Here is a 144179-nt window from a genome sequence, read left to right as displayed (position 1 = left end):
GAGCACCTGATACTCGAACAAGCTCTCCAAAATAGGATGCTGATGTCACAAAGGACAGCTTAACCCATTGTGCCTCAAAGTCCTCTCCTACTCTGTTTTTTGACCAATGGTTTTACCACTAATTCTGGAGATATTTTTCTCCATGTTTTCTATGCATGTATTTTACTCATAATTATGCCAACATTGATATACTCTCTGGAAAGCAAGTCTTTTCAGTCATGAACTCCACTGAGTTGATTAAATCCTTAGTTTTATATATTGCCACTACTAAACCATTTTATTTTCTACATCTGTTTCCTTTTAACAAAATCCATTTTAATCAGAATTCCTTTCCACATAACTTTTTCAAGAGATGCTCAATTCATTGGTCAAGTTTTGACCTTCTCAAGTAATGCTAGTTATTGTCGTTGCCATTAGGAGGCCACCAGTTTTCTTGGATCCAACTTTACATATCTAAATTGTAGCACATGGATCCCTACCAGTAAGCCATGTGTGGCTGTAGCTGCTGTCAGTTCTGTTTTGTGTTGATTATTTCAACTACAGACATTCATTAAGGTTTGGCTAACATGTTTTCTAGCTAATCCATGAAAAATTGTTAACATTCTTCCTGAGATAGTCCAAGCTCATTCCGTGGCAAAGTGTCCTGTCAGATTTGGAACCCAATTCTTTAGTGTCCTTCTGAACACCTGGAAGGATGTATTTTATTCCTCCAACTCACTGAAAAAGCAAAGACAAACTGCTGATCCTGCAGTAGTATCACAGCTCTCAAACTGATTGATGGCGTCAAAAAGTATTGTTTGACATCTGACAAAGTACCATTCATTACCGTGGAGTCAAAACGGTAGCATCAAAACATCAGAGCAGGCACTGGGCTGAAGGCTTGAGTTGTACAGATGCAAAGACCATCTCCTTTCCTGCAAAACATGTACTGTCTTACGGAAAACCCGAAGATCTCCAAAATGATAATAACATAGTAAGTAAATTCTAATGGTGATATACTGCAAACATCCTAAAGGAATTTCCTGTGCTTTTGACCTCAAGAATAGGAACGGATTTTTCTTTTTTTAAAATTTTATTTAAGGCATACAAATTTCATGCATTTCATATATACAGATTTATGAACACAGTGATTGTTTTCACCAAAAACTCCCTCCTGCCCATACGCCCAGCCTTCTTCCTCCTCTCTCCTAATGAATGAATTTTTCACAGGGAGCTGATGGAGTTGGAAGCCCGGAGGTCTGTCCTTCTGAGAACTTGGCTTTGACTATTGAGACCAGATGTGCTGGAGTAGGGGTGGATAATCACAGTGGCAACGGGCTTTGAAGCCGGCATCCAGAAAGCACTGGGTAGGCAATTAAAGTTACGTTTCCTTTCATCCATGTCTTCTTTGGCCCATTCTTTTCTCCTCCCCTGGGAACCTAGATCTAAAACCTGATCTCCCAGAAATTCTGTTCCTAGTTTTTCTTACTGTCCCCTTTCATGGCCTGCATGCATCCTTCCACCCTGCCTCCATGGGGTTTAAGAACAGCTGTGGAGTGCCAGGGACGTAACGGTGGCTCAGGGAGCTGAGCTCCTGAGAGAAGGAGCAGCCACGAGAGGAGGCTGCTGCTCCGCCCTGCTGCAGGGACTGCGGTGTGCCCGGCATGAAAACCTGATTTAAATTCCACATTGTTCTTCCTTCTTCTAGGGGAGCTCTGGTTGGCTTGACACTTAAGCTATCTTTTTTTTTTAAATAATGAATTCATGTCCTTGGGAAATACTAATGCTAATCACAGCATTAATTCCAGGGTTTATTTAAATGCATAGTTTTGGGCTTTGGTCAAAATGTGCTTTTGTCTGCAACGTTCTATTAATTTTCTTCATTGGACAGAATGTTTGACAAGATAGGAATTGTTTTAGCAGCTAGTTCCTGTCCAGAAACAGTCACACTGAAACGCCTGCCGCTGAGGCTTGCAGACCCACCCAGCCTCTGGCTTGCTCCATCAGAACTGTGTTTGCCGCCGGCGCCACGGCTCACTTGGCTAATCCTCTGCCTGCGGCACTGGCACCCCGGGTTCTAGTCCTGGTTGGGGCGCCGGATTCTGCCCCAGTTGCTCCTCTTCCAGTCCAGCTCTCTGCTGTGGCCAGGGAGTGCAGTGGAGGATGGCCCAGGTGCTTGGGCCCTGCACCCCATGGGAGACCAGGAGGAAGCTCCTGGCTCCTGGCTTCGGATAGGCACAGCGCGCCAGCCGTAGCGGTGACCTGACCCAAGGCCACACAATCAGGTATAAGGGAGCGAAGGAGCCTCAGACACCCAATGTTCTCACACTCAGCATCTCCCCCTGCCCTGGCCCCACCCTGACCACACCTGAGGATAGAAGGCTGAGGAGCAGACAAGGCTCTCTGCGAGGAGCTGACTGCGGGCTGCGGGCTAGAGTTACTGCTTTGAAATGCAGTATTATTGGATTGATTTTAAATAGATGTTTTGCTTCTCTTTAATAATAAACTGTGGGCTCTGAAGGGAGCCAAAAGAGATCAAAAGGAGAAAAGAGAACAAAAAAAAAAAAAAAAAAAAAAAAAAAAAAAAACAAGAAAAACAACCCCCCCAAAAGTCTTTTTGGATTATTGCTCTAAAAGGATCTTTCAAATTCTGTTTAGAATTTGCTAAGCCTCTGATAGCGCTATTGTGATAAATTGATGAATGTCTATTTATACCAAAACATAAAACATATGGATGGTTATTTAGAGAACAAATGCATTTTGACAGATATCTAATTTCATTCCACTGATAGGATGTATTTTGTCAGACTCTTCATTTCACTGAAGACACGATCATTTTTGGCTTCCAGTTCCTTGCCATGGTAGAAATGCATTTGTCAGGGCCTCCAGACCCAAGATGGGTTTAAAATATTGCCATCACACTCTGCTTAAAACCAAGGAAAATCGTAAATATCCCCTATTACCCACTTACACAAGAAATATTGCCAAGTAAATACTTTTGTGCACCCGACTGAGTAGCAGGGAGAATTATTCAAAAGTCTCCAGCATAGATTGTTGGCAAATACTAGGCACCCATGGCATTCTGAGTTACATTTGAGCATAAAGGCAATGGAAGTTCATTCCCTCGGGGCTTCATGGGCAGCAGGAGGAAGTCCCAGGCTATACTGGGAAAGTTCTACTCGCCCTTCCTGTTTTCAGTTCAAGAGTTACCTCTTCTAGGAAGCATGTTCTGAGTCATTCAGACCGACTAGACTCCTCACCTACGTTCCCACTGTACCCCTGCATACCGCCACTAGACCCTTTTATCACTCTGCATTTTGATTTTTCTGATGGTCTGGGAGACTACTACTAGGTAGTAGGAATTCCCTAAGTCTTTGTTGAATGAACAAATAGGTGAATGGTTAACTCTATTATAGTATTTATCAACTAAAAATGGTTATGTACCTCCCATTTTCCTCCACTAGCTCATGAGTTCCTTGAGTATGAGGATTAGCTTACTACTAAACCGTTTTCTCAGCCCTGAACACATTGCCTGGTATATAGCAAATACTCAACAAATATGTTGACTGCAAAGGTCAACAGATGATGTGGGTGGATGGATGTACAGGTGATGTGGGTGGATGGATGTACAGATGATGTGGGTGGATGGATGTATAGGTGATGTGGGTGGATGGATGTGTAGGTGATGTGGGTGGATGGATGTGTAGGTGATGTGGGTGGATGGATGTACAGGTGATGTGGGTGGATGGATGAGAGGATGAATGTTTGATGCTGCTGGGTGCCCTACTATTTCTCAGTTTTCCTAGATAATTCTATACCTGAAAGATTGCTTCTTCTTAGCCCATGGTCTTTTGAATTTAACTTTGAACCTCATTTTTCCTAGAAAATATCTGTTTTTAAAATTTGTTTCCTGAATACTTTAAGAACAAAAAGGGGGCCAGCGCCACGGCTCACTAGGCTAATCCTCTGCCTTGCGGCGCTGGCACACCGGGTTCTAGTCCCGGTCGGGGCGCTGGATTCTGTCTTGTTTGCCCCTCTTCCAGGCCAGCTCTCTGCTGTGGCCAGGGAGTGCAGTGGAGGATGGCCCAAGTGCTTGGGCCCTGCACCCCATGGGAGACCAGGAGAAGCACCTGGCTCCTGGCTTCGGATCAGCGCGGTGCGCCGGCCACAACACGCCGGCCGTGGCGGCCATTGGAGGGTGAACCAACGGCAAAAGAAAGACCTTTCTCTCTGTCTCCCTCTCTTACTGTCCACTCTGCCTGTCAAAAAAAAAAAAAAAATAGGGATCTCTTAAAAGAAATCAGGAGATGACAGTTTTATGTCTATTGTTGGCATCTATTAGTTGTGCTACAATATTAATTTTTCCATTCTCCTTGAGTAATAAAACCCTGAATTTGAACTCAGCAGAAGGTGTCTGGAAAAGCAACACTTCCCAGTCTTCCTCACAGAGAAATGTAATTGTAGGACTACATTCTGGCCAATGTGATTTAAGTGGAAGGGCCATGTATGAGTTCCTGAAGGTGTTCTTTGCCCTTCTTTCTTTCCTCTGCTAGAATACAGATATGATGGCTGGATCTCAGGCAGTCTGGTTAACTCATGAGTTGAAAGTCACTCACTGGGGAAGGCGTTTGGCACAGCAGTTAAGATGCCATTTAGGACATCTGTACCCCATATCAGAGTGTCCAGTTTGAGTTCCAGCTCCTCCATTTCTGATCCAGCTTCTTGCTAATGTGCACCCTGGGAGGCAACAGCTGATGGATCACGTACTTGGGTCCCTGCTACCCACATGGGAGACCTGGATTGAGGTCTGGGCTCCTGGCTTTGGCCTGGCCCAGCCCTGGCTGTTGAAGATCTTTAAGGGAGTGAACCAGTAGATGGAAGATTGATCTTTCTCTCAACCTCTGTCTTTCAAGTGAAATGAAGACTTTTTAAACAATTTTTTTAAAAGAAAGTCACATGCTGAGGGTGTCAGAATGGCAAGATAGCAACCTAAGCTCCTGATCATTTTCTGGGCTTCCTGATCAGTTCTGGAATCTCTCTCTCTACACTTCTTTTGCATGAGATATATTTTGGGTTTTTTGTCTCTTGCAGCCTACACAATCCTAACTGGCCACTGACTGGCCACAACATGAAGAATATCCAAAATTTGCTATCAAATTGAATTGAATTAAGCAGAACTGAACTGATAAATAGACGAAAGGTGAAACTTCACTGGAAACTCAAGGTAAGAGAGTTTGAAGCAGGTGACACATCCCTGGGAGCAGCCAGTCCCATACTCCTTCCCACTCTGCCCTGGGCAGGTTCTGCCTGATGCTCATTTCATTCTTAACCTATGGGAACAAAAGCAAGTACTATTGCTACTGTTTAAAGTGTCCCTTTTCTTTCCTCCAGCATAGTCCCAAACTGAAACTCCAGATCAACCAATAACCTCCCTAATAGGAGAAATTCCCCAGAGAGGACAGTTTTCACTTGGGGCTGAAAGTACCCACTCCCAGCCTATAACTATGAAATGTCTTGATTCAAATAGTCCAGGGCTCAATTTCCATCTCCATTTAGAGCGCTCTGACTGTGGTCATTTTTCTGATAATGCCTGGGAATTTCATGGCTTTTTAAGCAAGATGAGGTAGAATGGTTAGATTTACTGCGGGTGAAATGCTGGCAGAAGAAACTTCAATTTAGCAACTGTTATCACGGACTACTAATCGAGGACTCCTCGCAAGAGTGATGCCACTGAAAACAGTTATTACTCAATGTTAATAAAAAAATTATGGATCTAATAAAAGTTAATGGGGACATATCATGTGCCATAAAAACTACAGTCAAAGCAAAGAATGCTGGGTTGGGTGGGGGGGGGAGCTTCCACTATAATTCTGCATTGTCTGGGAGCCAAAATTGGCCATGTCCATAACACTTCTGAAGTGCAAATGGTTATGCAAATCAAATTAAACTGTGGAATTCTTAGTAATAGGATCATCTCCTTTGTAAAAATAGAAAGCAGCAAATGAGATATGACCAAGCAAATCTCATTCTTCCGCTACAAGCAAGATCGTGGTCAACAGTCGACTACTTTTGGAAATATAGGCAAACTTCTTCCTTGGGTGCTCTATATGTGTTTTTTGCTGGGTTGAGAACTGGCTTCCTCTAGTGGGGCTAGCTAGCGGCTGTGGTTCCTAGGACTCTCCTATTCAGAGAGCATCCATAGTCCCTACTGAGAGATGGAAATCAGAGAAGCCATGCATCATCCCCACATCCCCTCTGCCACCATCCTAGTCAGGCCACCACCATCTTTTACCTGGGCTCAGGTGTAGCCTCCCGGCTTCCTTCTTTCTTCACCTATTCAAATCCATTTCCACGCAGCAACCACAGTGATCTCTGAAATTTACAAACACAATTGTATCATCCTTCCTTTTAAAATCCTTCAGAGGCTGCCCTTGGCTCTTAGGAGAAAAACAAAAATGTTTATCTGGGCTCAAAAAGCTTTCTGCATTTCATATCCTACACATTTCTCAGGCTCATCCTGAGCCCCTCCTGCCCTGGCCCCCTGCACCCAGCCGGCCGTGTAGATGAGAGCGCACACTACACAATGTCATGTCCAGGAGTCTGTACTCGCTGCCTAAACCTCGCCCTCTGCCTGCCCAGACTGCTCCAATTCATCCCTCATTCTATTTCCTCAGGAAGGGATTCCTGTGCCCCCAGATTAGCTTAATGGCTGCTGATGCGTGCTCAGAAGGCTACCTCTGCCAGCTCCTTGTATGAGATTAAGTCTGCCATTAATTACCTGCTCCACGTCTGTCTGCCCACTAGACTTTAAGTCTCTTGAAAATGGGCTCCAGCCCTGTCTTGTTCACCACTTTCCCAGCTCCTCGAACACTGCCTAGAAACTTTACTAAGAATGCTCTGATTATAAAATGAGGTGACAGAGATGAAAACACAGGCCCCAACAAAGATTTCAAACTCAAATTGGGAGAGCAACCCCAGGGGAAGACTGTGCATAGCATAGCCTCTGTGTGGAGACAGAGAAACATGGGTCTCTCTTCAGCAACCTTGAATTGCCTCTCAAGGACAAAAATGAATCTCTCCCTCTCATAGCCTTTTTCAAAAGAGCCATCAGAATATTGGAGTTGAAAACCTTCATTCTGAAACCTTTGAGTGAAGATTGGCTCAAGCAACAATTACCAACAGGATGCTAACTCTAAGAGGAAACGTGGATGCTTGCATGGACTTAAATTACTTATTAGTTGCAGAGGATATTTAAAAAAAAGAAGAAAGCTATACAGTGGAGACCCTGAACAGCACCTTGACCAGTTGATAAAAATTAAGAAGGGGCAGACTGGGGTCAGTGTTGTGGCGTAGCAGGTAAAGCCACTGCCTGCAATGCTGGCATCCCATATGGGTGTTGGTTCAAGTCCCAGCTGCTACACTTGTGATCCAGTTTCCTGCTAATGGCCTTGAAAAAGCAACAGAAGATGGACCAAGTGTGTGGGCCCCTGCCACCCATGTGGGACACCAGGATGGTGTTTCAGGTTCCTGTCTTTGGCCTGGCCCAATCCAGCTACTGTGGCCATTTGCAGAATGAACCAGTAGACCAAAGATCATTCTCTCTCTCTGTCACATCCTCTGTGTCACATCCTCTGTGTCTGTCACATGACTCTGTGTCACTTTGCCTTTCAAATCAAAACAGAGAGATGAGTAATAAAGCAAACGGATTAAGTGGTAAAAACAGAGGCATCTGGTATACTTCGTATAATTCTTATTCATGTAAGTTTTCTCTAAGTTGAAATTATTTTTGGATTAAAAAGACATCTAAAGCGGCCGTCAGACTATAGCAAGCCTTCTCCCCCTTTGAGATAAGCTCCTCTGGCCAAGAAGCGAGGGGAATCTCTTTGTGCCCAACCCCGTGTGGTGCTAGAATCTTCCTCTGATGTGTTGCAGAGATAGAGAGAGCCGCCTCCCACACACGCGGCTCCCGTCTGCTGCCCCTTGGACTCTTGAGGATCTCCAGAAACCTTAACATGCAAAACACCACCCCAGAGCAGCGGGCTGCTAAGACTGTCTGGTTGCTTAGCAACCCAGACTTCCACTCCATGAGATGAAGCAGAGGCCTTCCTTGCGGGCATTGGTGTGGATGCACCCCAGAGCGAAAGTCTCTGTTGGCCAGCGTCCAGGTGAGGCTCTGGCCAGAGCTGAGCATAGGTCATGAGCCACAGGAAGCAATCTCCACTTGTCCGAGCCAGGCTCCATGCCTGGGGCATCCGGGGATCCTGCCTGGGTGGACACAAAATGAACAGACCTACATCGACTCACATCAGTTCTCTGAGCCTCCATTTCCTCACATCCAGCGGAATTCCAGGGTGACCTCATAAGCTGGGAGCCAATCCTGTTCTGAATCCCAGGGGATGGGACCTGGCCATGAGGGTGTTTTGCATTGTGTTGTGTTGTGTTGTGTTGTGTTGTCTCAAGCTCTGTAAGTGATTCAAATATGCAGGAATAGCTGAGAAACAAGGAACTAAGTGGGCTGTGCCATTCCTCACTGGGTTACTTCCAACATTCAAGTGTTGCTAAGGTGACCAGGAGGTGTCTTCCTCGTGAACACCTTTATAAAGGGCCTTGACCAGCAGAGTTACCCTTCTGCCTTCTACCATGTGGCGACACAGTGTTCCTCTCCCCTGGACGATGCAGCCATCACCAGACACCTGACCCTGCCCGTGCCTGGATCTCAGACTTCCCAGCTTCGAGAATCGTGGGAAAATAGATTTCTGCTGTTTGCAAATTACCCAGTCTGTGCTTTTCTGTTATAGCAGCACAAACGGACTAAAACAGCCAGTTAGGTCCTAGGAGTCTCTTTTAGAACTAAGTGTACTAGGCTGGCGCTGCGGCTCACTAGGCTAATCCTCCGCTTGCAGCACCAGCACCCTGGGTTCTAGTCCCAGTCAGGGTGCCGGATTCTGTCCTGGTTGCCCCTCTTCCAGTCCAGCTCTCTGCTGTGGCCTGAGAAGGCAGTGGAGGATGGCCCAAGTCCTTGGGCCCTGCACCCGCATGGGAAACCAGGAGGAAGCACCTGCCTCCTGGCTTCGGATAGGCGCAGCGCGCCAGCTGTAGCAGCCACTTGGGGGGTGAACCAATGGAAGGAAGACCTTTCTCTCTGTCTCTCTCTCTCACTGTCTAACTCTGCCTGTCAAAAAAAAAAAAAAAAAAAAAACTAAGTGTACTGGCAATACCTGGTGCCTATAAGGGTATCTTCAACCCTGTCTCCTCTTCCCCTTTCCTCCTAGTGGAGCCCCTTGATCTCCAAACTTTAAGGTCTGCCTCATGATCAGTCATTTTTTTAAGATTTTTTTTTTAATTTGAAACGCAGTTACACAGAAAGAGAAGGAGACACACACACACACACACACACACAGAGAGAGATATCTTCCAACTGCTAGTTCACTCTCCCAATGGCTGTATCAACCAGGGATGGGCCAGGCCAAAGCCAGGAGCCAGGAGCCAGGAGCCAGGAGCCAGGAGCTTCCTCTGAGTCTCCCACATGAGTGGCAGGGGCCCAGGAACCTGGAACATCTTCTGGTGCCTTCCCAGGTGCATTGGAAGCGGAGCAACTGGACTTGAACCATTGCTGTAATGTGGGTTGCCTGCATCATAAAGCATCACAAAGCTGGCCCAGAATCAGTCATTTTTACAGCTTCCCAACCCTTATTTCTTGAGGCTCAGCTTCTCAAGAACTGTGAAGTAGCTGAGATTCTTCTAGTACTAGCCTGCCGCATTTTCATGGATGCTGGTAGAAGATATGAAATTCCTGGATCAGATTCAGGGGAGAGTTTGTTCGTTACAGCAACTGTAATAGCCACTGTATCATGTTCCCACCAGTTCCTCAAGTCCTAGTATCACCAGGGAAACAGAAAGAAGGCCAGATGGCACTTGCACTCACAGTGCTGTGTTACAGGATAGGAATCCTGGCTTAGTAATCCCACATCTTTTATAGTGGTCAATAAGCATGACTGCCCTGTGCCCTAGGAAGAGATATAATCACTGTATTCCAGGCTGTGCCCTCTACAAACATCCTGGAGAAGATAGTCCAGATCAAAGGGAAGTCAGTGCCTCACCTCCAGGGACGCGCAGCAGTGTGAGACCCATGAAGTGCCTCCCATCAGCACCTACCTCTAACGCCCGGTGCTAGAACATGTGACTCGCTCACTGGCTTAGGATCACAGTGTCTAGGGCTATCCTTGCCCTTGATTCCCTCAGAGCTGGTGACCCATCTCTGAAACCCAATTCTGCAGCTGCGACTTGCTACCCTAATGGCCGACTACCTGCCATCACCCACCTGAACTGTCCATCAATATGATCTACCAGGTTATTTCTACCCAGACTCTTCTCAAGAAAATGGTAATCCAAAGTCCTGATCTATAGTGGGAGCTCCCCAAGCTACAACGGAACGTGAGAATGGGCATAGCTGAGGCTGTGATGGGAAAAGGGGAGACTAGCCATCTAATCACACAGTCTAGCTCACCAGTTTCCAAACTCCAGTGTGTATCAGAATCACCGGGTGGGCTTGTTAAACCACAGATCCTGAGCTCTCAAATGTCTCAAATGTCTCTAATTGAGTAGGACAGAAGTGATACATGCAAATATGCATTTCTAACAAGTTCCAGGTGGTGCTGATGCTGCTCTGGTCTACACTTTGTCAATCCAAAGCACCTGGGCCGGGAAATGACAGCCGCATTGGCAGCCACAGGGAAGAGGCCATAGGAAAGAAGATTGAGACAAACTTGAAGGAATGTTGTTCAGGGCTGCAATCTGGAGGCTGGCAGCTTTATAAACCCCTCAGCCTTGCCTGTGGGCCAGGGAGGGTGCTGTTTTCCAGTCATCTGGGACAATGACATGTTGGACTCCCCTGATGTTGGCAGCATGTAGTCCCAGATGCCAGGCCCACCTGTTAAACCTGTCTCTTCCCATTGCCTGCACTAGATCTGCCAGCTGGGTCTTATCCTACCCCAAGGGTCAGCCTCAGAGTACTGCCCCTCCCAGCCTGCTTCCATTCAAGTTAACCAGTCAGTCTCTGTCTCCCCTCCCATTTATAACTTTTTCACACCCACTAAGTTCATTCTCCCCGTCTCTGTTCTGTTCCCCAGGCTCTGATGCCTGACAGGCAGCAACACCTGGGCTACCTTGCAGCCTGTTTCTAGTTCAGTTTGGCTAATGGGAGGCAATGGCAGGAGGTTAAAGAATAAGAGAAAAGGAGCTCCAGGTACTCCCTGTGCACTCTTCCTTCTACTTCCTTGCAAGACAGTCATTTATCATTAGTGACAGTGACACATCCTGAGAAATGATTAGATACCTTTGTCATTGTGCCAACATCATAGAGTGTATTTACGTGAAACTACAGGATATACCCTACTACACACCTAGGCCACGTGGTCTCACCATCCATTGTCATATATGTGGTCTGACATGCACATCCTTACTCAGTACATGATTGTATTTGCACCCAATTTCTGAGTGGCTTCTGCCCTCTGGTTCTAGCTTTAAAACTGGAAAGTCATTCCTATAAACTCTTTCCTCCCCTTGTCCCTTCAGTGCTTGGGGTAGCAAGAGCTTCCTGCCACTGTCATTTCCAGGCTCATCATTCTCCCTTTCTTGTTCCCTTAGTCTGGTCCACATCACCGTGGGCGGTTCCTTCACTCAAGTCTCATCACCCTCCGAGTAAGATGCTGTTTCCTGCTGGGACTCCAACCAAAACTTGGGCTGTCTGGCCACATCCCAAGTTCTCCCACTGCACTGGAAATGAGTCTTTCTCAGGAATGAAGTGGAGAAATAGCCCCCTACACCTTTTCAGGCATCCATTCTGAACTCCACCCCATGCCACAGGGGCTGCCCCAGCGATGTGAGATGGCAACAGAGGGGAAGCCACAGTAGATGTGACCAAGCATTGGAGGCCTGCTCTCCCCAGGTAGCTTCCCTCAGGTGCAGACCAAGCCTTCTGATGGGACCAACAGCAAGAGAGCAAGGCTGCCCCTGGGAAGAATGCGCTCCTGCAGCCCTGCTAATGTGTGGTTTTCCCCAGTCTTGTCAGAAACAAGAGGCGGGTACCGGCAGCACTGTGGAGTCTCTGATGATGTTGCCATGGTAGCAGTGGGGTCACTGCTTAGCAACAGGCCAGAACTGCAGGAGGTTGCTAAGGTATTTTCACGTGTGTTAAAGCAAATGGATATTTATCTCAATCTTGAGTGTAAATACACTGTAGGGGGAGAAAGAGAAAACATACACACACAAACCACCTACTGATGTGCAGAGCTACATGTCTGCTGACGCTGGAGAATCCACTCTCTCTGGAGGAGGCAGATGAGGAGACACAGATGGCCCAATGAAGCGTATCCTCTCTTACCCCTAACACAGCTGTCCACCTGACTTCCCAGTCGCCAGCCTTAAAACCGTCCCCACCACTTAATTTCCAGTGTAGCTCCCCTAACTCCCACATGGTTTTTGAGGGACCGTGTATAAAGTAATTAGATGTGTAGATTTTAAAGTCAGGCTGCCTGAGTCCAAAGCTCAGCTCTGGCTCTGTTACTTTGGATAAGTCAGTTCTCTGTGCCTCAACTTCCTCATCTCTAAAATAGAAATAATAATAGTGCATGTCTTACAGGAAGGTATGAAATTTAAATAAGTTATTCCACACCAAGCACCTGAAACAGGGCCTGGGATGTGAGTGCTTCATTAAGGATGCCTATTACTAATATTGAGTGAAATCATGGAGACTTTTCCAGGTGCCAAGCCCTATGTAAGGAATGAAGAACATAAAAGTTAGCAAGAAGTTGGCCCACAACTTGTCCAGTGCCAGTGTGGCAAGGGAAAAGGCCACATTTCATTCAAGGGCACCCCAAATCTGGCTCCAGCCTGGCTTAGCTACTGAAGGGATGGTTGTGAGGATCCAATAAGGTAATGCAGGGAAGAGTGCAGAATGGGGCCTGGCATGCAGGATATGCTCAGAAGAGGTTGCCTATTACCATTAAAATAATTATTTGTATGACTCCTTCCCACAAACCACCACCAACATGGTCTACCAACATGGCCCCTGAAAAAAAACTCAAGAAGTCCTACCTCCAGATTCTTGTATACACTAGTTCTGGTCACCTGGAATACCTGCCCTTCCTTTCTACGTCTCACATCTGTGTGGGTCTAGTCCTACCTGCCCTTGAACCACTGGCTACCCAGACCATGGTCATCTCTGCTTCAACCACCTCTAAAGTCCCACGATACTCACTGCCTCTTCTGTCTTGGGTTTTCAGGAGCTTGTATCTTGCTTTCTGTACCAGATTGCTAACCCTCCACCTCAGACACATCCATGCTCCTTCTCAGATCCTCACAGCCTCATCTGTCCCGTGTCCTTTACCACAGTGACCGGTTCTACATGCACGCCACCCAACCACCATCCAGTCACCACACTGGCTGCTAGGACCCCTTCCTCTCAACAAAGGAGACACACACAGGGTGCAAGACCACAGGATTCACAAGTCTTACCATGCTCCACATCAGCCAGGGTTATCCAGAATCAGACTGAAAGACTGTCAGAATAGGCAAATGTGTCAGTTTGGTGACAATCCTGAAGAGCTAGGGCACTGTCGTCCAGGATGTTGCATATGTACTGAACCAACATCATGTATGTTGCTGGGTCCTGGATGTCAAGGATGTCCCATCTGGGAACCAAGAAGTGGATACAAGACTTGACCTTCTCACCCCCTCACAAAATGTGTGCAAATCCAGAGGTCTAGTTGTCAGAGAAGTAACTTGCCAGTAGAGGTGCCACTGAACTGCTACCACCTGGCACTTGTTACACTAACAGACCATGCAAGGAATTACGGTGCTAGGGGATTCATACCCCTGCTTCCTGAGAAGAGCTACACTTCCTGCTACACAATGGGAGCACAGAGGATCACCTCCAGAACCCAGGAGGTTCCGTGAAGCTTTTCTAGGTCCTTGAAACCATAAAAATTAGGATGGGACGATTGCAGCCACCATGGGTAGCAAGGCATAGCAATCAGGGATCCACTGAACCCAGGTCTTTGTCATCCAGTGCATCCATGGGCCACCAGCATCCATTTCAGCACAAGTCTGTCAGCGACATAGTATCTCAGTCCCTCCCCAGGCCACTGGAGCCAATTCTACATCTTAACAGAACCCCCAGGTAATTCTTTTGCACATGGAAGCTGGGAGGCAAAAGAGGCAACCCCTTAGGGTAGACACCTGGATTATTTTAGCTGAGGGTGACAGAAATCTAGGTTGAATAATGTGGGGGGGGATGGAGTGATGAATATTGGGTATGGCCTCCAACCAGCGGCAGGGGTGGGAAATGCAGCTGCTTGCACTTACCCTCTTTGGAGAGATACTGACTGGCCCCTGCCTTCAGAGAGAATTGGTGACTGACGGCTGGCGGAAATGCAAAGTGCAGCAGTGGCTTTGGAAAGCAGTCCAGCAGTCCCACCCAATGGGAAGCACGGAATCATGGTGTGACCCGGCGATGCCACTCCTGGGGATACATCCAAGACAGCTGAGAGCACACACCTCTGCATGGCTGTTCCACTTGACTCTTCGTAACAACCTTATGCATAATGGTCGAACAGCAGAAGCCATTCAAATGTCGACGACTGAAGAATGGATAGAAGCCTGCCCCGTGTCACATGGCCTCTTTTCCGAGAGAGTGGGAACTCTGAAGGATCCTTGATTTTCTATCACATCAAGGATGGTAATAGAGAAATGAATAGAAGCCGGTGGTGAGACAAGAAGTTTAAGCCAGCGAGTCAGTGGATAAGAAATTTCTGCTGAAAGATAAGGCGGGCCCTCTATATTCCCACATAATCCAGACAGGAAGTGGCCAATGATCTACAATGAGCATCCTAAAGGAAATGTGGTCTAGAAATGCAGGCTGAGCTCTCCCCGGCAGGAAAGAAGCAGGTCACATGAGAAAAGAGGGAACCCTACAACAAAAGCAGCCATCTCAGCCTGGCCCCAAGGGCCAATGTGCTGACCCTTCAGAGGGTGGCTGCTGTCCCCATGCCCCAGCGCCTGATCCACCAGAAACACTGGACAGGAACCTGATGACTCTAACTGGATTGTGTCTGTGCTGGCCCCCAACAGTCTCTTGGGAACCCCTGGCCCAGCACAGCCCTAGCATCTAATACAAAACTTTTCACATCATGAACATTCCATAAATATTTGTGAAGAGGATGGACGGTAGAATGAATGCATGCTTTTTAGCCCAGAGACAATTTATTGCTTATCTGTGAGACATTTCAGAGGGAAGAAAGTAACCTACCACGTTTGACTCTTAAAGGACAAAATTAAGTAACTGGGCACACTTTGTACCCCAAAATGTGATCTTCCTGACCACTGTCACCATTACTACTGAGGCAGACATCTATGATTTGAAAGGGCCCGGGATTGAAAGAATCTTCCAGTTGTTGGTAGTTTGGTAAATGGCAACACAGAATTTTCCAGCAAGAAAAGACCTCAGCGATCCCTTTGTTACTGAAGCAAAGAAGCCTGGAAGGTGAGCTGTCATTCTGTGGGAGTGGACCCAGTGTCTGGGTAATCTCCCGCAGATGAGCTGAGCCCAGACAGGGAGTTCACACATCAACAGCGGTACCTATAATACCAAAAGTTTAGCAAATTGACACCGTGTCTGTCGCACATTATTGGAAGTGATTACTCGTTCTGGATAATTCACTCCTCCAACAAATGTGGATATATGACCACAGTTTTGCTGGAAGCCATTATAAAAGAAAAAAAGGAATCTTCCCCAAATGGCCTGATGCACGATGTACAAATTTCACACAGCTAACTCCCAATGAAGGTCCAGCCCCTTTCCCAGAGCCGCCCCAGGAGAACTGTTCCAGGCCTCAAAGACAGAAACCTGTTCACCTACTGCAAGCAGCAGGATGATAAGGGCAAAACTATTCCCCAGGGAGAACTGTGCCCTTGGGCAGAGCAGTGGAGTGAACTAATTTCTAATAATGAGGCTGTGAGCTACAGGGTTTGTCTACAAAACGGGCTTATGCACCAATAGTAAATATGTCAACTAATTCAAGAGGCATGCTAAATCTCCATTGTTTTCTGAAGTTCAGGTTTCCTGGCTCTATAAAATGTGATGCATGCCTCCAATGTGTGCAGTAGAATCTGTGAGATTGCAGAATGCCACATTAAGCTCGGAGCTCCTGGGCTAATGAGGGTAAGTCCATTTTGCGTAATGAATTGTTGGTAATAGCCTATCATGGAACAGATGTCTCATCCGTCATTGCACCAGGAGTCCGACGCTCCACAGTGCTCCCATAGCACAGTGAGGTGACACAGCTGGGGAGACAATCCTCCTTTCCACACTCTCCAAGGCAGCCAGTCCCAAGAGGTAGAGACAGTGGGTGCCTACATAGTGTGATGTGTGCCCCTCCCCTCAAAACCTTCCCTAACTCAAAATACACCTTATCCACCTACCACATCCTTAAAATACCATCCTTTGAGTCGTCTCTTATTAAAATGTAAATATGTCACCTGGAAGAAGTAACACATTAAATTAGCATCCATTATCACTCATTTCCACATTAGGGAAAGCTAGGCCCTGAGGGAAAGGGTTAAGGATACAAAGTTGAAGATGGGTGGTTGAGGAAAGTATTGAGCAAGTCTCAGGGGACTGGTGAAGGGCCAATCTGGGCACAGAGTTGAGTCCCTGCAAGTCCACTCTTGCTCATCCCATCCAACTGATACTGCAATTCTTTTAAGCCTGTGTTTCTCCACAGAACCCAAGGATGGGGTCTAAGTTACTTATTTTTGCAAATTTCCAGAACCTGACACATAAATATTCAGAAAATCCCCAGTACCTCTGCAATCAATCTTTGTTGAATAAGTGAATTTTATCCTCCCAACCCTCTAAGGAGATCAGAGGAGAGAATCCCACATGGTGGATGTAGACACAAACTCGCAGAGGCCCGTTTGCATGCCCAGCACGCGGGACTGAGGAGCAGTAAGCACTGGATACACCAAGGGACGCACTACTTGCACTTTGTCTAAAGAGAGTGGTGCACATGAGGAAACCACTGGGAGGAAAGAGTAGAACAGAGTAGGGCGAAGTCTTGGATGCCTCTGAATGTCAGCTTGAGAGTTTTAGGTGTTATTCTGGGAACCTTTGAAAGTTTGTTTAGTGATTGGGAATGCAGGAAGCAGAAGGATACAGAGAAATGTGCAAAATGATATTTTAGGAAGGATACTGGCATAGAGGAAAATAGGATGGATTGGAGAATCGAGAAATTAAAATTAAAGACTGGTTAAAATGTTCTTTGTGTGCGTCAGAATGAGGAGAGCAGCAGCAGCAGCAGAGAGGGGGTCTCACATATGAGAGACTCTATGGGTAACCAACAGGTGACCGTGCGTGACTGATGACCTGAGGAGTGGATGAGGCAGAAGGAGCAGTGAGAGGCATTGACTAGATTTCAAACCCACTAAATTTAGTGAGTGGCATTAATTGACAGCAGTGGATGGGAAACAGACTTTCGACAGAGGATAGCAAGTTCCATAGTAACCATGCTGAGAAAGGTGACAATGGAGTACTCAGGCGAGGAAGTCCTTGGACCAGTTAGAAATCTGGTGTCAAAACCTCAATGAGACTTAAGATAATCCATGCACATAGATGCAATGTTCTGAGAGAGAGTAGAAAATGAGTTAAAGTTAGAATTCTCCAACATGTCCAAATAAAAAGGATGAGCACAAAGAGAAGGAGGCAGAGTGGGACTGCTAAGTGACAACTGAAGACAACTAGAGTGTCTCACAAAGGTAGACGTGACAGAGCCAGATGCCAGAGAGAGGTCACGGAAAACGGGGAGAAATGGCTGTTGGATTTTGAGAACGGGCTGTCTGTCTCTGGATGCCTTCAAGAGCACAATTTCAGAAGTGTGGAAAGGACAGAAGAACGTCAACAGAGTGGTCGGGGCAGCAAGGAAAGGAAGAAACAGGAGGGAGGAGGAGAGACCCTTGTGCAGGGACAGTAGATGCAAGGCGTTCCTGCCGTCATTTGTCCCTTCCAGCCAGGGAGGCCTGGGCCTGTATTACAGGTGCAGAGAAAGACGGAAGCACACACACACACACATACACACACACACAAGGCCAGGGAATCTGGCTGGGAGTGGGGATCACTTCTTGTGGACCCAGCAGGAAAGGAGAGGCCGGGAAGCCTAGAGGAAAGGCCGAGAGGAGGGGGAGGTGGCGGGAATCCAGTTTGAAAGAAGGGAAAGGAACACCCAGTGAGGCTGGTCCAGACAGACCATTCTACCAGAAAACTCGGAAGAACGAGCTCCCAGGGCTCAGCCTAGCAAAAGAGAAACTCGACTTCCCAGGGACAGGAGAGGGTTTCAGATGGCAAAGGACTGGATTCAGCCATTGCCAAAATTCATCCAGAGTAGGAGCAGCATCAAAGCCATTTCCAGAGTTTGAATCTTGTGTATATAATATGCTACTGACAGTCCAGCTGATGAAGTGTGTACCTAGAGCTACAAGGTTGCTGGATGTTAGCATTCGAAGGTCCTGACGCATCATCTGATCCAACTCTCACTCCACCAACTAAGGAAAGAAGGCCCAGAGAGGTGAAGCCAATTACCAAGATCACACAGCTCTTTCAGAGTTAGTCCACACCAGAACCTGGGACTCCTAGCACAATTCCCACCGAACTGTAATTCTCTGTGCTGGGTTTCCTGGAGCACTTCCAATCATGTAATTTCTTCTTTCCAATAATGGTGATTTTATTTAGGTGTATAACAAAATGTGATTTCATTTTGGTATCTTTGTATGGATTTTCTTATTAAAAATTTGAAAACCATTTGTCAAATCATGTCTCCCAGTGTCTGGCTCTGCAAACGCAATCATTGCAATTACACGGCGGAGTTGCTCAAAGCACAGCTGTGGAGTCAGAGAGGTTCAGCTGTGGATCCAGTGAGCCCCACCACTTACTACTTACGTGACAGTGAATAAGGCACTTGACCTCTGCTTGGAGAGAGGTCTTGCCCTCCAAAGGTGGCAGAGAACAGAGGGAGGCAGCAGCGAGTGACCACGCTGTCATCATCGTCCTTTAGCATGGAGAAAAGCAGTGGGTGAGACCCAGGGAGGGAAGCAGTCAATGCCGCCACTAATACCCTTTTCCCTCCAGAATAATCCCGGTGTTTTCGGCCGGAGATGATTTGAAGGCTTCTTGAGAGGCAGACCTAAAGAGAAAATGTAATTACTTTTTCCTGCACTTGAATTTCAAGGCGGTGTCCTTTTAAAATAAAAAAGGCACTTGAGGTTGGAGGAGAGAGAGCGGGGAGAGAAATGAAGGCTGGAGAAGGGACATTCATGCAAAAGCCTGTGACATTTCACCCAAGTGACTCCCTTCGGGAGCAGCTAGTGTAAATGCCATTCAGTAGAGACAGGAGGAAGCAGGAGAACGTAGTGGGCCCTGCAGGAAATAACACAAGCCCATCCTCCTCCTCCAATCAACTCTTCCCATCCCCAAACCCTGATCCTCTGGGGAAGAGGTTAGGTCCAGGTATCTAAAGCAGGTCATTAGCCTTAGCGTGGCCATGGGCACCACTGGGTTCATAATAAAGCACACACCCAACCTCAATAGAGCTGCCCAACCTCAGCCTTACTGTGCCTGTCCAGAGACAGCAAAGCTGTGAACGCCACTTCCTCCATGCAAACCAATGGACAGAGAGATGGTGCCATGAAGCCACTTCTCCCAGAGTATCCCAGGAGAAATGCAGTTGTTAAAGATTAAAGAGTAGATGTTGGCCATCAGCCACAGCTCACTAGGCTAATCCTCCACCTAGTGGCGCCGGCACACCAGGTTCTAGTACCGGTCGGGGCGCCAGATTCTGTCCCGGTTGCTCCCCTTCCATTCCAGCTCTCTGCTGTGGTCTGGGAGGGCAGTGGAGGATGGCCCAAGTGCTTGGGCCCTGCACCTGCATGGGAGACCAGGAGGAAGCACCTGGCTCCTGGCTTCGGATCGGCGCAGCGCGCCGGCTGCAATGCACTGGCCGTAGCAGCCATTTGAGGGGTGAACAAACGGAAGGAAGACCTCTCTCTCTCTCTCTCTCTCTCTCTCTCACTGTCTAACTCTGCCTGTCAAAAAAAAATAGATGTAAAGATTAGGCAATCCTGAAGCTCTTCAAATGGGTTATTAGAATAAGCAGGGTGTGAAAGAAGGAAGGAAAAGAGAGTCAAACCAACCCAGGGTTGAATCCAGCTCTGCCACTGGCAACGTGACTGTAGCAAATTATTATCCTCAGAATCTTCCCCTGAAAAGAGGATCACACATCTCATGAGGGTGAGGGCGAGATGAGTCGTGATATGTTACAAGGGCATAACGATGAGCAGGTGCTCCACAGACAATCTTCCAAATACAGGTGGATTATCAAGGAAGTGCCAAGCTCATGAACACGGACATCAGAGCACAGGTTCCTGAACAAGGTCTGAAAGTCATTATGCGGAAGGACACACGTTCAGAAAACTCAAAGGGGCAGCTTGAGGCTGTCATCTTAGGCTGCTGGTGCTCCCAGAGAATTGCTGCATTATCTCCAGAGAGGGACGAGGTCTTAGGGACTGACAAACCCTTCCATGGCCCGAAATACTTGACTCTCTGGCAAAGCAACTTTTTTTTATTTCTTTTTTTTTATTTGACAGGTGGAGATATAGATAGTGAGAGAGACAGAGAGAAAGGTCTTCCTTCCGTTGGTTCACTCCCCAAATGGCCACTACGGCCAGCACTGTGCCGATCTGAAGCCAGGAGCCAGGTGATTCCTCCTGATCTCCCATGTGAGTGCAGAGGCCCAAGCACTTGGGCCATCCTCCATTGCCCTCCAGGGCCACAGCAGAGAGCTGGACTGGAAGAGGAGCAACCAGGACTAGAACCCAGCGTCCATACGGGATGCCGACGCCACAGGTGGAGGATTAACCAAGTGAGCCACAGCGCCAGCCCCAAAGCAACTTCTTAAATATCTCTTTGTTTCTTATTTACTTGCAGTATATAATTTATGCTTCCACAGACTTTTAAAAGCCATGAGCCACAACTCTGTATGGATGTGAAATCTACGTGGAAGCGCCGTGTTTGAGCCATAGTAGGTCCTGTCTGACTGTGCTATGCACCTGCCATTCCAGCAGGAGCCACAGCCCTTTGAGAAATGGATTGTTTGGTAAAAATTGAGGCTCTGTAACTAAGCTATAAGGCTGGTTCCTATGAGGACTCTAGCAGATAAATTCAAAGAAATAAGTATGGAAAAGATTAAGCTTCGAGTAGGTTTTCATTAAAAACCAACAAAAATAGTCACAAGAAGAAAAAAGTCAGATGAAGAGAAGCTGCACCAGTTGGAAATGAGGTTTCAGGAAAAGGCAGGTGATTTGTGTGATTCGGTTTTAGGAAGGAAGAGAAATTGCTCTGCAAATGAAGGCTTTCTCTTTGGTATGCAGAAAGCAGTCATGTACTGAATTTCTACCTGTCAGAGGCTCCATGCTATGGGTGGAATGGTAGGAAATACAGTGCTCTGTGTTCCAGCAGAGAGGATTCAAACCCTAGTCTTCAGACCTTCTGTGTCGACTTGAATAAGCTGTTTACCAGGGTGGGTATTTGGCATAGTGGTTAAGATGCCACTTGGGATACCTGGATTCCATAATGGAGTGCTTGGGTCTAAGGGTTAGCTTTGCTTGCAATTCCAGCTTCCTGCTAATGAATACCCTGGGAGGCAGTAGGTGATGTCTCAAGAACGTGGGTCCTGGCCACCCATGTGAGAAACCTGGGTTGATTTCTGGGCTCCTGGTTTTGATTTGGTCCAACCTTAGCTATTATAGACTTTGGGGAAGTGAACCAGCGGTTGGGAGACATTCTCTCTCTCTTTCTTCTGTCTATCTCTCTCTCTCTCTCTCTGCCTTTCAAATAATATAAACAAACAATTTTTTTAAAAAAATTAAACTGTTTACCTTTCCTGAACAAAAAAGTTTCTTATCTTCAAATGGAAACAATAAATGACCAGAAGCTCCAGAGCTGTGCTCATAAACCAAAAAGATTTAAACTATAAAGGAAATTTAGGATGAACTGAGAGATTCACTTTACTCAAGACTCCAAAGAATTGTTTTTTTTCTTGTTTTTTTTTTCTGTATTTTTAAAAACTGTCTTTAATAGAAAGCTTGTTTTTTTTTTCTTTCTTTCTTTCTTTCTTTTTTTTTTTTTTGTTAAAGAAGATCTTTTCATTTCAGCTAAACATGTCTTTGGGAAGCTAAACTCTTGGAAGCTTATAAAATAAAACAAGATCTCCAAATTGAAATCAACATATCTAAGAGGACCTGGGCTGGCATTCCTGTGCTGCCTTGCAAACCTCAGCAGGCAGAGTGCATTCTCAGTAGGGCCTTCTAGCAACTGAAGTTCCTACCAACGGGATGCGTCCTCTCCCCACAAAGTGGGTTTCTGTATGCCTCTGAGCATCTCCTGTGGCACTGGACAGGAGGATTCTGAGGGCATGAGGGAGGTTGACTGTGAAGTCCTGGCCCACGCATGTGGTTGCTGCTAACGCTTGGAGAGACACACTACGCAGAGAGTCACTCTGGAGCCGCCCACCCCACAGAGAGCCAGGCAGAAGGAACCCAGCCTGCTGTGTTTTCCTGCAAATTAGGTGCTGTGACAACTCAGGCACTGAAACACACAGACACAGTTTCTGTGCTTAATTAACAAGCTGGAGAAAACAAATGCTAATGATTGATTGATGTGTGAGATCGGGGCAACGGGAAAATTTCCAGCAGAGCGCTATCTGCCAGTTCTCCTTTGAGGCCATGAGTAGCAGTTCACAGCTCCCCGAAGAAACTTCAGCAGAAACAATCCCAGTTCCAAGTAGCTGCCACCTTGACCCCGGTGGGGGAAGCAGCTGTAGATGTATTTCTTGGTTGTTCTAATTATGCACATGAGCCAGCCCTGAGCCCACATCACAATAGGCCTGGCGCTCTGACCCATTTGCCAAGAAACTGTAAGGCTGAGAGTTTGGAGTGAGGTCTGAGAAAGCGAAGGCATGCCCGCCCTGCCATTGGGGACTTAGACCCAGCAGTCACAGCCTTGCTCTAGGCGTCTGTGGTCAATCACGAGGCCATAGGGGGCCTCTAGAGGCCACGATACAAGAATCAAAAGAGCAGCTCTCATCATTGGCATCTATTCTGTTGAGAAGCCATATCTGGCTTGCTACTAGGCCTTGGCAGAAATGAAATGCCTACACATGAACTATCCAGCAACCATGGGACCAAATCCATAAAACCAAACCTAAACAACAGCGCTCAGTTACCAAAGGGAAGAAACATTTTCAGAAAGCTGGACGCACGCTGGACCTGCCCACTGGGAACAGCAGCCACAGAGGAGAAGAGGCTGTTGCTGGAGACACCAAGTGAGGTCATCGCAACTTTTCAAGGTCACGATCTCCAGGCAATATGCAGCCTCCTCTCTCCTAGCTGGTAAGTTATATGAGGACCAGAAAGCAGTGGTCCTAACCTAGAAGGAGTCTGTCCCAGTGTCTGAAGATGCTTTTGAGTGGCATGCATGGGAGGGTGCTATGAGGCATCCAGTGGGTAGAGGCCAGGGATGATGTGAGAATGCTGTGGTGCCCAGGACCATCCTCCCTTACCACAACAAAGAATTCTCTGGCCCTAAATATCAATAGTGCCACGGCTGAGACACTTTATTACACAGTAAGAGAATGAAGAGAAAATCAAGGAAATCAGTAATTAATACATTCTCAACAAAAACATGCTTATAAACAACCTTCCTTATTGCTATCACTAGTTTCAAGGTCATAGTTGACACTCCTTTATTACCCATCCTACGTTTCTTCTGTATGCAGAGGGACCATACCTTTCCGATATCCTCATATATGTGACTTCCTACTTCTGCCCCAGACCCCCATGCTAACAAAATAAATCACTGAAAGGCACTCTCCTCCTGCCACCCACCAATCTGCTCTAGAGAGCCTAGAATGGGTGGATTTTTGACTCAACGTCACTTTCATCTGAGCAAAAAGTAAGACTACCTTACGTTCCCCTCACATAGCTACTCCATGTCTATCAAATCAACATTAGACTAACTTCTTTCATTAGTCTACTCAACAAATATTTCTTGAATAATATTGTGTACTACATGATAAAAAAGTCAACATCCAACATTTTCACAAAACTTAAGATCAATGGTTTTATGAGAATCATTGTCATTTTCATCATAAGCCTATTTAAAGTGGAGACTGGAAGAACTTGCTTCACCCAGTTCTTTCCCCACGAATGTGTTGTACCTTCAGGTCATCTCCTGCCCTGAATGTAAGCTCAGAATCTATTCCTTAGGGGAAAGCATCATGCAATAGCCTATCATTCATCACCACTACATCGAGGAGTTTTCCCTAGAACATTTCCACTATTCTCTCCCTGGGTTATGAGGAGCCTTCCTATCCCTGCCTGGTCTGGAACTCTGGAGGGTGCCAATGCCCATATGGATCCATGAGCCTAATATTCCTCTATTGCCACCACTGAGCAGAATGACTTTTCTCTGTATGGGTGCTGGATTGTTCCACAGTTGGAGCTTGCAGCGTGACCCAGAGGTTAGCCTACTTCTGGACTTCAGCTTGCCTAGAAATGATTGGCGACTTGGAGAGGGCAGGCTGTCAGAAGCCTTTCATCTGAAGAGTACCAGGGAATCAGGAAGAGCTGTTCTAGAATACAGCTCAAGGGAGAGACATTTTCAGGATGTCTTACGCTGCTCATCAATTCAACTTCCAAACTGTTTTCTTCTTATTCCTGTGGTGATTGTTGTCACCTACTAGGGTTCCCATGATCTGTGTTCTTCATTGTGGTCAATGCCATGAAATGACATCCTGCCAATCACTTTATCTCAGAACACCTTCTTGTGGTTAGAATGTAGTCAGAATTCTAGAGTTGTTCTCTTTTCTACAAAGAAAGGGGTGACAGAAAAGAAACAAATAAACACAGGTATGAAAACATCAGAGCAGAGGCTGGCGCTGCAGCATAATGGGTAAAGCCACCACCTGCAGTGCTGGCATCCTATATGGGCACCAGTTCTAGTCCCAGCTGCTCCACTTCCAATCTAGCTCTCTGCTATGGCCTGGGAAGGCAGTGGAAGATGGCCCAAGTGCTTGGGCCCCTGTACCCATATGGGAGACCTGGAGGAAGCTCCTGGCTTCAGATTGGTGCAGCTCCAGTAATTGAATCAGCAAATGGAAGACCTCTCTCTCTCTCTCTCTTTCTCTCTGCCTCGCCTTTTCTCCTTTTCTCTCTGTGTAACTCTTTTTTTTAAGATTTATTTATTTGAAAGCCAGAGTTACACAGAGAGAGGAGAGGCAGAGACAGAGAGAGGTCTTCCATCAGCTGGTTCACTCCCGGTTGGCCTCAATGACCGGAGCTGTGCTGATCCGAAGCCAGGAGCTTCCTCCAGGTCTCCCACGTGGGTGCAGGGGTCCAAGGACTTGGGCCATCCTCTACTGCTACCCCAGGCCACAGCAGAGAGCTGGATCAGAAGTGGAGCAGTCGGGTCTAGAACCGGCACCCATATGGGATGCCAGCACTTCAGGCCAGGGCACCAACTCACTGCGCCACAGCGCCGGCCCCAACACTCTTGTAACTTTTTCAAATAAATAGATAAATATTTTTTAAAAAATCAGAGAAGGGTGAGAAGGTGAGGAATAGAGAATGATGGGGACAGGGAGTGGTTTACTACAGAGGCCAAGGAAATCTGTGTGAGAAGCAGCAACAAGGGTCTAAATGAAGTGAGTGGAACAAGATCTGGGGAGAAAGCATTCCAAACAGAGACAAGCAAATGCAACGGCCCAGAGGTGGGACCACCCTGGCACAGTTAAGGCCAGGATGGCTAAAGCAAAGCAAGCCAGAGGCCCACCATAAAATGAGGTCAGAAATGTAGGCAAGACCCGAACCTGTTGACCCAGCGCACAACCTGATAGATTACAGTGCTAGCAAAGCAAGATGGGAGTAGATGTGGGGGTAGGAAGACACAGTTCTGTTCTCACTGCTTCCACGCTCTTGGAAAAATGAAGGGTGGTACTGTCAGTTGACAAGATAGAGGAGGATTCTTGGAGGTCATAGGTGGAACAAGCCAAAGATAAAAAGAGTCTTAGAGACTTTACCTTTATATTACATAAAAACATGAAAGGACACCATCCCCTTCTTCTATGAGAACCAGTTACCCTCATACAAAATAGCAGTGTAGTGGTTCTCAACAGGGATGAGGTTACCCCCAATGTCTGCAGATGTCTTTGAGTGTCATCACAAGGTGGTGTTACAGGCATCCAGCGCACAGAGGCCGGGGATGATGTGTAAAATATTACAGAGCACAGAACAGCACTCCCCCACCATAACAAAGAATGGTTTGGCCCTCAATGCCAGTAGTGACAAGGTTGGAAAACTTAGTTAGATGTGGCATATGCTTTAAAGAAAATGTTGACAGAGCTTTGCAATGATTAGATGAAGGGTAAAAAGGTAAACAAACAGCATTAATGATGGGTGCTAAGACTTGGCCCAAGCAACCAGGAAGCACCTTATTATAATGAAGAAACCTGTGGGATCAGCAGGTTGGAGGCAGGGGAGTACTGGGATATAGACTCAGGGTTTGGCTTTATTAAACTGTCCTCCAGTAGATGCAAATGTCTCTTTGCGGTAAAGTGCTAGGTGTGTGCAGGGCTAAGTTTGCTGGTCATCAACACACCTGTGCTATTCAAATCCATGGCTTGAAATGGATAAGATTGAAGATTGCCTTGGGTTAGGAAATAGGGACAGACGGATATTCAGAGGTCAAGAGGCAAATGAGAGTGAAAAGGAGCAGCCCGAGAAACTGAAGAACTAGGAGTGAGTGCTGTCCTGCAGGCAAGAGTTGAACAAATAGAACGTAAGATGGAGACACCCAGAGCTTCAACTGTGTCTGAGATGTTTTCAGTCTTAAACAGGATGATAGCATTCTAGCCCTTTCACATTCCTGTTGTAGGAATGAAATCTTTAATTTAAAAAAAAGTTTATGGAAAACAAAGGAATGATTGGCTATAACAAACGCCGCTGAGATCACGTAAGACAAGAATCAGCTCATTGTATCTGGCAAATGTGCACCATAGGTGAGGAGGACAAGAGTGGTTCCAAGGGAGGATGGAGGATGAAAGGGGTCCTTGGAGTGAGTTGAAGAAGCCAAGGAGTGGGGATGCTGAATGTGGGCAACTACCTCAAGGAATTCCTCTATATAGGATGGCAAAGAACTGGGACAGAAACCGGGGGAGATCCGGGCTGGCCTTGTGCTGCAGTGGGTTATGCCACTGTCTGTGATGCCAAAATCCCATATGAGCATCTGTTCAAGTCCAGGCTGCTCTACCTCCGATCCAGCTCCCTGCTAATGTGCCTCTGAAAGCAGTGCCAGACGACTTGAATGCTAGGCTCCTGCACCCATGTGAGAGAGCCTGGATAGAATTCCAGGCCCTTGCTGCAGCCACCTGGAGAATGACCCAGCTGATGGAAGACCTCTATCTCTTCTTCTCTCTCTCTCTCTCTGTAACTTTGCCTTTCAAATAAGTAAGTCATTAAAAAAAAAAAAAAAGAAAAGAAGGAAGGAAGGAATGATCAGGGTCCAGTGTCGTGGCATAGAAGGTGAAGCTGCCACCTGCAAACCCAGCATCCCATTTGGGTGACAGTTGAGTCTCAGTGGCTCTACTTTCAATCCAACTCCTGCTAATGGCCTGGGAAAAGCAGCGGAAGTGGCCTAAGTGTTTGGGCCCCTGCCACCCACATGGGAGACCTGGATGAAGCTCCTGGCTCCCAGCTTCAACCTGACCCAGTTCCAGAGCAAACCAATGGAAGGAACATCTCTCTCTCTCTCTCTCTCACTCTCTCTCTCCGTGTGTGTGTGTGTGTGTGTGTGTGTGTTCTGCTTTCTCTGTAACTCTGACTTTCAAATAAATAAACAAAATTTTTAAACAGAAAAAAGGGCAAAGGAGTTTTAGAGCCAGGAAAGCATTTGGACTCTGTCGACTTATGTTTGGGGTTGTTGTTGGATTGAATGAGATAATACAGCATATACAGACCAGAAGAAAATAGTCAATGATCCTGGAGAGAAAAGAATAAATGAGAAAGCGACATCATGGAGTTGATAAGAGAACAGGAGATCTGCAGGTGGAAGTGTTGGCCTTCAGTAAGTACAGGGCCGCCTCACCCCTTACACGGCATGGTGGCAGAGGAGAGGGCTGCATCTGCCATCCAGGCAGCAGTCGTGGCGAGGGGAAGCTGCACCTCTGTCCTCATGGCTTCTGTGTTCTTGGGAAAACAAAGGGGGTGTCACCCGGTGACAAGACAGGGAAAGGATTTTGAGAAGTTAAGGATAAAGGGAGTAAAAGGCAGACAGAATCTTAGAGATTTGAAGAGTGAATTAAGTAGGAAAATGTAGTAGAAGTGCCAGACAGAGCGAGGGCCCACTTGAGATTAGTGGGATAAATTTGGTGGGTGCTGGGTTTCCTCCAGCCATTCTGCACTGTTCGTGGGCTCACCTAGCACCGACTTTTTGCCACCTGTATCAAGAAGAGGGTGAGATGTAGGGGAATTAAAGATATCGCTGAGTCCTTCCGGGTCAGCACAAGAATTTATTCCTTTGCCTTGGTGATGACTCCCTTAGGGATTTTCTTTTAAATTAATCAGTGTATTGATTATTTGCTTATTGAAAAGCAGAAAGATGCAGGGAGAAAGAGAGAGAGGGAGAAAGATCTTCCATCCACTGGCCCACTCCCCTAAAAGGCCTGCAACATTCAGTGTTGAACCAGGCCAAAGTCAGGAGCAGGGAATTCAACCCACGTCTCCTATGTGGGAGGCAGGAACCCGACGACTGGGGCCATCAGCTGCTGCCTCCCAGGGTGCACATTAGCAGAAGCTGGGATTGCAAGCAGAGTTGGGACCTGAACACAGGTGCTCTGACATGAGATATGGGGGTCCTGAGCGGTGGCTTAACTGGTACAACAAACGCCCACTCCCCTTCAAGACTTCTTTTCTTTCCCGTCTAGGAACCACGATCTAGACTATCCTGGTTTGTCATAGAAGTTCTAACACTGTTGAAGCCCCCTCAGCCCTTAATGCACCTCTCTCTCCCCACAAACCAGCTCTGTCCCCCATGGAAAACAGAGAAGGGCAAACTTTGCCAGTCACAGCGGCGGGGTTATCCTGGAGTCCCCAAGCAAAAGATTCCCTCACGAGGAATCCCCACTCCCATTAGACTAGAGCTGCCCCCTGAAGTCTGTCTCTCCTCTCACCGTGGCTGGGAGGGTGCAGTGGGCTGGATGCCCTGTGCCAGCAGGCAGAAGCATGAATGGTGGGGAGAGCCCTCCTATCTCTTCCTCCATCTGAGAGAACCCACAGAAACTTGCACTTTTCATTGTTACGGAATTTAACAAAAGCAGGTAGTTTGTGATGTAATGAAATGATTCAGACCGTGGCTTAAAGAGATGACTGCAGGTGTGCAGAGAGCAGTCTGGAACGGGTGCAAAGATGTTGAAGGCTTTGCTTTGGCAAAGGAGATAAATACAGATGCAGCAACCAGGGGACAACCAAGTAACGCATGGGTGGCTGTGTATGAGTGATGGGCTGGTGCCTACACAACCAATGCATGTAAGTAAGTTTGGCTCCAGTGCCCTGGTTCTTGGCTCTGCATCCACCCCCTCCACAGTCATTCAGTGCCCTCCAGCTGCCCTCTCCCCTGAGGGCCCGCCCTGCCCTGCCTCCCCAGCTGGGCCACGCTGCTCCTCTCCCCAGTCCCAATCAAAACCACTTCCTCTGAGCACTCAAAGGGCACTAGTGCTAACTGATAAATTAATTCAAGCTAATGCAAATTATGGCTTAATATGTTCCCCATCCCAGACAACATTTACATTTTTAAAAGTAGCTTCAGTTTCTTAAATCTAAATGAGTGAGTATTGTGGGAACATCAAGCCTTGTGGCTGGCAGCCAAGTGAGACTGTGAGAAACAATAGCACCTGTCTGGGGCCCTCTGAGGTCAGACATGGAAGATCCCATCTGCTCCTACCGATCATCAAGGGCCTCAGGAGCTAAGAGGCACCAATGTCAAATACTTCCCCCAAACCAGGAGATTTCTATCCTGAGAAAACATGCTTATAATAATCTCGGCTATTGCCTATATTACTCTAATATATGCAGATGAGATTACTCTGTGCAATCAAAATAAATCTATGATAGTGGGTTGCCTAATTTCCTCTTCTGCACCAGGGAACATGAGTTCCCTGAGTACAAAAGAAGAGAGGAGAAGAGGCACCTGCCCACCACCAGCTGAGAAGACCTCTCTCCCCGGGACTAACAGCCATGCTCAGGCTGTTCCAGGGCCATCTGCACAGGTGGGTGTCAGGTGAGGTCTGCTTCAGCTGCCTCTCTGCTCCTGGGAGAAGCAGAAGGGATTCCTGGGTTTCCAAGAGCTCAGCTACTGAAAGCAGGGCTGGGGCCAGTGCTGCGGCCGAGCGGGAAAAACCTCCGCCTGCAGTGCCGGCTTCCCATTTGGTGCTGGTTTTGAGTCCCAGTTGCTCCACTTCTGATCCAGCTCTCTGCTATGGCCTGGAAAAGCAGTGGAAGATGGCCCAAGTCCTTGGGCCCCTGCACCCACATGTGAGACCTGGAGGAAGCTCCTGGTTCCTGGCTTAAGATTGGCCCAGCTCTGGCTGTTGCAGCCATTTGGGGAGTGAACCAGCAGAAGACTTTCTCTCTCTCTCTCTCTCTCTGTAACTCTGTCTTTCAAGTAAATAAATGAAGAATATGAAGGAGGAAGAGGAGGAAGAAAGCAAGTCTGCAGCATGTCATGTAACTCCAGCCTCACCAGAAAACTCTGGGGGGACCTGTGGATGTCTACTTTGAGAACCAACTCTGTGAGTGCCAAAGTTTTTCCCAAGAAGCCCAAAGCCTGACGCCAAGATGGTAGCTGTATTAATCCATTTTCAGTAGCTATAATGAAATAGTTGAGGAAGACTAAGACGACTTCATAGAGAAAAGGTTTATTTAGCTCACAGTGCCTGAAGCTCAGGGACACAGCACCAGCATGGGCTCAGTTCCAGCAAAGTCCTAAAACAGATGGCACCACAATGCCAGGGGTGTGCACAAGGGAGAAATCACCAGCAGGAAGCCATGGAGCAGCTGGGCAGTGGCCATACCTGGTCTTCTACAACAGCCATCTCATGAGAACCAACTCAGGGGGCCCAAAAGACCTCCCTCCAGGCCCCGTCTCTTAACCATTCCATACCAACTTCCAACGCTTCCATCCTGGGGACCAATGTCCATCACACGAACCCTTGGGGACCAACCACCTCCAAACCATAGCCGCGATTAAGGCACAAACACCTCCCAGCCCCAGCCCCATCCCCATGCCCCTCCCCTGCCTCCTTTCAGTTTTCCTTGGTCTGTGAATGAAACAAGTCGCAGTCCTCTGCTTTTCCTGCCCTCCCACCCCGAAGAGGAGAAAAGCTGAACTCATGCTCCAGAGGATGAGATACCAGGACAGGGAAGGGGGTTAAGCTGCCAACTGCAACTCCTGCATCCCATACCCAAGCATTGTGTTCGAGACCCTGCTGCTCTGCTTCCAATCCAGCTCCCTGCTCATGTGCTGGGAAAGCAGTGGAAGATGGCCAAGTCCTTGGGCCTCTTCAACCCATGCGGGAGACCCAGATGGAACATCAGGCTCCTGGCGTTGGCCTGTCCCAGCCCTGGACATGGCCGCCATTTGGGGAGTGAACCAACCGATAGAAGATCTCAATCTCTTTCTCTATCTCTCTTTCCCTCCCTCCCTCTCTCTCTCTCCTTTCACATAAATAAATCAATCTTTAAAAATAGAAACACCAGGACAAAGGCAAGGTTACTACCTGCCAAGGAACCCTCAGATAGCCTTGGGACTCAGATGAAGAGAGACCCACAGAGCCTCTGAATTAAGCATCCACCAAAGCTCTCAAAGTGGCCACGCACGCCGTTATTCATTATTTTTAGCTAGAGGACCCAGCAGGCAGCCCTGCTCCGTGTACAACTGATGGCTTCCAAGAGCAGTGGGACACACTAGTCCCCCAGGTGAATTCATTCTCCACTCGTAGTGCGTTGGGCATTGGTGTTACTGTGAAGTGAAGAATGTGTTTATCTTTGGGGATTAACACAGAGCCCAGTCACTCCCTAGGAGCACAGACCAAGAGCTGCTCCTGGTTCTCACTCAGTGATGGGAAGCCAGAGGTGACCATCTTGGCCCTCCACCCCCAGGCCAGTCACGGCATTCCTTCTATGAACCTAGTATTCTCCAGAGTTAATCTTTCTTTCTTTCTTTCTTTTTCTTTTTTTTTTTTTTTTTTTTTTTTTTGACAGGCAGAATGGACAGTGAGAGAGAGAGACAGAGAAAGATCTTCCTTTGCCATTGGTTCACCCCCAATGGCTGCTGCGGACGGCGCACCGTGCTGATCCGAAGCCAGGAGCCAGGTGCTTCTCCTGGTCTCCCATGGGGTGCAGGGCCCAAGCACTTGGGCCATCCTCCACTGCACACCCGGGCCATAGCTGAGAGCTGGCCTGGAAGAGGGGCAACCAGGACAGAATCCGGCGCCCCGACTGGGACTAGAACCCGGTGTGCCGGCGCCGCAGGGGGAGGATTAGCCTAGTGAGCCGCTGCGCCGGCCAAGAGTTAATATTTCACTAAATGTCTCCATGCATCTGGATCTTTGGTTACAGCCCCTCCACCCTCAGGCAGATGCTGTTGCTGTGCAAATGCAGCTGAAGTCAGCGTACACACGTTTTCCCGTGCTTCCTTGTGTTGGTACAGCCTTCCCACCCCCACTGTCTCCAAGGGCCCCATTCAGCCTGTTGTAGAACTCCCAAAACCTGGGCCCTCTCACCTGACTGCAGCAAGACAATCACTGATTATAAAACGCAGGAAAATAGTTTGTTTTTCAATAGGCAGACAGCAAGGAGTCAGGCAGTTATGGCTCAATTCTCAAACTCCCCAAGAAATTAAGGGTGATGAATCTTACAGATTAAAGTTGGAGCTGTGTAGTACACGATCACATGTGGGTCTCTACTCAGCCCATAGTGCTCCTGGCCTTCTTGGGATTGGTCAGTGATAGGAGGCTGGTGATGAAGAGCAGGCCCTCTGCCCTATCTGGAGCCTACAGGTAGATCGGGTCTTGCTTTGTTTGATCAGGGCCTGGAGTCCCTGTGGAGCATCTCAGAATAGAGCCTAGTATTGGGACAATAACCAGAGAGGCAGTAAGTGAATTCTGAGTCTTTGTGGTTTGAAGTCTTAGGGGGTGGGCCTTCTTCTTGTGCCCATCCCTAATGCTGCCTGGTACCCATCAAAGCGAAGGCTGAGGAACTGCAAGCTCAGGGCAGAGACAGGCCTGAGAGCATCTGCATGAAAGGCGTCAGGGGCAGGGGCTGGGCTGCAAGCTGCTCCTGCCTTCCCTCTGCTCCCAAGCACTTGGCACAGCGAGGCTCTCTCCAGCACGGGGCCCCCTGAAGCCTCCAGTGAAGCCTCTTCACTCTCTTGTCTCAAGGATCCTCTCCACTTTCTGGTTGCCACCTCCCAGTTCTCAGCTGCTGACACCTGCTCCAAATCCCTTTCTTGCTTTCTGCTACTCCCTGGGGTTCAATGCATCATTCTCCTCCCTGGTCCCCAGCCACCCACTCCTGGAAATGTGGATGTGTGTCCCTTCCCTATCTTGTGTGTTTTTGACTCCCCTCAGTTCTCACTTCCAGGCTAAAATCTGGCTTCCAGGGGTGGCAGGTCAGGCCATGGCTCCAGGCCCCTACTTCATCAGGAGAGGAGTTCACACACACCTCTCACTGCCCCGTTGTCCTGAAAATGGAAGTCAGAACATGAGTACTTCTAGTGCTGTTTTAATTCCTTACTTCCAAACAGATCTGCAACCTAATTGCTGGCCACAGAATGTGCCAAGAGCTTCTGAATTGTTGCAGACTGCTCAGAGACACTACAAACAAGAACCAGGGACCTCCCTTGATTTCCATAAAACTCAGGAGCCCTATGGGAGACACAGGCCTGAAGAGTCAGAGAGTTGTGTTTTGGAAACTCCTAATGGAGAGCTGGCCAGGAGCAGAGGAAGGGCACTGCACACTGCCCAGGGAGACCAAGAGCCACAGAGGCTGACAACCCGGACGAGGCTGGTGACCGTGCACCAGGCAGCACCCATGGATAGCACTAACATAAGCAGCATGGGACCACCCGTGGCACAGGCGGGCTCCCCAGCGCTCAGTGCAGCACAGGGATCCTCAGGATTGAGGAACTGGCTCTGATGAAATGTGAAGTCAACTTCTGAGAGCCGTGGAGTTTCTGACCTTAGACTCGACTGGTGCAGCCTGAGGGACATGGAGGCTGGACGTGTAGTGTCCTTGGATATTCCCAGAATAGTCATGACAGGAGGCTGGGATAAAAGCCTGACTCCTGCCAGTAAGCACACTGGAGTGTGAGGCGCTGAAATTTTAGGATACTCTTGTGAATGTACTCTGTCAAAGCTCATCAGTGAGCAAAGCCTAGAATATGATGATTATAAGTATGAATTATAAAAATTAGGGGCAGATATCAGGGTGCAGCAGATTAAGCAGCTGCTTGGGATGCCTTCAACCCATATTGGAGTGCCAGTTTCAAGTCCCTGCTTCTTTGCTTCTGATCCAGCTTCCTGCTAATGCACCTGGGAAGGTGGTGGATGATGGCCCAAGCACTTGGATCTCTGCCACTCACATAGAAGCTCTGGATGAAGTTCTGGGCTCCCGGCTTCAACATGGCCCAACCCTGGCTGTTGTAGGCATTTGTGGAGTGAACCAGCAGATAGAAGATCTCTCTCCCGCTGTTTCTCCCTCTCTCTTTGCCACTCTTTCAAATCAATCAATCAATAAATAAGTAAATAAATTTTAAAAAGAAAACTAGATGATTTTCTAGTTAAAAAAAAAGTTTCAGGCAGTAATATACGCAGAGCTAACCTCAGACTTCATTTAAACTCTAAACTAAAAGAAAATAAGGTTTTGAAAAAAGGATTTTATATGATTCTATACCCAGCCAAATGTTCTTTAATGTGTAAAGGTAACAAACATTTGATATGGCTGTACAAGAATTCAGAAACTGTACCTCCTAATTTCCTTTCCTAAATTTTGCTTAAATTTCTTAAAGACATATAACTGAACCAAGAACGAACTTATTTGCTGTCTACTGAAGCCAACTACAAAAGTATCTAAATAATTGCTATAATTACAAATACAAATGCCAGAAAAACATTCTGATAGAGATGATACATAATGTAAATATAACATCTTAAAATATTCTAGATTAATGAAACTGATTTATATTAAGACAGATGGGGGGCCGGTGCCGCGGCTCAATAGGTTAATCCTCCACCTAGCGGTGCCAGCACACCGGGTTCTAGTCCCGGTTGGGGCGCCGGATTCTGTCCCGGTTGCCCCTCTTCCAGGCCAGCTCTCTGCTGTGGCCAGGGAGTACAGTGGAGGATGGCCCAAGTGCTTGGGCCCTGCACCCCATGGGAGACCAGGAGAAGCACCTGGCTCCTGCATTCGGATCAGTGCAGTGCGCCGGCCACAGCGCGCTGGCCGCGGCGGCCATTGGAGAGTGAACCAACGGCAAAGGAAGACCTTTCTCTCTGTGTCTTTCTCTCTCACTGTCCACTCTGCCTGTAAAAAAAAAAAAAAAAAGACAGATGGGAAGGTGGGGATGGAAGGGGAAAATAAAATGGTAATGGTGAAGAAAGTGCAGTACATGTCAAGTTTCTTCTATGTCCACGGTCATAAGTATTATTTCACCTGCTATTTTTATCCTCAAAATACATAAGACTATATTATCCTACCTAATAATTCAGGTCAACATTTCTGCTGGAAATAACTAAAAATTCAAGAAAGACACTGATTAATTCTTTTTAAATCAGAGAAGCCCTGACAGCATGCCAGGGAATGACCAGGTCAGTGTGTGAAATTAGAAACCCAGCCAGGGGAGCAGAGGGACAAACAGGCTTTGTCTCGAGGGCACCTGTTTATCAAACTCTAGTACTTGAACTGGGAAAGGGGATGGGTGTCATTTCAACACGTATTCAGAGTCACTGCCCCCAGAGCTGGGACCCCAACAGATAGCATCTTTAAGATAACAATGAACTACTGCCGCACCGAGGCTCAATAGGCTAATCCTCCGCCTGCGGTGCCAGCACCCCCGGTTCTAGTCCCTGTTGCTCCTCTTCCAGGCCAGCTCTCTGCTGTGGCCAGGGAAGTGCAGTGGAGGATGGCCCAAGTGCTTGGGCCCTGCACCCCATGGGAGACCAGGAAAAGCACCTGGCTCCTGCCTTCGGATCAGCGCGGTGCGCCGGCCGCAGTGGCCATTGGGGGTGAACCAACGGAAAAGGAAGACCTTTCTCTCTGTCTCTCTCTCTCACTGGCCACTCTGCCTGTCAAAAAAAAAAAAAAAAGAATGAACTACAAGTAAACCTTCCCTCCCATCCCCCTCTCTCACCAACACAATCCCCAGATACTGATGAAAGCTGCTTTGGCACTGATCAGAAGAGTACAGAAAGGTGAAAATAAAAACTTACTTAAGAAATAGCAAACACAAGCAGTACTTTAGCAGATTGGTAGCTGAAATTTACTTGTTTGGGGGAAAAATTCCAAGGGCATGAGTTTAATTTAGCATATTTCTAAACTGGTGGTTCCCCCTGGGCATGCAATAAAAGGAAACACAAATCCTCTCTGCAAAATGCACCTTGGTACTGTGCTTTAAACCATCTCCCGGGCCCGGCATTGCGGCACAGCGGGTAAAGCCACTGCCTGTGATGCCAGCATCCCGTATGCGCTCATGTCCCGGCTGCTCCACTTCCAACCTGGCTCCCTGCTAATGACCTGGGAAAAGCAGCAGAAGATGGCCCAAGATCTTGGGCCCCAGCACCCGTATGGGAAATCTGGATGAAGCTGCTGGCTTGTGGCTTTGTCCTGGTCTAATTTTATCCATCGTGGTCATCTGGGGAGTGAACCAGTAGATGGAAAAGCTCTCTCTCTCTCTCTCTGTATCTCCATATCTCTCTGTAATTCTTTCAAAATAAATACACTTTGAAGCCCCTTCATAGAATGTCCAGGGACTCCTTGAAACAAACAACATAGTTGGGCAAACAGGTGGCTGATACAGCTAAATGAAGAAGTAAGGAACCAAAAGAGGCTGAAGAAAGTGTCCAGAATATAAAACAGAGAGTTCTCTAAAGAGAAGGGACAGAAGTTAGGGGTATGGAAATAGTTGAAACAATAATGGTAAAGAATATTCCATAATTAATCAAAGACCCATAATTAATGAAAGATTTAAGAAGCCAAGCAAATCTCAGCAAGGATGTATAAAAAGAATGCACACACAGTCTCAACGTATATAAAATGAAGAGCAACAGACAAAAAATTTTAAATCCTAAAAGATTGATCATTCCAACAGAGCAATGCACAGATAACTAACTTCTCAGTAGCAATGGTGACACCCAGAAGCAAAATAGTAACTGCAATCTACCAAGAGAAGGCAAGTACCAATCAAGAAGTCCATTTCTGGCAAAAAAGTACCTTTCTTTCAAAAATGAGGGTGAAATAAAGCCCTTTCAGACCAACAATATGTAAGGATTCTAAGAATTATCATCCACCAACCTTAACCAACAGGAATTCTAAAGGATGGACTTCAGGTAGAAAGAAACTAACCCCACATAGAAGGACTGAGTTCAAAGGAGAAATGAACTAAGAGCACAGTGAACATTTGCAACAATGGACTGTATACATAACTATCAGTCCCTAAGATTCCATCACCTAGCGATATAGTAGCCATCCTTCTGGCACAGTGTTGTAACTGGCTAAATCATAATGTGTTTCCTAGACAGGATCCCTGTCATTAAGTGATACATGACTGTATAAACCAGGAGGGAAGAGAAAAAACTAAAAACAGCACAAGGCCAAGAAAATGCATTAACTCGAGACAGTACACTTAGCAATAATTTCTCAGGTAGCCACCATGTGAATAGAAACAGTAAATATTTCAAAAATGGCTTAAGAAAAATAAAATAATTATTAAAAATACTTCTCAAGTCCAAAAAAATGCAACAAAATACCATAAAAGAAACAAAACATATCAAACAGATGGAAACACCAAAATAAGGTGGTAGATTTCAATGTGAACAAATTAGTAACCACATTAAATCTAAAATGGACTAAGTGCTCAATTAAAAAAAAAACCCTGAATCATTCTTGCAAGAATTATATCAAAACCATAAACATATAGAAATGTTGAAATCAAAAGATAGTATTTTATTGGTATCTATTTACTTAATTTTTCAGTAAGCCTGGACATACATATTTTATGCATTTTAAAAATTATTTACTTTTAAATTGACAAAGAAAAATTGTGTATATTTATGCTATACAAAAGGATGTGTGTATATATACATTCTGGGATGGGCAAGTAAAGCTAATTAACACATGCATTACCTCACCTACTTACTTTTTTGTAATAAATACATTTAAGATCTGTTCTAGCAATTTGGGGGTATATAACACATTTCCTTCATATGTTTTATATCACAATAAAAACCTTTTAAAGTACATTTTGAAATGTTTGTGATATTCAAAGGTAATCAACAACATTTAAAATAGGACATGTTTTCCAAGTCACTGAAGAACATAAAAGGATATTAAATATTTGATATAATGGAAGGCAGAAAACAAAGAAAAAGCAAAGAAGCATAAATTTGCAAAGCATAAAACAGTGGCAAATAAAAACAAATAAATCAATCATGAAATAAATATCAGGCATTTAATCACCCTATTAAGATTTTTTTCCAATTGTGCTACAAGTCAAAAACCTACTATATGTTGTCTACAAGAAACAGACCTAAAGTAAAATAGCAGAAAAGCAAAAATAATGTTGTGAAATAAAAGAATGAATAAAGATTTTTCAGGCAGGAACAAAAAATACAACTCAAAAGTGCCAATGTTAAATCTGGAAGGTTTTATTCCAAGCAAAAAGCATTCAAGGAAACATAAAATGTCACTTTATATTTATAAAAATTATAATTCACAATGAGAATATAATATTCATTGATGTTTATACTTCAAATAATTCAGCAAATAAAAAGCAAAACTTGTTGGAAACACACAGGAAAATTGATGTACATCATCATTGTGAAACACTAAAATACCCACTCTTTCTTGAAAGATCAAGAAAAGAAAAATGAGATTTAAAGGATTTGAATAAAGTTAATGGAACTGAATTAATAGAAATACATCAGATTACGTACGCTACAATCACTCAATACACCTTCTTTTCATGACCCACAAAACATTTACTAAAATTGATACTAAGATACAAAGAAAGCTTCCATTCCCAAATGCTTATATTGCAAGCAATATTCTTTGACAACAAAATAAAACTGGTAATTCATAAGAAAAAATGTTTAGGTGAAAAGACCTGCAAATCAAAAGCACTTGCCTAAATTAAATACCTCAAAGAGAAAAAATTAGAAGAAAATAATCTGAGATACAAAAATATATGTATAAAATGCTATTTGTATTAGTGGAAATTTTTTAAAAATATTTATTTTATTTATTTGAAAGAGTTACAGAGAGAGGTAGAGACAGAGAGAGAGGTCTTCCATCCGCTGGTTCACTCCCCAGATGGCCGCGACAACCGGAGCTGTGCCGATCTGAAGCCAGGAGTCAGGAGCTTCTTCCGGGTCTCCCACGTGGGTACAGGGACCCAAGGACTTGGGCCATCTTCTACTGCTTTCCCAGGCCATAGCAGAGGAGCAGTGAGAGTGACAGAGAGAAAGGTCTTCCTTCCGTTGGTTCACTCCCCAATGGCCACCAGGGCCGGTGCGCTGCGCCGATCCGAAGCCAGGAGCCAAGTGCTTCCTCCTGGTCTCCCATGCGGGTGCAGGGCCCAAGCACTTGGGCCATCCTCCACTGCCTTCCCGGGCCACAGCAGAGACCTGGACTGGAAGAGGAGCAACCAAGGCAGAATCCGGCGCCCCAACCAGGACTAGAACCCGGGGTGCCGGCGCTGCAGGCGGAGGATTAGCCCAGTGAGCCCCAATGTATGTTTTAGAATTTCTGGTTACAGGCTCATTTGCAATGGGAGCTTCCCCCGCCCCTTTACTTTCTCACTCTCATTCTTGCTCTTGGCCTCTCTCCGTTTCACTCTTGAAATATTCTGGCTGTCCTGGGGTCCTAGAACAGAATCCTTCACCCATGAATGACTCCCTGTGACAATGTGGCGACCACAGCCCAGTCACTGCCTCAACAGGTGTCTTTGTCCCGAGTTGGCTGCAAGACTGCATCTGCTTCCTCTGCCCCTGAGGCAACTGCAACTCACTTGGAGGACCTGGAGTGCTGGTCAAGCCCACAGCCCAGAGCACCCCACACCCTGGGGTGAACCACAGCTCTGTGACTCAACTTGCTGTGTGGTGTGAGGAAGAAACAGAACAATCTCTCTTTGCCTTTTTTCTAAAAAATGAGGATGGAAATTAGACTGTCTCATAGCACTGTGAGAATTAAATGCAGGAATCCAGTGTTGAAACTTAGCGCGGTACATGACACGGTGCGAGCGCCCAGGGAATGTTAGCTCTAATTCTAAAGAGCCAGTCGCGGCAGCAACTCTCTCACGGCCCTCCCCTAGCCCCTTACTTCAAGCAGCAGACCAGAATCTGGTGCCCTTACTTGTAGGGGAGCATTTGGTGTCTCTTGACCCCACAACATAGGCACTCCTGGCTGCCTGAAGCTGCTCTAGTCCCAGCGCCCAGGGGCTTACAGCAGGGGCCTTCTCAAGGGTTTGTGTTTCTGTACCATTTCTAGCCCCACAGGTGGTGTCTCAGTTTTGAGCTCAGCCACGTCTTCTACACTGTCTCTTTTCTATTTTCCATGACGCCTGGCTGTGTGTCCTGCTGTGGATTTGCACCATCAACTTGACTCTTCTTCAAGCTAGGAAGTCAGTCTCACCATGCAGTACCATCCAGCACGGTAACATGCCTGCCTACAGCGTATGAGCAGGTCACCTACAGGACGTAACGAAAGGTTTTAATCTACTTATAGGCTCTTTTCTAAGCTGACAGGTTTGGCTGCTGTACATGAGAGCTGAGCCAAATTAGATACATTTCATCTTGAAGAAAGAGCTGCTTCTGCCTCACACCGCTTCTGATTGGCCCGATCTGAGCCCCTTCAAAGCAGCTGGATCCAGTGCCATAGAGTGCTATGGCTTTCAGTCCTGGTTGACCATCAGATGGCCCTCTTGTTAAAAGTACAACACGGATGGTGCCGCGGCTCACTAGGCTAACCCTCTGCCTTGCAGCGCCAGTACACCGGGTTCTAGTCCCGGTCGGGGCGCCGGATTCTGTCCCGGTTGCCCCTTTTCCAGGCCAGCTCTCTGCTGTGGTCCAGGAGTGCAGTGGAGGATGGCCCAGGTGCTTGGGCCCTGCACCCCATGGGAGACCAGGAGAAGCACTTGGCTCCTGCCTTCGGATCAGTGCGGTGCGCCGGCCACAGTGTCCATTGGAGGGTGAACCAACGGTAAAGGAAGACCTTTCTCTCTGTCTCTCTCTCTCCCTCTCTCACTGTCCACTCTGTCAAAAAAATAAAGTAATTAATTAAATAAATAAATAAAGTATAACACCCAAACCTCCACCCCCAAAGTTACCATTTAGTAGGACTGGAATGGAACCTGAATCTTTGAAAAGTTCCAAACCTAAATGGCCCACGTCTTATTTGTTATTCGAGTGGCTAAAATCCGAGAGACCACGCCAAGTGTCGTGGGGATGCAGAGCAACAACAGCTTGACCACGCTGCTGATGAGGATGTAAAATGTGGACCATCCGCCCACGATGTGCCCCAGCCACTTCACATCTAGATATTTACAGAAGAGAAAAATAGAGACAAAGGAAAACAAGCTCATAATAACTGTGCTTTGTTGGTCTAAAACTGCAAATAGCCTGAATGCCCATCGACAGGTAAGTGATTAGCAAATTGTGATACAGCCATACAATGGCCTATCTTGCAGCCATCAAGAAGGAATACACTATTGAGACGTGCAACAGCATGGATGAATGGCTGAGGGGAAGAAGCCAAAGTTTCTTCCCTTCAAAAACTACATACTACAGTGTCCCCTTTAGATGACACTGGAGACAAGGACAAAAATCGGCTCACATGTTGCCTGGAGGGAGTAGGGCAGTAAGGAGGGACAGCCAGGAAGGTATTACAACTGAATACTGAATACAACGAAACTTTGGAGGACGATGCGCATTGCCATTACCTTGACTCTGCGATGGTTTCACAGGTATAGACATAATTCAGAACTAATAAAACTGTGCACTTTAAGTATGTGCAACTTATTTTACCTCAATTTTTAAAAATCTCAGTAGCCTGCCAGAATGGGATTAGTCTGGTCTTTGTGTTTTGTGTATTTTTTTTAACTTGAGAGGCCAAAGGACACACAGGTACAGAGATCTCCCATATACTAGTGCGTCCCCAAATGTCCACAACAGCCCTCAGCAAAGCAAGGGTTTGCCATCCAGGTCTCCCACGTGGGTGGCAGGAACCCAATTAGTTGAGCCATCACCATTGCCTCCCAGGGTCTGCATTAGCAGGAAACTAGAGTCAGGAACCAAGTATTGAACCCAGGCACCTCATATGGGAAGCAGGCCTAAGGCAGGCCTCCAGTCTGATCTTAAAGAGAAGCCACTGGACTGAAGTTAACCACCAGTTGTGTTCTTAATGCTCCACCCTGACTCCACCCTCGGGACACACCCTAGTACAATAGGTCCTCCAGTCGGACACCCCCAGATCCAACAAACCAAAAAGCACAGAAAACATTCTTTACAAAGAAAAACTGTATCTGTAATGAACACGTGCAGACATTTTCTTGTTGTCATTCTTCCTTCCAAAAGACGATATAACAACCATTTACATAGCATTTATTTATATTGCGTTAGTTGTTATAAGCAACCAAGATGATTTAAACTATACAGGAGAATGTGCATAGGTTAAACACAAATAATACACCAATTTAAATTTTATTTATCTTATTTGAAAGGGAGAGAGGGAGAGAGAGAAAGAGACATAGATCAATTTTCTGTAAGCTGGTTTACTCCCCAAATGTCTGCAAATCCATGGCTGGTCAGGTCAAGTCTGGGAGCCAAAAACTCAATCCAGATCTCTCATAAGGGTGGCAGAGACCCAATTATTGAGCCATCACCACTGCCTCCCAGGGCTCTATTAGAAAGAAGCTGGAACTAGCCGGCGCCTCGGCTCACTAGGCTAATCCTCTGCCTAGCGGCGCCGGCATACCGGGTTCTAGTCCCGGTTGGGGTGCCGGATTCTGTACCGGTTGCCCCTCTTCCAGGCCAGCTCTCTGCTGTGGCCAGGGAGTGCAGTGGAGGATGGCCCAAGTGCTTGGGCCCTGCACCCCATGGGAGACCAGGAGAAGCACCTGGCTCCTGGCTCCTGCCATAGGATCAGCGCGGTGCGCCAGCCGTGGCGGCCATTGGAGGGTGAACCAACGGCAAAGGAAGACCTTTCTCTCTGTCTCTCTCTCACACTGTCCACTCTGCCTGTCAAAAAATAAAAATTAAAAAAAAATTAAAAAATAAAAAAAGAAAGAAGCTGGAACTAGAAGCAGAACTGAGACTTGAATCTAGGCACTCTTATATGGGATGCAATGTCTTAACCAAATGCCTGCTCCAATACACCAATTTGTATGAGGGACTTGAGCATCCGTAGATGTTGGACTCTGCAGGGTTCCTGGAAGCAATCCCTGTGCACACCAAAGGAAGACTGTAATTAAGTGAAGATTAAAAATAAATACAGACTTCAAAAAATAACATTTACACTGATTATTTTAATCCTGGCCATTTCTGCTAGCTCCTCAACACAGAGAGCTGTGGAGAACAGAATCACTCAGTGTTGGGCCCACAAGCATTTCTTGACCACCTAAGGGGAGAGCACAGGGCTAGGTTCCCTGGAGTGGAAGGGCGCAGGGAAGGAGACTAAATCAAGATGAATACAACACAGTCCTGCCTCAGAGGTCACGTGCCAAGGTGGCCAGGAGCCTTGGCTCAGCCTTCTGACAGCTAAATCGATAGCTGGGTGGCTGCAAGAAAAGCAGCGCATTAAAGAACAGAATTTTTCACTTTTCAAATAATTAGATTGCATCAAATGGACACACAGAGGTTGGCACCAAGACCTAAATTAGCGCAGTGCTGTTCAGGGACTAAGCAGAGAAGTAATAGCACCCTGCAAACTAGAGCCCACTGCCCAGTGACTGTGAAGACGGAGGCCTCCTGGGGAGACTGGGGTAGAGGAGTGGGACCCAGAAGGGCATCTCATGTGAGAGGGAGGAGGTGCCAGAAAACAGGCCTGGAAGGAGGCTTGGATTTTTAGGTAGAAAAGGGACGTGATTGGATGCATGTTTTAGAAAAATGAATGTAGAAGATGGATTGGATCAGGATGCGACTGAGTTCCAGCAGATGATGAGGGGGCTTTTGCAATCATCCAAGACAGCTGATGAAGCACCAACCCTCAGGCAGGAAAAATTAATCACTGAGAAATAAAAAACACTCTAATGTGGTTGGCTTCTCTGGATTCCTTTTAAGGGGAAACGAAAATTGAATTCATCTGATATTTTAGTTAAGAGCAAGTAATAAATTGTGTTCAGTAAGTACAGTGATGTTTTAAATATACTTAAAATTAAAAATAAAAAAATTCATGATCAAATAGGGAAGGAGGAAGAGGACAAGGGCAAAGGCAGGGGATAGGAAACAGATAAGAGAGAAGTTGCTAAAGCAGATCACAAAGAGGGAAAGATACTGTTGAAGACACTGGAATCATTCCTAGGAACAACAAGGAAGGAAGACTATGAGGGACTGTAAGTAGAGAAACTGCACAAGCTGTTTTGCTCACATCACTCTGTCACTGACCTGGAAGAGAAATTTAAAGGAACAAGACTAGAAGTAGGAAGAACAGCAAGCTGTTGCCATGGGGCAGATGAAGGAAGGCGAGAACTTAAGCCAAAACACTGAAATTAAGAACAAAGAGCAGGAAGGGTTTGAAAGCTAATTAGAAGATAAACTTGGCAGGACTTGATGAGATACTGAGTAAGGCATGTACTATGTTAATCACCATGGCTGCTCGGCCAGCTTCCCCTGTGAAGGATCAGCAAGTCCATGCCATTCAGGGACGAACTGAAGTGGTCACATTGCCTAGCACATTGACCTATGTCTCTTGTTACAAGTGCTTGGAATGGGACAGGCAGCTAGCTGACTGAGGGAAGGCTTTTGGTACACGCACAGCTACCCTGCAATGTGGCCTACATTCCAGGAATCCAAAACACCAAACACAGAGCAAACAGGCTATGAACAGGGGGAACAAAGACCCCAATGAAATCAAGTTGAGGCTCTGTGAGGAGGAGGTAGGGTTGGAGCCAGTGGAAGCCACAGGGAGCCAAAGTTATGAGGATTATTTATGATGTAGCGAAAAGATAGGGGAGGAGGAAAAGAATTAGAAAGTCAAATGTCAGAGGAGAATACTGTAGATGCTGGATTCCACTAGCCGCCAGGAAGTTCCACCAACTGCAGGTTCTGAGGGCTCCTAAAGCTGACTTAGATGCAGATGTTCTTACGAGGCCTGATTCATCACCTTCAGACCCCTCTTTGCTTGTCTCCCAATAAGCTCCCATCTCTTGAGATAAACTGGCCATGTCTCTACTCCCTGGCAACCTAAAAACATAACTGGACTGTGGAAACTGAGAGGGAAGAAGACTCAAGGGTGACTTCCAGGTTCAGATCTTGGGTGAACAGGTGAATTCTGGCACTGTACATTAGAACAGAAAATCCAAGAACAGGAATTAAGTTAGAGAGGAGAGGTTATGTCTATTTTTGGGTATCTTAAATTTGAGCTGACATAGGCCTTCTAGATGGAGGCATCACACAGAGTTTGAGAGTTGAAATATGAGGAATAGGAGACTTCATCACCCCCGCACATGGTCATTAACTACCTTGGTGACTGCGGATGGGATCAACCAGGGCAAGTGTGTGCAGAGAGAAATGCAGAGGGCTGAGGTTAAAATCCTGGGAGCATCAATATTCCAGTGGCAGATGGAGAAAGAGGAGCCTCAAATTAGCCACAGGAGGGTTGGTTAGAGATGTGCAGGGGGCACTGGGAAACCACAGCACACAAAGGGTAGAAGGGTTATATGTAAGACCATGCATTGTTGAGTATCAAATGAACAGAGAAGTTAAGATAAGAACTAAAGGGAGTCCTCTGGATTTGAAAAATAAACTACAGATCAAAAGCTTTCAGTTAAGAGGAAGGATGGGGGGCTGGTGTCGTGGCACAGCTGCTGCCTGCAACACTGGCATTCCATATGGGTGCCAGTTTGAGTCTTGGTTATTTCACTCCCCATCCAGCTCCCAGCTAATGCTCTGGGAAAGCAGAGAAGATGACCCAAGTCCTAGGGCCCCTACCACCCACATGGGACACCTGGATGTAGTTCCAGGCTCCTGGCTTTGGCCTAGGAAGCCCTAGCTGTTGCAGCCATTTGGGGATCGAACCAGCTGATAGAAGATCTCTCTGTCCTCCACCTCCTCCTCCCCCTCCCCCTCCTCTCCCTGTGACTCTGCCTTTCAAATAAACAGATAAATAAATAAATCTTTTTGTAAAAAGTAAGGATGGAAGATCGCAAAAAGTCAAACTAGTTTGGAACTTCCTGTCAAAATGTCACGGGAAGTGCTTATGATCAAGATAGTGGGATCAGTATCTTAAGACAGCTCCTCCCCATAAACTCTAAGCTTACCAGGGAAGTGTGTGTGTGTGTTTCAAAAAACGTTAAAAGTCTCTATGAAACTGAAGTAGAAACTGCTAGAGTCCTGAGGCCCACAGGGAAAGTGGACCAGAGAAATGAGAAGTAGATGCTGGGATTTTAATCCCACAAAAGAATTAGGAGCAAATGTGCCTGGATGATGTCACAGGACTGGACAACGCCAAGAGCTCTCTGCACAATGCCAAGAGGTGAGACTGAGTGCCCCACCTAAAAGTAGAAGTTTTGGTGGTGGTTGAAATGTGTTGCTTTTTCATGTTGAATAGGTAATGAAGGAAAATTAAAAGGGTAGAAACTGATACACCAACTATCAGTTGAACATGGCTATTTGAACATGTAAATTCATCTCTTCTCCCTCCCAGTACTCTACTAAAATGAGAATGCAGAATGAAGAATGTAAGATCTAAAAGGATAAAAAGATTAGAAGATGAGCAATGGCAGAAAATCATGGATGATAAGAGGAGAAGACATTACAGACCCGACAAAGCTGAGGACCAAGTGTGTATAGGAGAGGCTGCCAGATTCAGACACAATGCAGAATACCAGAAGTCTCCCTGTTCTGTAGCCACAGGAGCTGCAGAAAGCAGGGCTGGTGCTTGGGGATGGAAGAGACAGACTAAGAAAGGTAATTCCCTGACTACTCCCTGATCTGTGCAGAGCCAAGTAACAACCTTCTTCCAATCCAGCATGAGATGGATGGTTCAATCTGTGGTCAAACTACACCACAGAGGGTCCACATTCAGGGAGACTAGACCAAGGAAAGAGTGGAGGGCAGATATCTACTTGAAATTAGGATGTGATGGGCCAGCACTGTGGCGCAGAAGGTTAATGCCCTGGCCTGAAGCACCACCATCCCATATGGGCACTGGTTCGAGACCTGGATGCTCCACTTCCGATCCAGCTCTCTGCTATGGCCTAGGAAAGCAGTACAAGATGGCCAAGTCCTTGGGCCCCTGCACCAGCATGGGAGACCCAGAAGAAGCTCCTGGCTCCTGGCATCGGATCGGCGCAGCTCTGGACGTGCAGCCAACTGGGGAGTGAACCAGTAGATGGAAGACCTCTCTCGATCTCTCTGCCTCTCCTCTCTCTGTGTAACTCTGACTCTCAAATAAATAAATAAATCTTTAAAAAAAAAAATTGGGATGTGATCAAAGCAGGACTCCCAAACTCCTATCATGCCGCTCCAAGTTATAATCGTAAATGAACAGATTCCAGACCAGAAATTACTAGACCATTCTCTGAAGACACAGTCCCAAAAGAATGGACCTACAGATAAAATCGTTTGTTGGTTTCAAATAAAGCAACAGGCTCATTGATTGGCCATCTCACAGTGAGGCACCAGCCAACAAGCACCCACAGAATGGTGCTTAAGTGCCTTGCTCCTGAATGGGAAAAGTCAACCCAGGACAGCAAGTTTTGAAGAAAGCCTCCAGGAAGAAAGGGGGAGGGAGAGCAAGTCAACCAGAAAAAAAGGAGATGGAGACGTGAAAAGTCAAGGGAAATTTTTTAAAAACTGTAATATCCTGAGAATATATTCATGACACAAGAGCAGACAAAAATAGGTTACTATAAAAAGGAACAGAGAATTAATAAAAAGGTCTTGAAATTTAGAAAAACTAGTGACTGAAATCAAAGAAAATCAATAGGAAAGTTGAAAGGTAAAGTTGAGGGCTTGTCACAGAAAATAGAACAAAAAGAAAAAGAAAACATTGGAGAGAAAAAGAAAGATCAGTCCAAGAGGTTCGACAACAAATATCCAGAAAGAAAGGACAGAAAAGCAAAAGGGAGAAAACTATTTTTAAATAATATTTGTGATTTTTTTATATTCCATAAAATGGAAGACAGGAGTTTTCAGAATAAAAAGTTGCATGGCATGCCTCGCAAGGCTCAAAAAGAAAAGCACCAATACCCATGCACATCCATTTTGAAACCGTAGAACAGCAAGGCTGAAGACAAGCTGTCAAAGTCTACACGGAAGGAAAATAAATAGCATACACCTTCCAGAATCAGCATCACTGGCAGCTGGGATGAAACAGACCGATGTCTCCACAAGTCAGTGGGAAAATTATTTCAGCCTAGGACCTATGCTCAGACAAATGACCAAACAAGTCTAGCATAAAAAGTAGAATAAAGGTAATCGCAGAAAGCATAGTCTCAAAAAATTTATTTTCCATGCACCTTTTCTTAAGTGACTAGAGAATGATCCATCAAAAAAAGGATGCAAACTGGGGCTGGTGCTGTAGCATAGTAGACTGTGCCTCCGCCTGCAGTGCTGGCATCTCATATGGGCACCGGTTCTAGTCCAGGCTGCTACCCTTCCAATCCAGCTCTCTGCTTGTGGCCTGGGAAAGCAGTAGAAGATGGCCCCAAGTGCTTGGGCCTCTACACACATGAGGGAGACACGGAGGAAGCTCCTGGCTCCTGGCTTCAGATTGGTGCAGTTCCGGCTGCTGCGGCCATTTGGGGAATGAACTAGCAGATGGAAAATCTGTGTGTGTGTGTGTGTGTGTGTGCCTCTGCCTCTCTGTCTTTCAAATAAATAGAAAAATCTTAACAATAAATGAATAATAAAATTAATTAATTTACTAAAAAACCAACTATACATGTCTCAACATGAATTCATTTTTAAAACAAAATTTGATTTAAAAGTCAACCACCAAATTATATGTAGGATGTGATAAGTCTTATGTAAGCTTAAAACACAAAAATACTCCCTATTTGCTAATATGTATAAATGAAGGTAAACGCATAAAACATGGGCTGGAGGGATATACTGTGTCATTATTTCATTTGCTAATGAGTAATAATTAAGAGAGGCAGTATAGTGTCATACAATAGCTCAAGTTCTGCAGCCAGACTCCCCAGGTTCAAATCCCAGCCCCAGGTACTAGTTGTATGACTTTGGGCATACCACACAACCATGATCTCACCCATTTGCCTCATCTATACAATGATGCCATTCATTGAAGTCATAGAATTATTGTGAAGGTTCAAGGAGTCAGTAAATATAAAACATTCAGAATAATACCTGATACATAGGAAAGCTGTGTTTATCATTTATTTAGCATAAATAAATTGAGAAAAGAGATTTGGAACAAATCAACCTCATCCTGTTTTAATATGTCTGTGTAGGGATCTGTAATACTGGTTCCTGTCTTTCCAGGTGCTGTGCTTTGGACCAGGTTTGGCTCCCCAGTTCATGCAGATGTTTGGAGGCTAGAAACAAGGACAGTGTTTGCAAGGCGGATCAGGGCAAAATAAACAAAAGCACAATTACACGTGTCTCAGGCTGGCGCTGCAATGCACTGGGCAGAGCCGCCGCCTGCAGACTGGATCAGGTTGTGTTGCTAGGGTGGAGTCCTGTGAGGGAATCTTGAAGAGTTTATAAGAGGTGACCGAATGGGCCGACGCCGCGGCTCACTTGGCTAATCCTCCGCCTGCGGCACCAGCACCCCGGGTTCTAGTCCCAGTTGGGGCACCGGATTCTGTCCCAGTTGCTCCTCTTCCAATCCAGCTCTCTGCTGTGGCCCGGAAGGGCAGTGGAGGATGGCCCAGGTCCTTGGGCCCTGCACCCGCATGGGAGACCAGGAGAAGCACCTGGATCCTGGCTTTGGATCAGCGCAGCGCGCCGGCCGTAGCAGCCATTTGGGGGGTGAACCAACGGAAAAAGGAAGACCTTTCTCTCTCTCTCTCTCTCTCTCTCTCTCTCTCTCACTGTCTAACTCTGCCTGTCAAAAAAATAAAAAAAATAAAAAAATAAAAAAATAAAAAAAAAAAAGAGATGACCAAATGAGCACACTCCTAATCGTGTGCTTACTGGCTCACCATATGATCACTCCTGCACAATTCTCCAGCCTCCCCAGATGCCTGGACCAATGAAGCTGTCTGATCTCCCACTTTGGAGTCCGAAACCAAAACCGAGAGCTGAAACAAACTGCTTCCTTCAGAAGCAGCTGCCCTCAGGTACTTGTTACAGTGAGAAAAACTGACAGATACAGAAAGTGCCTATCAAGGAGTGCAGTTGTTACTATCATCCCTACCCAAAGAGGTGGCGGAGCATTTGGAAATTTGGAACTGGTTTGTCAGAAAAGGTTGGAAGAGTTTGGAGGAATGGGCTAAGGAAATCTGAGAAAACCGCACAGCGAGTGTTGAAGGCATCTCTGGTGAGGGATTCTGTGGACAGCAGAGGCCATACTGAGAGGGTTTCAGGTGCACACAAGAAGATAGACTATGGCCCATCTTTATTCCAGGTGGCAAACAACCTGACTTTTTGTGCCATGTCCTTGAGAATTTGTGGGAAGCTGAACTTACAGGTGGTCACCCAGTTTTTTGGCAAAGGAGATTTTAAGGAAGCAAAGCATTCAGGCTGCAGTGTGGTGGTTATCAACTACTGCGAATTTTTACCATGAGAACCAGGAGCAAAAAGAAGCAACCTGGCCAGAGGAGAACAAAGAAAAAGCTTCTTTGGGACAGGAAAACAAGGTGGAGAAACCTCTTGCTGAAGGGAGCCATGATTTTAGGGGACGAGACAGAAGGAGAAACACCCAAAGGCATTTCAGAGACAAGCCATTCCATAGCAGGCTTCAGGGTACCTTCAAAGAAGATATTCAAATAGCAAATAAGTATGTGAAAATACAGCCAATGTCATTCATCATTACAGAAATCCAAGTGAAAACTACAATGATAAACAGCCTCATATGGATTAGGATGGCTACTATTAAAAAAACAAAACAAGGGGCCAGTGGCATAGCAGGTAAAGCCGCCACCTGCAGTGTCGGCATTCCATATGGGCACCAGATCGAGTGCCAACTGCTCCACTTCTGATCCAGCTCCCTGCTAATGTGCCTGAGAAAGCAGCGGAAGATGGCCCAAGTCCTTGGGCCACTTCACCCACATGAGAGACCCGGAAGAAGCTCCTGGCTCCTGGCTTTGGATCGGCGCAGCTCCAGCCATTGCAGCCATTTGGGGAGTGAACCAGAGGGTGGAAGACCTTTCTCTCAGGGGGGGCCGGCTCTGTGGCATAGAGGGTAAAGTCGCCGCCTGCGGTGCCGGCATCCCATCTGGGTGCCAGTTTGAGTTCCAGCTGCTCCTCTTTCAATGCAGCTCTCTGTTATGGCCGGAGAAAGCAGTGGAAGATGGCCCAAGTCCTTGGGCCCCTGCACCCACATGGGAGACCCAGAAGAAGCTCCTGGCTCCTTGCTTTGGATCTGCGCAGCTCTGGCCATTGTGGCCAATTGGGGAGTGAACCAGGGGATGGAAGACCTCTCTCTCTCGTTCTCTCTCTCTGCCACTCCTTCTCTCTCTGTAACTATTTCAAATAAATAAATAAATTTTTAAAAAAAAATCTCTCTCTTCCTCTGCCTCTCTGTAACTCTGCAAATAAATCAATAAATAAAATTTAAAAAAAAATTCAAAAATGAAACAACCAAACAAAAACAGAAAATAAGTATGGTTGGGGATATGGAGAAATTGGAATTCCCATGCACAGCTGGTGTGAATATACTGTGGGAAAGAGTACGTGGTTGCCCCAAAAATTAAACATGGAATCATTACATTATCCAGCATTTCCACTTCCTGGGATGTTCTCAAAGAATCGACAGCAGGGACTGGAGACCCTGTTGTCTGTATCTGCTGTTCATAGCAGCATTGTTCCCTGTTGTCAAAAGGTGGAAGAAACCACATGCCCACTGATGACTGAAAGGAGGGACACTTGGCACATCCACGTGATGGGCTCTTACTCAGCATCCGAAAAGAAGGAAGTTCTGACACCTGCTACACCGAGGACACCTGTTACACCGAGTACAATCAGCCAGTCACAAGAAGACAGACACTGTGTGATTCCACTTAGGTGAGGTACCCAGAGTTCTCAAGCCGATAGAAACACGAGGCAGACGTGTGGTTGCTGAGGACTTGGGGAAAGGGACAATGGGAGTTGTCGTTTGATGAGCGCAGCATTTTCAGTCTGCAAGATGCAGGGAGTTCTGGAGGAGGAGCACACAGCAATGTGAATGTATGGACAGCACAGGATGACGCATGTCACACGGTTAAGATGCTAAATTTCTTTTTTTAAAGGGTACAACACCATCTCAGTTATTTAATTTTTTTAGCTTTCTGTGCACTATTTCAAATTTTCAGCACTATTTGTTTCTTTATGACTCACATGCCACGTATTTCATCTTTGCATCAATGCCAATAGTGGGGGTAAAAAGGGTGTGAAGACCCAGGAGGTCTAAGCCATTACATGCACTATTTTCAAATTTGACTCCAAGAAAATATACAATACATATTTTTGTTTGTAAGCACTACGTGTTTGACATTTTGTCAAAATGTCAAACCTTCCTCAACAAAGGAAGAGATGCACTTTCTGTCCATCTACATTTGTGAAAGATAAATTTCATCTAGACCACAGCTGCTTAGGTGGCAGTATGTGTAGTGGTGACCCACTGCAGAAGACTTAGCATGCCCATCACAGTATTTTCACATGAATACAGTTTTAAAGCTGGGTGTGCACAACTACCAACCAAAATAAGTGTGTATTTTGCTGTTTGACCTATTTCTTTATAAATACAATTTATCTGCTCATAACTGTTATACCTGTGGGACTGTCATCCGTACACCTGTTTGTGCTTGCAAAAATATTCATGTTATTAAAAGCTTTTTGTTATGTAAAGTGACCTGTGAAGTGTTCTGTCATGTTTTCATGTGTTCTTCAAATAAATCTCCCTTTAAAAAGTAAAAAAAGATGCTAAACTCTGTGTGTATTTTAATTCAAAATATACATAAGTATAACTATGAAAAAGGAAAAAAGGGGGTGGACATCTGGCACAGTGATGAATGCCCCACTTGGGACGCCTGCATCCCATATCAGAGTGTCTCAGCTCAAGTCTCAGCTCCACTTACTACTCCAGTTTCCTTGTGGGGGCAGCAGGTGATGGCTCAAGTAGGTATCAGCCCAAGTACTTGGATCCTTACCACCCACGTGGGAGACCTGGATTGAATTATTATTACTGTTCATTTTCTTCTTTTCTCCTCCTCCTCGTTCCTTCTTTCTTCTTCCTTCTTTCTTCTCCTTCTTCCTTCCTCTTCCTCTTTTCTCTCTCTCTCCCTTTCCCCCCTCCCTTTCAGATAAATAAAATGTTGACAAAATTTCACAACAAATACTTTACGGGAAAAAATTTCAAATGAGAGTAAAGAGCTTGAAAAATAGCTAAAAGGATATACAGAGTTGAGATTTGTAAGAGAGCAGAAGTTTGAATGTGTTTATGGGAGCCAAGTAGAAACAATAAGTAGAAAGGAAGAGCTTGAAAATATAAGGATGAAAGAATATGAAAGGAAAACGTCTGAGTATGCCATTCAGGAAGAACCTGCACAAATAATCTAGACTCTTGACAAGACATATGTATCCCTCCAAGCACACTCACTGTCAGAGAAGACACAGCTGGGGTGGGGTTGGCGCTCAAGCAGTACCCAAGTGTCCCTGAACAAGGCTTGCCTGTGGCCACTTCTCTCAGAGCATTCCTGGCTCTTTCCATGTGCCTTTACCCAAGTAATTTTTACTTAAGATTTATTTATTTATTTAAAAGGCAGAGTTGAAGAGGGAGAACAATACAGAGAGAAAGAGAGAGAGGCAGAGACAGAAAGATCTTCCATCTGCTTGTTCACTCCCCAAATGGCCACAATGGCTGGGGCTGGGGCTGGCCAGGCCGAAGCCAGGAACTCCATTTGGGTCTCCCACATGAGTGGCAGGGGCCCAAGCACTTGGACTCTCTTCCACTGCTTTCCCAGGCACAACAGCTGGGAGCTAAATCAGAAGTAGAGCAGTCAGGACTGGAACCAGCACTCCTATGGGATGCTAGCAACACATATGAGGCTTAACCTGCTGTACCACAATGCTGGCCCCTACGCAGGTAATTTGATGGTATGTGTGAGAACCATCATGACCAAGGTATTTCTCCATAGTCCACTCTTCTGACCCTTGGAAGGCATCATGCTTCCATCACCATGATTTGGAGATTTATAATTTCTACAACCTGCCAGCAATCACTTAACTCATTTATTGCACTAGTCATTTTATCTGTTCCATTTGAACACCACCATGGATGGGGATCTTCTATAACCTAACTTACCTTGTTCTAATTTGGTATTTCATGCTGTATATTCTCTTTTTTAAAAGATTCATTTATCTATTTGAAAGGCAGAGTTTTAGAGAGGCAGAGGCAGATAGGGAGAGAGAAAGAGAGAGAGTGTGTGTTATCTTCCATCCACTGGTTCACTCCATAATGGCTACAACAGCCAGAGCTGGGCCAATCCGAAGCCAGAAGTCAGGAGCTTCTTCTTGGTTTCCCAGGCTGGGGCAGGGGCCCAAGCACTTGGGTCATCTTCTACTGCTTTCCCAGGCCATAGCAGAGAGCTGGATCAGAAGTGGAGCAGCCGGGACTCAGATCAGCTCCCATATAGAATGCCAGCACTGCAGACAGTGGTTTTACCCACCATGCCACAGCACTAGCCCCAGGCTATATATATTCTTATGTCAGACCATTTCTCCAAAGTACACTATTGTTCAAATTGAAAAGTTCCTAGCTTCTGTGCCTATTTACCTTCAGCTCCAATATTGGAATTGGCTCCAAAGAATACAGGTCCATCTGCTGCCCCTCATCAGTGCTGCTCAAGCACCAATTGTCTAAAAGGAAACAGCAATCTCAGCCTCACACTCGAGAGCAACCAAGAAACCACAAAGGCTTAAAAGACCCAGCATCCAACAAGTCACAGGCAATAGATAACAATAGCAACAAAAAGTAGAATACAAATACCAGCATCACAGATTTTTATGTAAAAATCTCTCCCAACTCTTTCTTTTCATGATCACCAAAGTCATTATTTTGTTTTTATCATAGGTAGTTTTGAACTACAATTTCCTTTGAATTAAATAGATATCCATTGTTTCATCCTGTGCAGACACAGCTTTTAGAATTTCAATTAAGAATATCAGAAAATGCAACTAAAAATAGAATCAAGCATTATAAGTGACTTTTCCTACCTCTCCCAAAAGTTCAAATGGAACAATTCTGGAAGGCCCTTAAAATGCATGCAGCATTGCCTGGGCCCCTCAAGGACAAACTCAAACAACAGCAGACATTGAAGGTAGAGCATAGATCAGTTTCAACTTTATATTCCCATTACAATCTCATTATACCAAATGTCAATTTCAGTAACAATCAAAATAAGTTTTAGACACTTTGTCTTTACAGCAAGAACTTTATTGTGTGCATTGACTAAATGTTGCCATGACTGGGGTTTGGATTTTGTCATTACTACCCAACCGCAAGAGCGGAGACATACAAGCACTTTCTTCATGGTAACATCATGGATAGAACTCAGATCCACAAAGTATTAAGATATTGTTGTTCTATTTTATTTATTTATTTTTATTTGTTTGAAAAGCAGAGAGAAAGAGACATACAGAAAAAGACCTTCTATCCACTGGTTCACTCTTCAAATGCCTGCAACAAGGGCCTATGTTGTGGTGCAGTGAGTTACGCCACAGCCTGCAACGTCAGGTGTCATGTGGGAACCAGTTGGAGTCCTGGCACTTGCCATCCAGCTCCCTGCTAATGTGCCTAGGAAAGCAGCGGAAGACAGCCCAAGTGCTTGAGTACTTGCCACCCACATGGGAGATCCAGTCGGAGTCCCGGGCTCCTGGTTTTGACCTGGCCACCAGGGCCAGGAACCAGCAGATGGAAAATCTCACTCTCTTTCTGTAACTCTGCATTTCAAATAAATAAATAAACCTTTAACTCAAAAAATGCCCACAACAGCCAGTGGTGGGCCACGCTAAAGCCTGGAGTTGAGAACAAAATCTGAGTCTCTCACATAGTGGCAGTGACCCAAGTACTTCCATCATCACCTGATGCCTCCCAAGGTGCACATGAGCAGAAAGTTGGAATTGGAAGTTGAAAATTGGAATTGGACTCAAACCCGGGCACTCTGATGTGGGATGTACAAGAAGAGTTTTAACCACTATGCCAAATGCCTACCTCTAAGATTTTGTTTTGCCAAATCCAAACAAGTTGACCAGCTATTAAATTACCTGCTTGAGCCTGGGTGAAATCAAGTCTGTTATAGATGAAGAAAATCGCCACCCTTACGACCCTTGGAAACTCAGTTGTTTAGAATGAACGACTTACTTAGAGACCAACAGTAGTAGAGTTTCCCATTTTGCACTATCACGTAGCTTTAAGTAAAGAAATTTTCTTGGCTACCTGCTGTATGCATTTCAGCAAAGAAGTCACCAGCATGGGCCACTTCCATGAGGAGCCACCAGTCTCTCAGGGCTGAGGAGGCCAGATGACCTGAGCTGACTTTGGATTACCTTTGGGAAGACTCAGTCAGCTTCCCCTTGTGCAGCTCAAATTTCTTTTTCTTTTCTTTTCTTTTCTTTCTTTTTTTTTTTTAATTTGTTAAATCACTTTATTTACTAATCCTGGAATTTCTCTACCTTTGGACTTCTTTCTGTGTGATGTGACTTTAGTCACTTTTAGTTGTTGTTTTTCTAGATATTTCTTTTTTTCTAACTTTTATTTAATGAATATAAATTTCCAAAGTACAGCTTATGGAGTACAATGACTTCCCCCCCATAACGTCCCTCCCACCCGCAACCCTCCCCTTTCCCACTCCCTCTCCCCTTCCATTCACATCAAGATTCATTTTTGATTCTCTTTATATACAGAAGATCAGTTTAGCATACATTAAGTAAAGATTTCAACAGTTTGCTCCCACACAGAAACATAAAGTGAAAAATACTGTTTGAGTACTAGTTATAGCATTAAATCTCAATGTACAGCACACTAAGGACAGAGATCCTACATGAGGAGTAAGTGCACAGTGACGCCTGTTGTTGACTTAACAAATTGACACTCTTGTTTATGGCCTCAGTAATCACCCTAGGCTCTTGTCATGAGCTGCCAAGGCTATGGAAGCCCCCTGAGTTCACTGACTCTGATCATTTTTAGACAAGGCCATGGTCAAAGTGGAAGTTCTCTCCTCCCTTCAGAGAAAGGTACCTCCTTCTTTGATGACCCATTCTTTCCACTGGGATCTCACTCACGGAGATCTTTCATTTAGGTTTTTTTTTTTTCCCCCAGAGTGTCTTGGCTTTCCATGCCTGAAATACTCTCATGGGCTTTTCAGCCAGATCCGCATGCCTGAAGGGCTGATTCTGAGGCCAGAGTGCTGTTTAGGACATCTGCCATTCTATGGGTCTGCTGTGTATCTCACTTCCCATGTTGGATCGTTCTCTCCCTTTTTGATTCTATCAGCTAGTATTTGCAGACACTATTCTTTTTTTTTTTAAACTTTTATTTAATGCATATAATTTTCCAAAGTACGACTTATGGATTACAATGGCTTCCCCCCCATACCGTCCCTCCCACCCACAACCCTCCCCTTTCCTACTCCCTCTCCCCTTCCATTCACATCAAGATTCATTTTCGATTATCTTAATATACAGAAGATCAGCTTAGTATACATTAAGTATGGATTTCAACACTTTGCTCCCACACAGAAACATAAAGTGAAAAATAATAGATGATTTTTTTAAATGATGATGAAATCAGATCAGACCTATTGTCATGTTTAATCCCAGTGAGAGTCAAGTTGGGAATTGATAATTTCTTTTTTTTTTTTTTTTTTTTTTTTTTTTTTTTTTTACAGAGGATCAGCTTAGTATGCATTAAGTAAGGATTTCAACAGTTTGCACCCCCCATAGAAACACAAAGTGAAATATATTGTTTGAGTACTCGTTATAGCATTAAATCTCAATGTACAGCACATTAAGGATAGAGATCCTACATGAGGAGTAAGTGCACAGTGACTCCTGTTGTTGACTTTACCAATTGACACTCCTGTCTATGGCATCAGTGATCTCCCTATGCTCCAGTCATGAGTTTCCAAGGCTATGGAAGCCCTCTGAGTTCTCCGACTCTTATCTTGTTTAGACAAGGTCATAGTCAAAGTGGAGGTTCTCTCCTCCCTTCAGAGAAAGGTACCTCCTTCTTTGATGACCTGTTCTTTCCACTGGGATCTCACTCGCAGAGATCTTTTGCCAGAGTGTCTTGGCTTTCCATGCCTGAAATACTCTCATGAGCTTTTCAGCCAGCTCCGAATGCCTTTAGGGCTGATTCTGAGGCCAGAGCGCTATTTAGGACATCTGCCATTCTATGAGTCTGCTGAGTATCTCACTTCCCATGTTGGATCACTCTCCCCTTTATTTACTCCATCAGTTAGCGTTAGCAGGTACTAGACTTGTCTATGTGCTCCCTTTGACTCCCAGTCCCTTCACCATGACCAACTGTGAACTGAAACTGATCACCTGGAACAGTGAGATGGCATTGGTACATGCCACCTCGATGGGATTGAATTGGAATCCCCTGGTATGCTTCCAACTCCACCACTTGGGGCAAGTCAGCCTGAGCATGTATATATATATATTTTTTTTGACAGGCAGAGTGGACAGTGAGAGAGAGAGACAGAGAGAAAGGTCTTCCTTTACCGTTGGTTCACCCTCCAATGGCCGCCGTGGCCAGTACGCTGCGGCCAGCGCACCATGCCGATCCGAAGCCAGGAGCCAGGTGCTTCTCCTGGTCTCCCATGGGGTGCAGGGCCCAAGCACCTGGGCCATCCTCCACTGCACTCCCGGGCCACAGCAGAGAGCTGGCCTGGAAGAGGGGCAACCGGGACAGAATCCGGTGCCCTGACCGGGACTAGGACCCGGTGTGCCGGTGCCACAAGGCGGAGGCGGAGGCCTACTGAGCCACGCGTCGGCCATGCAGCTCAAATTTCTGAGCAAGCCCTCATCTAAGCCAACAATATCCTTGTTCCCACTTCTCCTTCAGAAGTTGAAGAGTGTGCCCCCTCACCATGTCTGCCTCCCTCACCATGTCTGCCCCCCTCACCATGTCTTATCTGATGCCTCCATTTCCTACCCCTTTGCCTTCTTCAGGTCAGCCAGGCACAGCTAAGACACCAAATGGATCTGCTATAGGCCTGATAGAAGCTGCCCAGGAGAGCTCAGTCAACCCACTAAGCTTAGAAGTTGCAAAAGCCATGGCCTACAGATCCTACAAATAAAGGGGAGAGGGTGTGACTTTCCCAAGATTGATAATCCTAGAGATAAACGTTTTGATCCTAATTGCCCAGTCTGTGGCTACCTCCTCCTGTTTGTCTCAGTCAACTACATTCCAGACCAGGCATCTTTTTCTAAGCCAAGTTATAACCAAAGTCAGTTTGTTTAACTCTTCAGTTGAACAATCTTGAGATGATAGGATTAGATATTTTTAATATTCGACTTAAAAGTCACCTTTCTGAAGTATAAAATTGTTTCCAAGACGCCTTTGAAAGCCATTTTTAAAACCTCATTTCGCTTACATAAAATAGCCAAAGCCAAGGTCATAGTTCTCAAAAGACTTTTCTGTAAAAACAAAGGTTAACTCACAATGGTAAAGTAACATGAGATCTTCAATTTTTCTCTTGGCTGTTAGACATTCTGGCAATCTTTTTTAAAAAGATTTATTTATTTGAAAGTCAGACTTACAGAGAGAGGGAGAGAGAGAGAGGGAAAGAGAGAGAGAGAGAGGGAGAGGGAGAGAGAGAGGTTGGTCTTCCATCTACTGATTCATTCCCCAAGTGACAACAACAGATAGGACAGAGCCAGGCTGAATTCAGGAGCCAGAAGCTTCAACCAGGTCTCCCACATGGGTAACAGGCGCCCAAGCACTTGGGCCATCTTCCATTGCCTTTCCCAAACCATTAGTAGGGAGACAGATCAGAATGGAGTAGCAAGGGTATTAACCAGTGCCCATATGGGGTGTTGGCATCATAGGTGGTAGCTTTACCCACTGTGCCACAATGTCCCATTAATCTTTCTATATTATGCTGTTCCTACCGCTCTCATGTGACAGTCCTGACTACAACATTCTTATGGCCCCATTTTCCTGACACTTCTTTCAAAACCTAACCCATAGCAGTGGGAATTTTGTGCCAATCATACTTCTGGAACCAACTGCAGGTTGCTTTTTTTTTTTTTTTTTTTTTTTGAGGACTCCAGATTAGAGACAGAGAAAGCACCCCACCCACCCCATCCCCCACCCCCACACAGTATTAATATCCTTAGCCAAGAATACAATTGTATCAGAAGAGGTCATACAAAGCAGTAGCAAATGCAGTAACTCTCATCATGGTTTTCTTTGCCCTCCAGAGCCTTAATGAGTACTGACATTATACATACAGTTAGGATCTTGTCAAGGCTGATACATTAATTTCCTACATGCTCTCAGCCACTGTGCTATATTATACAGATAGCTTGTACATGATAGTAAGCCTCTCTCAGTTTCATACCCATGCTCCTCCAAAAACACCTTCAAGTATTAGGGGAACGTGGAATTAAAAGTTAAGTTTATTTTGATGAAAAAGTTTGCTTGAAAAAGTTTTGAAATCCATGCATACAGGGCCGGCGCCGTGGCTCATTAGGCTAATCCTCCGCCTTGCGGCACCAGCACACCAGGTTCTAGTCCCGGTCGGGGCGCCGGATTCTGTCCCGGTTGCCCCTCTTCCAGGCCAGCTTTCTGCTGTGGCCCGGGAGTACAGTGGAGGATGGCCCAAGTCCTTGGGCCCTGCACCCGCATGGGAGACCAGGAGAGGCACCTGGCTCCTGGCTTCAGATCAGCGCGGTGTGCTGGCCGCGGCGGCTGTTGAAGGAGGAACCAACGGTAAAGGAAGACCTTTCTCTCTGTCTCTCTCACTGTCCACTCTGCCTGTCAAAATAAATAAATAAATAAATAAATAAATAAATCCATGCATACAGGGGTATTCAAAAATGTCGTGTTTATTGTGAAAAAACTATGCAAGCATTTCAATCTTTTTGGAACCAAAATAACCTTACCTTTTAATTCCGTTGTTCCGTGAACTTCTTGAAGTGCCCTTATATACTCTGCAATGGGGGTAGGGCCCTAATAGGGCCCTGAAAGCCACATCATGCCTTTGCCAGCCATTGTCCTGTTAGGCTGTTTTCCCCAGCAGGGACAGATGGAGGCCCTCTGGAAGGGGAGAGGAAGCAGAAGGAATGTCGGTGTCAGTTCCGGTGTCACCCTCATGGTGGGACCTCACCCAGCACACTGCAGTCGGCTACCAGAGGAGTTGGTTCCATTCCAGCTTCCTTCCACACTCCCACCATCAGCCTCATTGCGCCCTTCAGAGGTAGCTGCACTGCCCAAGCAGAGACCCTTCTTCAGAGGTCTCGGCCCCAGATCCACCATGCTGGAGCTTCTCCTTGGGCTCCTGAGGCATTAGCTCCAACCAGACAGCCCCTTCCCCACCCGTCTACCTCCTCACAATAAGGGATCCTCCTCAGAGCTTCTGGACTTTGACAATTCCAACCTCCCTCCTTGTCCCCCAAGGTCTGGAATGGTAGCTGTCCAGTGCAGTTACTGTCTCTGTGCTGCCTCAATATTCCCTTGTTGCTCTTTCAGTCTCTCAACCCATTTAATCAATTCCCTATATCCAATCCTCCCTGTAGAAATGACTGGTATAGTTTCTACTTTGCCAGCTAGAGCTTGAATGACATAAAAAATATATCCTTTGGTCAATTCTAAAACTCATCACTGTCAAGCATCAAGTCATTCTCCTTTTCACAGATTTCAACTGGGAACCAGTGCAAGAGGAAAAGACAAATTGATTCCAACCACCCCAAATCAGAGTTTGCTAGCTTTTGATGAGCTAGCAGGGAACTACTTATCCACATGTCTAAGAAAACACCACCAGATAGGAAAAAAAATCTAACTACCACAAAACTCCTGACATTTTGAGAAGCCTACACAATTTGAAATATACCCAGTTTTACATATTCCTTCCAGGAACACCTTCTTTGCTATCTTGCTCCTTACCCATATGCATCTATTTCCTCCACCATCCTCCACTTGCCAATCTTAGAATGAGGAAAATTTGTGAAGACTGGAGTTACAACCACCCAGAGGGTGTGTGCCTTCTGACTGAAATGAAATGAAATGCAGCATTTCTTTAAAAAGCCAATTATTTCCAACCTGTTCCATTAGAGTCAAACATGCTAAATGAGCATGTAGCATATTGACTTCTGTGCCCCGTGGCATCTGGGGCCATAAATGTCCCGCTTATCATAATACTCATCTCCATAGCTCTTGCAAATCAGGACCCTCCCCAGGAGAGCATGTGTGGCCCATCCATAGCTCAGGATGCAAGGAGACAGGCTGCCGAGTGTAAGCGGAGCTGGTCTCCCCTGCCCTCCCCACTCCAGCATACACAGCTGGACCCGCAGCATGTGCTGGCCTGACCTTGAGCCAGGAGGCCCCTCCACTTGCATCTAAACAGATGGCGGACAATCCCAGGCAGCCAGCCTGGTTCCCTGTGAGAAGGAAATCAGGCTGTCAGGGGATTGCCTCCAGGCTCATAGCGAGGGGAGCCCTGATGAGGCCCAGTGGGGAAATCTGAATGTGGGAGTCAGACTGTTTTAATCTTGGCTCTGTTGCTTTCTGGCCACAAGACTTTAAACAAGTTATTTAACCTTGCTGAGCCTCAGTTTCCCTCCATGGAGAAATGGAGCTGATGATGCTGACTTTAAATGGTTGTTGCAATGATTAAACAATACAATGTCTCCATAGCAACTTATACAGTATCCAACACCTGGGAAACACTTTAGAAATAGTAGGCATTGTTGTTATGTTTTGTTTTTTATAAATATGAACAATCTAGTGGATTTCAGATTGCTATGATATAAAAAATTTATTGTATTTATTTGAAAGATAGAGTTACAGTGAAAGGTAGAGCCAGAGAGAGAGAGAGAGGTCTTCCATTCCACTGGTTCACTCCCCAAATGAATGCAACAGCCACAGCTGAGCTGATCCAAAGCCAGGAGCCAGGAGTTTCTTCTGGGTCTCTCAAGTGGGTGCAGGGGCCTAAGGACTTGGGCTATCTTCTGTTGCTTTCCCAGGCCATAGCAGAGAGCTGGATCAGAAGTGGAGCACCTGGGACTCGAACCAGTATCCATAAGGGATGTTGGCGCTGCAGGCTGGGGCTTTAACCTGCTGCGCCACAGCACCGGCCCCCATACTGTGCTTTCAATGGATCACTATCTCTGCTATGGGTATAATGTAGGCATAAAGGTAAAAAAGTAAATTTCGTGGCTTCTACAAAATGATCACTTCTGAAGCCCCTCTGGGAGATGCACTCCCTCCTGCCCTTCTCCTCATTCCCCGGTCTCCCCACCATTCTTGCCCACCCTCCTCTCCTTCCTGCACAGCACTGAGAAGGCAGGTGGGAGTGAGTTTCCTGCACGCTTCCTCTGGTGCTCTCTATACCCCACAAGTGCTGTCTGCTACCTGCTTCTGTTGGATCAATCTGTTGGCCTGCTCTTGCTGATCAGCCAAGGGCAGAGGCAGTGCTTGTCCCTCATCAGCAAGGAAAACTGCAGGCATCCAGCCGGGGTGTGTGCAGCACTCTCAGCTCACACCCTGAACTCGTACACAGGTGTGGCACTTGGGATTCACCAGGGGAGCCAAGCAATTACTTAGACACAGTGCTGTCTGATTGTTCCCTTCTCTGCAAGTGCAATCTCTCCTAATAACATCACCCCCACTGAATGCCTGCTAATTCTGTCGGAATGCATTTTAATTATCACTTCTTCTTATGTTGGTGAGCTGTTGCTGGAGTTTTTGATTTGTGATGGAAAATAGGGAAGCCATAAAGTATTTTGGTGACAGCTCCCTGATTAGGCAGCATTGCAGCAAAACAAGTTGTCACAATAAAACTGATTAATCAAGTTGTCAGAGTAAAACAAATTAATGCCACAAAAACCTTTGCTAGAAATTACCTCCGTATCTTGGGGCATTTGACTGATGGATTCCCTCTATTAGCAGAAACTTTCATCTCATGAGCAAGTCTTCCAACTCTGCACCTGGGATCTGAGTTGGGCTGGCAGCCCTATAGCAGGGGCGCAACTGAGAACCCAGAGACTATTGGAAGGAGACAGCTACTGACTTCATTTTTAGGGATGTTTAACTGAATTTAGTTCCTGCCTAATTACTTGAGAGACTATGAGTACCTGAAATATAATTGAGGAGCTATAAAGTTTTAGTGCAAAATAAATTCAAAGACTATTACCTACAGGGGGCCTAAATTTAAGATGTTTAATCCCAGTCTTCTGAGTGGAAAGTACATTCTGAAGTTTTTCTTACAGGTTTCGCTGTCTGAAGGAGAGACTTCGCACATACTGGAGATGACAATTCCAGTTTAGTAAAACATAGATGAGCTAGTGCTAGTGCACTGCCCCATTCCCTCATAACCAGATCTGATTAGACAGAGGTAGGCATGGCCACTTCTCCTGGTATAAAATGATGTGCTGAGCCAAGTCTCTCAAGATTTTAAGCAGAAAGTGCTGACACAATGGGCCAGTTAGCTATGGGAGCTGAAGGCAGAAGAGGACCACAAAGTATCAGCAAGCCACACAGGGTCTTGATAAGCCACAGTTATAAGTAAGAAAAGGCTCTGAGGCAGAGAAAATACAGAGTAGAGAAGGAAGAAGTCAGTAGGTATCAAGAAGAGAAAGAGAGAGTTGCCCAGGAAAGAGTTAGGAATTAACACTAATCACTACAGCAACTTCCATTCCAGAAGGATCTCACGTTCAATTCCAATTTGTAGTCTGGGAATAAAATGCCCTTCACAGGAGAAAGCCATAACAGGCCCAAGCGGGAACAGTCAGGGCAATGGAGAGAAGAGAAGGGGTGAGAAAGGGTTCTGGCAGAGTGACCAATGCTCAGATTATTTAACAGACAGGTGCCACTGTAAGTCATGCCAGAGTATGTTGCCTGCCTGTCACTCCTACACATAGGTCACCTGAGGCCAGTCCTTGGTTGCTGCACACAATGGTAGGCTTCTCAGATTACCTTATTTTAACAACAAAAGGTCTAAAACAGAAAACACGGCCTCTCATACATCCCCACCAGGAGCTAATCACTGAAACTAAAATGAGTAAACATTAGTTGCAGCAAAAGCAGGGTTGGGTAGTGGGTCACAGCCTTCAAAGAGCATAAATCCTCTTCCTCTGATGCTCAAATACCACCCTCAGGAGACTTTGGCTGCATTGCTTATAAGGGAAGAGATGTACAGGTTGGAGGGGAGCAGCAATACAAAGTGAAGGGAAGTGGAGGTATTGTGCTGAAGGGTGGCCCCCAAATAATAGCCTTGAACCCTACCTTACTCTTTCAACTTCCTATACAATAAAGCATCAATACCTGCACAGATGCATACAAACACACACTTACGGCACAAAATTTTTTAAGATTATTTATTTGGTTATTTGGAAAGCAGAAAGAGAGAGTTTTCTATCCACTGTTCACCCTACAATCAGCCACTACGGCCAATTGCAGCCCTCCTGCGAATCCTGTCCACTACAGCCAGGGCTGGCCAGAGTGAAAAACCAGAAGCCTGAAAGTCCATCTGGGTCTCCCATGTGGGTGGCAGAGGCCCAATGACTTGGGCCATACTCCACTGCTTTCCCAGGTGCATAGGCATGGAGTTGGATCAGAAGTGGAGAAGCCAGGACCTGAACTGGTCCTCCAATGTTGGATTGCAGGAGGCAGCTTAGCTCACTGTGCCACAGAACTGGCCCCCTAAAAATTATTCTCAAATAAAATGTTACATATGAATATGTATGAGTTTAAAAATTGAATTACTGAATGCTTCAATCATTCTAAGCCCTGTCTTAATGAAAACAATAATGAAAGCTCAAGAGAATGAATGTGCTTCTCCTGCCTTCACATTGCTGTGCAATGCAACCCAAAGATCGCAGATTCCTGGAAGCAGATTCGGTAACTGGAAGGTATACGGGTAACTCAAATTTCATTTCAGCAAGTATGTCCCCTCCTTCAGGGAGGTCCTAGGGGCATGGAACACAGGACCAGGGTTTAGGGAAGTGTAAGATAACTCCAATCAGCACAGTTATTTGCAGTTCAAATCACTGTCATCAAGTTGCTTTGGTCCTCTTTGGTTCAACCTCAACACTTAGACACTGCTGTTATTGTCATCATCCTCACTCTGTAGTGAGGGAAACAGATCGAGCGAGATCAGAAGCCTTCCAGTGGAGAAGGGCCCCCTTGTTGCCAGTCAGAGTCTGCCAGGCCACGTGGGTGGGCACTTCTGAAAGCCCAAAGCCTCCAGCACAAAAGCCTTTCTCATACTACGATCAGAGACCCTCAGCCAAAGCTGCCGCTGGCAACAGGGGCACACCTGGCAGCTCCAGCAGCCTCTAACCCCATCCTGGGTAGGGGCCTCTGCCTGCCTAGACAGCCAGCATCACTCAATCATGCCCATCATTCTCATGCCTACCATATTCAGCTCTGACCAAAACACAGCCCCTGCTCACCCGTCCTCATCCCCACTCTGCTCTGTGCCCCTCGCACCTTCTCCCTTCCTTCCACTGCAGCCCTCCTGCGAATCCTGTCCATGTAGTCTTTATGTCACTGCCAAGACCTTCCCCACCCTTCTTAAGGACCATCCCTCTACCTACGAGCCTTAGTGGACCTAATACGCCTTTCTCCTGGGAAGAGACTCCTCATACCCTCACCCAGCTAACAAGGAGAGGACAACTTATTTCACTTCTTGCAGAGTTTTCTGAACACAACCAGCTGCTTTCCCATACTTCTTTGCCTTTGCTCATGCTGTTCTCTCCTCTTACAATGCTCTTCCTGTCATTCTTGCTCCCAAGTCCTATCCTCCTGACCAGTGCTAACTCATCTATCAAGAGTAATTCTCCTCCCTTCTCTGGGTGGTCATGTCTGACCACCTCCTCCTGCCTTAACTATCTCGGGTGAAGATTTCTTTCTTAGATACACAAATTATTTCATTACAGCCACTCATTTACGTGTTTTCCTTTCTCCAATACCAGGAGCTTCTAGAGGGCAGGAATCATATCTTGCCCATCTCTGGATCCCCCAGCAGTGCCTGATCATTATTCATGGCATATAAAAGCAAGAATGAACGAGCGAACGAGATCCAAGATCCATGACCTTGCCACCTCTACAATCGAGGGCACCCAGTGACAACAGTCAGCCAGCATATGGGATGCCAGAGAGAACTGGGAACCCTCCCTACCTCCCTCTGCTGAGCAGTGCCAAAGGATTCAAGCCCCAGGCAGCACTGGGGGTGCTGACCACTCTTGATTTCTTATGTCACTGTCATATTTCCTGTGAATCAGGGATGAATTACAGAATCACCAGATATTTTTTAAAAAGGAAAGTAAGAGATAATTCATTCCAATTCCTCATTTTCAAGATGAAAACTAGCTGGCACCACGGCTCACTAGGCTAATCCTCCGCCTTGCAGTGCCGGCACACCGGGTCCTAGTCCCGGTCGGGGCGCCGGATTCTGTCCCGGTTGCCCCTCTTCCAGGCCAGCTCTCTGCTGTGGCCCAGGAGTGCAGTGGAGGATGGCCCAAGTCCTTGGGCCCTGCACCCGCATGGGAGACCAGGAGAAGTACCTGGCTCCTGCCATTGGATCGGCGCGGTGCGCTGGCCGCAGCGCGCCAGCCGCAGCGGCCACTGGAGGGTGAACCAATGGCAAAGGAAGACCTTTCTCTCTGTTTCTCTCTCTCACTGTCCACTCTGCCTGAAAAAAAAAAAAAAAAAAAAAAAAGATGTAAACTAGAGGCATAGAGAAATGAAGGAACTTGTCCCAGATCACTCAGCAATTTAGAGGCTGAGGCCAGACTCTAGAACCCAGTGGCCTGCCTCCTGGTCCATTGCTCCTTCCTCTGCAGCTACAGCCCTTCATGATGTTGAAGGCAGGAGGTTATTATCCTGGACTTCATGAAAGCCACAGGACCCGAAATTCTGCCACTTTTTCCCAGTCCCAGCTCCGGATTCAGATGGACCCAGGGTTACACCCCATCAGTAGCACCTGCTAGTCTAGTGGATTGGAATAGGTGAATTAACCTCTCTTAGACTCAGCTTCCTCACCTATATATTAGGGATTTCACACCCTTCTCTCAGTGTTAATGTGCAAATAGATAGTAAGGACGTGGCATGCATTACATACCTAATAAATAATTATCTTAAATTGCTTCTGAGTCATGAAAACAGTCACGTTGAACAGTTGTTTGCTTGCAAAGGCAGTGTTAAAGTCCACCCTATAGGCTTTCTGCTGAGAGACAGAAACTCCCCAGCTCCAAGTCTCTGCTGCACAGGGTCTTCCATTTTTTGCCTCGGAAATACTGCTTCTTTACCATGCCAGGCATTTCATTTACATAAGCTCTTTAACAAACTCTCTAAATAGGTCTCCAAAATAATTTTCACAGTCCAAGCAATACAAATTGACTGCATACAGCGTGGAAGACAGACTTTCGGTTACCTCTGTAGCTTTTTACTATTTTCATTTTGTAGCCTAAATCAATGCCCTGCTATTTATAAATTGGTCCTATTCTTTTGCTACCACCTAGTTTACTTTCCTTCTTTCTTCCACTTCTTATTAATTTAGTCTGCCTTTTCTGTCAAATATTTACATGTTCACAGTTTAAAAGGGAAATATTCTGTAAGACTTATTATTAAAACACCAGCCTGCTTCCTATCACTACCGCAATCTCCACTCCATTTTCCACTCCGCAGACATAACTACTTTCAACCCTCTTACCTAATTTTCTTTTGAATTTACTTCTGTGTCACTAAATGGCATGCTTGTATTGCTAGTAAAAATATTTTTAGACTCTACTGGCTCATCTGGATGAAGATTCAATTCTTCCTCCTGGTCCCATCACATACCTGCAGGCTTTCCCATCCTTCTGTGCCCTTACTCACAAGAGACAGAAGGTAAATCTGGTTATGTTGATATTTAGTTAGATATTTATGCAAATGATCCTCACAACCAAGCCACTTACATACCTTGATTGCTGTTCCATTCCTGCACATCACTTTATTTTCCCTGTATTCAATAATAGTCTTGTTGTTTTCTAGGTACTTATCATCAGTTCAACTCCAAACACTTCCCAATTGTGTAAGGCTCCCCCTCAAGGCATTCAAACACAGTAGGTATGTCATCAGGGTCATGTTCTTGAAGAAATATCTCCAGAACCTTCTGGCCCGTACCAGTCTGTACTGCTTGCTCTCCAGGCTAATTACACAGCTGTCATTTGGGAACCTCTTTCTCTAATATGTATTTTCTCCACTCCTGCCTTGTGTTGGCATCTACTGCTTAGACCCTGTGCCTTCCTTTCTCTTGGTTTACCATCTCATCTTGCTATACTACAGCATTTAGTAGCTTCATAGGAAGAGATAGGCACAAGCCCTACGTTGTGGTAGAGTGGGTTAATCTGCCACCTGCAACTCTAGCATATCATATGTGTATCAGTTCAGGTTCTGGCTGCTCCATTTCCTTTTTTTTTTTTTTTTTTTAGAAAACTTTTATTTAATAAATATAAATTCAAAAGTACAACTTTTGGATTATAGCAGTTTTCCCCCCATAACCACCCTCCCACCCACAAGCCATCCCACCTCCTACTCCCTCTCCCATTCCATTCTTCATTAAGATTCATTTTTAATTATCTTTATATACAGAAGATCAACTTAGTATACATTAAGTAAAGATTTCAACAGATTGCACCCACACAGACACACAAAGTATAAAGTACTGTTTGAATGCTAGTTTTTTTTATTTTATTTATTTATTTATTTATTTTTGTTTTTTTTAACAGGCAGAGTGGACAGTGAGAGAGAGACAGAGACAGAGAGAAAGGTCTTCCTTTGCCGTTGATTCACCCTCCAATGGCCGCCGTGGCCGGCGCACCGCACTGATCCGATGGCAGGAGCCAGGTACTTCTCCTGGTCTCCCATGGGGTGCAGGGCCCAAGTACTCGGGCCATCCTCCACTGCACTCCTGGGCCACAGCAGAGAGCTGGCCTGGAAGAGGGGCAACCGGGACAGAATCCGGCGCCCCGACTGGGACTAGAACCCGGTGTGCCGGCGCCGCAAGGCGGAGGATTAGCCTATTGAGCCACGGCGCCGGCCTGAATGCTAGTTTTACCATAAATTCTCATCGTACAACACATTAAGGATAGAGATCCTACATGGGGAGTAAGTGCACAGTGACTCCTGGTGTTGATTTAACAATTGACACTCTTATTTATGATGTCAGTAATCACCCGAGGCTCTTGTCATGAGCTGCCAAGGCTATGGAAGCCTCCTGAGTTCACAAACTCCAACATTATTTAGACAAGGCCATAATCAAAGTGTAAGTTCTCTCCTCCCTTCAGAGAAAGGTAATTCCTTTTTTTGAGTCCCAACCGTGCACCAGGTCAGGTTCAAGCTGATGGAAAGGCTGCTGTGAAAAAAACTAAATCCTTGTCATCACTGTGCAGTCTTTGGATGCTGCAACTGAGTATTTTGTTTCTGCTGCCAAATTGTAAATATCCAAAAACTGTTTGCAATCTCCGAGTCTTCCTTCTTCATTAATTCCTAGTCTGTGCCCTTGGCTGCACTGTCTTAGATCTTTGAGCATTTTAATCCATTTCTTTGAAGTTTTCTTCTTGTAACAGTTTGCATTTCCTCCAAGGTGCCTTTGTTTATCTGTTTGTTTTTGGCTTATATTTTTCTTTTATTTATTTACTTGAGAGACAAAGAGAAACAGACAGATAGCGAGAATTCCCATCTGATTCACTCCCCAGATACCTGGTCAGCTGTGAGTGGGTCAGGACAAAACAGGAACCAGAAACTCAATCCAGGTCTCTCACATGGGTGGAAATCTCCTGAGCTAAATCACCCAGATCATTAAGCACAGTTCCTACTTTCCACATTGCTGTAGGCAATAATGTTAAGTTTCTATTGCTACCTAAAAAAGATCTTTCCCCCTCTAGTTTCCAAGATATGCTTCTTACTTCTTTTGAGTGCTCAACGTCATTGAAGTCCAAATTTCTACCAACAGCCTGTCCAACTTCATTTAGGTGTTCTCTAGAACATACATCATAAATCTTCCCAGGCTTCATTCATGGGCCATTATAAAGCCACTCCCCAATTTTAAATATTTTATAGCATCAACCCACAGGTGGTGTCATATTAGGGATATATTACTATATAAAAAGTTATCCCAAACTTATCTGTGTAAAACATTAAACAGGGGCTGGCACTGTGGTATAGAGTAAAGCTGCCACCTACAGTGCCCCCATCCCATGTGGGTGCCGGTTCGAGTCCTGGCTGCTCCTCTTCTGGTCCAGCTCTCTGCTATGGCCTGGAAAAGCAGAAGGTGGCCCAAGTCCTTGGGCCCCTGCACCCACATGGAAGACCAAGAAGAAGCTCCTGGCTCCTGGCTTCAGATCTACACGGCTCCTGCTGTTGCGGCCAACTGGGGCATGAACCAGCGGATGGAAGACCTATCTCTGCCTCTCCTTCTCTTTCTGTGTAACTGACTTTCAAATAAATAAATAAATATTTTTAAAAACACATTAAGCAGTGATTATTCTACCATTCCTATGGGGCGAGAACCCAGATGTGACTTAGTAGGGTCCCTCTGCCCTAAGATCTCTCCCAAGGTTGCAACCAAGGGGCCAGCTGAGGCTTGTTCTCAGCTGAAAACTGGGCTAGGGGAGGATCCACTTCCAAGCTCTCTTAAGTGACTGTTGGTGGAATTCAACATTTCATGGACTGTAGAATTGAAGTCCTCAATTCTTTGTTGCTGGCTGGGAACAACTTTTGATTCTCTGCCATGTGGACTTCTCCACTGGGCAGCACACAATATGGCATTCGGCTTCTCCCAGGGCTAGTGAATGAGAGCCTGAAATGGGGAGTCCCAAAACAGAACTGCAGTATTTTTATAACCTAATCTCATAGGTGTGATGCCACCACTTTTGTTACATTCCATCAGTTTGTCATGAAACACAAAGTACAGTCTTCACTTAAAGGGAGGAGACTACACACGAGCATAAAGGTCAGGAGGCAGGGATTTGGGGGAACTTACCTGGAAGCTGTCAGCCACAAGACTACATTACAATATACTGTGACATAATACGATACAATAGAATAACAGATACAATAAGACAACATGAGCCCAAACATTGAGAAGTCAAAGCAACAGAAACACAGATTAGAGAGCAAAGGCCTCCTCTTCAGATGAGTTCTTGCCAGGCTCACATTTTAGCATTGCAGTATTCATCATCACACTGGACTCCTTTGTTGCTTGATTATGCAAACTTTCCTAGGCCTTTAAAATCTAATTATGGTTTTTAGGCAATCGCTTGCATGATATTAAATTTGTTTAAGTCAAGTATTGTGTAACCAGGGGAACTACTGTAATTTAGAGGAGAGAAACATATACTGAGAAATGTAATCACAACATCCATAAAATCTGTGGCATTAGAAGAAACCTCAATTTCCTGGCATGACACTGACAGCGCCTGCTGTGGCTCTTCCAGCTTTGCTGCTTATCTTTCTGTGCTATCTGTTTGTAAGATTCATCACTGATTCTCAGATAAGCCATTCATTTGCCAACCACAAAGCACTAATTGAGTACCTGCTGTATGAGAGGCCCTGTGCTCCACACACTGCACCCCACCCCTCAAGAGAATAAGTCATGATCCCTGTCCTGTGGAGCAGGCAGTCTGATGGGGAAGTACACAGGTGAAAACATCCTTACAAAACCCTTAAGCTGGCTCTCAGTAATTCTCTAGAATTCACAGGTGCATAAGGCTGGGGACAGGTAGTGGAGGTGGCAAGATTCAGCAGACCCCAAACAAGGGGTCATTTTGTTTCTTGTTTCAAAATTCTGTCCAAATATAAGGAAATAGAAAAGGAAACTTGTCTTTTAACAAGCCCCATAAAGATTTTGTCTACCTGAGTGTATAGGCCACAGGTGAAAAGGTTAAAGGCCATAGGTGGAAGGTTAAAGGAGATATTTCAAGGAGCACTTCCAAGCCCAGGTCTATAAAAAAATTGAAATGTGCTGCATTAAACCACTCTTCTATTCATTCTCTTTTTCTGTCCCAGCCAGGCTGGGCTTCCGTCACTTTCTCCCGTAAGCTTTGCTCCGTTTGCTCCATGCTTGGAGCCTTGAATGTGCTGGGTCCTCTACTATGGCACTCCCTCCACCCAATCATCCCTGCTCTTACTGATCCGCGCCCCCTCTTCAGCTCAGCTTGAATGTTAGTTCCTCTGAGAAACTTCTCATGACCACTACCACACCCACACCAAAGGAGTCCCCACTGCATGCTCGCATTAGCATCAAAGCTCTCGGGATCTAACACTCTTTATACTTACTCAGTGTCTGTCTGTCTCGACTGCTGGATTTGAAAACTCCCTGAGGACAAAGGCATTGGTTGTCTTGCTCGTCATCAAATTCCCAGACTCAAGCAAAGTCCATGGCCTGCGGGAGGGTAGAGTTGAAGGTATGAATAAATGAATGAATAAGAGTGTTCTCTGTTTCCAGAAGTAGTTACAGTATCATTTGATGGAGATGTTATGGTGAAGATTCTGGATCCCAACAAAAGTTGGGACTTCAGGATGCAGCACCTGAATTTTTAGCTCTGTTCCAATCCTACAATTTTAGAATACAGCAGAGAATAAGGTCATAGTAATGCTGTCCTTCACCTACAATGGAAACAGTCTACTATTTGAAGCATATAATAAAGTCCAATAATTTTACCAGTTAAGTTGCAAATCAACCCCATGGGTAAGATAAATACAAAGAAGATAACTGCTTGCTTTCTTTACTGGTACCCTTCAAAGGTAAAGAAGGCAACTGATTGAGTGAAGATTCATAAAGAACCCACATCCAGAGCTGAAGTCTTACTTTTCTAAGGTCTGCTCACCTGCTGCCTCATTGATAGGATAGTTTTGTTCTTAATATTATTTAGCTCATAGTCAACCGTGAGCATATGATGACATCCATGAAACTTCCCTCAGAAAATACACACGGGGCAGGTGTTGTGGCATGGTGAGTAAAGCCAGCATCCCATATGGGCACTAGTTCTAGTCCCAGCTACTCCACTTCCAATCCAGCTCCCTGCTAATGCATGGGAAAGCAGCAGAGGATGGCCCAAGTCCTTGGGCCTCTACACCCTCGTGGGAAACCCAAAAGAAGCTCCTGGCTCCTGGCTTTGGTCTGGCCCAGCACTGGCCACTGTGGCCATTTGCAGAGTGAACCAGCACATGGAAGATTTCTCTGTCTCTCCCCTCCTCTCTCTGTGCTCTGCCTTTCAAATAATTTTTAAAATTAAAAATTAAAAATACACATAAACAGGACAGGCAATTAGCTCAGTAGTTAACATGTTGCTTAAAATATCCACTCCATGTCAGAGTGTCTGAATTTGAATCCTGGCTTCAGCTCCTAAATCCAGTTCCTGCTGATGCACACCCTGGTGGGCAGCAGGTAATGGCTCAAGTACTTGAGTCGCTACAACCTACATGAGAGATCAAACTGAATTCCTGACTCCCCCAGACATTGCAGGCATTAGGGAAGTAACCAGAAATGGGAAAGCACTCTCTCTCTCTCTCTCTCTCTCTCTCTCTCTGTCAAATAAAAAAACATTAGTGTACGTAGACATGTTTATTAAGAAACTTACTTATTGTTTCAGAGTTTCCTTCATCTCTGTAGGGTTCATGACCAGATTTGAAGTTGAGAAGTTCTGGCCAGGCATGAAGTAGTAACCAAGATTCACAAACAGCTAAGTGGGAGAGGTGTTCCTAAGGACTCAGGTAATAAAATGCATAGTTTCCCTTCCCTTCCAAAATCCTTATTGAGTGATTTGAGTCTCCCATGTGAGTGGCAGAAATCCAACTACTTGAGCCATCACCTGCTATTTCCCCAGGTGCACATCAGCAGTAAGCTGGATTTAGGAGATGGAGGCAGGACTCAAACTCAGGCACTCTGATATGGAACACACATGTCTATTTTTAAAGATTTATTTATTTATTTGAAAGAGTTACAGAGAGGAGAAGCTGAGAGAGAGAGAGAAAGTGAGAGAGAGAGAGAGAGAGAGAGAGAGGTCTTCCATCCACTGGTTCACTCCCCAGTTGGCCGCAATGGTGAAGCTGCACCGATCTGAAGCCAGGAGCCAGGAGCTTCTTCCGGGTCTCCCATGCGGGGGCGGGGGCCCAAAGACTTGGGCCATCTTCTACTGCTTTCCCAGGCCATAGCAGAGAGCTGGATCAGAAGTGGAGCAGCCAGGACTTGAACCGGCGCCCATATGGGATGCTGGCACTGCAGGCAGTGGTTTTACCCCTATGCCACAGTGCCAGCCCCAGAACACATGTATCTTAACCAGCATCTTAAATGGCAATGACAAAAGCAGATCTGATAATGACCAGCTGCACCCAGCCACTTATATAGACAAGTGGAAAGACAACATGATGGAAAGACCAGAGAGAGGTCTTATAAATTCCTTGAGCTCAGAGTCTGTGTCTGCTGTTACGGCAGAATCCCAAGGGAAAAACAGACAGGTGGGCACTGGGCTTAGTGACTACGATGCCCATACCCCACATAGTGGTGCCTGGGTTTGATGCCCATATCTGCTCCCCACTCCAGCTTCCGGCTGATGCAGATCGTGGGAAGCAGTGGTAATTAGGTTCCTGCCACCCACATGGGGCACCTAGATTGTGCTTCCAGCTCCAGACTTCAGCCCCAGCCCAGCCATAGCTGTCTAGCTGTTATAGGTATTTGGGTAATGAACCAGTAGATGAGAGATCTCTGTGTATGTCTCTCTCTCTCAGCTTCTCAAATAAATAAAAATGTAAGATTAAATCAGACAATGAAAGGGAAAGACTCATGGAACTCTTCAAAAGGAGAGACACAGGTGAAAAGAAACAGATGGGACTACAACAAGAACCAGAAACAGGTAGCAATGGGGAGAGAGAGAACAAGAGATAGAAGAAGTCGGACCCGAGAGAGAAGTTTCGTCACCTCAGCCATGGCCTCCCCACAATTAGCTACAAGGCTGCCATGAGCACGCTAAGCTGGCCAACTGTGAAGCTGTTTAACTTGTTAGGATTTAATCAATAAGAACCAGTGTAACATTCGTGCTTCATGTTCCTCTTATTTACACAAAAGACAAACTGAAGAAAAACTCTATTTCTCCAGCCAAAAACATTTCCTCCAGGGAGCCAAGCTCCTTCAAAGTCAACAACAAAATGGTGAGGGGGAAAAAAAATTAAGCACTTCGGCAAGGCTATATTTAGATCCAGCCCAAAGATGGTTTCTGAGCTTTCTACTTCTTTCCAGCTGGTTCCAATCTCAGAAAATCTCCTCAATTAAATTGCCACCAATTTGCAGTCTCCTGTGGAGGCCTCTGGTCCCTTTCAAGCGAGAGGCGGGAAGAGTGGCTAGGAAGAGGACAGCGGCAGCTCAGGGAGCCAAGTTCAATTCCTACTTCTTCCGTCCTGAGCAGCCATGCCCCGGCCACATCCACAGGGGCCCTGATGCTGCCTCCAACCCTTGGCAGGCCAGGCAGACAGGAAATGCAGCCTCGTCGACAGTCCCTAGCTTTGAATCCTGGCCCTGATTCTCACGGCCTACGTGACTTAGCTGGTGACTTGGCCTCTCACGCCCTAGCTTGCTTTTCTGTAAAAATGGGGGTAATGACACTCACCCTATGGGGTTCTTGTCTTGGAAGGTATTGTCTTAGCCTTACACCTGTCACAGCAAATAGCTGCAGGTGTAATGAAAACATTCCCACCCCAGCGCCCACAAAAGCTGACATGGTGCTGTTTGTGAGCACTGACACCATGTGCTGAAAAGATCTGACAAAGCCTATTTCACCACCACACAGAAAAAAACCAGGTCTGCGTCACCTCTGGGTGTTCCATAAGCATCTGGCAGAGGAAGACAGTGGGCAGCAGTCACAGCTTTACCTATCAGTATGGGCTCAGTCAAGGTCTGCATCGCCCACCCAGGCTTCTGGAAACTTCTCCAGAACATGACAGTCCTTGTGGCTCAATCTCTCCTTAATCTGTCTATTCAACCCGGTGCTCTTTAAAATCAAATCAGTCACTCAGAGGGAGGAGCCCAGGCCCCGCTTGGAGTGGGTGCACTTGGCAAGGACTTCGGCAGGCCGAAGGAGGAGGCATTAACATTCGCAAGGGCAACGAGTCTCAAGCCAGTAGCCCGGGCGTCCGCCTCATCTGCATGGGCGATAACACACCGTGTGTTGTCTGCAAGGCCGAAACAGCCCCGGGAGCCACTCAGCCGTCTCCAGGAAATGGCTAAATGGCAGGTCAAATTGCCCATAACTTTGACGAGGAGGATGGCTGGATGATTCCAGGACCTCTCTGGGGAGAAATGAAACTCAGAATTTCAAGCGTCAAGAAAAGGAATCATTAAAAAAAAAAAATACCCAATGTGGAATTACATCCTGCCATAAACTGGGGAAGGACTCGGGATGCAGAGACACCCTCGTGTGAGCAGCGCACATTTGTCAGGAAACAGCCTCGCCCAGCTGGACCAGGCCGTTTGCCTTCAGAAGAGGCCTGGCAGGGCCAAACCATCCAGACATCTGCAATTATAGCAAATCAATTTGTTTTTAAATTATAAGGCTGCCGGGAAGAGTCGACTCCCTGCTGGAAATACGCTCCGTGGTGCTCCGTGGCAGCCGTTATGAGATGATGTGGTGAGACCACCAATCTGTCCAGACTGGGAGGGCATAGGATTTATGAGGCTGGGTGTGCAGCCAACACCAAGCAGCAGGGGAGGGCAGGCAAGCTCTGAGCTGGCCCCTCTCCCACTCCAATAAGGCTCTTGATCTGCAAATGTCTGGCATGGCCACATCCCAGCACATGCACAAGTTACCAGAGTGTCCGCCTTAGAGGACCTTGGCATTCACTTACGTGAACTACAGCCACAGGAGAGGTGTTGCTTGTCACTTGGTCACATGTGCTCAGACCAGGTGAAGAGATCACTGCAAGAGGTTGGAATAATTCTAGTCTCTCAGGGTCAGAGCAGCACCTCCTGCGTGGAATCACCCTTCCTCTGCTTGCACGTGGCAAAAGCATTGGCAGGTGAGACAGACAGGCATTGCCCCATCACCCGGAGGGCCCTGTGGTTATCTTCATAGAACTGCATATGGCCTCTAGCCCAGTGGACAGGTTGGCTTGTCTTCACTGAAGGGCTGCAGGAAGTGCCCCGATGCGCTCAGAGGCAGGAGAAGGGACTTTCTCACTGTCCACCTTGCCTTTGTGCCTCAAGGTGGAGGTGAAGGCAAGGCCTCACCCTCTGAGGTCCACTTAGCCAGACTTCACTCCCCAGCCCTCTCCTCCATAAGGCCCTGTCACCCAGTGTCCCTCCTCCCCTCTCCAGACCCTCCACCTCTTCCAAACGCAGGTGAACCCTGGTCTAGAATCCTTTCTTGTGGGACCTCTTTCTTCTGGGCTCTCAGCGGGATGTCACAGGCCTCTGCTCACTATTGGACGGAAGGGGAGCCTTAATTGTCTACTGGATAGGGGGGTGATGTGGGCACTTCAAATGCACCTAGGTCTCTCTCTTCCAGCTGGCTACACCAGCTTCCTCCATCTTTGCTGAGGTACAAACCAGCTCACTACCGCAAGAATTCATTTCCCTTCAAACACCATGTATTATCTTAGCTACATGACTTTGATTCTCTTCCTTGTGAAGCAATAATTCTGACCTTTTTAGATATCATTTGTCTCCTTTTGGGTCAATAAGGGGCCCCCAGTGCTTCCGCCTGAGCTATCTCGGACAATGGAGACTTGGTTCTAGTTTTCTCCTCTTCCCAGGAATGGAATTGAAATTGAAATATTTCAGCTCATTCTGCTGCACACACAAGCCAAGATACCCTCAGCATTCCTACCTCAACCCACAAGCCCAGCTCACAATGCACCTGATGTGAGTCCTGCTGCTCCACTGCCAGCCAGTGGGCAATGGCAATCACCAGGGAGGGTCCCAGAAAAGAGCTTCACAAAGATAGCGAGAGGCTAAGCAGGCACGGTGCTCCCAGGCACTCAGGACCCACTGTGATGCCAGGGCGCATAGAGTTGAGGCCATAAAGACCCCAGTGATCGCGAGGCAGGCCTGAGTATCAACATGGGAACTTCCAGGCCTCAGGGCCTCCCAGTCCTTCCCAACCAGCTTCTGCACCTTAGTCCTAGGTTTAAGGGTTTTTTTTTTTTTTTTTTTTTTTTTTTTTAAGATTTACTGATTTATTGAAAGCAAGAGATACAGAAAGAGAAAGAGATCTTTTTCATCTGCTGGTTCACTCCCCCAGATGGCCACCAACAGCCAGCACTGGGCCAGGCCAAAGCAAAGAGCTTCATCCAGGTATCCCACATGGGTGGCAGGGGCCCAAACACTTGGGTCATCTTCTGCTGCTTTTCCCAGGCCATTAGCAGGGAGCTGGATTAGAAGTGGAGCAGCTGGGACATGAACTGGCACCCACACGGGATGCCGGCAGTGCCAGCAGTGGCTTTACCCATTGCACCACAATGCTAGCCCCTGGGTTTACGTTTTGAGATACTGAGGGGTCCCAAGCTGTCTTCCTGATCATTTCCTCACTCTGGGGAACGTGGGTGGCCATGAACCCTTCCTTCTGTACGACAGCATCTTCATCAGTTACCATATTCCTGTGGCTGGCATCCTCGGGGAAAATTTTCCTACTACTCCACATGTTCTTTTTTAAAAAAAAAAAAAAAGATTTATTTTACTTATTTGAAAGACAGAGTTACAGAGAGAGGTAGAGGCAGAAAGAGAGGTCTTCCATCCCACTGGTTCACTCCCCAGATGGCCACAATGGCCGGAGCTACACCGATCCAAAGCCAGGAGCTTCTTCTGGGTCTCCTACGTGGGTGCAGGGGCCCAAGCACTTAGGCCACCTTGTACTGCTTTCCCAGGCCACAGCAGAGAGCTGGATCAGAAGAGGAGCAGCCGGGACTAGAACCAGTGCCCATATGGGATGCCAGCACTTCAGGCCAGGGCATTAACCCGCTGCACCACAGCACCGGACCCTCCACATGTTCTTAAGGCCCGTTTTCTCTCTTTGGTTCTTGATTAAGCTTCTAAAAATAACACTGTCCCCTTTCTTCCCTCCTCACTCCCCTGGGTCTCTGCTCCCACTGTCCAACCTCACTGCCAGAATCTTCAATGACAGCCGTGGCGTGACCTCCAGGTGCTCCTCCAGGTGCTCTGCCTGCTCTTTTATCTTAAGGGGACTACACGATTCCCATCCAATCCAGGGCACCTTTGAGAGTGAAAATGGGCAGAATAATTCACCCCGGGGGCACACCAGAGGTCACCCTCGCCATCCATCTCCCTCACAGACTTCTCTCCTTCTTATCCTTAAAACCCAGGGTCTCTCCCCAGGCTCTGTCCTTAGCGCCTCCCCTTTCCATTCCACACACTTCTCTCAGCTGACCTTGCCCAGCACTGGACATCAGTTGTCATCTAGATTCTAATGATTTTCAAATCTGTATTTCCAACTGAAATAGCCAGTCTCAAAGATGGCTCCAATGGTCCTCGAGGTCTGCATTGTGTGTGGCCTCCACCAACATATCAAGGTCAGTCTGTGCGGCAAGCAGCCTATGGGGGAAGGGACGGTTTAGGATTCTGAGACCGAGTCAACCGGAGACCTTGCTGTTTCTGCCCTGCTCCCCTAAATCACACACTCTGGGGGAAGTCAGGCGCTACCGCTAGAAGACACTCAATCAGCCCCTGAGGACAGGCCCACAGGATGAGAATTTCATGCCACGTGCCACTGGCACCAGCTTGACGGCCATGTGAGTGCGCCCTGTTGGAAGCAGATCCTCCAGCCTCGTCAAACCGTCAGGTGACCATCTCCCTGACCAGTGTTTTGTCTGCAGACTCACGAGGGGGTCCCCAACCTAACGCACCCCTTCCCATCATACTCAGAGAAACCGAAATTATAAAGGTTTATTGTTGTTTTAAGTCACTACACTTTGAAGGTAATTTGTCATAAAGCAAAAGATAACTAAATAAATAACTCCCTTTTTTTCCCTAGCTTTCTAACCAGATGCCTAAATTCCGCAACTTCGTACTAGAATCTCCCAAAGGTAAGTCGAATCCGGTACTTCTGAACAAAACACATTTCACCTCCACTAACCTTCCCAAATGTGCCCCTTCACTGGCTCCCCTTGGAGCTAAATGGTAGCAGCACCCTCTCTGCGACTCGAGCCAGAAACCCAAACATCATCCTCACCATTTCCTCTCTCATATCCTGCCCACCATCACACCATCAGAGCCTCACAATTGATTTTTTCCTCCTAAATAAATATCTCTTAAATCCATCTACCTCCTTCCATCTACTGCAATTCAGGCCACTGTCATCTCTCTTCTAAGTTACTAAAAACAGCCTTGTTAGCTGCTCTCCTTGCCTCTGATTTTACCTCCCTCCTACAACAATTCTCTTCTTATAAGAAAATAAATCCACTGTCACCTCCGCCCTACTTGAACTCCCCCTTCCTGCAGTGATATTACAATGCATTTAGAACAAAGCTCACACCCCTACCGTAGCTCATAAGACCACCACCCTATGTCCTCTGCCCAACCCCAGCCTCCCATTTCACCATTCCCATCTAAGTCTGCTCTGCTCCCCCATGCCTACTGGACCACACACATTCTGTCCCTCTGTGGGGTCAGTACCTTTTCCCTCCAGATCCATAGCTGTTACCTGACTGTTACCATCCTTCAGGTTTCAGCCCACAGTCACTTCCTCCAGGAAGCCTTCCTTGAACAATGCAGACCACCTTAGGTATTACTACAGGTTGGGCTCTTCAGAAAGCAAAGCCTGAGGTGGAGATCCAGGTGCAGAAGGTTTATTAGGGAGTGCTCTTGCAAACACCGCCTGGGGGCGGGAGGAGGCAGGATCAGGAAGAAGAAGCTGAGCTGTGCTGCAGTCCCCAAAGAGGCCTCAAAGCTGACCTCTGGGGGTCCTGAGGCTCAAATGACCTACAGAGATGTCTCAAGTTAGCACAAGGAGGTCAGGCCTTGCACACTGAGGTCCATCGCTCACCAGATGCAGGCCTCAAAGCTGACCTCTGGGGGTCCTGAGGCTCAAATGACCTTCAGAGATGTCTCAAGTTAGCACAAGGAGGTCAGGCCTTGCACACTGAGGTCCATCGCTCACCAGTTGCAGGCCTCAAAGCTGACCTTTGCGGGTCCTGAGGCTCAAATGACCTTCAGAGTTGTCTCAAGTTAGCACAAGGAGGTCAGTCCTTACACACCGAGGTCCATCGCTCACCAGATGCAGGCTACCCCAGGAAGAGAGTGTGAATTCGGGTGTGGTGGTCATGGGAGGAAGTCCCCACAGGGCGCCTCAGCAGAGGGCCCTCCATCTGCCGGTGCAGGCACTGCTCCCAGCAGTGAGGGGACTGCACTCTGCATTCCCAAAGAGGCTCTCTGCAGAGCATCAGAGTGCTGCACGGGACCCTCTGCTGTTCGCTCCTGCACACCGGCACTCTCTCTCACCACTCTGCACCTGCCCGATGCTAGTCGGTGAGTTCCGTTTTTCATCACCGGGTCCAGCAGCTAGCACTGTCTGGCACACAGTAGGTGCCCAGTAAAATTCTGCTGGATGACTTTGACAGTGCAGAGGCAACTGCCAGGGCTCCCTGGAAGCCCGCCTCCCTCTGGCTGCCTCGGTTCTCACTTGAGCCACAACCCTGTGGCCCTCCCGAAGGCCTTCTGTTCCACAGTGGAGGACCAGGGTGGGCTCGTGCCAGGCAAAATTAACAAATCTGCTGCAGCCAGAAGCCCTGGAGGAATGTCGTTTCCTCCGTATTTTATTCTCACTTATTAAATTTTAAACGGCCCTCAAAGACTCCAGCCTTGCTCAGAAATCAAACAACAAAACAATGTGTTTGTTTCCTATTCATATGGTAGAGCAGGAAGCCCTGCTTCAGCAAAGCTGTGAATTACAACAGAAGAAGCAACCATCTCGTTTCTCTGCACCAACCCACGTGGCCCCAGTTGGACCAGCATCCTACAGAGAGGTCAAGACCGCGGCTCCCCGAAGCTCCGGTAGCCTGCAAATGTACTCACGGGCAGGCTGCTGCCAGGGTAGGACCAAGAGCCCTCCGGCAGCCGCTGGCCAGCTGGGGAAGTCAGAGGGGTCAGAAGGCTGTGCCCGAAATAGCTGATTGCTTACTTTGTTTTTGTGGCACTAGCTACGTGCCCTGCAGACTTGAGAGGCCGGAAGAGCTCTTGGAGAATTTCCTATGAAAATGGAAATGCTCCCAGGACAGGGAGCTACCTCCCAGAGCAGAGCCAGGGACGGTCCCTAGGGCTGAACTGCAGGCGTCTGTCTGCATGCCTCCACCTTCCCTACCTGAGTTGAGACCTGTCCCCTGGAGATGAGGCCAACACAGCCTCTTAGATACCGGAACATCTTGCACTAATACAAAAGCAAGTTATGCGAATCAGTGGTGAGGAAGATGGTTTCAATAGGGTTATCATGTAGGTTCTCATCCACGTGAAGACACTGCTGAGAGTAAAACAGAGAGCTACTGGCCACTAAGTCGAGATGAGTAGACTGACTGTCCCAAGCAAACTGGATGCGTGGCTGCCTAATTTTAGACACACCCACGTCGTGCCTGAGCTTTCAACACTTCCCTGACCCTCTCTCCCCCACTGCTGGGTCCTGAGCCTTCCCGAAGGGCAAGAGGCTGTGGTGGGCGTCCAGGAGAAAATGCAGGTCGAGGAAGGGAGGGGCCAAGAGGGGCTGAGGGTCATTCACCGGCGTTATATTTCCTGTTTACAGTAAAGGTCATTTGCATATGAAATTTGGTGTGAAAAAAATGATCAAGGTACAGGTTTCCGTTCCTTTCTGTGACCCCCATAGTGCCCAGCATGAACTGAACAGAGTTTTGTGGGGAAGAAGATTCTGAAAGGGTGGGGGAGGGCACCCCACACCCAAGCCGCGCCCATCCCATCCTCTACATGCAAGGGTTGGGCCAGCAGCTCTTCATGCCAAGCTCTTTTTTGCTGATCACCCAGGGCCAAAGGCAGTGTGTGGGTCTTCACGGCACTAAGGAAACCATGGGGCCCATCACTCCACGAGTGGCCTGAGCAGCCAGAGGTCATCCCGGGAGGGAGGATGGGGACTAAGGCACTAACCGCATGTTCTTGTGTAGATGACCAGGACGTTGTCCTAACAGTGTTGTAGAGCAGGCAAGTGGAAGGTGGGTGACAGAGCACAGAATTCACCGTGGCTCCACCATGCCCCAGCTGCCGGCAAAGCTGCTGAGGCTGGCCACCTCGAGCGCCCATTCAACGCCCACATTCTTGTAGAGGGGAAGTGGGGGTGTTAATTTTTATTCCAGGCCCTTGTTATACACAAAGAAGCATTCTTGGTGTGGACAAAAAGATAAGGTGAATTTTATTCAGAAGGTAAGAAAACAAACACAGGTTGCCCCACACCGAGATGAGCATGAGTGGGCACTGGGCCCAGAAGGAGAAAGGGGTTAGGGGGAGGGACACAGAGAGAGCACTCCAGCACCTCCTCCAGGCACTGTCTCTAGAGGAAGAGAGAGGGAGAGCACCGCCTAGCACCTCCTTTATGAGATTGGGAGGTTGGGATGCATCTACAGGCATGATGCCACCAGGGAGTCTGACAGTACCTCCATAAATTCCATCCGGAGCTTAATACATATACCATCATGGTGTCTTTTGCCCCACATCCCAGATGACAAAGCAGATGAATCTCAGGAAAGGGAGTATTGTGACTGGTAAGTAGGAGGACTGTATCACACATGGGATCGGGGAGGAGGGTGACTTGCAGATACGTCCAGCTCGGTAAATCCTAAACTAGCTGCCTGCCTAGCCCATAGCACTCGGAGACTGGCAGGTGTGTTGGCCGCTAATCAGGTAGAAAACCTGAGAGAATGAGGCCAAGGGCACTGGTCAGTCCTCTCTTCAAGGAAATTGAACTCATAATTATTAAGATTCACTCTTGGCCAGCGCCGCGGCTCACTAGGCTAATCCTCCGCCTTGCGGCGCCGGCACACCGGGTTCTAGTACTGGTCGGGGCGCCGGATTCCGTCCTGGATGCCCCTCTTCCAGGCCAGCTCTCTGCTGTGGCCCGGGAGTGCAGTGGAGGATGGCCCGGGTGCTTGGGCCCTGCACCCCATGGGAGACCAGGAGAAGCACCTGGCTCCTGCCTTCGGATCAGTGCAGTGCGCCAGCCGCGGCGGCCATTGGAGGGTGAACCAACGGCAAAAGGAAGACCTTTCTCTTTCTCTCTCTCTCTCTCTCTCTCACTGTCCACTCTGCCTGTCAAAAAAAAAAAAAAAAAAAAAAAAAAAAAGATTCACTCTTGATGAGAGAGACCAAGTAGTAAAAGGACACAAACCCAGTGATCGAGCTTCAGCCCCACAAAGCCCTGCTCTCAGAAGCACACCCAAAGGGTGGCCTCCCTGTGTCAGGAAGGACAACATTGCACGGACAAGGGCAGAGAAGGACCAAGCAGAGCCCTCTAGGGCTGGAAGGCACCTCAGGCCACGAATCCTCTTGCCGAACTCCCCTGATGACACTAGTTGAGAAACAGCTACCAAAATTCACCACATCGCTAAGGACTGGAAGGATCTGCCAAGCCCAGCCATGACAAAGGCTAAGCGGTGAGGATGTGTGGGCAGGTGAGAAGCCCGAAGGACTTCGGGACAGCGTGGACAGCGGCTGATTTCCGGTGTGGTGGAGACGCTTTATGAGGTGTAGCACCAGGCAGCGAGACTGCCAGCCTCCACAACTCACAAACCATTTGGGCCCCGGGGGCTGTTCCCATGGAAAAGCTCCAAATACCATTGAAGGAGGCAGCCCTGGGAAGGAAGCACACAGCCTCTGGCTGGGAAGGGAAGAGGTTAGGGCTGCGCCCACTGGGAGGGATGTGCCAGATTAATTGTCCAAAACACCATGTTACAGCCTCCTCTCCACATTCTACAGCTCTGCTTCCCTTTAAAATTCTCTTGTGAGGGGTCTTCAAAAAGTTTGTGGGGAAATGCATATGATATAAAAACTTTGCACAAATTTTTTTTGCACTAAAATAAATTTGTCTTTTGATTCCATTTTTCCAACCACTTTTTTTTTTTTGACAGGCACAGTGGACAGTGAGAGAGAGAGAAACAGAGAGAAAGGTCTTCCTTTGCCGTTGGTTCACCCTCCAATGGCCACCACGGCCAGCACGCTGCTGCCAGCGCACCGCGCTGATCCGATGGCAGGAGCCAGGTGCTTCTCCTGGTCTCCCATGGGGTGCAGGGCCCAAGCACTTGGGCCATCCTCCACTGCACTCCCTGGCCACAGGCAGAGAGCTGGCCTGGAAGAGGGGCAACTGGGACAGAATCGGGCGCCCCAACTGGGACTAGACCGCGGTGTGCCGGCGCCGCAAGGCAGAGGATTAGCCTAGTGAGCCATGGCGCCTGCCTCCAACCACTTTTTGTTTTACCCTTGTCCTTGCCTTTTGGAATCTCTGTGGTGCCTAACTATGGAGTCTCATAGAGGTGCAGGCCTCCCACTCCCGCCTTCCATCACTTTCCCCCCAGCTCTCTCACTTCCTTTCCTGCCTGAACAGCCCAAACCTGAGCAAACCTGGCCAACCCTGGCTTCTGCTGTGCCCTGAGCCTAGCTGCCTTCCACAGCCAAGTGTTGCCGGCACCATTGAAATGGCAGGTGGCTGTCTCCGGAGCTTCCAAGGCAGGAGCCCCACAGCCTGACACACAGGAAATTAGTTAATTCTACAACATGCCCGATTGAATCTGATTCTGGTTTCCTCTGTGCACACCTGAATGAAGCCATAGAACCCAGCATGAACAAGATCAGCAAAACATCTTGGCTGAGAGACTATCAGTTTGGAGTGACACGCCCCACTCCACCCCTAACCACCACCCCCAGAACAACTCTGCATTTTCTTCTGCAGTTGTCCCTAAATTGATTCAATATTTGCTAATATTTCCACCTTGTGGAAAGCATTGTGCTGGGTACAAAGAGAGTAAGAGGGTGACAAGCCTCACTTGCCTGCCTTGAGTGGCTTCTAGGGCAAGTCCAAGGATGAATGCATGTGATAATAAAGCAGAGAGAGGACCAGAGAGACCTAAAACAAATGGCCGCCAGGGACTGAAAGGGGACCCACGGGGCTGGTTGGCTCATCCGGAAACATTCAAGGAGAAGCCTGTTGGATGGGCCTCCAAGGACAGAGCAGGTCTCCAGCTCAGGTTAGTGGAGAGGGAGAGATACTGTGCTAGAGTGAAAAGAACCTGTCATTTCACATCAGAAAACCTGAGATCAAACCCTGGTCATACCACTCACCAGCTGAGCAATTCTGGCCGAGTTGTTTAACCTCTGTGTGCCTTTTCGTCATTTCTAAAGTCAGAATAGTAACTGCAGGCTCATGGGGTGGCTGCAGGGATTAGATCAGCTCACATTGGGAAAGAGCCATGTCTGGCACACAGGAGTGTTCAGTGAATATCAATTTATTAATTCCAGACATTGCACTAAGTAGTCTCAGCATGAACCCCATGCTGCTTTCAGGCTGGAAGATGGCCAAGGGGAGAGGGCATTCGAGGTCACGGCGACGCCCCCAGCCAGACATTACGCCCCAGCATAAAACAATAAGTAACTTTCACTTGTTATCCCCAGAATCCCTCTCCCTGGAGTTGGGAGCACAAGTTTAAAAGCAAACTGAAGTCAACATCCAGAATAGAAAAGGCTTATGCGTGCGCGTGTGCATGATGCACACACGCACACACACACACTCCTCTTTGTAAGAAAGGTTGCCATGGAGATGAAACAGAGAGACAGCAAAGACACAGAAGAGCCACTGAAATGGCTATAATTAATTTAAAGCATTAAAAACAATTAAAATTGTATTAAAGCAAGTTCATTTGAACAAGGCATGAATCGGGTGAGTGGATCACATCCAGCATGAACAAAATAAAGCATTGCTTTGGGATATTGGAACAGGCACCTTGGCTGTCTTCAGGAAAGCAACATAAATTATTGCACGGTATCCAGGAACAATAAAATACATAACCTAATTTATCTAATGTTTCTGAAAACAGGACAGTTCTCCAATAGTTCTGTATCCTCTAGTAGCTTTGTGCCAGGTTAGAAAACAAAATGGGGATGGAAAATTACTCCGTATCAGATAAGTGGGTTCAGGTTTCTTTGTCAGTCACTGTGACCATGAGTAACTCATGAGTGAAGAAGCCGGGAAAGCAGGGGCTAGCACGATGGAATACCTGCTGTACACCAGCCACGCTCGGGGGCGTGCGGCATGCTTTCCTTCACTTCACACTCCCACAAGCTCCCTAGGGAAAGCGTGGGTGGCCCTGTTCTACCAACACAGAGCCCAGAAGCATTTGTAACTTACTCAGAATCTCACCACTCTTCAACAGCGGAATAAGCACCTGCCTTCAGTTTCACTGGGATTCCCAGACCCCTGCTCTTGCCACCATATCACACTGCTTCTCAAGGAAGAAAACAAAATGAGACACAGGACAATGGACAACCAGACACCATTGTTTTTCCTATTGATTCATTTGAAAGGCAGAGAGACAGACTGACAGATGCACACCGTGAGCGTACTCTCACTGGTTCACTCATCACAAGAGCCAGGGCTGGGCCAAACTGAAGCCAGGAGCTGGGAACTCAGCCCAGATCTCCATGTGGGTACCCGAACCCAATTACGTGAGCCATCACTGCTGCCTCCCAGGGTGTGCATCAGCAGGAAGCCGGAGTCAGGAGTCAGAGGTGGGTACAGCACCCAGGTACTCCATTGTGGGATGCAGGCGTCTTAACCAGTGTCTTAAACTCCCACTCCCAGGCACTGTTTTTGTGGGAGGACCTATTGCACATGTTTTGTTAACATTGCCTTATTTGATCCTCACAAAGAAGCTTCCTTTCACACAAAAAAGAAACTACAGGGGCAGGCATTTGGTGGAGTAGTTAAGACACCACTTGAGATGCCCACATCCCATATCTGAGTGCCTGGGTTCAAGCCTGGCTGCACACCTAACCCCAGCTTCCCCTGGGAGGCAGTAGGTGATGGTTCAAATAGTTGGGTCCCTACCATCCTCCTGGGATGGATGGAGTTCCCAGATCCTCACCTCATACTTTTCTAGCCTGACTACTGCAGGCATTTGGTGGACACCAACCAGCAGATGGGAGATTTCTCTCTCTCTCTCTCTCTCTCTCTCTCTCTCTCTCATCTTTGCTCTCTTTGCCTATCTGCCTTTCAAATAAGAAGAAGAAAGAAAGAAAGTACAGCACTCACAAAGCTCAACCTGCCCAAGATGACACAACCAATAAGGAGCAGAACCAGGCTTCACTCCCCAGCCACGGTAACTCTCGCCCCGCCCCCCAACTCCTATAGCCCTCAAGGTGTCTGGCAGATGTCACCCTCTGCCTACAACCCAGTGTCAAATAGAAGGGGTGGGGAGTGCCATGTGTCACCTTTCCCTTTAGACAACTGGGATGGCAGAGAACATTTTTAGCAGAGGCAGGTTTCACAGTGGACCAAGTGAGGCTTGGTCAGGCAGAGCCCCTTCCTGTTCATGGGGCTAGATGAGCTTGGAAATTTAGAGCTGAGGTTGGCAGCCCCAGGACCAGCATCAACACAAGGTGGCCTGTAGCCCTGAGGCCAGATGGAGAGGCAGATCCATTTATCCAGCGAAGATAGGCCTGTGGCCAGGAGAGCAGTGCTGAGTGTCAGATCCAATGATGGACAAAGGACCTAAGGGGGAGAGGAAGTCAGAAGATCAACGACAGGTAGGTCAGGTGTAGGACAGCCGCAGCGCAAGGAAAAGAAGTAACAGGAGCCAAAGCTGAAGGGGGTGGGGGTGGGGGGTGGGGGACACGTGTCCTGGAGCCTCTTCATTCTTTGGTGTCTGACATGCATGTCCCAGGCAGATGGGTGGTTCCAGGGAGCTGGACAGGAGACAGTGCTCTGCAATAAAGTCACTATTGCCATGTTGACATACGTGACATGGTTAACATGGCCAATTCCCCGATCCTCAGAAAGACTCCCACCACCTTGGCCAGCCACTCCTCCTCTAAGACCCCTCAGACCTGCCCATACTCCAGCATATGGTTCTGACTGGCCAACCTGGCACATTCATCGGTAAATATTTTTAATGTATCACCCATGTACTATGTATGATGAGGACTAATCAAAGTGACAGGCTGAATCTTTTTTTTTTTCTAAGATTTCTTTGAAAGGCAAAGTTACAGAGAGGCAGAGGCAGAAATATACATATATATATATGTGTGTGTGTGTGTGTGTATTATATATATATATATATATATATATATATATATATAGAGAGAGAGAGAGAGAGAGAGAGAGAGAGAAAGGTCTTCCAACTGCTGGTTCACTTCCCAAATGGCCACAATAGTCAGAGCTGGGCCAATCCAAAGCCAGGAGCCAGGAGCTTCTTCCAGGTCTCCCATGTGGGTGGTAAGGGCCCAGGGACTTGGACCATCAAATTCCACTGCTCTCCCAGGTGCATTAGCAGGGAGCTGGATCAGAAGTGGAACAGCCAGTACTCAAACAAGTGCCCACATAGGATGCCAGCACTTCAGGGGGCAGCTTTATCTGCTATGTCATAACGCCCACCCCAACACACTGAATCTTGATTATAGTATAAGAGGATAGTATGGTGTCGATTTTACTAACACAGGCTTTGGAGGCTCAGCAGGAGCCTGAGTGAAGTAACCACAGGAGAAAAGGGCTAGGGGCTGGCAAAAGCAAAGTAGACAACCAGGAAAGTGAACGGCTGGTATCTGCTTTCTCGTGGCTTAAGGAACTGAGCTCTTGATTTATTTCCTATAGGGAGAAATTCCATGAGCTGTGGGGGAAAATGCTATGCCATAAGCTGCCTATGAAGAGGCCCTCTAACTCAGGACTTCATTAGCTCACTCCCTAGATGCATGAAATATAGATATTCAAGTTCAAGAGACAGATTTATTGATCAAAAGAGAAATCCAAAGTATGACAGAAGTTTCCACAGTACCTACAGCAGCCTCCTACCTGAGAGGCCATAAGGAAGTGAGGGGTAATAAGTGGCCTCCACCCCTCCTCCCCGGGAAGGTAAAAGACCTTTCTGGGCATCTTGCATCTCCAGAAACATTTACCCCTCCATGTGACTCTTTAGTGCACACAAACAAGGTACAAAAGCAATGTGTATGGATGGGCCAGTGTTGTGGCCAGCAAGGTAAACCTCCACTGCCTGTGATGCGAACTTCCCACACAAATGTCAGCTCAAGTCTTGGCTGATCTGCTTCAGATCCAGCACCCTGCTAATGCACCTGGGAAAGCAGAGGAAGACAGCCCAAGTATTTGGCCCTGACCATCCACAAAGGAGACCCAGATGGAGTTCCAGGCTCTTGACTTTGGCCTCACCCAGTACCAGCAGTTGCTACCTTTTGGGGAGTGAACCAGCAGATGGAAGATCTCTGTTTCTCTCTCTGACTCTCCCTCTTTCTTCAACCCCGCCTTTCAAACAAATAAATATTTTGTTTATTAAATAAAGCAAGAGGCCAGTGCTGTGGCACAACATGAAAAGCTGCAACCTGTGGTGCTGGCATCCCATATGGTCCTGGCTGCTTCACTTCCAATCCAGCTCTCTGCTATGGCCTGGGAAAGCAATGGAAGATGGCTCAGGTGTTTGGACCCCTGCACCCAGATGGGAGGTCTAGAAGAGTCTCCAGGCTCCTGGTTTTGGAATGGCCCAGCTCTTGCCTTTGTGGCTGTTTGGGGAATGAGCTAGTGGATGGCCCCTCTCTCTCTTTGCCTCTGTAACTCTCCCTTTCAAATAAATACATAAATCTTTAAAAATAAAATAAAACAAAATAAAGCAATGTGTATTCGAGATAGGATTTCCTGGTGAATAATCTCCTGTGCCTTAATAAGCAAAAGCCACAGACCACCCACCACAGAGCAGGCTGAGCTGGGAAAAGTCAAAGCAAAACAGAAGCAAGTTAGAGCTCCCATCACAGGGTGGGAGGTGGGAGCACAAGGGAGGAAAACGGGGTGGAGTCAAGGGAGGAAATGTTTAGTAGCCACCTTCTACCTGCCTGGCACTGTTCTAGGCATGGAGGGGTGGGTGAACAGGAGATGTATAGTCCTTGCCCTCATGGCTTCCATTCTGGCAAGGGAGGCAGGTGACTTAAACAAATATGTAAACTAATATCAGGCAATAAATAAGCGGTGCTGATCAAAGACCCTGAAGCCAGGATGCTCTTGGTGTGTGTGAGAAACAGCAAGAGGCCAAGATCAGGGTCTGTAAGGGAAAGACATAGGGTGGGTAAAGGCTGGGTCTTGTAGAGCCTCATAGGCCATAGCAAACAAGCTGGGATTTCATCCTGGTTCCAATGGGAAGTGAGAAGTAGCTGAAGGTTTTGAAGTAGGACAGTGACATAACCTGATTCACATTTTTAAAATGTCTAGTTTCTGGTTGCAAAATGCATTACATACGGTTAGAAACAAACATGGGTTAGGAGTTACTTAGTTATTTTCTACATCATTTACTGAGGGCCTAACATATCACATCTTAGCATGCATCCACTCATATAATTCTTACCACAAAAGACACTTTAATTATCTCCACTTCACAGGGAGAGACGGAGGCACAGGCAGGTTAAGTGGCAGAGTCAAGTGCTGAGCCGGGCCATCAGCTGGGCTGCATCTCCACAGTGTCCATGCAGGAGCTCATGGCGCAAGCAGTGTCGGCAGCCGACAGAGGGGACAAAAGGCTCAGATCCCTGTTATATTCAATATTAGTGCTGACAAGTGTCTAAATTGGATGGGAGGGCTGAGGGAAAGACAGCTTCAGACCACTGCTTCAAAGCCACCAATTTCAAAGGCCAACTAACAGCCAATCACAACCTCTAACTCAGTGGTTCGTCAACCTGGAGATAGAATATTGCAGGAACACAGACTCTAGAAGCTTATTCCACATCCACTGGAGGAGACATGAGTGGGACCCAACGGGGACCCTAGAAGCTGCATTATTACATCACTTCTCTGTTGATCTTTAAAAAAAAGATTTATTTATTTATTTATTTGAAAGGCAGAGTTACAGTGAAGCAGAGACAGAGAGAGAGAGGTCCTCCATCTGCCAGTTCATTTCCCAGATGGCTGCAATGGCCGGAGCTGCACCAATCCAAAGCCAGGAGCCAGGAGCCAGGAGCCAGGAGCCTCTCCCATGTCTCCCACATGGGTGCAGGGGCCCAATTGCCTGGGCCATCCTCTACTGCTTTCCCAGGCCATAGCAGAGAGCCAGATAGGAAGTGGAGCAACTGGGACCCTAACCGGCGTCCACATGGGATGATGGCTCCAAGATGGCGGCCTTACCCACTATACCACGGCACTGGCCCTGCCTGATGATCTAGAGGTGGTTGTGCCTGGGCTGTGCCGGACAGGCCTACAGTTAACCTTACGTCATAACTTAGCACTCCTAGGCATGCTAGGAGCACCTGAGAGGTGACGGTGCCACCTCACCTGCAGAGGAGGATGTCAAGGCCTTGAGATGGAAGTGATCTGATGCAATTATCAAGGGGTAGACCCGAGACCAGAACCTTCACCTCTTCACCCATGGGCCAGAGCCATATTCCACTGCTCTCCCAGGTGCATTAGCAGGGAGCTGGATCAGAAGTGGAGCAGCCAGTACTCAAACCAGTGCCCACAAAGGATGCCAGCACTGCAGGGGGTGGATTTATCTGCTATGTCATAACTGTCCCATGCTAACGTCTCCTGTGGAACTCCTTTTCCTGTCTGTCCCACTCCTCACTCAAAGACAGGCAAAGGACCCAGAATGACCTCTGAGGTCAGAGGAAGAGCATTATACTAGGAGCCAGAAGATGGCTTCGGGACCAGCTGAGAGATCTTGGGAATGCCTTTCTAAACTTCAGTTTTCTCATCTGTAAAACAGGGACATTAAGTCCTCATGCTATGGGTTAGATAAAATAATACACATTAAAAATGTAATAAGCGCTTAATGCTGGTTATTTTTTGGGCTTTTATTACCATTTATCCAGGTTCCCTGGTTTCTAATATGAAGTCTTTCTCCCACAGTGTGTTCTTGAGGATTTTAAAGTTTTCTCATTTAAAGAAAATTTATTTATTTGAAAGGTAGAGTTAGAGATAGGAGAGGTAAGAGACAGACCTTCCATCCACTAGTTCACTCCCTAAATAGCCACAATAGCTAGGGCTAGGCCAGGCCAAAGCTAGGAGCTGGGAACTCCATCCAGGTCTCCCAAGTAGGTGGCGGGGCCCCAAGCACTTCAGCCACCTTCCACTGCTTTCCCAGGTCCGTTGGCAGGGAGTTGGATGGGAAATGGAGCTACCAGGTCTAGAACCAGTGTCCATATGGGATGCCACTGCTGTAGGCAGGGGCTTAACCTGCTGAGCCACAACCCCAGACCTGAATTTTGAAGTTTTGTATCTCTGAGATCAAATGCGTGCACTCGAGGAGGAAGGAGCTATTCAGTGTTACAAGTAGCTTGGGAGCCAGGTGGCATGGAAGAGGCCACAGGAAAGAGGAGCAATGAATGGCAAAAACGCTATCATCCCTTCCCCAAGTTCATGGAAGGTCTGTGACGATGCAGTGATAGCAGCCTGCGGGGGGGGGGGGGGTGAGAAGTGATGGGATGCCAGTTATGCTTCTCAGTGTTAAATAATTTCTGTGTTCTCAGGTATATCGGAACCACAAAAACCAATTACATTTGTATGACAACTTGAATCTCACAAAGTGCTTTCAGTAGATTGCTTCAAAAACTATCCTGCCATGAGCTGTTATTATCTCTGCCCCATTTTAGAAATGAAACATGGAGGCCCAGTTAAATCATTTGCCCAGAGAGACTAATAAGCCACAGATCTGAGTGATTCGTGATTTAACTCCCATCTAGACCCGTTCTATTCAACATAGAATACTACATGAGATACAAATGTGGGTTACAATCCTCCAACAGCCACAGTTTTAAAAAAGAAACAAGTTTTAACATTGCATTTTATTTCATTCAATAAATCTAAAATAGTATCATTTTATCATATAAGCAAAATTTAAAATTTTTAACTGAAATATTTTCCATTGTCTTTTCCCACAGTCTTTGCAATGCAATGTGGAGGTTACCCCTATCCCTCTAAGGCGGTTTTTATTTGGCATCTCAATTTGATCGATTTCAAGTATTAACTAGCCACAGTGTCTGCTGCGTTGGACAATTCAAGTTCAGGGGCCACCAACTGTAATTGTAAAGGACTAGACAAATATCTTGGCCTTTAGAGAGCTCATACATTCTCTATTGTGTATTCTTTTCCCTTTCCTTTTTATAGCCCTCTAAAAAATGCAGAATCCGTTCTTGGCTGACAGATTGTACAAAATGGGCATGGGCCGGCTTTGGTCATGGGCCAAGTTTGCTGTAGGCCATGATCAGCACATAGAAGGCAGTATCTGCATCCAGTGCCTGGAAGATAGCAGGCACTCACCAAACTGGAGTAGATCAGGCAGCATTTGTTGCTCCCACCTGACAGGTGTCAAGAGTGGAACCAGAGTCAAGTGACGCATGTGAGGCACACTGCTAAGTACAAGCTCAAACTAGACGGCTCCCTGTGCCATGCTTCTTGTTTTTTTTTTTTTTTTTATTTTAATTTTTTTATTTTTTGCCAGGCAGAGTTAGACAGTGAGAGAGAGAGACAGAAAGAGAGTTATAGACAGTGAGAGAGGGACAGAGAGAAAGGTCTTCCTTTCATTGGTTCACTCCCCCAGTGGACGCTACAGCCAGCACTGTGCAGATCCAAAGCCAGGAGCCAGGTGCTTCCTCCTGGTCTCCCATGCGTGTGCAGGGCCCAAGCACTTAGGCCATCCTCCACTGCACTCTCAGGCCACAGCAGAGAGCTGGACTGGAAGAAGAGCAACCGGGACAGAATCTGGCACCCCAACTGGGACTAGAACACGGGGTGCCAGTGCCGCAGGTGGAGGATTACGAAGTGAGCCACGGCGCCAGCCATGCCATGCTTCCTGTAACACCTGTTGATGCTCTGTGCCATAGCTTGCACTGGCAGTCTCTCTCATCCCCAGCTACCCCGCCTCTTTGCCTCTGGATTTGGCACTGGGCTCCCAGCAGCACCCAGGGGCCTGGCAGGGAGGAGGGAGTAGGGCTCCAGGTCATTTTAGGAGCCAAGTCCCAGCAGTGCTCCCAGCAGGCAACACTGTCATGGCAAAGAGCCCATGTTAGGCCCTCTCCCTCCAGTCCAGGATCTCTCCAGAAATGAGTGCTCTTGCGAATTTAGAGGACATTCATTTCCCTTCTCCTTTCCAGGCTAAAAGCATCTGCCTCCTTCACAAAGAAGGTAGTGAACCAGTTATAATTACAGCCCATACACTGGGGAGCGTGAAAGTGACATTTAGTGATGCTTAAGCCTCGGATATGTGGTGGCTGCAGTAAACATTGTATAATTGCTGCAGTATCGATCCCAACAATTAACGCCAAAAACAGAGGCAGAGTGGAAGTCCTCCAAGAAACTGCCACAGCCTGAGAGTAGAAGGGAGCCCGGAATCTCTCTGGGAGACAGCTCCCCCTTCCTGAAATTTTCAGACTTAAAAAAATAAAAAAAGTTCTCAGATCCGGAGTTTCCACAGCAGTTTTCCCAGAGTCCAGGAGACCACGAAGCCAACGGGCAGATGGAGGTGGAAACACAAGGCAGGTGTCTGAGAGACAGTCCGCTTCCCAGGCTCCTCTGCTCTAGCCAAGTGGTGTGGGCGTGGTTCAAGTATGTCCCTCAAAAGCTCATGGCTGGAGGCTCGGCCTCCAGGTGGCAGTAGTGTGGTGTTGGGAACCTCTCAATAGGCGCCACCTAGTGGTTAGATCATTAAGGACGCCGTCCTTAGCAGGGGTTAACGTGGTGCTCCTAAGAACCTAATGCATTCCTGAGAAACAAGTTGTTAAAAAAACAGCAAGCTCATTGGTCCAGTGCTGTGGTGCAGCAGGTTAAGCTGCCATCGGCAGTGCTAGCATCCCACATGGGCACAGGTTCTAGTCCCAGCTGCTGCAGTTCCAATCCAGCTCCCTGCTAATGTGCCTGGGAAAGCAACAGAGGATGGCCCAAGTGTTTGGGCCGCTGCACCTGTGTGGGAGACCCTCCTGGCTCTTAACTTCAGCCTGTCCCAGCCTAGGCCATTACAGCCATTTGGGGAGTGAGCCAGTGGGTGGAAGGTCTTTTTCTCTCCCTCTGTCTTGCCCCCTCTCTCTCTCTGTAACTCTGACTTTCAAATAATAAATCAATTTTATTAAAAAAAAAAAAAAAAAGGCAGCAAGCCCAGCCCTCAATATCTCTACCTGTCTCCCTATCAGGTCTCTCCTCTACACATACTCCTACCATGATGTCATCCACCATACTATGATGAAGCCAGAAGGCCCTCACCAGGGACAGCAGGTACCAGGGCCAGGCTCTTGGACCTCCAGAACTGTGAGCTAAATAAGCTTCCTGCAGACCCTGGGAGGCAGCAGTGATGGCTTAAGGGGTTGGGTACCTGCCACACATATGGGAGATTTGGAATGAGTTCCCAGTCCCCAGTTTTAGCCTAGCCCAGCACCAGCTGTTGTAGGCATTTGAGGAGTGAACCAATGGATGGGAGGGGTGTGTGTGTGTGTGTGTGTGTCTACCCCAGATCAATTAAATAGGCATCTCTGGAAATCTCAGAGAACATCAAGCAGATTATCTTCTAAAGTAAAACAAAACAAAAACAATTTTTAAAATCTAAACATGTTATTTCCAAACTGCTAAAAAACAAACATAAAAACATTAAAGTAGCCAGAGAAATTTGAACCTTAGAAATCTGAATTTAGACCTACCATACGATCCAGACTTCCCACTTCTGGGAATTTACCCAAACTAAAACAAATCAGCATATGAAAGAGTTATCTGTACTCCCACGTTTATAGCAGCTCAGTTCACAATGGCTAAGATATGGAATCAACCCAGATGTCCATTAACCAATGATGGGTAAAGAAATTATGGTAGCTGGTGCCACGGCTCAATAGGCTAATCCTCCACCTGCGGCGCCAGCACACCAGGTTCTAGTCCCGGTCAGGGTGCCGGATTCTGTCCCGGTTGCTCCTCTTCCAGGCCAGCTCTCTGTTGTGGCCCAGGAAGGCAGTAGAGGATGGCCCAAGTCCTTGGGCCCTGCACCCGCATGGGGGACTGGGAGAAGCACCTGGCTCCTGGCTTCAGATCAGCGTGGTGCTCCGGCTGCAGCGCACCGGCCACAGCAGGCCATTGAGGGGTGAAACAACAGAAAAAGGAAGACCTTTCTCTCTGTCTCTCTCTCTCACTGTCCACTCTGCCTGTCAAAAAAAAGAAATTATGGTATATATACACTATGTAGAACTACTCAGCTGTAAAAGAAAAAAGAAAGAAAGAAATCCTGTCATTTGCCACAAAATGGATGCAACTGGAAACCATTTACTTAGTAAATTAAGCCAGCCTCCAAAAGACAGATATCATATGTTTTCTCTGATTTATATAACTAATAGAATACCTAAATATAATGTATTGGAATGAAATGGACATTTTGAGATCCAATGGTTGTTCACAGCCCTTGTCTCTACTGTTGAGGGACAATGTTTTTCTCTTCATACTATTTTTTGAACTCTTTACTTACTGTAGGGTTAACCTTATGAATATAAATAAACTGAAAATTATCTTTGCAAAAATTAAGGGTGGGAATAGGAGAGGGAAGAGGAATAAGGGTAGGATGGAGGGTAGGGTGGGAAGTATCACTATGTTCCTAAATCTGTATATATGAAATACATGAAACTTGTATACCTTAAATAAATTTTTTTAAAAATCTAAACATGTTATATTCAAACTGCTCAAAACCAAACATACAAAGAAAATCACTGGGGCCAGCACTGTGGCATAGTGGGTAAAGCTGCTGCCTGCAATGCCAGCATCCCATATGGGCACCGGTCCAAGTCCCAGCTCATCTACTTCTGACCCAGCTCTCTGCTATGGCCTAGGAAAGTAGTGGATGATGGCCCAAGTCCTTGGGCCCCTGCACCTGCGTGGGAGACCCCGAGGAGGCTCCTGACTCTTGTCTTCAGCCATTGTGGCCAACTGGGGAGTGAACTACTGGATTCCTCCCCTGCCCTCCTCCGCCTCTCCTCTCTCTGTGTAACTCTGACTTTCAAATAAATAAATAAATCTAAAATAAAATAAAATAAATACAGTAATCATAAGGAGATGGGACTGTAAGTTACCCTGATACATACACATTGTATACTTGTATTACAATACCACACTGTACCCCAGAAATAAGAGTAATCAGTATGCATGCATCAAAAAAAAATCAATGTTTAAGGAGATGGAAATGCTAACCCGATTTGATCATCACACACTGTATACATGTATTAAAGATCATCACACTCCACAAAAACATTCAATGAAAAAGTTTAGATCAACAGACAGTACGAATCAGGATTTCCCATCGGCCTGCCTACTGAGAGCCAGTTCTTAAACATCTGCCAAGATGTATCTACAACAAGATCAAGGAAACAGAACAGAGAACTCAGAAACTGACCCAGATATAGTTGCATAATTTATTTTTAGTAAAAATACAAAGGCAGTTCAATGGATAAAAGATAGTCTTTTCCACAGTGCCAGAATTAATTGAATATCTTAGAAATCCATATAAAAAATAAAAATCTCTATCCATCCCTTGCATTATATACAAAAATATACTAAAAGTGGACTTAAATGTAAAAGTATTACATGAAAGCATAGGAAGGAATCTTTGTGAACCTGTGATGGGCACACGTTTCTTAAGACACTAAACTAATAAATCGGACTTCAGCACAGTAAGAGCCTCTCTCTTCATAAGACACTGTCAGAAGAATGAAAAAACAAAATACAGACCAAGAAGTCAAATCATAGATCTGATAAAGACTTGGCACAGAATACATAAAGGATTCTCAAAACTGGATAACAGTCAGCATGCTAACAATCCAATTTTAAAAATAGAAGAACTGCATGGCAATAAACACATTTAAGAAAAAAAAGAAAAAAGGCCGGCGCCACAGCTCACTAGGCTAATCCTCCACCTTGCAGCGCCGGCACACCGGGTTCTAGTCCCGGTTGGGGTGCCGGATTCTGTCCCGGTTGCCCCTCTTCCAGGCCAGCTCTGTGTTATGGCCTGGGAGTGCAGTGGAGGATGGCCCAAGTCCTTGGGCCCTGCACCCCATGGGAGACCAGGAGGAAGCACCTGGCTCCTGCCATCAGATCAGTGCAGTGCGCCGGCCGCAGTGCACCAGCCGTGGCGGCCATTGGAGGGTGAACCAATGGCAAAGGAAGACCTTTCTCTCTGTCTCTCTCTCTCACTGTCCACTCTGCCTGTCAAAAAAGAAAAAAAAAAAAAGATGTCCAACATTATTAGCCACTGGGAATATAAATTAAAGCCATAATGAGATAACACCATACATCCAACAGAGAGGCTAAAATTAATTTTTCAATGATAATATCAAATACTGGTGAGGCCACAAAGCCACTGGAACCTTCTACATTGCTGATGGGACACTTGGAAAGGCAGCTTGGCAGTGTAAGAACACAGTGAAACACACGTCTACCATGGAGCTAAGCCAGTCCACTCCCAGGGACTTACCTACGTGAAAGGAAACTTACATTCAGAGAAAAACCTGAATGTGAACTGTTTGGGGAGCAATTTTACTTGTAATTTCCAAAATTTGAACGTCTCAAACATCTCACAACTGGGGAATGGTTGAACAACCACGAACTATCCAGATGATGGAGATCCATACTCTATTCAGTATTAAAAAGGTCTGAGCTAAGAACCACACAACAACATGAATGAATTCAATGCACTGGACTAAGTGAAAGAAGCCAGACTCCAGGACCACCTATTGTATTATTCTATTTATATGCCTTTCTGAAAAGGTGAGAAGATAGAAACAGAAAGCAAATGCACGTACCAGGCACGGGGGATAAGGGAAAAGGTTGATACATGGGAATTATTTGCAGTTATATAAATATTCTGTATCTTGATTGTAGTGTAGGTCTAACCTCTATATGTGTTTGTGAAAATGTGCAGAATGATGTATTTACACAGGGGAATTTTACTGTGTATACATTATCCTTTAGTGGAAAAAAATTGTCCAACTTTTAAAGAAAGGATCCCTTTGGCTATTGGGTTGGGAAGAAATCTAGAGACAAGAGTGGAAGCAGGGAGACCACAAGAGACTATTGCAGTAGCCCAGGCAAGAGGTGATAGCAGCTTGGATTGAAAGTCAGCCTAGGGGGGCCGGCGCTGTGGCACAGTGGGTTAACACCCCGGCCTGAAGCGCCGGCATCCCACATGGGCACCGTTTCTAGTCCTGGCTGCTCCACTTCTGATCCAGCTCTCTGCTATGGCCTGGGAAAGCAGCAGAAGATGGCCCAGGTCCTTGGGCCCCTGTACCCACATGAGAGGCCCGGAGGATGCTCCTGGCTCCTGGCTCCTGGCTCCTGGCTTCAGATCGGCACAGCTCTGGCCATTGCAGCCATCTGGAGCTGAACCAGTGGATGGAAGACTCTCTCTCTCTTTCTCTCTCTCTCTGCCTCTCCTCTCTCTGTGTAACTCTTTCAAATAAATAAATCTTCAAAAAAAAAAAAAAAAAGAAGAAGAAGAAGAAGAAGAAGAAGAAGAAGAAGAAGAAGAAGAAGAAGAAGAAGAAGAAAAGAAAGAGAGCCTAGGACCTGGCGGTACATAAGGCCATCAGTGACCCCTATGGAGGCAGCTTTAGTGAGGGGCACAGAGAGAGTCAGGCTGTGAGGCCAAGGAGTGGGAGGTCAGCATTTGCACACAGCACCAGATCCCAGACTACCTGTGTGAGGTCATTCGTGCTGCCGTCACAGCACACCTGAGTCTGGGTATGGAGGGGAAATGCATTCTCTCACAGTTCAGAAGGCTAAGAATAAGAAGTCCAAGATCAAGGCACTGACATCTCCTAAGGGCCTTCCTGCCAGGTGCTCACGTAGTAGAAGACAGGAGGGCAAGAGAGACTGAAGGCAAGTCCTTACGGGGCAGAAAAGCAGAAGAAAACTCACTTCCTCTAAGCCCTAATTTAGAGCAACGTTAATCCACTCATGAGGACGGGGCCATCATGGGCCGTGCACCTCCCCCTAGCCCCAACCTCTCAATACTTTGTACTGGGGATTAAGCTTCCAATACATGAATTTTGGCAGGCACAAAAACATCCAAACCATTGTTCTACTCCTTGAAGGAATGGGCACGGCCCCCTCTCTAGGGGAGCCTCAGCTGAGATAGGCTTGGGGCTCTGGTGACCAATCATCCCAGTTTGCCTGGGACTTTTCTGTTTTTAACACTGAAAGCCTTGCCTTCAGGGAAACCCTCATTTCAGGGGCACCCAAATAGTTGGTCACCCAAGCCTGGTCCACAGCCTACCTCAGCCAGGTTCTGTGGTCACCCCACCATTATGCCTTTCCTATGGGGTGGTATCGCTCTCTTCCAAGGCTTACAAGCTTCTGAGCTCCTTGCTAATACTCTCACAGATGCAGGATGCAGGAATGCTTACGAAGAGAAAGGACACTCTACTGATTTTTATGTTACCCTCTGAGGCTGTCACGAAACTCTTGATATCAGGAAGAATTAAGAGTGGGGGTGGGTGTTGGGGTGCAGCAGGGTAAACCACTCTCGTGCTGCCAGCACCTTGTACTGGAGGGCCTGGACTCAAGTCCTGGCTACCAGGTTCCCACCCACCTCGCCTCCTGCTAATGCACATCTTAGGAGGCAAAAGACGATGACTCAAGTAGGTGGGTTCCTGCCATTCACATGGGAGACTGGTATTGAGTTCTGGGCTTGTGGCTTCTATCAGGCCCAGCCCTGGCTCCCTGGCTGTCGCAGGCATTTGGGGACTGAGCCAGTGGATAAGAGACTTCTTCTTCTGTCTCTCCCTGTTTCTGTCTCTCTGCATGTCACTCTGCTTTCAAATAACTAGACATTTTTTTTAAAAGAAAAAGAGTGGTTTTGTCACTCCCCGGTCACCAGGTTGAGATCCCTGAGCTCAGAACATCACACTTTGGGAACGCCTGTCCTGTAACAGCTTTGAATATAGAAAAACCACTTCCTCCTTCTCAAGAGTTTGCCTTTGTTTTCTGCCATTCTCCTGCTTTCTGGGTCTCCCCTTGCCTTCCTGATCCACGTTTCTCACTCTCCTGACTGGCCTGGGGAAGCAGGTGCCTTCCTCACACATATGCTGTGCAAGGTTTCAGAGCTTGGGTTCTCAGGTCCAACGGGACCAGCAACTGGGTCCTAGTTTTGTCACTTCTGAGCAGTGTGACCTTCGGCATACTACTCCTCTGACCTTCAGATTTTTCCTAAGAAAAATGGACATAATGAATTCTATATCACTGGGACATCTACAGGAATGAAATTCAAGGAGATTATGCATGGAAGAAAGAGCCCAATACTTGGGACAGAGTAAAGCAACAAATAAACCCAGCTCAGTATTAGAAAATGCTTCCAAGTATCATGCTCAACAATAGAGAGGTGGTTAATAAGTTAGGCTACATACATCATGATTTATTTATAGAATACTCCATCATACAGCCATTAAAAATAATGTCCTGAAGAATACTTAATGGCACAGAAAACTGTTCATAATATAATTTTAAGAGAAAAAAATCAGGCTATAAAATTCAAATCCCAATTTTATTCTTAAAAGAAAGTATGAATTGTGTCTGTGTATGTGTGTGTTAGGTGTGCATTTAGGGGGAAAAAACTAAGAACAAATATAGCAAAATGTTGGTTGTTTATCTTTTCTTTTTTACTTCCTTATAGTCTTCTATATTCTCAAGATTTCTTTAATAAACATGTATTATTCTCACAACAAAAGGTGTTATTTTAAAAATTCAGTCATCAATTTAGTCACCCAACAAAGATTTTTCTGGCATACACTGTGTGCCAAGCACTACTCTAGACTCTGGGGTTAATGAAAAAGTCAACAGACAGGATTTTCTCAAGACAGCCCCTAACCCTGCATTTAATTCTCAATTGTTTTAGGCACCAGTTCTGTCTCCACACTAAATGGTTTACTCCTCGAGGGGAGGGGCTCACCTGATTCCCTTCTCTGTAGCCTCCCAACATCGCACTCCGTGTGCGCAGGAGGGGTCCAGCAGTGGATTTCACTTCCAAACCGGAGATGGATTGAAAACGGCCAAATTCCTAGTCTCAGCGCTCATAGGGAAAACACAGAAGAGTTGCCTTCCATGCTGGGTGCTGGCTGCCTGTTTCTGCCACTGTCCTAGGAGCCATGGACTGAACAGTCAAGCTTGTTACCTTCAGTGGGTTCTCCTAGAAGCACAGGACCCTGGAGCTGCCCAGCCCTTGTGAGGGGAGCTTTTCTTCCTCCAGACTTCACAGAGTTCACCACAAGCCTGCCTTTTCCCACACAAAGCACCCTGAGAGCATGACAGCAAGTGTGTCTCCTTTTATCAGGAGTTCTGTGCTGTTTGCACAACCTGGATCTCTTGGACAATCTCGGGAAGGTTACAGCCTTCTCTTTGAATAATATTTTTTTTACAGCTTACTATTTTATTCATTTTAGTATTTTCTACTTAATACCATTAGTTGAACGCTTTACTTGACACAGAATTATTCTCAGGTGTTTATAATAATTGATAGAATTAAAAAGGAGAGAATGATCCAACATGGGAAGCAGGACACACAGCAGACTCATAGAATGACAAATGCCCTAAACAGCACTCTGGCCTCAGAATCAGCCCTTAAGGCATTTGGATCTGGCTAAAAAGCCCTTGAGAGCATTTCAGGCATGGAAAGCCAAGACACTATGGCAAAAAATGACCCAAATGAAAGATCTCTGTGAGAGATCCCAGTGGAAAGCAGGGGCCATCAAAAAAGAAGGTACTTTTCTCTGAAGGGAGGACAGAACTTCCACTTTGACTACGGCCTTGTCTAAATAAAGTTGGAGGTTGTGGACTCAAGATGCTTCCATAGCCTTGGAAGCTCATGACAAGAGCCTCGGATGATTACTGACTTCATAAATAAGAGTGTCAATTGTTAAATTAACATCAGTAGTCACTGTGCACTTGCTCTTCATGTAGGATCTCTGTCCTTAATGTGTTGTACTATGAGAATTAACGGTAAAACTAGTCTTCAAACAATACTTTATATTTTGTATGTCTGTGTGGGTGCAAACTGTTAAAATCTTTACTTAGTATAGAGTTGATCTTCTGTATATGAAGATAATTAAAAATGAATCTTAATGAAGAATGGAATGGGAGAGGGAGTAGGAGGTAGGATGGTTTCGGGGTGGAAAGGCGGGTATGGGGGGAGAACAGCTATAATCCAAAAGTTGCTAAATAAAGTTGTTAAATAAAAGCTTTCTATAAAAAAGAATAATGTTTTAATGCATAAAATGAACACACAAGATTATAAAGAAAACTAAGTATACTGAAGAATAATTACTAAAATACTATGCTTTGTATTATTATAAATAATACTTTTTATTTGAATCACACTAAAAACAAGATATTATATTAGAAATAACAGGCAAGTTAAAGCTTGGTTTTTCTAAAGATAGATCTATTTATTCATTCATTCATTTGAAATGCATAATGAGAGAGAGAGAGAGAGAGCACGCACTTCCATCTGCTGGTTCACTTCTCAAATAGCCCCAGCTTTCAGGTCTGGGCCAGGCCAAAGCCAGGAGCCAGAACCCCATCCTGGTGTTCCACATGGGTGGCAGGGGTCCAAGCTCTTGCACCATTCTCTGCTGCCATCCCAGGAGCATAGCAGGGAGCTGGATCAGAACTACAGCAGCCCAGACTCTAACTGGCACTCAGATAGGGGGTGCCAGCATTGCAAGCAGTGGCTTAACCCACTGGACCACAATACAGGTCCCTAAATTTTATTTTTAAACAGAAATGCCGATATAAAGGCCATTTTGCCCAACTTGAGTAAGAAAATGAAAAGCAGTGGGATGTCTTTGATGAGACAATGCATTCATCACGTTGGACACTCAATTGATGTTGATGCGTGTGTTGGGGGCAGGGGATGGTAACAACGCTAAAAATCTCATCCTCTTAGAGTTGAAAGGGAATTTCCACAGCTTCTTTACAAAGTAAAGAGAGGACTCTCCTAGGGAGCACCAAAACTCTCCAGGGCCGTTTAGTTCAACTCCAGCTACCATGTTGCTTTTCATCCTACAATGAACAAGTTCATTTTTGACTTGGTCAACACTTCAGAGATAGTTTAGACCAGCCAGAGACAGGCAACTCAGGGCTCAACTGTGTTACCATCGAGATAGAAATCATTTTTTTTTAAGAGCTCTACAGTGTTTCCAGGAGTTTGTAAATCTTTCTTTTCAAATCAGTTGACAGAATGTTGTATCTCAACTCCCACCGAGGGAAAGTCCTTCCTCCAGTATTTATAAGTTGGCGAAGATAGCAGCCTCAATTCTCCTTTCACATTGGCGGCTTAGCCCAGGCAGCAGGCGGTGCTTTCTGAAGCAGCCAGAATGGTCATTTCACGGCCTTGGATTGAAAGATTCACCTCATGCAGGAGGTTAAAAATATCCGCTGGGCAAGCCAACCCAGGGCCAAAATTCTGCCCTTCGAACCATTCCAAAGGTGGATATTGTTTTTTCTTTTTGGAAACAAGTTTCACTTTGTTCATGAAAGTGAGCTTCTGTGTGACAGAGCACTTCCCTCTCTGCTCTCACTTCTTGACAAAACCTTCCAAGATGCCACTATTCCGAGACCGGCTTTTGAATAAAGTTGATGACTTTTATGGCTGTTGGGCAAAACTTCTCAGGATTTTGGGTGAGCCAGAGCATGTCTGTGTTAAATGTGGGGGCATGAAAATAATGAGAAGTGTTCCCTCTTGCACTGAGGTGGCAAAGTCAGGTGCACAGTGAGTGTCACAGGACCTCCATGTGGGCAAGGATAAGACACTTTTCTGTCCAGGCAGGTTTTTTTTTTTTTTTTTTTAAAGATTCATGCATTTATTTGAAAGGCAGAGTTACAGAGAGGCAGAGGCAGAGAGAAGAGGTGGGGGGCGGGGAAGAGAGAGAGGGAGAAAGAGGGAGAAAGAGAAAGAAAGAGAGAGAGAAAGAGGTCCTCCATGTGCTGGTTCACTTCCCAGATGGCTGCAACAGCCAGAGCTGCGCCGATCCAAAGCCAGGGGCCAGGAGCTTCCTCCAGGTCTCCCATGCGGATGCAGGGGCCCAAGGAGTTGAGCCATCTTCTACTGCTTTCCCAGGCCACAGCAGAGAGCTGGATGGGAAGTGGAGTAGCCGGGACTATGGAATGCCAGCACTGCAGGTGGCAGCTTTACCCACTACGCCACAGCGCTGGCCTCAGTTTGTTTGATTTTCAAAAATTGTTTTAACTTTATACCATTTCCAAAATGTCAGTGGTCTCTGGTTTCCAAAGGCCCCCACAAAATAAGAATTCTTGCTTGCCAACATCAGCAGGCACGTCATGAACAAAACAAGGAGGTAGCCACCCAAGATGATGGCTGGAGCTCCACCCAGTGACTCATTGCCAGAAATGGCGAGGTTGCCAAGGTCCCCACAGCCTGTTCTGAGATGTGCCAACAAGGGCACTACCCACAGGCTATACCTATGTTCTGGCTCACAGGGTAGATGAGGCTTCAGGTAAACTTCCTTCAGGAGGGTGGGGATTCTTTTGCTTGGCATATGGGAAGAAACTGGATTTTTTTTTTTTTTAATCTTTTATTTAATGAATATAAATTTCCAAAGTACGACTCATGTGTTACAATGGCTTCCCCCCCATACCGTCCCTCCCACCCACAACCCTCCCCTTTCCCACTCCCTCTCCCCTTCCATTCACATCAAGATTCATTTTCAATTATCTTAATATACAGAAGATCAGCTTAGTATACCTTAAGTAAGTATTTCAACAGTTTGCTCCCACACAGAAACATAAAGTAAAAAATAATAGATGATTTAATGCTTCCAGAAAAGGTGGTCCTGGGGCCAGCATTGTGGTGTAGTGGGTTTTAGTTATCACCCATGACACCAGCATCCCATGTGAGTTCCAGCTGCTCCATTTCTGATCCAGCTCCCTTGCTAATGCACCTGGGAAAGCAGCAGAGATGGCCCAAGGTCTTGGATCCCTGCCATCCATGTGGGAGACGCGGATGGAGTTCCAGGCTCCTGGCTTCAGCCTGGCCCATTCTCAGCTGTTGCAGCCATTTGGGAAGTGAACTAGTGGAGGGAAGAACACTCTGTCTCTCTCTGTTTCTCTTTCTCTCTCTCTCTTGTTCTCCCCACCCTCCCCCTTTTCCTTTCTCTCTCTCTCACGCTTTCTCTGCCTTTTAAAGAAAACAAATATATTAGTAAAAAAAATTGCTACAAAAAAGGAAAATCATTTTTGTCCTACCGCTGCATTAATGTGAATGAAGTGAAACCCAGAGTTTTCACCAGAATGTCATTTGCTTTACAGCAAATGATAAATTGTGTCAATAAAAGATAAATAACAAATAAAACTAAAATAAAATATTTTATTCCACTAACATCTTTTGAAACCTAGGATTTTGCTTATGGCTCCTAAGTAATTTGTTTGATAAATCAGCATGGGAGGGAATAATTTGTATGTTAATCAAGTATAGTGTAAAATATTCATTAAATTTTATGACAAATAAAATAAAGCAGATTTTACAATTAGCCAAAGTTTCGGTGTTATTAGTATCTTTTACCTTCTGTATAGGCAGGGATGACAGCAGTTGCTCAAGGGTCCCGGAATTTAGCTGTGGCTGCATGTGAGTTCCTATGAATTTCTGCAAATAATGGTTCTCATTTCCGGTATTATTAGTGCTTCTCACAATAGCATCATTTTAAAGGTGTGATATTTCACAGAATAATAGTATAAGAACAACACATGAATAACATGCTGTGCATGTAAGACTCTTCTTCCTAACATAACAGACACTGTGCAAACATAAAATAAACAGGAAAAGCAAATCAGAGCTTCCCACACTGTGCGTGACCCTTGTCATGGTGTGATGTCAGCAGTCACTCCCTGTTGCTTTAAACACCTATCAGCTTTAAACTCTATCAGCTGTGCAATCAGACATGTTTCAACTTATCTCTGCCCACAGAGTTAAAAATTCGCATTAGAAACAGTGAGAGTTGCAAAACTTGAGCAAGCCAAATGATTCTCCCCCTGTGTGCTGATCCACAAACAATGTCACTTAGGTAATGTCAGAGGAGCCGGGTCACCCGCATGAAAGCACTCATGCCCGGCTCCATGCCTGCCCTCCAGTAGACAGAGCTGCTGAGTAAGCAGGCAGCTGTGCAGCAGCAGAGTCTGTGGGAAGGCAGCATCAGACGCTGTCAGGCAGCCAGCCTAATAGCCGCTGCAAGTGCAAAATAGCGGTGGGTGTAAATGACATTTCCAGATACCTACAACAACTGTAATGTGATAGGAAAATATTTGTGATTTCTACTGATGACAAAAATCACAGGTCGGGCTGATATTCCAGGCTTGTTACCACATTTGTAATTGAAGGAAATGCTACATTTCACATACAGGATATTACAAATAAAGCTATAATTTTTCCTGATCCAAGTCTCTGACTGCTATTTCACAGACCTCTTGGGGAAAGGACTCCAGGTAGGAACTTCTGTTCTATGGTTCATCATGACCCAGGAAAGTGGGTCCCAAATTTCAGATAAGAGAAAAGAATAACTTTATCATGCTAAACTTAAAGAATTTTCTTCTTTGCTTTTAAAACACACTTTGTTTGAAATTAAAGAGACAGTAGAGCATAAGTTTTTTTTAATGTGTCTACTGGGTAAAAATGAAAAGTGACAATTCTATGTAAGTTCCTTTGCCTACATTTTTTAATAGTATTCATTGATCTAAAGAATCCAAAATCTGGCATCTGTTGGTCCAGGACACCATGACAAACCCAATACCTACCTAGTACCCCTAACAAGACTCTGTGTTAGGTCTTCTACCCACTCCTGCTCCCATTCCCAGACCACCGTGAAATCCTAGAGGTCCAAGCCATCGTGGCTGTACCATTGTCCCCGCAGACATGACCTTACTGGGAAGACCCTGAAAAGCGGGTGGGTATGCCTGAATGTCTCTTGTCTGGAAGTGCCGAGGCCATTTTGCCACCACGAGGGAAGCCAGCCCCAGGATGAAGTCAGCAGCATGAAGAAGGGGAGGGCCCCCTGGGTCCCTGGGGATGTCGCAGAGCTGACCATACCACCCAGGAGCCAGGCCACCCTGGACTTCTTGCTAAGCGAGATTGATATGAGATAGGCTTGCAGCCAGAGAGGTTGGCTGAGCTGAAAACCACAAGCCCCCATGTAATCCTACCCTCCCACTGACCAATCAAAACACCCCTTTTCACAGGAAGTGTCTGTTTCACACAGGACCTAAAGGGGGACACCATGAAAATATGGATATTGAGCTCCACATGGAACCTGTGGAGGTGCCATAGAATTCCCAGGTGGCTTCATGCCTGGAAAGGTACAATCCCTGACCTCTTAAAAGAGACCAGCAACTGAGAGAGGTTTTGTCTTCTGCAAAAGAGCACAGGCAGACCACAGCTGGAGAAGCTGTGTGGGTTCTCTCTCTCTCTCTCTCTCTCTCTCTCTTTCTCTCTCTCTCTCTTCTCCCCCACCATTCCTCCTTTCAGGCAATCCTCTGTCCCACTGCCCACTCATGATCGGTACTTCTATGGGTAGGACAGACCATGTTCGTGTGGGTATGCTCACTTTATCACCTTTTGAATGAAATTTGTTATCACTTTGCATTCCATGTACATGTCTGCACTTAGCATGTTTGCCTGGAAGCAAGCCTGGTGTGGAATTAGTACACCCCTCTGCCCACATCAAGATGACACCTAATGGTTCATAACCATTAGTGGAGTTCTTGAACATGCAGTTGAAGTCATCCTAGGGCCGGCACTGTGATGTAGGGGGTAAAGCCACCGCCTTCAATGCTGGCATCCCAAATGGGTGCCGGTTCAAGTCCCGGCTGCTCCACTTCTGATCCAGCTCTCTACTATGTCCTGGGAAAGCAGCAGAGGATAGCCCAAGTGCTTGGACTCCTGCACCCACACGCAAGATCCAGAAGAACTCCTGGCTTTTGATCACCACAGCTCTGGGCATTGCAACCATCTGGGGAATGAACCAGCAGATAGAAGACTTCTCTCTGCTTCTGCCTCTGCCTCTCTGTAACTCTGCCTTTCAAATAAATAACTAAATCTTTTTTTAAAAAAAAGTAAAGAAAAGAAAAAACAAGGCCTGGCATCAGGAAACTAAATATGCTTGCCCATATGGGCCTATGCAGATTATCTCTCCTGTAGCCCAGGCCCAATCCATGCCCATGCCTTGCCGATTTCACCTCCTAAATCTCTCACTAATCCTTCCCATTCTTCCCATCTCCACTGCCAACTCTAGCCCAGGGACTGCCAGCTCTTGTCTGATCTGAGACCTCAGCCCACCAGGTTCCACTGGGGCCTCTTCCCAACAGCAGCCAGAGTGATTCAGTTTTAATGCAGATCGGTTCACATTGCTTTTTCATTTAAAACCTGGCAATGGCTTTCTATTGCACTTAGAATGAAGTGCAACGTACTTCAGCCACCTACAAAGCCCTGAAGAACCTGGCCCTTGAGCCTCATGGAGATCCTGCAGAGCTCAGTTCAGTGACCACTTCCTCAGGGACCCATGACTGCCTCCTCCCCCAGCACAGAGCTGGTGCCTTTGTACAGATCCACAGCACTCCACGAAGCCTTTCCCGGCATTCAGTACACACATTGGATCCCCAGCCCTGATACAGCATAGCTTTTCACAAAAAATATTTGTCAAAGGAACAGATGGCTGTTCACAAGTGGGGACAGATCCACCTGGGAAGTAGACTGTCTGCCCTGGAGCCCACCAGCTCCCAACCCTGCTCACAGACACAGAGACTCTCACTTGGCCACTCGCTCTCTGAACTGTGCTGGAGGGAGCATCTTACGAACTGAACGCTTATGTCCTCCTCAACTTCTCACGAATTCAAGCTCCAACCCCTGATGTGCTGGTATTTGGAAGTAGTGGGGGAGAGAGGACTATGGAAGGCAATTGGGTTTAGATGAAGCCATGAGGGTGGAGTCCTCATGACAAGACAAAGAGGCTAGAGCATTCCCCCCTCCTTGACCGCACTACACACACACACACTCACACACACCTATGTGAGGATACAGCAAGAAGGCAGCCGTCTGCTAAACCAGGAGGAGAGCCCTCACCAGGTTCTTGTGCTGCCATTCCGATCTCAGACCCTTCAGCCTTCAAAGCTGTGCAAAATAAACTATTGTTTGATCTATCAGTCTATGGGATTTTGTTAAAGCAGCCTGAGTGAACTAAGACAATAAAAAAAAATAAATAAATAAAAAATAAAAAAAAACATGGGCTGAGAATGGACTCGTTCCAGTTCTGCTACTCACCAGCTGTGTTTCCCAACTGTGTCCCTAACAGCTCCAAGTCTCAGTTCTTTGCCTGTAAAATGGGGTAATAAAAACATGAACCTTACAGAGTTCCCATGAGAATTAAATGAGACAATATGTGTAAAACTCTTAAGGGGGGCCAGCGCCGCAGCTCACTAGGCTAATCCTCCACCTGCGGCGCCGGCACACCAGGTTCTAGTCCTGGTCGGGGTGCCGGATTCTGTCCCGGTTGCCCCTCTTCCAGGCCAACTTTCTGCTGTGGCCTGGGAGTGTAGGGGAGGACGGCCCAGGTCCTTGGGCCCTGCACCCCATGGGAGACCAGGAGAAGCACCTGGCTCCTGATTCCTGGCTTCAGATCAGCCCAGCTCTGGCTTTTGCAGCCATTTGGAGAATGAGACAGTGGATGCAAGACCTCTCTCTCTCTCTGCCTCTGCCTCTCTGTAACTCTGACTTTCAAATAAATAAGCAAATCTTAAAAAAAAAAAAAAAAAAAAAAAAAGGATGCCTGGCACTCAGTGTAAACATTCAGCTACAGGTACATTCACTCTTGTTCGAATGACTGCTGTAGAGCCTTAGAGAGCGACAAGTAAACAGCCTGATTCTACAGATGAGGAAATAGACTCCCAAGACTGCAGGAGGAGCCAGCGTGGGGGCTCCAACGGGTGCTGTTCCCACCACAGCCCACACCCAGCCTGATCTGACAGCTCTAGACTCTCTTAGGGCTAAGAAGGAGTGTGAAAAAGGAGCAGCCGGGCTGTTCTCATCTCAGAGTGATCCGAGCTCTTACTGAGTGAGGGCAGAAAGGACAGGGCAGGTGCTTCTCAGCCCCAAGACAGCACCCACTCCCTCAGGAGCACAAAGAGACACAGCCCAGGAGGATGTCCCCTTTAATCCAGTCCTGTTCACCTCTTCCCACTGGCCTTCCTGGAAAGAACCTTCCAGCCTGTTCCGTGGGCTTTCTCCCAACACAATGGCGGAGCTTTCTGCTCCCGCTGGGACCCACACAGACGCGAATGGCATCCTCATCAGGCTGACACACAAAGGTTATTTTTGCAAAGACACAGTGCAGACATAGCACACATCTGAACACAAAGTGTACTCCTTGATGCCTGCCTTGTATTTCAGCCGAGAGGAGCTGCTTGACAATAAATGGGAAGGAGAGAGAGAGAGAGAGAGAACCTTGGAGCAGGTGTGCCAATGAAGGCATCATAATCAGCCACTTCTAAAGGGCGCACTTCCCCCGGAGAAAAGGTTTAAGAAAGTAAGAAAGCAGATTTAATGAAAAATTTCGAGCCTACTGATTGAAATCTATTGCATTTTCTTATGATTTGAGAACACATCATTGTTGCATTAGGCAATCTGGTTTTGACTTATGTAAATAGAAAACAAAATTTTTCAAGGAATGGGAAAGTTTAGGGAGGCTGCCTCGTCCTATCGCACTGTGCCGCTTGCATCTCCTTCCTCTTGTCTTGGGGATGAGAGTCACCCAGGCCCCTTCAGGCGGGAGGCCCCTCCGCTCCACTGTACAATACTGACAACAAGCAGCTGCTCCCAGAAACAGGACACCCTCCTTTACCTCCTTCCTTTGCAAAAGCCGGCACCTCTGCCTGGAACCTCCACCCGGGCCTCTTTACTCATCCCATCCACAGTGAGCCTGGACAGTGGCCACCTCCCGCCAGCAGCCTTTTCTGGTGCATTAAGATCTTCTGCCATAAGGCAGCATTAAGATCTTCCCCCAGTGGGTTCCAGCGGCGCCTGTTGTCACAGTGATGGCCCGGCTGTAACTACCACTTCCAAGACACAGTTCCCCACGCCAATAGGTCAGTGCACCCACTCCTATTGTGATAATGATCACTCTGCTCATGTTACTCAATTTTAAAGCACACTTTTTTTTTCACATTTAGAGGCTTTTGAAATCAGGATATTTTGAAAATAATGTGTGCACTGAGTGTGGCTGTGTTTCTGGGTTTTTTTCCTCCTGAAAAGCTGTTATTATATTATATTAAAATCAAAGAACTGTATTACTTAAACATGTGTGTTGACTATGAACTCCTAGGGAGCCTGAACTGAGTTCTAATCATCTTTGTGTCTCCACGCTACAACAGAGTGCGTACTATCTGGCCATTGCCCAAGGAAGGTTGAAGGCAGGGAAGAGGGGCTGTCTCAGTCTGTTTTGTGCTGTGCACAGACTGCGTCATTCAGAGACAGAAATCTATTGGCTTACAGTTCTGGAGCTGGAAGTCCAAGTCCAAGGTGCCAGCAGGTTCAGTGTCTGGTGAGACCATTTTCTTCCAAAACGGCGCCTTGGATGTTGTATCTGTGCATGGCAGAAAACAGATGGGTAAGAGAGAGGACCTGCCTCAAAGCCTCTTTCTATAGCAGGACTCGTCCACTTGTGAGGGCAAAGCCCTCATGATCTGACCACTTCCCACTGGGAACCAACACTGTTGCAGTGCAGGTTAATTTCCAACAAGAACACTGGGGAACACATTTATGCTGGAAGGGGAGAAAGGAAGGAAGAAAAGGAGCAGGAAGGAACTTTACAGATGAGCGAGCTTCCTCACACCTCTATTTATTGACTTCCCATTAGAAGGCACTAGGATTTCTGCCCCTAAGACTTTCCTTCGGGCTTCCTTCTCCCTGCAGCCTGGACACCCACCTCTGCTGGGGATTATCAGCACAACACCAGGGCAGTCAGCAGCCCAGGGCACGCACTACAGTGAGGCCTATCAGGAGCAAAGTCAGAGATGTAGGGTCCTCATTGAACTCAGCTTCACCAGCCAGCTGGCTTCTCTACGACTTGTGCGTTCCACAGGGAGGAGCTCACCTCTGCATCCTCCACCATCTCTCAGGTCCTTTCTCTGGCCCACCGAGCATGCCCAGAGCTGGGCTTCCCACTGCGGGTCTCACCCGACCGCGGAAGACTCCAGTCAGCTGATTTCCTCATGTTCCCCAGCTTATGCCTCCAGCGACACCTCCCCTAGCCCCTTCTTCAAGCTCCAGCTCTTCCACAAGGTCTTCCTTGGTCACCCCTCACTCCGAACAGCCCCTGTCACCTGAGCCATTCCCATCAGTCCTGTTCATGCTGCGGCTGTGGTTTCACAGCGTCTCTCACAGCACAGGGCTACACACACAGTCAGAGCTTAAACACGTGATTAAAACAAAGGAATGCAACAATCAGCCCTCTGGGTTGCTGCCCCTTCGTCCTCGGCTGGGTCCACTCTTCTTTCTATTCCAAGCCCAACAAACCCTTCTCTGGGATCCCTGGTCGGTTGAGAATTCTATCCCTTGCCTCCGGTTTTGCCAGGTCCTTTGTTAGGGACATTCTCAGACCACACTTCAAGCATCCCCCAGAAACTCGGGCCAAGGAGTCCCTCTTGACTGTCCTGATAGCTCTCAGGGCTGGCTTCTCTCCTTCTTGGCCGCTGTCCCTCTCTTACAGGTTCCTTTCTGGTCTGGTCAGATAACAACCTTCTTGAGCCCTCTACAATACACCAGACATCATGGGGGTATGAGAAGTGGGACAAGGAGCAGGCATATCGCACTCCGGGCTTGTACAGAATTCGCAGCCCACTGGCTCTGTTAGGTACTGTTGACCTGAGCTGCTGTGAAGTCAGGTTGTTCTTCCTTTACTTGATTCTGTAAACCTCAGGGTATGATTTGCATTTGCCCCTATTAAATTCCATTGTGTTGAACCTTATCGGTCCAGCTGGCAGTGACGGTTTCCTGCTGGCCTTCCAGTCCCTCAGCAGGGTCGGAACAAACTTAATGCTCACAGCTTTGTGGGCGGCCTCAGGGAAAGAATGAATACCTGTCCACATCAGGGCTTTCATGCACGTCTTGGCATTGAGATACCCTGAGACCCAGCTAGCTTAGCTGCCTTTAAGGCTTGTTTTCTTAAGTGTGGGACAAGCGCAATAATCACTCATTTTCTCTCACCTACCTCTACCCTAGGGCTCTTCCCACAGTGCTCCTCCTCAGTAAATGGCACCAGCATCCCCCTGGTGGCCAAGCTGGGAACTGAGGCGAATTCCTAACTCCCTCTCCACGCCCCACCACTAACAAGTTCCTGGGTTCTTCAGGCACCGCTCCCTCGGGCCTCTGCACACTTACCTGTCCTTCACCGGTTGAACTTGCACCATTCAGGCCTCAGCACAGCCATCACTTCCTTCAGGACGGTTTCTCTGCCCCGTCGATCAGATGAGGGGCTCCTGCCACCAGCCTTCCTGACGGGGTACCTTTCTATCACTTCACCTAACTCACTGCATTTCATTGCTAATTTAACCGTGTTCAGCTACATCTAAGTCCTCTGAGGATGTGGTAGGAGTCTGTTTTGCTCATCTTCTCCCTAGCATATAGCAGCCACTCAAAACATATTTCTTTTTTAAATGTTGGATTGAAAATATGCTTTTAAGATTATTTTTATTTTTTATTATTTATGAAAGGCAGAGCATCAGAGAGAGAAGGAGAGAGAGAGAGAGATCTTCCATCAGCTGGTTCACTTCCCTGATGGCCATAATGGCCAGAGAGGGGCCAGGCTGAAGCCAGGAGCCAGGAATTGCATCACCCAGGTCTCCCATATGATACGGGTGGTAAGGGCCCAATTACTTGGTCCATCTGCTTCTGCCTTCTCAGATGGATTAGCAGGAAGCTGGTTCAGAAACAGAGCAGCCGGGAGTTGAACCAGTACTCTGATACGGGATGCCAATGTTGCAAGCAGCAGTTTAACCCACTGCACCACAACAACAGCTCCAATACATATTTCTTGAATTGCTGAATTAAATAGTAGTTCCATGAGTTTGATCAGGCAAGGTTTAGGTGGCAACTGATGTGGTTTTCCTGCCCTGAGAAGTCCTGGCCTGAGGAAAGTCTTCCAGCACTGGCCTCTAATCAGCAGTGGGACCTGAGTCAGGTCACAAGCCTCAGTTCCGCATCTGGAAATGGAGAATAAAAAGGTACCACAGGGGACAGTCACAAGCTCCAGGGGACGATGCAGATGAAGGAGACCCCAGACTTAAAATCCGGTTCCAATACAGGTGTGAGAAGGCCACCCAGCCATCTGTGAGCCGCTCGGCCCCAGCTTCAGCGTCTGTACCGAGGGCCTGAGTGCTGGAACTCATCACTCATCATTACCAAGTGCAGCAGGCCCTTCTCTTCACTCCTTCTCTGCCTGTTCTGCTGTCCCCCCCTCCTCCACTACTGAGCCCCTTCCAGAGGTGTCCTAACTGCCACTTTGATGGCGCTCTCTTGGTGGAGGGGTTAACGATCCTGCAGGCCCTAGAAACACATTGAATTCAAACGCAAAATGGAGAGCATTGTGCATTTCAGGGAAAGAGCAATTAGGAGCAGCAGTCACCGTGTACTCAGGAGGGCAAGAGAGCCGAGGAGAAAAGGAATCAAGTGACCTCATAAAGCCACTTAATTTCATTACCACCAGACACAGTTTCCCATTATTGCTCTTGGTGTTTAATGGTTTTATGATTCCATCTATTGATGCTTAGCTAGTTCATTAACCGTGCTGCTAAAAATACAATTATCTCCAACAAACCCTTCATCACGAATAAAAAGGGGAGAACCTCCATCATTAGCAGAAAGCAGCGGAGTGGACACACCTTCTGTGCGGTCCCTCCTGGCTCCTAGCTGGCACAAGATGACACCACACAAGCTTCAAAATACAACCTGAGCAGGCGCTTGGGACAGTGGCTAAGATTCTGCTTGGACAATGTGCATCCTGCATCGAGGTCCCTGGGTTCTGGTCCCAGCACCTCCTGTGACCCCAGCTTCCTGCTAATGTGCACCCTTGGAGACAACAGGTGATGGCTCAAATAGCTGGGTCCCTGCCACCCACATGGGTCATGCAGATGGCTCCTGACGTCAGCCTGGACCAGCACTGGCTACTGCAGGCATTTGGAGAGTAAAATCAGCAGACTGCAGAGCTCTCTCCATTGGTGTGTGTGTGTCTTTGAAATAAGTAAAACTTATTAAAAAATCAACCAAACCACTGCCAGTTACTTAGCTGACTCCAACTAACTAGTTGGACCGACTGTGTGGATCCACTTGGCACTGATTCTGATGGGGTTGGGTTAAGTCACTTGTCACAAAGCCAGTGCCTTGCAGTGGGAGACACAAGGATATGGAACCGCTCATTCAATCGCCAGCAGTTTACCAGCACTGGTTACACAAACAATGTGCATGAAAAAGTACCCTGAGGAACCAGCAGCCTAGTAGACGATCTGGGTCTGCTGAGGTCGGCGGGGGGGGGGGATCCCAGTTAGGGACCTGGGAGTCAGGGCTGGCAAGCAGAAGTAGGGCAGAGATGAAAGCAGGAGGACTGAGCGGGGACTGAGCAGGACAGATTTCCCATCCCACGGGGCACACACACTCGAGCCATCATGGTGGTGTGCCAGCCTGCAGCCTCACCCTCCTCTCCCGCATTCAGAGCCTCCCAGAGGAGGAAGGTGAGGTCAACCTACAGAACTCAGCTCAGCCGTCCGAAGGGGGCCAGGGGCCAGCAGGGGTCCGTGGAAGGGTGCTTAGGTGGCCTGCTTGTTCTGAGGAGTCCCCTCTGCCTTCCTTTCTGCTGGAGGCCAACTTTCTCCTGGCAGCCCTGTGTCCCTGGCTTCATATCCCTTGCACCGTCTTGTCAGGCCCCTTTGTAGTCCCTTGATCAAGACAGGCATCAAGACATTTACATTTGCTGTATCTGTCTGCTTATAATGCTTTTCCCCAGAGGGACTCTTCAGGTCTTCGCCTAAACCTTTCTGCTCAGTTAACCCTTTCCTGCCCCCCCCATCCTGCCCCCGGCCCTGGCTGGTTCATCTTTCTCATAACTCTTACCACCACCTGAGATCTTCTAGATTTTACTTTTGTGTTTGTTGACTGTCTTCCCAACTAAAACGCCGCTCCTAAAGGGCAGAGTTCCACAGGTTGTTCACTGCTCACCTCTTAGCACTGCACAGCACCTGGCACTGATACAGTGCTCCGTGAATATTTACTGACTGCCCGAAGGCACTCATTGACTTGCTGTCTCCCAGCCCCGCCAGCTGACTTCTTCACAAACTCAGTGAAAGATGCCGAGAGGAAGCAGAAGCCATGGTGCTTCCTTCCTCTGTTTCTCCCTGTCTTTCCTCTTCTGGTGATGTCTCTAAAGGGGGCGTGTTATTCCCACCACCCCAACTCCACCTGCACCAGCAGCTCCTCCCCGTAGCGGTCCTGAGCTTGCAATGCCCTCTCTGTGTTCCAGACCTGGATAATACCCCCTTCTACTTTGTGGAGGCTGCTTCCTATGGCTAATATATTTGGTTCACCTCACAGTCTCCCTCTTGCCATTATCTCTGGATCCTATGGCCTGTGTTAAATTCCCCCTGCTTAATATACACAGCATGGCTTCTGCTGTCCTGGCTGAGTCCCGATAGCTACAATAAACACAGAAGTGAATCAAGCCACAAACACAGCCCTAGAGATAAAGACAAGGCAGGAAAAGGGCAGAGCTGTCCCACCACTCCCAACTCTGACAGGATCACATAAGCCCCAAGAACAATGAGGAAGCCCAGCAGTAGAGATTGGTCTGCCTGACCCCACCTGACCAAGGGACAGACAGTGAGGGCTGCACCCTGCCTCCATCAAGCTTGGCTCCAGGAGGCCAAACCACAGTAGATGCCAGTGAATCCGATGATAGATGCTGGAGAAGAGAGAGGCATGGGTTGAGTCCCCGACATACCCCAGCTCAGGCCTGGGAGGAGCCGCAGATACTTCCGGGTCTACTGGCCTTACGTGCACCCAGGGATGGTTGAGCTTGCCTTTTGAATGCATTGGTGGTTACTGCTTCTTCTCCCTGGCAATTCAACCCAATGACCTATGCTGGGACAATTCACAGTCCTTTGGAACACTTCTTAAGGAGTCTGAGGTTGAGATGTATGAATTTAGCTGGAAAGTGCCAATTATTTTTCTTAGGAAGCTGTTTTCAGTAACACATCTCACTATCAATGGTATCTTGAAATTGAAGAATTTCAGAAGTCACTGCCAACCCTAGACGCTTCTCAGAATCCTATGAGAAGTGCCCAAAAAATTCAGATTCACGGGATTCAACTTCCATAAGTCTTTATTCAGGGTTGACACTGGAGTTCAGGAGTTTATATACATATAGAGTATGATCTCCATATGGTATTAAGAAAAACTGAGGGCCCGGCACTGTGGCATAGCAAGTAAAGGTGCCTCCTGCAGTGCCAGCATCTTATTTGGTGCCAGTTTGAGTCCCAGCTGCTCTACTTCCAATCCAGCTCTCTGCTATGGCCTGAGAAAGCAGTAGAAGATGGCCCAAGCTCTCGGGCCCCTGCACCCACGTGGGAGACCCGGAAGAAGCTCCTGGCTCCTGGCTTCACATCGGCCCAGCTCTGGATGTTGCAGCCATTTGGGAAGTGAACCAGCAAATGAAAGACTTCTCTCTCTCTCTCTCTCTCTCTCTCTCTCTCTGTCTCTGCCTCTCTGTAATTCTGCCTTACAAATAAATAAATAAATCTTTAAAAAAGAAGAAGAAGAAGAAGAAGAAGAAGAAGAAGAAGAAGAAGAAGAAGAAGAAGAAGAAGAAGAAAAATGAACAAACCCTGGGACTGAGGAAATATGTTATTAAAGAAAGAAAGAAAGAAAAATTCAGTACATTCCAGGCCCTGTGCTAGATGGCTCCACTGCTTTGTCATTTAATTCTAAGGTTATGGCTCCTTTTTAAAAATTTTTTATTTTGTTTGTTTGTTTGTTTGTTTGAAAGACAGAGAGATGGAAAGAGAGTTACAGAGACAGAGATCTCCCATGTTAGTAAAATGGCGCAGCCTTATCTGTGACGCAATCTACGGCCCGGACTCGGTCCTAGGCTCTAGCCCCCACCACCATCGCTGGAAGCCGGGTGACCACAGGTGTCAGCTCCACCCTCACCCTAATGGGATTCGCTGCTCCTACTTCCCTGCCCACCCCATGGTAAAGTTTTAAAAGAACCTGTTCCTGAACGTGTGTGTGTGTGTGTGTATGTGCCTTGATTTCTCTCTCTTGCACTCTCCTCTCTCTCTATTTTTCCTTCTTCACCCCTTCCCTCCAGTCTGTCAGGTTTCCCCTTACTGCGGTGTTTGGTGTGTTTTGTGGTGGCCTTACATCCCATCCACTGGTTAATTCCCCAGATGCTTGAAAGAACCAAAGCTGGGCCAGGCGAAAGCCAGGAGCCAGGAATTCAATCCAGCACTCCCATGTGGGTGGCAAGAGGCCGCCTGCTTGAGTCATCATTGGCTGCTCCCCAGGGTGTGCATTAGTGGGCAGCTGGGATGCAAGGCAGAGCCAAGGCTCAAACCCAGCCACTTGAATATGGGACGTCGGTATCCCAAGTGGTGTCTTAACCTCTGTACCGAATGCCTGCCCTGTTCCCATTTCTGTGAGTAGAAAACTGAGGTCAGAGAGGATTTTAACTTCCACAGCTTGGTAGTGGGGGCACCAGGATCGGGAAGCCCGTTTTCCGGTCATCCTATCATACCACCATACTCCCACTTTGACCAGGAAGAAGGGCTGCAGAGCTTCTGAAATGATCTTTCGGTGTGAAAACTCTGTCCCAGCCTAGCAGCAAGAATCAGAGAAGCCCCCATGGAGATGCAGACTCTCCTGGGGTCTCCCCAATGGAACCAGGACCCATGTGGCCAACCACCCGGAAGCTTCTCCTCTGCAGAATAGAAATGAGTATTAGACACGGCCTTGCCCTCAAGGTGGTTCCAGTCAAGCAAATAGCAGCAGCAATAAATGACAAGAGGCAGTACTGTCAAACTCAACAGGTTGATGTGTGTGCAGAAGACTCCAGGGAGAAGCAATTCCCAGGAGCTTCAGGGCACCCTGGAACCCCAACCTGTCCTTTGAGACAACATTTCTGAGTGTGAAGAATGACACAACAGCTTTGGCTCCCTTGCTCCTCACACAACCTCAGGTCTTGTGAGCCCCATTGACAGATGCCCTAGGTCACACAGTTGGGGAACAGTCAAGCTAGACTGAACCTCGATGCACCTGCCTTTAAAAGCCCACACCCCTCAACTAGGCTTCTTATCTGCTGTCTGCAGAAGCTATTATTTATGAACGAAGAAACATAGAACACACTGCCAGATTCATTCAGAGAAGCCAAATCTTCCATAATCCTTCCTGGGTATTTTATTGTTTGCCAAAAGAATAGATTTGGGTTTTTTTTTTTAAATCAGAAGTCTGCTTAGAAAGTAAAGCAAACAAGCTGTAAAATTTGATATTTATTCTTTACCTGGCAAGCAGCTTCATGCAGGAGTGGGGCTGCAGTGAAGAGCAACCTGGCCTCACCACCAGGAGCCTGTTCTGCTTGGCATTGAGCTGGGGCAAATGGCAAACAGCAGGGCTAGTAAACAATGCACTGGCTGGCGCTGTGGCTCAATAGGCTAGTCCTCCACCTAGCAGCGCCGGCACACGGGGTTCTAGTCCCAGTCGGGGCGCCGGATTCTGTCCTGGTTGCCCCTCTTCCAGGCCAGCTCTCTGCTGTGGCCAGGGAGTGCAGTGGAGGATGGCCCAAGTCCTTGGGCCCTGCACCCACATGGGAGACAAGGAGAAGCACCTGGCTCCTGGCTTCGCATCAGCACAATGCACCGGCCGCAGCGCACCAGCCGCGGCGGCCATTGGAGGGTGAACCAACGGCAAAAGGAAGACCTTTCTCTCTCTCTCTCTCTCTCACTGTCCACTCTGCCTGTCAAAAAAAAAAAAAAGTAAACAATGCACCATGGAGTCCACCAGGCTACCAATGCCACGGGGACGTCTCTTCACTCATCTAGCAGACAGGCACCCAACACTCATAGGTAACAGGCTTTGAGATAAGAAAACACCCCTGTCCTCAAGAGGCTAAATCTGATGAGGTGGAAGAAAAACCGCTATTGCAATCCATGGCAGGAAGTGATGTCACACAGGTCTTTGAGGGCACCTAGCAGGAAGCAACCAAGCCTGCAAGAATGGAGGGAGCAAAGAAAGAGAATCAGAACGAAACTAGAAATCTCAGGGCAGGCTTTTAAGATTAAGAAAGATTTTTTTTTGTACATACAGATACAGAGGTAAGACTTCTCAACAGAGAGCACAATAAACCATGGGAGTGGAACAGATGAGCAGGTGGCTCAGTGGCTGCATCATCAAACCACAGCGCCTGATTCAAGGTCCAGCTCCACTTCCAAGTCCAGCTTCCTGCCAGCGTGCACTCTTGGAGGCAGCGGTGATGACTCAAGTACTTGGGGCTCTGCCACCCACGTGGGAAACCCAGACTGTGTCCTAGGCTCCTGGCTTCAGCCTGCCTGGGCTCTGGCTATTACAGGCAGTCGGGAAATAAAGGAGAAGATAAAAGATCTGTGTGTGGGTGCACCTTTCAAATAAATAAATAATTTAGAAGCACAATAGGAGAGAGAACTGTGAGAGTACCGTATGTGAGGACAACGATGTAGCAGAGCAGAATTGGGGTAGAGAGGAGGCAACGTGTGGGTGATACCTAGGGAATGGGTCTCAGATTGATGAGCTGTCATTTTGGGTTTTTTTTTTAATGCTCTAGCACAGACTGATTTATTTCAGAACCTGGCTTCATTGATATTTTAATTATATGCTTACATCCCACAACAACTTCGAATGAGAGCAGGTACATGAAATGAGACAATGTGTGTGAAAGCACTTAGAGAGCTGGGAAGTGTTGCACGAAGTATTGTTCTAGACATGGTCTTTGCATTGTTCTAAGATTCTTGAGGTGAACACTCAGTCCATATCCAAACACACTCCCTGAGCCCCTGTCAGGTGCACAGCCAAGGGCCCAGGAAGGGGGTGCTGGGGGAGAAGGGATCCACACAGTACTTCCCTGAATGCCTCCCTTTTGCCATTCACAGCATGGTGCTCGCTCACCAAGCACCACTTAGAAGGCCTGAATGTTGGGATTCCTCTAGGAACTCATTAGCAGAGCAGAGCTCTGTGGCTGAAAGGCACTGGACTTGGGCATCACCCCACCTCTCTGCCTGGGAGGCCTTGGCTTCAGTTCTTATCTGGAACATCCAGAGATAACCAGGCTGAGGCCGGGCCACAGAAGGCAGCAGCACCCCCCTCACCTCTGCCTCAAGCATTGGCACCGGCCTCCTGGGGAGGGAGGCCATAGAGCTGGGAGGAGCACAAAGCAGAAAGGAATGAACGCTCCAGAAACTCTGAGGTCCAATCCGTCTCTGTCTGTGGCCTTGGGTGTCGCTAAACAGCACCTGCAGACTTGGTTTCCTCTCTTGAACAAAAAAAAAAAAGAGAGAGAGAGAGAGAGAGACAGGAAGGTTATCAAGAAAACCCCAAGCCCCAGCTTATCCAATGGTAGATTCCAAACACTGTGTCCATTAATTCACTGAACTCTGCTACTTACAGGCAGTGCAGTAGAATACAGATATTATTTTTCTTTTTTTTTTTTTTCTTTTTTTTTTGGACAGGCAGAGTGGACAGTGAGAGAGATAGACAGAGAGAAAGGTCTTCCTTTGCCGTTGGTTCACCCTCCAATGGCTGCTGCGGCCGGCGCACCGCGCTGATCCGAAGGCAGGAGCCAGGTGCTTCTCCTGGTCTCCCATGGGGTGCAGGGCCCAAGCACTTGGGCCATCCTCCACTGCACTCCCTGGCCACAGCAGAGAGCTGGCCTGGAAGAGGGGCAACAGGGACAGAATCCGGCGCCCTGACCGGGACTAGAACCCGGTGTGCCAGCGCCGCAAGGCGGAGGATTAGTCTAGTGAGCCGTGGCGCCGGCCTTATATTATTTTTCTATTGTTTATTTATTTGAAAGAGAGAGAGAGAGAGAGAGAGAGAGAGAGAGATCTTCCATCTTCTGGTTCACTCCCCAAATGTCCACAATGGCTGAGGCTGGGCTAAACTGAAGTCAGAAGCCCAGAACCCAATCCGGGTCTCCCATTGGGGTGGCAGGGCCCCAAGCACTTTAGCCAGCACCTCCCACTTGCCAGGATTTGCATTAGCAGGGAGCTGAATCAGAAGCAGAGGCAGGATTCAAACCCAGGCATTCTGATAGGGCACAGGGGCAGGCCAAGCATGCTTATCTTAACCACTACACCAAATGCCTGCCCCCAGAGAACAAAGATTTTTAAAAAGAAATTAATTTGAATAATAATACTGGTGGAATGGGATCTCCTTGTAGCTCTGTACCCTCTTCCCTGGGAGGTAAGAACACAGGCAGGAGGCCTGGGGCATGAGGAGAGGGGAGGCTTCTGCTTCTGAGAGTGCTCTGAGAGTTCCCGCTGAGAACACTGAGGCCAAGGTGGTGTAAAAAACAAATTCAGTACCTTTCAGCCACACAGCAATGCCATGCCAATGAGTTGCCGGTCTCAGAATTCACACAAATTCCTAGCTAAAAATATAAATATGTCATGTTTAAAGCCAGTGATTTATCTGAAGTCCTTTAGGGTAGACAGATGAACAATTACAAAACAGTCACACAGTGTTGTGACAGAGCAAGGCCCTAGCACAGGGCTAGGCACCTAGGTGGCAGCCAGTAGACACTTGTTCAGTTAACACAATCATAAGAACAGGGCATGATGAAAGCACTCAGGAGGGGTTCCCAGCCCACGGCGGGGCAAGGGAAGCATCCTGGAGACGCAGCTCCTGATGCCTGTATTTGCATCACTGGGGTGCACCCCAGCTGAGTGGCTGGCAGAGCGGCCCTCTCAGGGGTGAGAGGCATAGCCACACCCTGCCTCCAGTGCAGAGAGGCTGAGGGGCTGAAGCAGCAATAGCGCCTTTGCCAGGGGAGGTGTCAGGGGGCTGTCCTGTGTGCCCAGGGCTGGGGAAGGTAATCGTGACAGAGACAGCGTCTACTCACACAACAGTGTTTGCAATGCAGCCCACAGGGAGGGCCCACTGCGGACACCTTGCTTTCCCTGACTCACTGGCTATCTTGTTTGGTGGAAGCACAGCAGAATCCAGACCTAAATTACTTATTCCAGCTCCTTCCTTTAACTTCCTGATATAATCATCTTGTCAGGCATTTGTCTTCATGCCAGAAGAATGAGTTTGCCCAAGGCCAGTCCTGTCAGCTCACTCTTTTATCGTTGCAGAATTCTAGACAGGCTGAGAAATAGGATTTTAGTTCATGTTTTAGCTGGTGAGAGTACAAACCTGCAGAGCTGCCTTGGGAAAGCGAAGGATAGTGCAGGTGGGCATATGGCAGGGAGAAGAGCACCAGCATTGGCTCTCAGCTCAATCACCCACCAGCTTCAGGGCCCTGAGCAAGTCCAAGAACTTTTTGAGTCTAAATTTCCTGACCCAGTGAAGCACGCAGAGGGGTGCTGTGACCTCCACAGAGGGGACAGATCATCAGCCTGTAGCACAGCAGATACACTGGCCACATCTCTGGAAGCACACACTGCTGTCTGTGTGTGTGTGTGTACCCCACAGGGAAGCAGCCGGGGGGATAAACACACCAACCTCTCTCCCTGCCACTCTCCAGCCCCGCCCCCTGCCTGTGCCACTCAGTGGACAAGCTCAAGCAGCAGCTAACAGGCAAGGGAGGTCTTGAAAGGAGGCTGCACAGGCCAGAGCAGGCAGGGAAAGCTGAGAGATTGGATCTGGAGAGTCAAACACAAGGTTCCCAGCACACGCCACAAACACAACCCACAAGTCAGAGAGCCAACTTTGAGTACGTACTGAAACAAAGAGGGCACAAAACCAGTAAGAGCATAAAACCCCCATCCAAGAGGACCTTCCCCTGGCTCTTCCCCTGGCTCTGTGCTCCTGCCAACCTGGGGGGGTCAGAAACTACAGCTGCTAATTCAGTGGGGTGGAGGCTAGGGAGAAGGTGGTACAGAGGCATAGACACAGCGAGCTGGCTGTGCCCGCTTGTCCCACTGCAAGCCTTCCTTCTGAGCTGCAGAATGGACCACTAGGAGTAGGCAGGCCACAGCAACAAACGGAACCACATTTAGTGACTCATGTTGTTTTTTGTTCATATAACAGCCCAGGGACACTGTAAGTTGGGGTAGTAGGGAAGGCAGGAGGTTTTACTCCATCCACATAGTTACTCAGAGACCCAGGATCATGATCTTTCACAGAGCTTCTACCAGCACCTGGGGATCACGCCAATCTCAGCCAACTGGACAGAGACTTGGTATGAAAGAGTCTATATAGGAAGGTTTAAGAAAATTTATGTATCTTCATTTGAAAGGCAGAGTTACAGAGAGTGAGAGGCAGAGGCAGAGAGAGAGAGAGATCCTCCATCTGCTGGTTCACTCCCCAGATGGCTGCAATGGCCAGGGCTGGTGCGGGCTGAAGCCAGGTACCAGGAGCTTCATCTGGGTCTCCCATGTGGGTGCAGGGCCCAAGGACTTGGGTTATCTTCTGCTGCTTCCCAGGTGCATCAGCAGGAAGCTGGACTGGCACCAGCCCCTATAAAGGGAGTTTATAAGGGACAGGCCGGGAAATGAACCTTATCCCTCCTACTCACATTTCACTGGCTAGAACGTAGTCACATGTCTACCTCTAACTGCAAGGGAGACTGGGAAATACAGTCCAGCTAACCAGCAATGTGATCAGAACTTTCATTATAAATGGAAATGGGAGCCAGGGGACTGGATTCTGGTGGATAGTTACCAGTCTCTGTTTACAGAGAAACTTCAAATCATGAATGTTGCTATTATACAGAATAGACATCTAATTTCCTGAAAGAGTCTGTTTTGTGATTAAATGATACAAGAAAGTTTTATGGTTTGACAGCTATAGAAAGACTCATAAGTTTTGCCCTATATTTTGCCAAAGGAAAAAAAAAAAAAGAGTACTAGCCAGAGAGTAGAATTAAACAATCCTGAACAACAGTAAGGATAACAGTTAGAAAGCTGTTTGCTTATACTCTAGAGAGCCCCACTTGCTCAGTGTGCTACTTCTCTGTGATCAGAATGTGGGTGGCATTGTCTTTCTCTTTACCTCTATGAGAGAATTGTTCTGCATTTCTTATAATAAATGTTACTTTCAAATGAGAAATGTATATAGTACACTCATTTTTTTTTTAAAGTCAGTGGAGTTACCCAATCTTCCTATTCTGGTCCCATTCAAAAATTTTTTAAATGTTTATTTATTCATTTGAGTCAAACAGACAGAGCTCCCATTCAGTGACCCATTTCCCCCAAATGCCCACAACACATGGGGCTGGGCTGAGGCCACAGCCAGGAGCTGGGAATTCAAGCTAGGGTGGCTGGCACTCAACTCCTTGGGCCATCACCACTTCCCTCTAGGGTCTGCATTAGCAAGAAGCTAAAATTAGCAACCAGAGCTTGGAATTGAACCAAAGCACTCCAATATGGAGAACAGATACCTTAACCAGCTCTTAACTGCTAGGCCAAATGTCTATTCCTGAATTTGGCTCTTTACTAACTACTAGTAATCTCTGCTTTTAAAAACTATGTATAGGGGTCAGCATTGTGGTGCGGTGGGTTAAGCTGCCACTTACTATACCAGCATCCCATATTAGGATGCCTGTTGGCATCCCAGCTGTCTTACTTCTGAGCCAGCTCTCTGCTGGGAAGGCAGCAGAAGGTAGCCCAAGTGCCTGGGCCCCTGCCACCCACACGGGACACCCAGATGGTGTTTCAGGCTCCTGGCTTCAGCCTGGCCCAACCTCAGTTGTTGTGACCATCTGGGGAATGAACCAGTGGATGGAAGATATCTCCCTGTCTGTCTACCCACCCCTGTCACTCTGCCTTTCAAATAAATATATAAATCTTTTTTAGAAAATAAAAACTATGTATATATTTATGTCATACATATTTATTTTCCTCTGCTCTGTTAGTGGTGCCTTTATTGTTCAAGCCCCTCAGCCTCCAAAACGCGACCCCCTTTGACGCCTCTCCCTCATGACAGCACTCAGTTGATGATGGAGAACCTGTTACGCACAATGAAGTTGGTCTCGATAGAGAAAGGAACTGAGGGTAACAGAGCAAAGAAGGCTAACTCAAGGGCCCATCACTATGCAAGCGTCATCAGGATGATATAGTGAACACAACATTCATAGCAAATTACAGAGAGCTCTGGGTCAGGATCCAGATAAAACCAATAAAGAAGTTTGCCAGGGATGAAAGGCTCATCGATGTCCTCCGGAGACTGCGTCCAGGGGACAACACTTTAAACTATGTTTGACTTAATCCTGCTTAGATCGGGGGCTGGCACTGTGGCACAGTGGGTTAACGCTCTGGCCTGAAGCGCCGGCATCCTATATGGGCACCGGTTCTAGTCCCGGCTGCTCCTCTTCCAATCCAGCTCTCTGCTATAGCCTGGGATAGCAGTAGAGGATGGCCCAACTCCTTGGGCCCTGCACCCACGTGGGAGACCTGGAGGAGTCTCCTGGCTCCTGGCTTTGGATCTGCGCAGCTCCGGCCATTGCAGCCATCTGGGGAGTGAACCAGAAAATGGAAGACCTCTCTCTCTCTGTCTCTACCTCTCTCTCTAACTCTGCCTGTCAAATAAATAAAATAAACCTTTTAAAAAAATCCTGCTTAGATCCAAGCAAATCCAAGCACCACTCACCACTTCCTGACCCCTCCTCCACAGTAATTGGCATTTGATGTCCAACCTGAACCATGGAGAAAGGATCGAACCCAGGGCATGTTCTCCACATTCTCCGAGGTGCCCCTCCACAGGAACAGTAATACTCTCACTGCCTATTAACGAGTCCAGACGTGTAAGGTGCTGACCCTTGCTGCAATAGTTTCTAGTGCTACCATGAAAAGACATAGCAGGCTGAGTGCCGTCAACAGCAGAAACACATTGTCCCACAATTCTGGAGTCCAAGAAGTTCAAGACCGAAGTGTTTGTTCCAGGCCTCTCTTGTTGGCTTGTATCATCTTCCTTCTGTACATGTCTGCTTCTTAATCTCCTCTTCTTGTACGGTCACCAGTCATACTGGATCAGGCCCACCCTCTTCACCTCACTTCACCTTAATTACCTCGGTAAATACTCTGTCTTTGAAGACCACCACATTCTGAGGTCCCGGGAGTTAGGACTTACAACCATCCCAACCAGTGGAAAGGAGGAAGAAACTGAGTTACAGCACTCTACAGCGTGTTCAGTGTTATCACCAGGAAGGTGTCATTCCAATCTTCCACCTCCCCATGCCCCCTTACAGATTAGGAAACTGAATTCAGAATGGCTACTTCCTGTGTCCAAGATCACCTAGCAAGTGAAGGCAGGAACTGATTCTGACCCACCTTCCTGATTCCATGTCCAAGGGTCTCTCCACCCTGGACTCCTACAGCAACCCTGGCCTGGAGCCTCATGCAGCCATGAAGCTTACGGCGCACAGGTTCTAGCTCTTCTCCATCACCTGCAGCTTTCACTTTACATCATTATTTTGGTATCAGTTTCCTATTCGTATGATTTTTCTCCCCAACCACATTTTCAGTGTGTTAGGACAGCAATGGCTTTTCATTTGCACAGATCCCTTCCATAGCAAGGCTCTTTGGCAACGGCTGCTGTTGTTGTGTGGGGACCAGGTTGAGGGTATTCTCTGAATAATCTAAAGGACATACCCACCCCTCCAGGGAAGCACACACATTCCTGAGATTGTTGGGCTGGATCCAGCTAGACAGATGGGCCTCTGTCTCCTTCTCCCAACACAGTGGCTCCACAAACCAATTAATTCCAGAGACGATGCCCAGCCATCCCCGCCTGGCCCCAGGGCCCTCCCAGAGCTGGGAAGATGCCAGGCCTCAGCTTGGGTGGGGCACCTCCAGAGTTTAGCTCCTGGCAACAGGGCTGGATAGCCACACTGGCCTGTTTGCCTCTGTCCCTCCCTGTACTCCATCTCCCCTCTCTCTTCTTTCCAGGCTCCCAAGGTTGTCTAAACCTAACCTCTATCTCTTGCTGGTTACCAGAGGCTATGTACTACTCTAACCACTATAGAGCAAATCCACCATGTGGAACAAGAACTCCAGAAACAGTGTCAAAATAGTCCTAGAGTTCAGTTCTACCTCCCCAGTACAGGGAGCCAATCTGGAAAGAAAACTCAAATAGTCTACATGGCTCTTCTGGTCACTCTGCAGTAAACACCCCCCCCCCATCCCTGCACATGGTTGTGTTAAAGTGCAGTCTTAATTCAGTACCTACAATGGCCCACTGCCATGGAATAGACAAAACTTGCAACTTGACTTCAGATGTCCTCCCCTGTCCAGCTGGGCTCTGCAGCATACAGCCTCTTTATCCATGTGTGACTTACCAGGGAGAAAACCAGGGGTGTGGGGGTGGGGCCTACAGTGGTCACAGAGGTGACTGCCCAAATCTCTCTCAGGAAAACCTGCTGTGGGGAGCAGAGTTGACTGATACCCCTGTTGCCACCCTTGGATCCAGCCCACATTTGCAACCACACCGTGGTTGCCAGGGATGCCCCAGCCGGAGGCTGAGCATGGCACAGGTGCCAGAACCAGGCCACTCCTGCCTGCGGGGGACCCTTCCTACAGGCCAGCTTTGCGTGGGCCTAGCTGGGCGCTTGCCAGCCTCAGCCAGCTTTGTACAGCGTTGCACTGTGGTCTGAGAGTCTTCCGCCCAATCTTCTTTCTTTTCCCCTTCTGAATCAGGTTCCAAAGCCTTTCTCTGCCCAATCTGCTTCTCCAGGACCCGGGCCCTTGTGTAGCCTTCCTTTCTCCCCTCTGGCATCTTCTACTCCTGTAGCCAAAGGGCCAGTAGTGTCGCTCCCCGTCTTCATGGGGGAACGACACTAAACCCTGCCTAGGCTTCATATCCGAGTCACGGCACCATTATGTCGCTCCCCCTCTTCGTGGAGGAGCAACACAGGACCCTGTGCTGTTCTTTTGTCTGCTCGGCCCTCCCCGGGTTTGCTGCTGGTTCTTCCCGGGTTGGCTACTATCCCTTCCACCTCCGTGGAAGGGCAGTTCCCCCTGGCCGCATTCCCCACTTCCGCAGGGGAGCGGCACACCGCCGGCCGGGTCTCTCGGGGGCTGCACGGGTGTTCCTTCAGCTAGATGTTCCCCATAGATGTTCCCTGTGCATGCCGTCTCTCTCCTCCTTTATAGTCCTCCTCCGCCAATCCCAACTCGGCTGCCCACACGCCGAGTACGCTGCTCTCCAATCAGGAGCAAGTCCTACAGTTTATTAGTTGAACTGGAGGCAGCTGTGCGGAAGCTGTTTACTTCTCTCCCAGCGCCATATTGTGGGAGAGCAGATGCATAGAATAAGTCCTAATTCGAGTAACTTAGTCTAGTCCGGATTGCTCCCCACAGATCCCCCTTTCTTTTTATTTAGCGTTGATACGCGCCTGTCTTCGGTGTCCCGCGGCACACACTCTGCTCTACTTGCTAGAGTTGCCACAGGCTCTTACAAGTCCTATCAGGCAAACCGAATCCGGGTCCTCTCTTCGCCATGTTGTGAGGAGGTTTTTAGGCGCTGATGTGTGCCTGTGTTCGGTGCCCTGCAGCGCATGCTCTGGTCGAGCCTGCAGGGGCTTACAAAACCTATCAGGCAAACCGAATCCAAGCCTTCTCATTGCCGTATTGTGGGGGAGACTTATTAGTGTTGGTTTGTGCCTATCTTCGGTGACCTGCAGCTCATACTCTGGTCGAGCTGCTTGCTGGCGCTTACCGCCTTAAATCAGGCAGACCGAATCCAAGCTTAATATTGTTGTATTGTGGGGAAGCCTTACTGATGTTAATTCGTGCCTGTCTTCGGTGACCTGCGGCGCATAAGCTGCTAGCTGCCCGCAGGTGCTCATCGCCTCACTTGATTAGGCAGACCGAATCCAAGCTCTCACATTGCAGTGTTGTAGGGAGGCCTTTTTATTTCTCTATTTCTCTATCTCCGGGCATTCCTATTTCTCCCATTTTATTTCTATCTTCCAGCATTCCTATTTTTCTCATCTTACTTCTAAACTTCTGTTTCTCTTATCCCCGCAGCTTTCCGGCACCTCGCCCCGCCGGCGGGTTCCCGGCTCTGCGCCGCTTCAGCCCGCGCGCCTCTCTCATCTGCGCAGCTTCCCGGCTTTGCGCGGCTTCCCGGCTTCGCGCGCTCCGCGGTCTCCACGCTTAACCCTTTCGCGTCTGAACCACGGCCTACGCCAGCCCCGTTCCCTATCTATTCACGCCCCGTGCTCTCTCTGCACGCGGCGGCTTCCGCGAGTAACACAGCGTAGCTTACGTGTCCGCCACTATCATTCAATCTAAGTTCCCCGGGCTAGCCTGGCGAATTCAACCCAGCGTACGTCTCCGCCCCATGATTTGGCTTCCCGTCCTTTGCTCCCCGGGCTAATCAGACGGATCCCAATCTGGCTCACGTTTCAGCTTCTGGTTTCAACTTTTCGCCCCCTATTCCCGGGCTAACTTGGGAACCCCAAAGTGGCTTTCGTTTCCGCCTTGGCCTGCCCCCCGCGGCTTCAATTTCCCTAACATTTTTCTCTACCCGGTATGTTTCCCCAAGCTTTCCTCCAACGATATTCCTCCCTCATTTCTCCTGGCCTCTCCCCACAGTCCGCGTCCGAGTCTGTTTGTTCTAGCTCTCACTTTCGCTTTCGACCTTAGAGATTTCTCCCAGCTTCCCCCCGTAGTCCGTATCCGAATCTATGCCTAGGCTTTCAATAGCTTCTTCCGGCACCTCTTTCGTCCGGCTTTTCCCTAGGCTGTTTGCTAGTCTCTCTCTCCGATATTTTCCCAGTTCTTCCCGTTTCTTCCCTCCTAAGTTTGCTATCCGTCCTAGGTTTCCTATCCGAGCTAGGTTTCCTATCCGAGTCACGGCACCATTATGTCGCTCCCCGTCTTCATGGGGGAACGACACTAAACCCTGCCTAGGCTTCATATCCGAGTCACGGCACCATTATGTCGCTCCCCCTCTTCGTGGAGGAGCAACACAGGACCCTGTGCTGTTCTTTCGTCTGCTCGGCCCTCCCCGGGTTTGCTGCTGGTTCTTCCCGGGTTGGCTACTATCCCTTCCACCTCCGTGGAAGGGCAGTTCCCCCTGGCCGCATTCCCCACTTCCGCAGGGGAGCGGCACACCGCCGGCCGGGTCTCTCGGGGGCTGCACGGGTGTTCCTTCAGCTAGATGTTCCCCATAGATGTTCCCTGTGCATGCCGTCTCTCTCCTCCTTTATAGTCCTCCTCCGCCAATCCCAACTCGGCTGCCCACACGCCGAGTACGCTGCTCTCCAATCAGGAGCAAGTCCTACAGTTTATTAGTTGAACTGGAGGCAGCTGTGCGGAAGCTGTTTACTTCTCTCCCAGCGCCATATTGTGGGAGAGCAGATCCATAGAATAAGTCCTAATTCGAGTAACTTAGTCTAGTCCGGATTGCTCCCCACACCAAAGGGCCAGTAGAAACCAAGGACAAGAATGGTCAGTCCTGCCCCTTTTCCCTCTCTGTTCCTCCTGTCTCACCTGGCTGTTTTTCCTAGTAGAAGCAGGGGGAAAGGAGGGCAATTACTTGACTGGCCCTGACCTAAGATGACCTTGGACCTGCCAGGGCTTTTACACTGACAGTTACCCTCATGCGGCATTTTCATGGGCCCTGCCATGTGGGCACGCATCTTCCACCAGCTGTGCACAGCACCGGCATCCCATATTGGAGAACCAATTCCAGTCTCAGCTGTTCTGCTTCCAATTTGCTTCCTGCTAAAGAGCCTTGGAAGGCAGCAGATGATGGCCCAAGTGCTTCAGCCCCTATAATCCACGTTGGAGACCAGGATGGGTTCTGGCTTCGGCCTGGCCCAGTCTAGCTGTTGAAGCCATTGGAGAGTTAACCAACAGACAAGCTCGCTCGCTCTCTCTCCCTTTGATTCCTCCTCCTCCCCAATAACAAATACATAAATAAATCTATAAAATTAAAAATAATTTATAAGGTGCATGGTACATGATTATATGGCGGAGAAAACACAAATTCTAGAATCAGTCAACTTGGAGAGTCAGAGCTCAGCTCTAAGGACCAGCTGTGCAACCATGGGCAAGATACTTATCCTCATTAGCCTCAGTTTCCTGATCTGAAAAATGGACACAATAAAAGTACCTACATCGTGGGATGGTTGTAACATGAGGCTTGATAAAGGGCTGGGTAGGAAACAAGCTCCTGGGTGCACCTCTCTCACCGCAGAGGCTGATGACTTCTAGGCAAAGCCTCTCGGGCACCAGGCCCAGGACCCGCTGGCCCACTGTGGTTGTGAGCGTCACAGTGCAAAGGCCCCAGATGGGCCGGGGCCTCACGCCATCTTTCCTGCACCCCACACGCTGTACCTCCCAGGCCCGGGCAGCACAGCAGGTCACCTCCGGGCCCTGCAGTGGTCTCACAGCTTTCCCTCATCTGCCTCCTCACTGCCCCATCCTCGTACAGATCTGCCTCGTGGTCCAGCAGATCCCTTCCCTCATTGAGCTCACATTCTACTGCCCATGCCAATCTTGCTCATTAGCATATAAGCTTCTCAATAAGAAGTGTGCATGGGAGGTCTGGTGCACTAGAGCTGACCAGGAATATTTGCTGAAATAAAATGCAAAAGTGTCTCTGTTGCTTCTCCACCAGGGGAGAACCCCCACCCTCTTCCCTTACAGCCTAGCTCCGAGGATTAATGAGAAGCGACGTGATGGTGCTTTGTAAAGTTAAAACCGTTTCAGCCAGATAACAGCTCTAAACACAGCAGCTACTGAGCAATGCGAACTATGGGCAGCACACCCTGTATCACCACTTCCTTGCAAAATTCTAAACACGTGAAAATACAGATTGTCATCCCTTTTAACAGAGGAGAAAGCCAAGGCTCGGAGCAGTGGTGTGATGGCCCATGGAGGAGAACCACACTGAACCCAGTGTGCCCGGCCCTGGTCCCTGAATGCTCCCCACCACGCCACGCAGAAAACAAACTGCTCTCCAGTGTGACACACTTTCTCCTCTTAGGAACGACACACTTCTGCATCCCCCAAGGGGCTCCTTAGCAGGGACTGTGTCTGCCCTAAATGACAGAAGAGAGGGTAAACCAGCCGCTGGCACTGAGGAGCCCAGATGTGGAATTTCCTGGCCAGCCCTGGGCCTGTCCCCTCACCCCACCCTGCCCCCAGTGTCCTAGTGGACGTGGTGCCCTCGGGCTCTCTGAGCAGTGGAGATCTTCAGAGGCTGCAGCAGCCTTGATCTACAGCTATGACAGGTGACTAATCTCCCTGCGGTGGGGAGGGAGGCACCTGCTGAGGTGCCGCTCTTTACACACACACACACACACACACACACACACACACACGGGCCTTGAGACTCCGTTCAGCAGAAAGGAGGGGGAGGAGAGAGCAAGTGAGTGACAGGGGAGGCCCAGTGTTCTCGATTCACCTGGTGAGGCTGCGAGTGCCTCTCATCTGGGGCTGCTTCCCAGGCCTGAGGTTGGTACCTGGCTGTCTCAGCAAGGCCTCTGCTCATCACCATGAAGGAGCAGAAATTTGGAATTAAAAAAAAACCCACAGTTCCAGGATTCTGGAGCCCTAGTTCATGAGGCTATGTTTCCCATGTCAATAAACAGCCAGCTCCCTGTGTCTTTTTTTTTTTTTTTTTTTTTTTTTTTTGGACAGGCAGAGTGGACAGTGAGAGAGAGAGAGCAGAGAGGAAGGTCTTCCTTTGCCATTGCTTCACCCTCCAATGGCCGCCGCAGCCGGCGCACTGCGGTCGGTGCACCACGCTGATCCGAAGGCAGGAGCCAGGTACTTCTCCTGGTCTCCCATGGGGTGCAGGGCCCAAGCACTTGGGCCATCCTCCACTGCACTCCCTGGCCACAGCAGAGAGCTGGCCTGGAAGAAGGGCAACCGGGACAGAATCCGGCGCCCCGACTGGGACTAGAACCCGGTGTGCTGGCACCGCAAGGTGGAGGATTAGCCTAGTGAGCCGCGGCGCCGGCCCCTTAAAGTGTCTTATGACTGCTATAATTCCGTGGGGGAAAGGTCATATTTGCCACTGTGCTATTAGCGTAGCACACAGGCTAAGACGCAAACAACTCCACACCAATGTAAATATTTTTAATGGCGTCATTCCAGCTCTCTGGTGCGTGCGCTTCCAGATGATCACACGGTGGAAAGTCAGGGAGGGAGACCTCCGCTGAGAAGGAGGGGCTGAACCCGGAGACAGCCGGCTCCAGCCTGGTGTGAAATCGGGTCTGAGTCCTGCATCTGAAACTACATTTACTCACCCTTGCTTGAGATTTGATCACTATCTGATTGGATTATGAAACAGAAAGCTGAATGTTTAAACAGTTTTCGAGGAACCTTCACACCGCCAGCACAGGGACTAGAAAAGGGATGAAGCAGGCTGACCTGGGGCAAATCACTGACCCACCCTGGGCCTTGGTTGCCCAATCTGTAAAGTAAGAATAAGACACCCTGCCCTGCTGCCTCTGGGGCAGTAGTCAGGCCTACCTTGACGCCTTGCAGGGCCCAGGGCAAGTTACAAATGGAGGCCCATAAAAGCATATGTCATAGTATCCAAAAGTTATAAATCAAGCTAATAAACCACCAAAATATGCTTTATCCTCTGACCCTGACAAATCTATTGGACTTCAGAACTCTTGGATGCCTCAGAGTTCCACAGCACAGCCTGGACAAAGGCTTCCCCTGTTGCCATCTTCTCAACCCACGAAGGGCCTTGCACACATGCTCATGTGTAACCCAGCCTGCAAGTGCTCACCCTACACACACACACACACACACGCCTGCCAGTGGGCCCTGGGGTGTGTGCGCCAGCAGCACCGACCTCTCTCTAGAGGAGGAACTGAGGAAAGAGGCTTGGTCATGAAACCAGGGCTGTTTGGGCTGGAAACTACAGGGTCCTGGGTACGCTCAGAGTCGTCTGGAAGAGCAAGCAGTCCATTGACTTCACAGACTCCCACTGTGGTCAAGTGGACATCCATAGGAGGCCACAGAGGGATCAGGCAAGAACCCATTTTGCATGAGTCTAATAGCAACTGTAGACATGGTACAAGTGACATACACAATATGGGCCAATTCTTTAAAATATACGGAACACCTTCCAGTCCATGAGGGGAAAAAAAAAAAAAACAGCTCCTCCATAGAGAATAAAGAGATCTCATATAAAAAAAAATAGGAATAACTCCTAAGATGAAAAGGCCAAAAGTTTGGGAGCACATTTTGTCGACACGAATGCGAGAGGCAGTTACTCTGATCCCACTGCTGGTGGGAGAGGAGGTGGGATGGGCTCTTGGAAGCAGCTTGGAAACTATTATAGAGACTAAAAATACATACACTCTTTGACCCAGCAATTCTACCATCTAGTTGCAGAATCTCAATAAATACTTCAACAGGAAGGACTATTCATCACAGCATTTTTTAATAGCAAAATATTGGAAGCAACCTAAAAGTCCACCAATGCCAAACTAGTTCGCTCAACAATGTCTTCCCATGCAACAGAATAGTGTGGAGCAGATCTGTGTGAGCCCAGACATGCAATGGCCTCCAACATTCATCGCAAAGTCATAAAAAGAAGAATGGCCCAGACGGTGGTGCTGTGCCGAGGTTTTTTGCCGAAAGAAAAAAACACATATACAAGGGAATTTGAGAAAGTCTATGGAAAATGGAATTAAAAGACAGGTTTATTTTGATGCCAAAAAAAAAAAAAAAAAAGAAGCAAAAATTCACACTTAGGAGAAGTCTTCGAACACTGGATGGGAAATGCGTATCGTGGAAAAACTAAGCATGGATTTCAAAATTTTATGCTCTAGTGAACTTATCTTTTATTTCCATTTTCCATGACCTTTTCAAAGTCCCTCTGTGGATTTAGGTTTAATGTGCAGGATTCTCTGCATCTGGGAGGGGTACTATCCAGCTGACACAGTGAGACGCAGGAGACAGACTTTTTTATTATTTACTTTTATGCCTTTTGAATTTTGCACCACGTATATATTTGACTTACTACAAAATATTCAAATAATAAAAAATGAAAAGCTTGGTACAGACTCTGCTTGCCTCTTTCTTAATGGCATATATTTTTATACCTTATGTCACCATGATTTAGATAGCTTTTTACATTGCCTTCTATATTTTATGATTTGTGAGGGCAGAATTCATGTCAAATGATACCTAATTCTTTGTGCATTTATTATATGCCAAGTTCCCTTCTTAACACCTCAAATGCAGTATCTCACCTATTTCTCCATGACGGCCTCTGACATGCAGGCTATTATCCCCATTTCACAGCTGGGGAACCTAAGGCTCAGGCAGGATGATGAAAACTTTCCCAAAGCCACTGAGCTGCAAGATGGGGAAACTGCCTGATTCCAGAACTGGCTGACTCCATTTCTGGCTGACTTCAAGATCGCCTTGACCACTACGCATAGTAGCTCATTGTTTCTATTCCCCTCACCATGCCGACACACACTCACACATAGGACCGGGAACTTCGGGAGAACTCAATGACCGCTTGTTCAATGGATGAGTGAGTGAGTGAGTGAGTGAAGGAACTACTACACCAACAGGGATCCTGCATCTGCTCCTTCCAGGTCGTATGCATGCTGTTCCCAGATTTAGGGAGGGTGGAGAAGCATGGCCTCCTTATAAATCACCGTTAAGTTTCCTTTCCCCATTTCTGTCTGGAGAAGGAGTTGACCAACTAAGGAAGATGAAGGGGCTGGTGGTTTTGCACCAAAGACATTTGTTAAGCAAAGATGCTGGGCTTGGCCAAGAGCCTGAGGGCCTAATCCGTCACCTCTGCATAAAACATTGCTCACCTCTCGAAGTTCAGAAATGTCAAAGAACAGAATGCATGGGCTCTGGCCACACAGAGCCTGTGGGCTCCCTCCGCAGCAGGTCAGCTTGTGCAGTCCGAGAGCTAAGCAGCAGCAAATCACATATAGGATCTCCCTGTGCAAGCAAAGCAACACACGTTGCTGGTCCCCTCCCCCAAAAAGCAGCAGGCGTCCTCATGTGTCTGATGGGTTTCCAGACTCAACACAAAGCGCACTTAGGGCTTCCGCGAGGCGATCTGAACTAAGCCTGTGATCCTTACACACAACTCTGTCTCCTCATCTTGCATGATTTATGTGGGGTTTAAATAATAAATGACATGGATGCTGTAGAATTCATGGTGCTCCAAGTAGGTCATTAAATAAATCACTGTATAATTTATATAAATGAACCTAAATCATGTAGTAGGAGGATTTCATTAGGAAATCAATCCCGTGTGTGGATAAACACGAGGACTGGCGGGAACAGGGGTGTTTTTGAGAAGTCCCTGTGTCCGTGACCTCACATGAATGTGCTCTGGGCTGGGGGGCATTTCACCCCGGCCACCCACTTAGCCACGGGCTCAAGCTTGCAGTCCCCAAGAAGGCCTCCTCCTCCAACTCTGAGTCCCTGAGCTGGCTCATCCAGCAGGCATCCGTCCCCAACAGGAACTCAGATACCTCCCGCCATCTCCATAGCAGAGGCTTGTTGCATTTTCAGTGAGGAAACCCACGGGGCTCTCCTGCCAATTACCAGCCCAGGCTGACCTTGAACACAGGCCAAAAAAGCAGCCCAAGTGTGTTTGGCTGGCAGGACTGTTCACCTTGCCGTGGGCAGACATCTGCCTGACGCTACCGCCAATCAGCGGATGCCCACCCCAGCCTCCGTGCAGAATCCCTCCCAGCCTGCGTGGGGAGACACAAAGGGGCAAGTCTGACTCGGGGAGCTTAAACCCCTCGGCCTCCTCTCCAGGCTCACCCTAGGACAAGGGATGCCCAGGACCTCCAGCCCAGCCCAGAAAGCACGTTAGGAAGAGCAGCCTGTGGCAGCTCTACCAGCCAGGGGTGGGAGGCCTGCAGGCCGATCCTATTGAATGCAGGGATGTCTTAGCAAGAGGGAATTTGAGCAAGAGGGGGGCTGTGTTTTTGAAACCACACTTGCGAAAGGTCAGTGAGGTCAAGTTCACCTAGATGCAGATGAGAAGCTGACCTAACAAGTTCTTCAAACGTTACAGGCTCTGGGAGGCTCCTCAGAACCTTCTGGGCACTTGGGCAGCAAGGCAAGCTGAGGGAGTCAGGAGGTGACAGACACAGGAGCATCCAGCACGTTTCAGTCCCTCTGAGAATGGCAGTGACTCTGACCCCGCCAACACCTGAGTGCCAGAACCTCTTGGCTGGCACACTGTGAACACTGCAGGTCCAGGGGTCAAGATGGCTCTTTAGGGGCCAGGGTGCAGAGAGCCTTGAAGACCACAAATCTGCCACCCCATGGCTTGGGGACCAGGCCCTTCTCACCCTCTGTACCTGTGGGTCACCTTTGCTCTAACATCCACGAGTTAAATGAATTCACTGTCCTTCTCTCTTCTCTGCTGGACTCAGTGGTACCGTGTCCACGATGTTCCTCTCCCACCCACTGTCTTCACCCCAAGCCAGCTCTCATCATCTCACATGTGAGGAACAGAAATACACCTGCAACACTGGGAGGAGCCTGAGAGTTCTATCCGTCTTGTGGCAGATGAAGAAACATAGGCTCGGAGAGGAAGTAATGGACCCAAGAGCACACAGCTGCTTAGAGGTAAAACTGGAGGCCTTTCCCTTACTGCACAGGCTACCTTCACAGCGGCAGCCCAACCCCTTATCCTTTCCCTTGTAAGCCCCTCCCACGGCACTTCTGGGGGCCCCACCCATCTCACTCACAAGCCTAGAAACCAGCAGTTGGCACACTCCCCTGGTTACAGTTTCCTGGATTAGGAATGTTCATCTGCTTCCGCCAGCCAGATTTCCTCTCCCAGTGTTTGGAACTAGGAATGAGGACATTCTAACTCCGTCTGAGTTAGTCTCTGGAAGATGGCTCTATGCTCACCCTGTGCTCCGAGGTGCAAAGGAAGGAGGCTACAGAGGAATGCAGACACAGAAAGGAGAGATGAGAAGGAGAGAAGACTGGTGGCTTTGTGACTCATCCCGGCCCTTCCCGTGGGCCCTAGCCCCTACTGGGCCACAAGGATGGCTTTAGGGTGAAATCTCAGGGGAAAAAAAAACTGAATTTGCCATGCAAATAACTTCAAAAGTCTCTTATCCTTGTAGGATTGTGCTCTGAGCTATCTCAATCTGGTTCCTGTTGCTTGCAATCAAAGAGTCTGAAGTAATTCACTACTCACCTCAAGCACCCCAATATGTGAAGGAGGATGTGTGCTGAGGATGTACACGAATGTTCTGAACTCCTGCCACGGAACACCATAGCTCCCCACCCAGCCTGAAACTCTCCTCCAACTTAAATTCACAGACATCATCTTTCTTGTCTTGACTGACCTCATCCCATCACCTCAGTGGGCTTACCCTCTCCTGTACAGGTTCTGCTTCTGCATCTTCACAAATGCCTTTGTGCCTTCTGCAATGCCCTGGACCTTCTCTCCGGCACTCTCTGTCCCTGAGTGGCTCCAAATTAACTTTCCCTGGAAAAGCTGTCCGGAAAAGCCTCATCCAACTCTAAACAGTTCCTCCAGTCCCAGCTCCACTCTGTTTCCTCTTCCTGTACGGAACAAGTCCATACAAGCACACTCCCAGTGACGTGAATTCTGTTACGTCTTGTCTGGTGTGAGGGCTGACTTCCCGCTGGTCTATAAGCCCGCTAGCAAGGCAGACAAGGCAGGCCCTCCCCACAGCATCCAGTGCAGTACTTTCTGCATGACAGACAATAAATGTAACTGCCTGACAGTCTTAAATGGGAAAAGTAATAGGCCAGCGTCCAAACTTGCTCCCTGTAGGCCTCTAACTGCCTCCCTGAAAGTGGCAGGTGTCAGGAGCTCCTCCAGGGCCTCCACCTGGTTCCAACCCCAAATTAAAATGTGTG

At 47.4% G+C, this 144179-nt stretch overlaps 2 long non-coding RNA genes across 2 annotated transcripts in view; both read right to left on the bottom strand.

Moving 5' to 3' along the window:
- LOC127491735 (uncharacterized) overlaps positions 1–6368 on the bottom strand; it is an 8695-nt gene extending 2327 nt beyond the window's left edge. Inside the window, exons 1-2 of the long non-coding RNA XR_007920628.2 lie at positions 6272–6368; positions 827–914 (exon numbers count right to left, since the gene is read on the bottom strand). This is a non-coding gene — a long non-coding RNA (uncharacterized lncRNA). The remainder of the gene's footprint in view (positions 1–826; positions 915–6271) is intronic.
- A 55470-nt stretch (positions 6369–61838) lies between these two features.
- LOC127491737 (uncharacterized) lies at positions 61839–143836 on the bottom strand. The gene is made up of 4 exons (XR_007920630.2): positions 143666–143836; positions 115619–115711; positions 74215–74320; positions 61839–61992 (listed from the first exon to the last, which is right to left on the bottom strand). It is a non-coding gene; the product is annotated as an uncharacterized lncRNA (long non-coding RNA).
- Positions 143837–144179: the final 343 nt, after the last annotated feature.

This window comes from Oryctolagus cuniculus, chromosome 1 (genome assembly GCF_964237555.1).
Source record: "Oryctolagus cuniculus chromosome 1, mOryCun1.1, whole genome shotgun sequence".
Lineage (NCBI taxonomy): Eukaryota > Metazoa > Chordata > Mammalia > Lagomorpha > Leporidae > Oryctolagus > Oryctolagus cuniculus.
This window is presented reverse-complemented; position numbering and strand designations above follow the sequence as displayed.